The sequence below is a fragment of the Myodes glareolus genome, chromosome 2 (genome assembly GCF_982192425.1).
Source record: "Myodes glareolus chromosome 2, mMyoGla1.1, whole genome shotgun sequence".
In the NCBI taxonomy this organism is placed as follows: domain Eukaryota; kingdom Metazoa; phylum Chordata; class Mammalia; order Rodentia; family Cricetidae; genus Myodes; species Myodes glareolus.
This window is the reverse complement of record NC_142027.1, coordinates 23,584,391-23,728,569: the sequence shown is the minus strand read 5'-3', so window position 1 is coordinate 23,728,569 and position 144,179 is coordinate 23,584,391. Positions and strand designations below refer to the sequence as shown.

Here is a 144,179-nt window from a genome sequence, read left to right as displayed (position 1 = left end):
AAAATGCCGCCAACATCAAATAAACTACCACTTCTATTTTCTCTCAAGTGACAGAAAATAATTGCTTTTATAAATTAAAAAAAATCCTTTTTTTTAAAGTCAGGAATGTTTTTCTGTTGTTGAGAAATATTTTGCTCTTTACATGGCCCTACCAATAGTCCTCTGCCCACACTGGGAGGCTTTCAAAATAACAGCTCATCTTCCTAAGAAAAATAATTACTTACATAGAGTGAGTCAAATATTATATCTCCAGATTGAATGGATTATGTGGCCACGGCCACTGGACAGCCAGAGTTCTTTGCCTGGAGAAGGAGGGCATTGTGAGAGAATGACTCCCCTGGGGATCGATATGCGGAAATGCTCAGCTAATGGGTTTTTCCATGGTTGCTTTTGAAACTTGATTTTGTTGTCACATCCTTATGTGTGGGGAGAAATTAGTCAAGAGAGAGTTCTGAAGACATGGCTCAGTGGTTAAGAGCACTTGCTGTACAAACATGAGAATCTAGACTCAAGTCCCTAGGACTCAGGGGTGCTCATGTGTGCATCTGTATCCCCAACAATGTGGGGAGCAAAGACAGAAGGATCACTGAGGCCTGTTGGTTGCCATCCAAGATTGGGGTTCAGTTGAAACCATCTCAAAGGAATAAGGAGGAGCTAGAGCTAAATACAGATACACTTATGGTGCTTCTGTGTAACACACAGACTCATAAAATGAGAGAAAGGTAAGAGTCAAAAGTGTACATCATCATTTGCATTTTGACTTAAAATTTATAGAAATGAGGAACCATTCAAAAGATGAAGCACCATGCCTAATTAAGAAATTCTAACAAAATATGTCAGTAAGTTACATTTATTATAATAAAGTTGTTTTTTAGTGCAGTATGTTGTGACACATACCTTTAACCCCTGAACTCAAGAAGTAGAAGCAGGTGGATCTCTGTTAGTTCAAGACCAGAGTGGTCTAAAATGCCAGTTCAAAGGCTAGCAAGGGCTACATATGGACACTCTGTACCAAAAAATCATCATGTCTTAAGTTTTGCAGATAAACAATACTTTATTAGACTATTGATAACATTTCTGCCTTTAAATTGTTATATCAAAAGATATTTTCCAGTTGAAGTATTTTTATTTTCTGGCTCAAACTTGTATTTATTTATCTTTATTTACTTATACTAGAGTCAACTTTTAGTTGAAAACTTAATTATAAAGTCAACTCTAAAATGATAAATTGTACATAAAGACGGGTTTTAAACATCTCTTACATTCTCACTCAATGGATTGTGGTATTTTTAATATGTATTTGAATACATGGCCTCAAGACTCTAAAATTTGGGATCATAGTAAAAGAAAAATGCTTATATTTAAACATGAAAATTGTATGTTTATATTTAAATGAGAATTCAGTGCAGAAGTTGCTTGTTGCCTGAGAAGCCCATGGGAATTACTTATAAAGCCACAGAATATTTATTTTTGATTTCTTTTTGCCTATACTTTACAGTTTATTAACCAGACCTTACTTTGACCTCCACATATTTGTCATAGAATTTTGGAGCATGCCTGTACTCACCAAAATAAGATAAGTAAAAAACAAATTTAATTTTTCAAATGTAGATAGTTAAATCTTCTATAGAACTTAAAAGACACACTGTTGTATGAAGGCTGTTTTTTTGTTCCTGGCTGCTCAGCCCCAACATAATCACACAGAAACCATGATTTGCAATACTGTTTTGCTAATAGCTTAAATGTATTCATGACTTACTCTTATATTCTAAACCAACCTATCTCCATTAATCTCTGTCTTGCCATGTGAATGTGGCTTACCGGCAAAGTTGCAGCAAGTCTGTCTCTCTGACTCCACCTTTTTTCCTAGCATTCAGTTTGGTTTTCCCTGCCTAGTTATACTCTGTCCTATCAACAGGCTAAGGCAGTTTCTTTATTAATCAATGGTATTCACAGCATACAGAAGAAAATTCCACATCAATATATAAGTAAATATTTTCTATTAAGATTTTACTTTTCATATCCCTCTCAAACTACAGTTTTACTTTTTCCAAAGTATATTTCCAATAACATCGATCAACCTGTTTGCATCCCCATGAGTCTATGGCTGTATCACCCTGGATATACCTGACCACATCTATTCTCTCCTCAATTCAGAAAAAGAGATAGGATAGAATTCTCAATTGTCTGTCCTAAAACTTAGTTATAACAATGACTTCATTATACTTTTTATTAGGATAAAATTTTATAAAATAAGAATGCTGGCTCTGAGACACTTCTATTTGTTTTTATTCATTTGGCATAAAAGGATGAAATTTGATCTTACACCTTACTGTTGTCAAACCCATTATAGCTACGAAAAAGGTGGAACACAGGAAAAGTGACTATTTGTTTCCTCATTGTCCTCAAAAAGTGAATGCTGCCTAACAGGATTCTTCAAATGTAAAGAAAACAGTAGAGTTTCATTAAGAAATGCATCAAATTACTTCACCAATTATATCAAATCTACCACCCTAATACAAGATGTTAATAATATTGCAACCTTTGAGGGAGATGAGAGGAATATATGAAAATCTTTTTCTATTATGTATTCTGAAAACTTAAAATTGATTTAGAAAATAAAGTGTATTAGAGTAAACAAATAAAATCATAAAACAAGAAATGTGTGTATATATGTGTGTGTATGTAAAGATGTCTGAGTGTCTGTCTATATGCCACACTTTCATTTTTCTTTTTTGGAGAAAACAGTTTCCAGAACTGTAATTCTGTAATTCTTTATATTTTCACAGGGCATTAACATACTCTAATTAACACATTCTAATGAGGTGCTTCTGCCATAAGAATTCTTGATGCATTTTTCAAAAGTTTCCTGAGAAAATTCTCCTAATATGCCCTTAGTGGTATTGGACTAGTGGCCACTGGCATCTCTTCTGATTTTGCCGTGTGTTTTGGTAATTAACCTGCACAAATGAGTTAGCAGAAAAGTAACCATCAGTCTTTTCCGATAATGAACCCTGCTAGCTGTAACATGAACAGGCCGGCTTGTGCGGATTTTTGTCCTGCCCGGCCCCCCAGCTGTTTAGTCCCAGAGAAAAATCACACAAAGGACTCTGTAAGTTATAAAGCTGATTGGCCCATTTAGGTCAGGCTTCTTATTAGCTAACGCTCATATCTTGATTAACCCATTTTTCTGATCTATGTTAGCCATGTGGCTCAGTACCTTTTTCAGTGGGGCAGCTCACATCCTGCTGCTTCGGTGATCTGGGCAGGAGTGGGAGGAATCAACTTCCTCCTCCCCAGAATTCTCCTGCTATCCTTGCATCATTTCCACTTCCTGTCTGGTTTTCCCACCTACACCTCCTGCCTGGCCAATCAGTGTTTATTTAAAACATGATTGACAGAATACAGACAATTCTCCCGAACCAGCTAGCTACAATAATAAATATTTAGGCAAGATACACGCACTGGTGCAATGGTGACATGAACACCATGGGTTTAACCAACCATTTTCTGATTGTCTTTAAGATTCACTTTGTATGAATGGAACCCTTACCTGCCACCATTATCATGACCAATAATCTCTATATAGACAGGTCAATAGAATCTATTATTATTCTGATAAATGGATAAAGTAGTAAACTGAATCCTAATGACTTATTATTATAGCCACAGAGCAACGAACTTCTCAGCCCTCATCAGAGACACTTTCTTTTGCTGTTGAAATCCACCACTAGGTATGGTGCAGAGTATAGATGCCAGAAGGTCCAGTCCTAAATGCGACATCTTTATCACATCCTGCTTCTAAAATGCTCTAAGATCATTGCAAAAGAAGGGACCAAAATATTGTAAAAACAAGAGGCAAGGAATGACTGTGTACAAACAAAGAATCCTGGTTTCTTCTAGACACAATAGGACAGTTACAGCTATGAATTCATTGGGGTTTTTGACAGCATTGGAAGACTTGTGGAAGTTCAAGCCAGACAAAATTTCAGCAGTGGGTAGCTCCTGGATTAGGCATGGAGCGACATGCCCATCTCCCCTCTCTGCACTGGGAGAGCTAGTTTTCCTTAAGAACATATCCCTATTACACTGACCACACTCCACGGAAGGACACTTGTATACGACTGCATGGGCAACACAAGTTGGACCTGAAAGATTAAAATAAGACAAACAAAAAAGGAAAACATAAATTTAGAAGGGTAGGGAAAAATTGTGAATCTGAGAGGAACTGGGGGAACAAATGTGATCAAAAGAAAGTTCTCAAAGAAACTATGTTTTTAAGTCTCTCTCTCTATCTCTCTCTCAGGGGCATCTCTAATCACATGTCTCCATGCCTTTGCTCCACCATCATAGACTCTATCTCCTGAAACATGAGATCCAACTAAACTTTCCCTTTTATAAGTTGCCTTGGTCATGGTATTTTGTCACAGCAGTAGAAACACAACTAAGACACCATGTAAACATGTGGTTTATGAAAATATTAGAGGATGTTCCCTTCCCTACCATATCACACCAATCCTCATTTCAAGTACTACACTGGACTATACCTGGAGGAGTTGGGCGAAGCCAACTGCCTAAGAAAGTATGCTTAGGGGAGGTCTAGGGAAAACAGAAGCCAGCTATTCAAGAAATTTGAAGTTCCCGGCACCCACAGCCACAGTGAACAACACAACCAGATTAACATAAACCCCCAAGTCTATTTTAACTCAGTTCCTACCTTTCACATACATCATTTTCATCTTTCAACAGCAACAACAATAAAAATCTACAAGACCTTCCAAAGCTTTGGAAAAGATAGTCTGAAGAGACAAAGAAGCATTAGAACCAGGATCAGATATGATATCAACTTTGAGAATATCAGATCAAAATTTTAATTGGAAATAATGTGTTAAAGGTTATGGTGAAAAAATCAGATAATCAAGGATAAGTGAGTCGTATAAGCAGAGTGATGGGAAAGCTAAGAAAGCATCAAAAGGAAATGACAAGAATGGAAGCAACATTAAGAGAAATAATGGATGGCGAAATTGGACTTAATAGATCCAACAACTATGGAAAGACTTGCCTGAAGACTAATCAATAGACACAACTGAATTAAAGAATCAATGGCTAGAAGAGACACCAAAGGTTGCAATCTTATTTCCTTTTTGGAAAATAGTGTTGATTCTCTCTCAATCATTCTCTCCCTCCTCCCAGCACTGGAATGTTGAATACCAAAGTTACTTGATCCTAGTTTCAAGGCCATACAACATACAAATTATATATAATTATTATTTAATTAGGATAGTTATTAAGACAGGCTTGAAGGATTGCTCAGTGGGAGGAGCTCTATACAAGCATGAGGACTCGAATCTGGATCCCCGGGGAACATGTAAAGCCAGATGTGGCACTGCTCACCTATCAGCCAGTGTTGGGGGTCAGAGAGGCAAAACCTTGTAGTTTTCTTCTCAGCCAGTATAGCAAAAATGATGAGGTCCAAGTGAGAAGAATATTCGAAAATATTTCAAAAAATAAGTAGAGTAATGATTGAGAAATATATCTAATGTCAAGTTCTGGTCTCCATATACAAGTGTGTATATGCATACATACACCACAGATGTATACAAGTGTGTAAATGCATGCATACACCACAGATGGAGAGACATACATACATGTAGAGAGACAGACAGACACAAACCAAGAGACAGAGTCAGAGACACACACAGAAAGAAATTGTATATTTTCCCCAGGATTCACATACATTTTGCAAACAATGTTTAAATATTCTGTATTGTTTTATTTTAATGAATGTTTCATACTCTTTGTGCTGTGTGCTCTACCAAGATCTATGTCTGCCTTGGTCTTTTCTGGGGCTAGGATCAGTTGTCAAGCAATGGAATGAAGAGCTCTGGCTATGGCCTTTCCTCCTTGGACTCTAGGATTTTATGTCACTCCAGGCAGTGTCAGTTTCAGTTCAGCTGTTCGTGTTTGAACATTTAGGTAATTTGCTTCCAAATATTCATGGCACTGAGTTATTGAAGGTCAAGTTACTGCTAAGTGGCCCTTTTGTAGTAATATGCTATTGGAACAAGAGGTCATCAGTTTCTGCTTCTTGACATTTAAGCTAATTGGCACGCAGACATCTAATCATATCCTCCATACACATCACTGTTGTGTATGTGGAATTTCATACTGCTGTAGACACGAAGAAGAAGTGGCACCTGCCAATCTAGTGTCATCACACTGTACCTGTTATATTGGGATCACCTTGAAAACTGTATCAAGTTCTGTCAGTGAAGCCATTTGTGTCAACAACTTTAAAGATTTAGTTGAAAAAAAGTCCAAAGCTCTGAAATACATACCAAGAACAATATTCTTCAAATACATTTTGAAGAGATAGACAAGAATGTCATACACACACATACACACACACAAATGAGAGGTCAGAGGACAGAGATCTCATCGAATCCAATAAAAACAAACAACGATGCTCTGTAAGCTAAAAGCATTGGAAAATATTTGGAGAGGAAACCCTGATTGAATATAGATGCATTCCTGGCAGTAGGATACTATGATGAAGAAAAGGCAAACAAAAATACTCAGCAAATAATTTTGTGGACAATAGAAAAAGTGACCCAGAAGAGAACACTGTTAGGGCTGATGGGTAACAAGATGAAAAAGGTCCAAGTGAAAAGGCCTTAAAGACTTAGATTTCAGAAGATTGTTATTATGAACTATGTCTTATAACAATTTTGTTTTTTTAAATATCTAGAAATGCAACTCTGCTATTCCCCAACTTAAAAAGTGAGCATTTTAATATACTTGCAGTTCCTTCTGTAATTGTCATTGTGTTTGTCCTTTAGCAAAAGTGATTTTCATCATAAATATGGGTTCATTATTCTTAGACATTTTTCATCACAAAGATGCAGTTTAAATGTGTATGCATATTTATTTTTTCTAAACACAATGTATTTTCCATGTTGAAGCTAGATTGTCACCTATTGAAGCAAATACATACGGCATAATAGAAAAGATGCATTGGGAATTTGAGCTTAGAGAAAAATAAGAAAAAAGTATCAACAAGGACTATTTGAAACTGGCCAGCAAAATGTGACTTAGAAAGTAAAATCAATAAATATTAAAGAACAGAGGGGAAATCTTAAGTGTGTTGAGAATCGAAACGAGGAAGCCGGATGAGTTAAAACAAGGCACAAACTTTGGACCAGAGTGATTAGGAGAATGATGTGGTGTTGACAGATTCAGTGAGTCATGAAGGAAGGACTGGTTTCCAGGAGAGTGTAGCTGTGGAACGTGGTGTTCTGAAGGCCGCTTGCTCATGTGGAGCTCCCTGCTCCACAGCCTCGGTGTTGCCATTTTCCTTCCTAACTCCCCCTTTGCTCCTTCAATGGCTCCTTACCAGTCTAGTTGGTGTTAGTTTTCTACAGTGTATGCTTTCTGGATATTTTCATTCATTTCTGAGTGTAATTATCCAAAAACTCTAGCTTTCAAACACCCGTGGGAGCTGTCTCAGCTCTTCAGGTAGCTTTCTTATTGTCAATAGTATCTGCTCCTCTACCTGCTCTCAACATGTCCCAAGTTAGACTTGCCACTCTAGTTCATTCTCCTTAGTTTGTTATCTTTGTTATTTATTCCATCTGCTTTGTTTTCTATAAAAATGGGCTCTAAGATCTGTCTTTTTACCTACTGTAGAAATGGGGGAGCATTACATAGACTCCTCCCTAAACTTCCATCCTGAGTAATGAAAGCAACAGCTTACCAAGTAGGCCTCCACTATTGTACATGTGTTGTCTCCCTTCCCTTTAGTTTCTTTCTATCCTAGTAGAACAATTTCTGAAGGATTTACTTCTCCATCTATAGTCTTTTCAATTCTCTTTGATATTTTTATCTATATATCTTAAGGGATTCTAAAACAAACAAAAAACAAAGCTAAAACACCTAAACAAACAAACCCAAAACCTGATTGTTCTTTGCCTGTAGATAAAAAAAACAAAAACAAAAAGAAAAGAAAACAATAGGACTTCTTATGACTCTTCATTATTTTCTGTAGACACATTCTTTGCTGCTTTTTAGCTTTCATTAGGACTCTACAAAGTTGTCTCAAAGTCAATTAATGGTATCAAGTTAGAAGGTAAAATTGAAAGTGGATTCTTTGGGCAGACATCAGGATGAGCAGATAAGCACAGATTCTCTTCTTATTCTCCTATTTCTGAGTATTTAATTCAACAAATATTTATTGTGCAAAAACCATGAGCTAGACATTATTTTCCAAGCTATTAGCTATCATGTCTACTAATTCTTACAACCTATGCATGCTATTAATGCTATCATTTACATTCTACTCAAGAGAGACCACTTTAGAAATACTCTGTTATTCAAGACACACAGTGTGGTCAAATGCAGAACTGGAACTTGCACTCATGTCATTTGACTCCCAAATTTCCCCCAATCCCAGGGGATTGTGTGGGCTCACAGGAGCGCAACCCTGATCATCCCGTGAGAAAAACAGAGCGTCTCTCCTACTTTGCACCAGCTTGGGCAAAACTCGGTTATTTCTTTACAGAGTTGACAGGCGGTTTGAAGGTTAAGGTGTCCTTGAAAAGCTTTGCTTACCAGGCTGGGTTGTGAACCATTATATCGGCTCACGTCTTTACTAAACACACATACTGATGACTCTTTCGATGGACGTGTCAGAGATGAAAGTAACACACAGCAAGCTTTACTCATCGACTTTTCACTAAAGAGATGAGGTGAAAGGGAACCTCCAGCGTGTGTTCTGCGGGACCCACTAGATGAGCTGAACTCCGCTGCCAGTCTCTCTCCTTCTGTGAGTTCTTCATCACTTGTCTTGCATCTAATGTCTGGTATTCTCAGCATAGAACCAGTTAGGAAACGAGAACTTTCCTGATTAGGGGAAAGATGAACCTGTATTTTTCATTGCCTTTATTCTGAACAGGTGTTGGTGCAGATGAGTATTGTACTTGCTGAGGAACTAGGAAATTTATTTTTAAAATGACTCCTAGTCGCTTGATGGCTGTCCAAACAATTTACAAAGGGTACTGGCAGTTAACAGGGAATTGACTGACGTTGCCTTGGAGTCCAAGTAGCAGCGACCACCCAGTCAGGTGATGAAACCTCAAAAATAATTTAACACGTGTCGTCTAAGTTCATGTGGGAGGAAAAGTGGTTTGGGGATTAATGATAAATCATTCACCTTTAGGAAACTTACTCATGGAAGTTTCTGTGTTAACTTCAACCATGGCTCCCTACTTCCTTGGAAGCTGTCTCAAGTTTTTGTGGAGTCTCTTACACAGCATATAATAATAATAATAATAATAATAATAATAATAATAATAATAATAATAATAATAATAATAAACAACTCCACCCAGCAGTTAGAAGAATTCTGTTGTAAGGGGCCGCCAGGATGTCGCCATGGCGAAATGGTGCCAGTGGTCCTACAGCTTGGAGATAAACAGATCCTTTTGATGTTGCCAGGCGGGCCAGAGCGCCTTGGGCTTGTATTTTGCATAACTGAGCCTTGGTTCCCTAGCCTATCCCGAAACCCCAGGCTTCAGCAGAATGGTATTAACCAATCAGTATCCGAGCCTCTCCACCCTAGAAAAGCGGCTGCCTTTCGGCTTCTCTCTCTCTCTCTCTCTCTCTCTCTCTCTCTCTCTCTCTCTCTGTCTCTGTCTCTCTCTCTCTCACCCCCCCCCCATTCCCCCTTCAACCAAGTGCTCCAATAAAGTTGTGATTTGGGAAGGATTCTCGATTTCGTGGTCGTCCCTGCTTGCTGGTCAAGGGGTGCGTCTCACATTCTGTGATTTACTGCAGATTTCTAAGAAGCAGGAGGAACTATCATATAGCATACTACTCACATAGATTTAAGGAAAATTCTGTTTACACCAAGCAGTTCTCACTTTCTTTTCAAATAAATAAATAGCTCTCTCTCCTCTTCCTGTCTATTTATACTTGTCTTTATTTTTGCCATATTTAGCTAACTCACATCAACCCCAATTCTAAGCTTATAATGTACACAAGAAATAAATTTTGGAATTAAAAAATACACATCTCCGAGTAGGTTTTTTGGTCCACCACATCCGACCACATTCAGAAGTCCCTGTCAGACATACATTCTTCAGAAAACATGTTCCTTTATAGTGTCACATTTTCTCGCATGCTGGGACTTAATAGTTCCTATAGAAGCAAAAACAAAATCATTTATCTTATATGGCCAATGGCTTAGTGAAGGTGTCACTGTCAATCAAATGTCAGTCACTACAGCAAATGCTTGTGAAGACCTACAGGCAACGCATGACTGCTGGGAATGGGAATTAACTGCGGCGCGCTTCCTAACCAGCAGGAATGAACGCAACGAAAAACGAGAATTCCTTCCCTATCACGTCTTTATTCGGAGCACTCGGTTGAGGAAAATTGGGGGAAGGGAAGAGAGAGTGCAGGGACGAGAGAAAGCTTAGAGAGAGAAAGCAGAGCCCAGAGGCAGCTGCTTTTAAACGGTGGAGAGGCTTGAATGCTGATTGGTTGATGCCATTTGCTGGTCTGCGCATGTGCAGGCAAGGGTTCTCAGCCCCACATGGCTAAGCCAGGTATGGACTTGTATACCTCCAAACTGCAGGACCACCTGTACCTCCAGGTGGCTCCCTACAATTAACCTCTTCCAGGAATGATCCTCCTCATTGGTGTCCAGTGGTTAGTGGTCAGACCTGAAGCCACAGATGCACAAGGAACATGAGTCATTTTATCTTAAAATGTTGGGCACTGGATGGAGATACATTCTCTATTGACAAGAAACTGAAATATTTTTACCAGTGTAAGAATAGAGTTCACTTTCAAAAACAAGACATGGAAATGTGTGCAGCCATTAGCGTGCTATTTTGACCACCACATAAAAGAGAAGCACCAGCCTTTGGAAACACAATGAATAGAGTTTTTAAATGCACCCTTTTTAGTAAAGAGCAAAGCATTACATGGACAACAACAACAAATCACTTCCTCAGAGAGAAGGCGAGTTTTCACCTATGAACAGTTTGCTTTCATTTTACAGCCATTAGCTCAAACCTGAGGAATCACACTGCTGATCTTTTTATTTATTTGTGCACAGACATAAGGATAATTCACATTTCATGAACTTTTAGTTTTCAAATACAGTATCTATACTCTATTGCTGGTTTTATGGTCATCCCTAGGTGGAATTGTTGTCATTAAGGTATTTTTCCTTAGTTATTCCCAAAGGAGAGAATAGTGACATTGGAACACAGAAACTCAGAAACCTACACCAAGTTGTTTTAGTTTATGGGTAGTATCAAAGAGCCTTTCTATTTAATATTTAAATATACTTTTTAATATTTCAATGTTAAAGTACTAATGCTGAGCAAATTCTGTCTAAAGTAGAGGGTAAACTAGTTTTCTTTGGCCATATTTTTATTTTTATTTTTTATTTATTTATTTTTTTGAGACAGGGTTTCTCTGTAGTTTTTGGTGCCTGTCCTGGAACTAGCTCTTGTAGACCAGGCTGGCCTCGAACTCACAGAGATCCACCTGCCTCTGCCTCCCAAGTGCTGGGATTAAAGGCGTGTGCCACCACCGCCCGGCTTTGGCCATATTTTTAAACTACAAACTGGAGAGTCTCTGGTACAAAGCTTTGATGTGTGTGTGTGGGGGGGGTGAGGTGGGTGTGTGCTCAAATTGCAGAGGTATGGGGTGTTTAATAATTTTCAGTCTATTCAATGTAAAAATCATCCTCAGATTTATTATTTGTCTGAGTTGAACAGGTCATAAAACTAGCTGAACTCTTAACATAATGCTTAACCTCTTTCTTAGTTCCATGTTCTTCAACGAAATGAAATTCGCCAGGGGAAAATATCCTTGGCCAATTTGAATTGTTAGCCTTGTGTTATGGCTACTTCCTTCTTTCTTTTGCTTATCTTACATAATATATTAGCATTTTACCGTAAAGAGGCATGTGGGTGAGACTCTTCAGAGTACCAATGTTTGCGAATGGAGCGTTTTGTGATTCTGTTAAGTGTATGTCTAGCAGACTCTAAAAGTATAAGAAGTAAGAAGATTAAAATTTTCTGAGGAAGGGTTCCTTCCCAGGTCCTTAGATTTGTTTTATTTAGGATCAAAGTTCCTACATATTAGGTACATCTCTCAATAAATGTGTATTTTAGTTGAAAAAAGATACATTTTTATACTTATAGTCTCTTGAATTAAAGAAAGTCTTCTAATGTACATATATCATTCATTACACATGACACACAATATATAATACTAACAATAGAGACTGCTAAACAAAGGGAAGGATAAAATGTACAAGAGGCCATATTTTCCCTCTAGATGCTGTAGCCTTATGTATAAATGGAGTATAATATTACAAATAGGAAGAAAAGAGACTTGTAGTTATAATTGCCCCCAGAAAGAAACAGGGTTGGATAAAAGAAATATTTTTCACCCTTTAAAAATGTTTTAATTTATTTGTGTGCATAATTTATAATTTTAAAATAAATTTTAAATAAATGAAATTGTAAATTATTGCTCAGATGATGGAGACCAATCTCTACTAAATGCCTAGGTTCTAGCGAGGGCATACGATTGTACAGTTGGTCACATTGCATCTGCAGTCAGGAACCAGAGAGATGAATGCTGGCCCTCTACTTACTTTCTCCTTTTTATTCAATCTGGAACCACAGTCCATAGCATGTGTCACCTATGTGCAGGGTAGGTTTTCTTCTATCCTCAATTTGATGTCTCTAGAAAGAAATAATCTCACATATATGCTCAAAGGTGAGTTTCCCAGCTTGTTCCATATTCTGTCAAGATTAAAGTCATGACCAACCATCATGAGGTCCACGTGACCTTTTCAAATTAATATATCTTTTTTCATAGAGCGTTATAAAGACAGTCTTCCTCTAGGGGTCATTACTTGTTACTTGGTAATTTTTAGAGCATAAATTGAATGAATTTTCCTTATAAACTTTTAATATTAGATGCACTAAATAAATATACAGTATATATTCTAGTCCTTAGACAATTTTGGCTTCATTGTTATAAACAGTGGAAATCAGTTGTAATTGAGAAAGTATGTTGGCAACTGACAGAAAAAAAATGGAAAGTGGGTGGGATCTTAGAACTCCAGTGGAAAAGATAGTTTGTTGTCAGCCACCAGTTTCCCATTTACTCCATCTATGGATAGATGAAGGAGACCACACTAGAGATCCTTATTCCCTTATCACCACTGTGTCTCATCACCACTGCATTCTTATTCAATACTAGTTGCACTTCTAGAACAAAATGAAAACTATCTATCTTTGTCTTACAAGCTATAGATTCAGCAGGTCCAGAAGAGTGTCTGATTAGCGGAATTCATGAAGGATTCTCAGAAAGTTAGTACCTGACATTTTTGTCTTCTGAGCCAGTAAGTAGAGTCGTGTCTGTCATCATGACTCAGAAAATGATCGGTTACACAACCTGGTGTTTAAATAGTGGACTGCCACCATTAACCAAACAATATCCTTGACACAGGCACTACAAAATGTCCTCTTTTAGAGCTAAGCTAAATTTTGTGTGCTGTGGAAATAAATTGTATACTAGATATGAATTTTGGAAAGAGTGTTAAAGACAGAGAAAGCAAGAACATCAAAGTAAGTTTTTTTAAGGCTAAGTATAGAATCCATTTTAGCAATGATTATATAAAAGATAAATATAGAAAATGGTTCTGGAGACTTTGTGGTTTCATGGAAACCTCACCAGTATCCACAACTGTGCATAATACCATCCTAAAAGAGTGAGGGATACAATGTTTGTGAAGGGTGGCTGTCATTCTCAAGACTTTCTTTAACGTGAAAGCAAGGAAAAGCAAACCGGTTCCCTACCTGGAGTATTGTGAAGGCTGCTGCAAATGACCTCCTCAACACATGGATGCAATTCAATCAAAGAAGACAATGTTATTGCCTTTAAATTTCTACAAAGAGAAGACAAAGGAAAAATAAAACATTAACACGTTCACCGAGCTGGTTGTGACCTGGGGCCTATACTATCATCTGGCTTTCTCTCAAGCTCACACCCGACTGAGCCTATTTTTCCTGCTTCCGGGAACTTGCAAACAACTTACATTTTGCATTCTGCTGTCCTTAGGCCTGAGCTGCCAGACTGAGAACCGTGTGAGACAAAAATCGTATATACAGACAGTGTCACATTGTACTGCTCCCTCATATCCTCCTCACCGTGAGCTTCACTGCATTTATTCTGTAGCAGAGTTACCACTAGACCTTTTAGGAGTAGTATTTAGACTTTGTCCATGGTACTGAAAGCGCCATTATTGCCGTATGTACCAAATGAATAGGGTTTCCCTTTGTTTTTCCAAATTATTATTTGTTTGAAGTACTAGTGAAGCTCATTTATATTTGTTTAGTTTTGGAAGTTAATCATGCAAGGAAAAGTTAGCATTTCATTATTTACTGTTTGAAAACAGAAAACAGCGGGGCTAGAGAGATAACTCCGTGATTAAGAGCACTTGCTGCTCTTCCAGAGGCCCTGAGTTTAGCTCCCAATACCCACACTGAATAGCTGGTAACTGTCAAACATGTCCAAATCAATTTCCAGATGATCTGACCTCCTCTTCTGAGCACCGTGGGCTCCTACACGGATGTGACATACACAATCAGAGAAACAAAGATAGAAACAAAGATATTTTTCAATTAATTTATTTTAAATTTGAGTTATATTACATCATTTCCCCTTCCTGCCCTCTAACTCCTCCCACAGATAGATATCTTTTTGCAGTCTTTCAAATTCATTGCCTCTTTTTTCTTTAATTGTTGTTATATACATAGATGTGCAGACATTTTATTCTTGAATAAAAATCCGTGAAAGTAGAAAGTACATTAGACATTTAATAGGAGGGAGAAGAGGAGCCTTTAGAGTAGGAATGTGGATTATCTTTGTATATACTGTTCTCTTAAGAAAGAGCTGCATCAAGCAATTCTCAATCAATACTACAAAATGTCTAATCAATCCTCTTTCAAATAATCATTGCAAGTGAGATACTGTTGTAAAATCTATTCCCCAACCCCCACGTCAGCCTCTGCCAACTCTAGACATTAGACTAGGAATACCTATTTTCTTATTCAGAGGGCTTTTACTGAAGCACTGTGACAGGTGTGAGTTTTACTGTGACTGAACATTGGCTGTGCAATGTTGACAAGTCTAGTTAAGACTAGATATTTATGTTTGTATGACAAAGAGATAGATTACTCTCTGCCTTTTCTCCTAGCTTGATTAGAGACAGTAAAGTAAGATGCAGTCTCTGTTCAAGTGAATTATATATGGTACAGAATGACAATGTGAACTTATTTCAGTTGCTACATTAGAGTAATAGAGTTCTAACAAATACATATTATTATGTGTATTAAGTATGCGTGTCTTATTTTTCAGTTAATAAGGTGATTACTTATAAGAGCTAGCTACTAAATTCTACAATTTGAGTACTGGGAAGTGTGATAACTCATAAGAACATTGTACATTTAATTTGTCCTCTCATGTGCAGAATATTTTCTAATAGTTAATCTTTGATCCATTCAAAAGTAGAAAAAGCAGAGTAACATCTTTTATTAATTTTTCTGTGGACACATTTCAAATCTACTTTTCTAGAGCTACAAGATGGTTCTTAAGTCTAGAGCTCAAGTGCTTCATGGCTGGTATAAGTAAGAATAAGGAAAACATTTGATGTAACTTCTTGAAGACTATCTTCTATGTATTATTTCATAATTTCATACACATAGACAATGAATGTTGATCAATTCCAATCTCAGTCCCCCTCTCACTTTCTTATGACCCCTAAGTCTTGCTCTCCCTCCTTTCTTTATTTCTTTCTTCCTTCCTTCTTTTCTTTCTTTCTTTCTTTCTTTCTTTCTTTCTTTCTTTCTTCCTTCCTTCCTTCCTTCCTTCCTTCCTTCCTTCCTTCCTTCCTTCCTTCCTTTCTTTCTTTCTTTCTTTCTTTCTTTCTTTCTTTCTTTCTTTTTTGAGGCAGGGATTCTCTGTATCTTTGTAGCCTGTTATGGAACTCGCTCTGTAGACCAGGCTGGTGTTGAACTCACAGAGATTCTCCTGCCTCTGCCTCCTGAGTTCTGGGAAGACAGGACAGGAACTCAAACAAAGCAGGATCCTCAAGTCAGGAGCTGAGACAGAAGCCTGTAGAGTGCTGTTTACTGACTTGTTCCATACAGCTTGCTCAGTCTACTTTCTTGTAAAACCCAGGACCGCCAGCCCAATGATGGCACTACCTACAATGGTCTGGACTCTTCTTCATCAGTCATTAATTTTAAAAATGTCCAACAGATTTTCCAATATCCCCATATTATGGAGGCATTTTTTTAATTGAGGATCTCCCCTCTCTTATGATTTTAGTTTGTGTCAAGTTGACTTATATCTAGCCAGCATACCATCCATGCATGGTTTTCCATAGTCAAACTCATTATTAATATATTTTAAAAATTAGTGTACAAAACAATGAGTTTCCATAAGGCCTTTGAAGCTCATCCTTAGTTTTGGTTAATCTACCTTCCATCCACTCTTTCCTGAACTTCCCACCACTGTAGAAAAGGGGTGTCTAAACCTAACACCTGCTATCTTCAGATTAGCTATGCCTGAAGGTTTAAGTAGACCATCCCAAGAGGACTGTCGAATGTTTATATTTCCTCAGAAAAGGAGGTTGAGAATGGTCATTGGATCCTTATCTGAGAACCCATCTACTAGATTTTGTACCTTTCAGTCATTTATACATGATTGGAGTGTTAGGACATGATAGAGTATGAAGGACAGAGACAGTCAAATGAATGGGTTCCATCTATGAAGCTATGGGAAAGCCAACATAACATCCATGGTGATAACTTTGGGTTCACTAAGCAATCTCTCACAAGTGCTTTTAAATAATCACAATAAGTTAATTGGTTCCCCAGGGGAACTTCAGTGGACTCATAGTTTGTCAGTGGGACCTTATAAACAGGAGATAGATCTTTTTTACATCTTCCTATGTAATCAATTTTTGGAATCTCCCAATTCCTTCTGGGCTAATCTCATTAACCCTTCTTCAGCATGCCCCTCCTACTTCAGTAATGACATGTGATTTGCTCTAATTTCTTCAGAGGTTTCTCCTCAAGTAAAGATGATTTTCTTGTATTTGCCACAGAGACGAATTTCATGAGAGGATAGTTTGAAGTGGAGTTGAAGTTCAATAGGAAGATATTTTAACTTAGATGTACGTGGTGGTTAATAAGAAAAGGATGTATGGAAAGGTTAGCACACACCCAGAAGTAGGGATGGGTTTCTTAAGAAAAAAGTCAGGTTTAACTGCTCAACAGTATCCATTTGTGGGGAATAGTGTTCTCAGCTTTACAAAACCTAGAACCACCTCAGAGGAGGTTCTTTCCTAGATCTTCCTTCTTGTGTTAAGAAAAGTGGGAAGACCCATGCTCTGTGGGAGTTCCACTCCCTGGATGGAACCCTGAACTGTGTAAGCAGAAGAAAGGCATTAAGCAGGAGGATACATTCATAGCTCTTTGCCTCCAGGTTGTACATGAGATGTGTCCTACTGCAATAATCCCATGCCACATTTGACTTCTTCATCATGATTGACTTTACCTTTGAGTTGTGAACCAGAAAGAATAGTTCCCCCCTTAAGTTGCTTATGTCATAGTATTTGTACCACAGATACAGCCATACAAGCTACAACATCATCTAAACAGGTTTTTTGGTGATTCTCTTTTGGTTAAATCTCAAAACCTGATACAAAGCCCTCTGTTCACATCGTTTTCATGAGTAATGAAATAAGAGTGATTCTTGTGAGGTATTAGATAGATAGGATTAGAATCTGATAGGGTAGAAGTTCAGGTCACAAGGATTAAAACATGTCTTTTGCTGTTACAGCTTCCTGTGAGGGACTTATAAAATCACAGCTTTATAGCATAGAAGGGAGAAAGCCTACTCCCAGAGACCATGTATAGTTCAATCTTAAGCATGATCCATTGCTATCTTAATATTCTTATTTGAAACATTTATATAGCAAATTAACATTATATCCATGTAGGGAATTTTTGTAACAAATATTCTTATGTTATGGAATAACATATAATTATATTAGTTGTTATGGAATTCAGGATTCTCTACTGAGAGGACACTTCAATAAAACTCTAGGATGAGAATCCCCTTCCCTTGCTTTGTTCCCTTAGTTTTCCATGACTTTCTACTCTTCCCAACAAGGAACACAGACATGTGTCATAACATCTAGTTTTATCACCTCATTTTTGTTGCACAATATTTTTATTGATTCCCTGGGATTTTTACCTCATTCACTCCACTTGCAATCTCTTTCCGGTCCTATGTCTGCCCCCTTGTGACTCCCCCTGAAGTGAAAATCTGAATGAAATTTATGCCCTGGCAATGTTGAAACATGCATGGGCAGCCCATATATGGTGGTTCTGTTGAACTTGTCCATATTGGGTTTCATGGTTTAAGTTGATGAGGATGGCTGACCAGGTGTTTCCTTCAAGACGGCATCAGATCTCATTATAGATAGTTGTGAGCCACCAAGTGGTTGCTGGGAATTGAAGTCAGACCTTCAGAAGCGCAGACAGTGCTCTTAACTGCTGAACTATTTTTCTAGCCTCTGTGATTCCCCTTGATCCCCAAAAGAAGAAATTTAAAAAAGAAAAGAAAAGAAAGAAAATAAGACACGTCCTCTTTGCGTACTCTACATACTCACTGGGGCATAGTCAAGATCTCAGTAACCTTCCTTAAATAGAACTGAAACTTCCCCTCCCACTTACCTACCAAAAGCCATCAATTATGGAGTGCTACATTTCAGTATCTCTTTCACACTTTTAAGAGTTTTCTTCAGTGGCTTCCTGTCTATGCTATTACCTTTTTTGATGGTGTGTGTAGGGGGTGGGGTACCACATTTCCTTTTGTTTCCCTCCCTCTCAACTGTGTGTCTGTAGTCATCCATATCACAGTAAAAGCAGCCTCTTTTTTTTTTTTGTTAGAGAGAACACACATCATGGCCCCCTGCACACCATTTCTTGGGATAAAGCAGATCACAGACAAGGCTTCCCTAGGCACCAGAACTATGGACCCAGATAAGGCCCTGGGAGGCAGCCTGGACCTGGATATCAACACGGCCTCAGGTGATACCACAGGCCACTCAGATAAGTATGGTCCCCGGCAGCAGCAAGATCTACAAACATCCACAAGGCCTTCTGTGGTAACTCAGGACATGGATGTCAACATAGACTACAGCTTCAGTAGGTCCATGTACCCTTGACTGCAGCAAAGACTCAAATATCACCATAGTCTCAGGTGGTGGATACCCATATGGCCCTTGGTGGCAAGATGTGCCTCTGAGATTATCCCAGGCTGATGACTTCTCTGCCTGAGAGCCCATCCTGGTGCTTTACTACATGTTAATATAAGTGTACTTTATAAAAAACAGTTATATTTTACAAAAACAATAAACCGTGAAAAAAAATGATACTGTTTTGTGTTTTTGCAAATTTTGATGGACTTCTCCAATCTAAGGAAAATTTGTTATCACATAGATATCCTAGGAGTTGGGAATGATTGTATCTTGCTAACTTGGGACGAGTCAGACAACATCCAAGAATCCATTCATTTCATTTTTAAAATGTTTGTTGATAGGATAGAGTGCTGGAGAGAGTTGGATTCATAAAGACCTCCTGCCTGAGATCAAATCGACCTATCAGGTAGGTGTGTGTTTTAGGGCAATGTGTTGCAGTCCAACCCACCACAGTCTTTCTTCTGTGCAGTGTTGTTAAGTCCAGCTTCCTAGGATGGTTATAAGAGTGAAATAACAAGAACGAAGGACTCAGCATGTGTCCTAGAAAGGCATTAGTTCATCAAATACAGAAGTTTATTCCCAATGTATCATAGCCTATTTACTGTATTACCTTGAAATGAAAACCCACAATAGCTCTCCTAAGTCACAAAGCAGCAAGGCCAGTCATGGAGAGGAGATTCTGAAAAGTTTGTGTGTGTATGGGCAGTGGAGTCTAATTTTAAAATATGTTCTCCTGTACGTAGATGGGATTTAATTGCTAGCCAGCGCTCTCATAGACTTAGAAGTGCTTCTGCCACAATCAGTAGAAAGTTTGGGGCGTTCTGTAACAATTACCAAATGTCCCTTGTGAAATTGGGGTTTCCTTTTAAGGTTCTTACTCTCAATAAAAACAAACTTAAAAAGAAAAAAAAACATTTAAGAATGGACGCAAAAGGAAGCTCAAGGACAGTTTTATTAGAGTTTACAGGAAAAATTCCAAAGCAGACAATCTGTAAATGTTGGCAGCCTGGAGGGGAAAGATGGTGAGGAGGAAGAAAAGATGCCTTAGCGTTTGGTATATGGCATGGAGGTCAGCCAAAGGACAGACAAACAGCCACATGGTTGGCAGGGGAGCTTTAGAGAAAGACAAAGAGAGCCTGAATTACCAGAAAAAAAAAAGCCTCCTTGGATCCGGCCAGTGTCAGAATGAAAGAGACAGGAAACAAAATGGAAACCTGTACCAGGCAAGCAGACCCAACAGAGCCTTATAACAGTTTCTAAGGACTAAAAGGCTGGAATTCTGGGAAGGAGAAATACATTACCTCATTAAGGGAAACATATTTCTCCTGCCTTTTTAGTGTGGCTTAAGGTGAGCCCGCCTTCCTGAGGCATGGTACCTTTATCAAGACACTGACTTGCCCAACAGGAATGCTATGTTCCTGAGGCATGGTACCTTAGTCAAACCATTGGCTTGCCCAACTGGAATGCTGTGTGGCCGGAGATTTCATTCTCTCAACCACAAGGAAATACTTTTTCTTTGATGGGACTTCAATGCTGTCTGAACACCATGGCTGAGATTTCTGTGTTTTCAATTACCTATAGTTAATTACAGTCTGAAAATATTAAGCAACAATGCTCTGAGTATTGTGGTAATATATATTACTACATGGTTCTGTCTTGCACAATAGGTGAATCATTTCTTGGTCTAATGCATCCATGCTGTATATGATTAGTCTCAGTAGGTATCCTACTTATCAATTCCACCATCCTGGTATCACAGACTTGTGTTCAAGAATCACTGATTTTAGTGAGCAAGGGCCACAAAGAGCAAAAGTGATGATAGTTAGAATTCAATCATGTAAATGAGTTGTTAAATAGTATTTCCTCTATATAAAAAGGTAAAACTACAATGAGTTATTTTGAGAGAGTTATTTACATAATTTGGATATTTCATTAAGGTTATCATCAATCATTTACTGTGCTTTGCTTAAATATTAAACTATTTCATAAATATTAACAGAAACAATGCATGCTGGGATTGGTATGAGCCAAAGTTTTGGGGTCAGTGGATGTCTTGAATTATATCCTCTGTAGAGCAGGAGAGTAGTTTAACATGATAATGTAAGCTAAAAGTTATGACAGATTTGAGAAGAACTGTCAAACTAAACTTTACATTAAAACATTCTGTTTGATTTTAATACAAAACAATGGATCTAATTAATAAGCATAGACATTAGCATATTGTTATAGTCATATCTCCTTTTGTTATGTGACACAAGGCATACACACTAAACAGTTTGTGGAAGCTAGAAAACAAGAATTAAGATTTTCTTATAATTTGCTTTATCTTGCTTATAAAATCATTTAAATTATCATTCAATGCAACATAAATGTCATTATTCTAAATGAGAAGCTAAATATCATTTCTCACTAACATTCAAGGCTCTTTCGCTTACATAGTTTTTTGTCTACATGCTCCTCTATTTTCAGAATTCTATAGCCTGAATATGTATTTTTAAAATGTTTATGGGATTTATACACAAGTTTTATGCCTTTTCTTTTTATCCACGATACAAATATTCAAAGGGTCTGAAGGAGTAGCTGCCCAAGAATTTCTAGGCAAGGTCATTTGAACATGATCTGACTTATTAAACCATTACAGGAATTTCAATAGCACAATCCCTTCTTATACTGCCAAGGTTTTCAGCTGACCTCACTTAACCTCCACTTCACTTCTTTTCCTGGAATTGCAGTAGTCAATACCAGCCGACTAGTCCTTCTCACTGCCCGTCTACAGGTTTTATCTACTGAGAGGAGGTGCAAAGAATGCCTTACTCACACCCCTCTGGACTTCAAATTAAACTGACAAAAGACAGATCATCAAGAGGGAGACCATATTTAATTAAGGACGTGGGAAAGGTGGTCCCAGCAATCAAAACACAGTGTCTGGTATAAGCTGATCCAGATGACAGTTGCTCACACATGAAGCAGTTGGAGTCAGGAAAGAAATAAGGACATGAGTTTTTGGGGGTGAGGTGTGACAATAGAAGTTATGGCAGTGTCAGGGAAGGTAATGCAAGGCGAATGAAGATTGTCAAAAGCCGAGCATGGTGCTATATTCTTAGAATTCCAACACTTGAAAAGATGAAGCAGGAAAATTTCATGATTTCCAGGTCAGCCTATTCTGGGCAACAATGTCGGTTCAAGGCCAGCCTGCGCTATAGTAACACCTTGCTTCAAAATCAAAACCCACCATCGTCACCAACAACAATTTATAAAATGATTGTCTTGTTCATATGAAGTATTTGTCAAGGGTTGAATATGAATTGTCTGCCACAAGGACAAGTGTTTGGTCTATTGATCCCCAATTGATTGCACTGTTTTGGGAGGTTATGGAGCCTTTAGAAGACAGTGTCTTGGTGGAAGAAGTGTCTGAAGAAGCGTGTGGCTGAAGACAGGCTTGTGGATTATAGCCTCCCTGGTTCCAGCAACCTGATATCCGTCCTGCTGTGTGAGTTCTGACATGCCTTCCCTGCCATGAGAAACTATCACCTCTGGAACTATGAGGGGAAAAAAAAAACAAAAAACAAATAAACCTTTTGTCTCCTCAATTGTTTTGCCAAGTATTTTTTTCTGTGGAATGAGGATGGAAACTAATATACTCTTGGAGCAGTCTGTCTTCTGACACAGCTTCTTGACTAAACCTCCACTTACACACCTCACAGCAACAAGAAAGCCAAAGGAAGAGGGGAAAATGAAGACATTATTAGCCCCTTTGATTACATGACGTCAATGACCTAAGATCTTTTATTAGACCCTGCTATTAAATATTTGCATTACCACTCAAGAATGCAAAGACAAAGCCTTCAAATCAGGATCCTTGAAATCTATTCCTGATTCATTCTACAGAATGCCTTATAGTTTTCTGGGCTTCCTTCACGTGGTCAGTCATTTAGCTCACAAAATAACCAATATTATTTTCATTTTATCAATAATTTTTGTCAGTAAGAATTACACTTCAAAACATAGCTAAAACTGGATAACCTAATCAATAGAATTATAGGTATTTTTCTTTAGGGATGAATGAATGATGGCTGTAAGAATGCTATTCACCAACCCCTCACTGTGACAAAAATCCAGAAATAAGCAATTTACGAGTAGGGAAATCTATTTTGCTCCATGGCTTCCCACCATGGACAGTTGGCTTGTTGCTGTGAATACACATGGTAAGATAGTCAATCATCCTGGAGACATATGGTGAAGAAAGATGCACAACTCAAGTAGCGCGCAAAGTGAGAACTGTATTCCATTACCCCTTCCCGTGCATACATTTTTGATATAATGATAACAGTTTACCAATAGGAGGCCGTAAGAACCCTACCACCTCTTGATAATACCATAGGGCAGGGACCAAGCCTTCCACAGATGGAGAACATTCAAGATCCAAATTGATACAATAAGTTAATGCAAAGTTATAGCAAGAAGACATTGCAGTGGCTGGTGAGATGGCTCAGTGGACAAAGTCATGTTCAAGCATGACTACCTGAGTTGTGATCCTCAGCACACATTTGAAAAGCCAAGCATGGTGACACAGGTTTGTAAACCCAGGACTAGGGATCTAGAGATAGAAGGATCTATGGTACTTGTTGGCAATGATTCTAGACCGATTTGTGAGCTCTAGATCCAGGGAGAGACTCATTCTAAAGAGTCATGTTGGGGAACATGAAAGTCATCAATATCTATGTTTGACCTCAACATGTAGTGCATATACATGACCAAAACAATAACAACAACAACAACAACAACAACAACAACACACACACACACACACACACTGAGAGTCACTCAGTCATTGTCATCCTTTATATGAAAGGATGAAGTAGAGGTAAAGTTTGTATGTCTCAAGAGTTCAGCTTAGCAGGAAAGCCCAACATGGGGAGAATGAGTCTGAAATGAGGTTAGACCATTCAAAAACTATAAGCAGATAGTCTAAGCAGATGCCACACAGCAAAGCTGGAGGCACAAGAGGAACGGCTCAACCTTTCCACTTTTTCCACTCTTCAGTGCACCATCAACTGAAAGCATTCTGAAATCACATGACTTGAGGACATTGTGGATACTCTTCACAAATTTGAGTAAAACAAAGATTGATAATCTGAAAAAAGTCAGGATGGTGTATAAGGTTTACAGAACTTGGCCAAGGTCACAGAGCTAATGTTTTCATGTCTGTATTCAAGACTTTTCTCTGAAAATGGAGAAAGAAGTCTTGTAAAGTGTAATTGCTTACTTTCTTATGTAGTTTTCTCAGCTCATATATACCATAGGAGACTTTCAGAATGTGTCTTTCCTTTTTCAAATATATCTTTGAGAAATGTCATGAAGAAGGATCTAAGGGATATAAGCTGTCATCACTGTGAGAGAACAACTTGAGTTGTTTAAGGTGAGGAAAAACAATGCAGGGAAGAACCATCTACTGTCATGCTATCAGTCAATAAGATGCAGTCTTTTCTCTGTACAGACCTTGCTTTAAGGGAACACTTTGTAAAACAGCAGTCTCTCTCTCTCTCTCTCTCTCTCTCTCTCTCTCTCTCTCTCTCTCTTTCCTTTTTTCCCCTGAGACAGGGTTTCTCTGTGTAACAGCCCTGACTGTCCTGGAACTAGATCTTGTAGACCAGGCTGGTCTTGAACATATAGAGATCTGCCGGCCTCTGCCTCCCCAGTGCTGGGATTAAAGGCATGTGCCACCACTGCCCAGTTTATGTATTTATTTCTGTATGCAGGTATGTAGGTGTGTAGGGATGGAGTCAGAAAACAAATTGTTAGGTTCCTTCCTTCTACCATGTAGGTCCTGGGGATTGAACTCAGGTCAACAGTCTTATAGACAGGCATTTTTGCTCACTGAGCCATGTGGCCAGTCCAAAGTCTTTTCATTTTCAACTCACAGAGTATGTTCTCCAAGAAAACTATTCCAATGGAACTGTCAATATTAATTTTTTTAAAAAAGGCATAGAGTGGGTACCCTTTCATGTGGCAATACAATTTTTACCAATCTAAGAAGTAAAGAATTGGACAGGAAAAGAATATTTGAAGACACAAAGGTATGGTGTGTAGGAACAAAGGAAACATATTGAACATGGCTGTTTTGAATGGCGTGAATTCCCAGAAGATTATATATTGAAGTGCTAGACCTTCCTATTTTAGATTTAAATGTCTTTGAGATAAATTCTGTATATAAGTTCAAATGTGGGGCTGTTCACCAGGGACCATTTAATATAACTGGGTACTAGAGAAAGATGTAGGCATAGTAGGCTTATATGAACACAGAGACAAAGAAAGTGGTCATCTGAAAGCTAAGCAGAGAAGCAGCAAAAAAACTTATATCCAGTCTGATACAGTAAACACATCCATTCCTTTTGTCTAGGAATCCCAGTTTGTGGTCATTTGTTATGCAAATTCTAGTATAGTGACACAGTGCCAGCAGAGGTACTAGTATACTAAGATAGTACTAAAAGTACCAACAGAGGTACTAGTATGCTAAAATAGCACTAACGGAGGTACTAGTATAGTGAAACAGTACTGAAGTACTAATATACAGATCCAGTACCGAGAGAGATACTATTGATCGCTAGAGACACTAGCAGTGACGTGATTTGTTAGTTAAACTTATATGGCCAGGCTGTTAGGACCACAGAACTATCCATAGGTAAACTTCTTGGCTGCTCATTTGATTTAACATGCAACATGCATTTGAGCCCGTGTTAGGTGGACGGTTCTCTTCTAGCTCATCTATGAGCAGTCTGTCTTCTACCAGTGTCATTGTGACATCATAGAGCCTCTTTGTAACATGTCTGCTTATTGCTTGCTTTAGGTAGGGATGCACCTGCTCTAGATCAGTGTATCTAAAGAAGTAAAAGAATTCTAATAGTCTTAATATAGACTTGAGTCTTTCATCCTTCAAATGTACATTATGAACCGATTTCTTTTTTCTTAGGAATGTCTTACAAATATCTTTGGCAACATAGTAGACTCTTAGTGTCCAGAAGTGGATCTTAAACCTTGTCTAAACAAAGAAAAATGTATAGTTAAGATAGAAGAACAATTTCTTGGTTCACACATGGGCACACAAAATATAATAATGAATGTGGTTGGAAACATTGTTATTTTTCTCAATAAAAAGTATTTTGGGGTTTGTCCTTAGTCTATTTTGTGCTTATATTATAGAGCACCTGAGACTGGTAAATTATGTATCCAACAGAATTTGTTGGCTTATAGCCCCAGAGTCTAAGTAGTCTAGGATAGAGGGCTCAGCCTACATCTACCAGTGACCTTCTTGATGCATCATCTCATGGAAGAAAGTGTGTGTGTGTGTGTGTGTGTGTGTGTGTGTGTGTGTGTGTAGTCATGAGATAGGTCAAAAAAAGGGGAAGAATCTTGTTCTTTCATAATAACCACAATAATAATTTATTCTCTTAGTAACGTTATTAACTCACGATGGTAGAAACTTTATGTTTTAGGCCCTACTTCCCAATGCTGTTGTCCTGGACTTAAAGACTGTATGTTTTTGCTGAGAAATTTTCAAACTACAGCATGACAAAAGGCTATACTTTCATTTCACATGACATCTACCATATTATCTTTTCACCAGAATATCAATAACACAGAGTAATTCAGGAGTCTAGGAGTTCTTAAGTAATGTCCTGTAAATCCACAGGTCCAGCTAATCTAGTAAAGCGAATGTGTGAAGACCAAAACTGCCAGGTGCATGAACTTTGAAGATGAGTCAGTCCTCAAAGTGGGTTTTTATGCTAACTCATCTTAATTCTCAAATATCTAATCTCCATTTACTACAACTGCAGGTTTTCTAGAAGAAACACACATATATAACCTGAATTTTTTATGGCAAAATCCTATATTTGGACAGTTGACAGTGTGGTAAAAAAACATTGAGCAAGAAACCTTCAGAAATGAGCTGGAAACAAATGCCCTAAGTGGGACATCAAACTTTTATTTATCTGTCTAGTGACTTTTAAAAAACTAATACCAAAGAATGGAGCTTTGAGATCATTGTACTGTCAAATTCCTGAAATTAATGTTTAATATCTGGCAATATTTTTTAAAAAACACGTACTGAAAAGCATTGTCAGCATTAATTTTAACTTTGTTGGTACAGTGATGCTGAAGATCAAAGGAAGAGGCTTGTGCTTCCATACTCTGCTGTTGAGGTGTCTCTTCAGTCTCAATTACATTCATAATTTCAAGTGGAAGAAGCTGACTTTTAAAGCTGTCTATCCTAGGGAGAACCATGAAGCTGCTCTGCGAATGAGGAGAAACTGAATTGTGTTCTTCAACTGTGGAGAAATAGCTCTAATGCATTCTCAGACAGACCCATGCTCTCTGGGTCTCAGTGTTCTCAGAAATGGCCCATGTTCTGGAATTCTAGCGTTATCCCTGAGATTCTTTGCTTCCAACCATTTCACAACTTTTATATTCTAGCAAGGGTGTAGGACCACCAATGAAGTAAAAATTTGTAATTCATCGGACTTCCTTTACCAAGCTTACTTTCCTTGTCATGGATTAAATTATATCCCGGTTTGTATGTGTGTTGTATTTGCGACCATGTACTCACCGCTCTACTCTTCTCTGGGCTGCACCTTGGCTTTTGTTCCTAGGGTAACTGATGCAGTTGGAGATATTTTATTGTCTCTAGGTTGCTTTTTCATTGTTAGGCTTTTCTTACAATACCGTTTACAGTAGAATATTCCACACATGTAGTTAATCGTTTGTTTAATTTGGCAACAAGGATATTAGAATTATAACATCATCTAGGCAGTGATTCTCTTAGAATGTTGCTTGCCTTATGTCTGTTCATTTATATTCTCTTCAGTAAATAAACCTTAAATCCCCAGAGTCTAGCAGTGACTGGCACACATTCCAGTACATGAAATAGACACAGAATGTCAATGCCGATGTATGTAACGATTAGTTAAGGAGAAAAGTACACCCAAGAAGGACTTCTAACAGTACTCTACTTATTTGACTTTTTTTTTCCCCCCAAGCAGGTTCTTTGCTTGTGAAATTCCTAGAAAGGCGTGGGTGGCATAGGAAGTAGCTGGAATTCTGGGCCCTGCCAAGTTTGGGGACCTTACAGGTAGAGAGGGACATTGTTTATTTTGGAGACGTCGTGAAAAGAGGGAGAGCTGGTAAACCAGCTTAAGGCTCCAGTCCCAGGTTGGGGGTCAGAATGTCAGAGTTTAACCAAAGCCACAGGCCCACAGACAGTCACCTGCTCGATGGGCGGTTCTGGAGGCCAACCCACGAGATGGGCGGGGCCTAGACGGCAGGCGGGGCCCTCCAGGGGGCGGGGCTGCAGCAGAGCCCCTCCCCACCCCTCCGTAGGTCACAATGTAGGACTAGGGCGGGTGGGGCGGGACCGTGCGGGGGCGTGGCCTGAGGGCGGGGCGGGGGCGGTGACGGCGGCGGGGGCGGGGCGGGAGGCGGAGTCGCGGCGGCTGGAGGACAGCGCCATTCCGGCCGGCCGCTCCCTCCGTCCCCTCGCCACCGGCCCGCAGTGGTGCCCGGGAGCCGTCCAGCGAAGCCGCCGAGTGCGAACGCGTGAGGCGGCCCCACTCGCTCGCTCGTGCTCTCCCTCGTCTGTGCCCATGGGCTGGGCCGCCGCGGACGAGCGGCGCTGAGGAGGGGGGCGCGGAGGACCTGAGGCGGCCGCGGTGGCGCTCTCCGGCAGCTTCTCGCCACCGCCGCCTGCCCGCGGGGTCCGCGTCCGCCCGCCGCCGCCGCCGGCGCCGCCGTCACCGCCTTCGCGCCCGGCTGGCGGGGGCGCCGTCCTCCCGGGCCGTCCGCGCCGCTGTCCCGGGCCCGGCAGTGCACGGCAGGCGGGACCGCCGCGGGGGCCATGACCGTGGAGCAGAATGTGCTGCAGCAGAGCACGGCGCAGAAGGTGAGGCGCGGGCTGCTCGCCGCTCCTCGACGGGCCGCGTGGCCTCCCCCGCCCGGCTCGGCCACCCCGGGGCGTCGCGCTGGGTCCCGCGGGGCTGCGTGCGGAGCAGGATGTGTAGCGAGAGGCTCTCGGTCCACTCCCTTCTGCAGATCGCTCGCGCAGTAACCGACGGTGCTGCGTCCCCAGAGTGACCCTCACATTCCTCCAGTGCTCTGCCAGGCTTTGTAATTAAACTTTTCCCCCATCGCTTCCTTTCCTATTCCCCTTTCTTCCGCAAGAATGTCACTTGTCACCCCCCCCCCCCCCTTTGGACAGTTTCTCTTTCGGAGGTGGTTTTATTCCAGGCCTACTGGTTTCAAAAAAAGAAAAAAACAAAATCTCCCAAACCGAGTTACCTGCCTTCCAGGTCAGGTACATCCACCCAGGATGGACTCTAGACAAATAGAGGGTTCGGTTGGTTATTACTCTTTTTTCTTTTCTTTTTCTTCTGACTATTGAAACTCTCTCTCACGAAGAGAGACCTTTATGGCTGTTATTGAAATCTTTTGTCCCCTAAGTTTGACCTTGCTCTCTCGTTCGTTCACCCTTTACTCTGGAATCAGGTAGACACTGAGGGGCGATCGTCACATCTTACTTTTGGAAGAGCATCTTGCTATTCTAGATTTTGCTTGAAGAATTTTAAATGCTCCATCATAGCTTGCCCCATGCCCTCCCTGAAGAGGAGTTGGTCATGACTTGTTCTGCCTCCCTTGCTTATTGCGGCGAAGAGCCTTCTGAGAACAAGAGAAACGATGGCTTAGTCGTATTCGAATTGTAGAAGCAAGCAATTGGGTTTACAGTGAACAGCCAAAGCCATGTTTGGCTCATCTGTGTGAGTAATGGGTGCCACACCCTGCTGTAGTTTTGACATTCCGTACTTGCAGTGTACCTGTGCCTGTCTTTAAAGTAAGGCCTATTGTACTAAAATAGACCAATTATGTGCCAACAGCCTGCTTTTTTTTTTTTTTTTTTTTTTTGTCTTCAGAATAGTTTTAGCTTTCATACTTCTTGCGGTAACTGAAGATGTTGGTGAATTTTGGGAAGCAACGATAGTGCTTTGTTGTTTCAGGCACTTCTGCTAAAGTTGGGTTTGAAGCCCATTTTAGTTGATCTTTCTTGTAAACTGAGATTATTGCAGACTGTAATGTCTTTGTGGAAGAATAATTAAAGACTGAGTAATGGATAAAACAGTTAGCCTTCTACTCTTGTATGTTGTATCTTGAACACTATAATCTTTAGATTTTGATCTGGAGTATGTGCTGGAGTGATGACTAGGTCATGTGATCTTAGGATACTGACTCAGTATCATTTTGTTTCTAGTTTTTTTATATTTTAAGATTTCTTTATTTCAAAGTGGAAAATGTTGCTATTCTTTGCTTCTCTTAAACATGAAAATGGCAAGGAATTTATTTGTTTGTGGTTTTTGTCATTATTGTTCATTTTTATTAACTACTTCTTTGCATAGAGTCAGATAACTATCTTTATCTGAACTCTGTACATAAAACTGTAGAATCAAGAATTAAATTACTAGGAGTGATCTTGGTTGTCAAGATCTTCCTTGTTTAATGAGCTTCCTCTTCCCAAAGAGAATATTCTCTAGTTTAATATATTCATGTTATGATGATTTTTTTAGCACATGTTAAGTATGTTAGATTATTTCATTGACATTGGGAATTGTTTTTAGAGCAGCATCGTATAGTTTTACTCGTTCATCGTATTTACTTTTAATGGTATTGGGTTTTGAACCCAGGCATGCATGCTAGGCAAGAACTCTACCAGCTGAATTACGTCTGTAGTTTCTTAAATGTGTTTCTTTCCCTTGTTAATACACTGTTACTTTGTAACCAGTATTAGAGCCGTTCAACAAAACAATCTAATTCAAAGCTGAAGTCTTAAAACTATGCTAGGAACTAGGAAGTATACTTACTTGGTTCAAGGAAGTAGGACGTGAGCTTCATACTTAAGAAACAAAAGTGAAACTGATTTTCTTTAGAAACTTCATGGGCTGTCAGGAAAAGGGAGGGCATGTTTGGAGCACACTACTGGGCAGACAGAATTTTAACTGGATTTCTCTTTTCTAAAGAGTATGCAGGTTTGTTGACAAATGTTAAGGAAGTGGCTATTATAATTGTTGTAATGACTGTTTATGTTTTTAAGTTTTTTTCCCCTCTTTTACTGTAAAGAGCCATAGGATTGTTATTTTTTAAAGCTACAGTCCACAAAACTTTAAGTAACTAGTAACAATGTAATAGCAAGTGACAGGGACTGTGTCTTCCCCTTTTGTATTCTCTGCTTAATGGGTGGTTTGCCCAAGGAGTTTGGAAATATTGGAAACTGCTGGGAGAGTGGATTTTCTGAGGCTGAGATGTTTCAGGTGAGCATTTGGCAGTATAGAGAGCACAGCTAAACCCAGGCTTATTTTCTTCAACCCTTGTGCTGGATATTTACCTCCCTGGAGGATCTTTTGATCTCCGAAGAAATTTGATACCTAAATTCAAGTTCCCCTTGCAGGTTCCTTAGGGGAGGACTGGGAACTTCCTCCCAGGAAACAAGGTGCTTCTAGGTGAGCAGGGCTCCCCTTACTTGAAAGCATCCTGGTGAGTGGGCTGCCTACACAGTTACTCAATAGGGCTTGGACTTGTTCTTGCATGCAGTAGGACCCAGTAAATGTTTGACAAATAACTTTGTAAGGGAATGTTTCTTAGAAGGAAAGCAAGCACAGCGAACACTTCGCTTCCTGAGTAAAGACTGACATTCAGTTATTGAGAAACAACGAGAGCTTGAAAAACCACCCGCACTAGGAAAAGAAGCAGTAGACAAAAAGGACAGGATGTGCACTGGGCCTAAGTCACCCTTCTGTGACCTTGGGCAACTCATTAAATGTCTTTTAAGTCTTCTTATTAAGCTTTAAGCTGTGTGTAGACATGAAAAACTTCTTCAGATCTGAGTGTTTAGGGGAACTAAGCAAACATTTATGCATGAGGATAATATAATATAATAATATAAATATCCTCTTCAATTTAAAAGATCAAGAAAATAGATTATTCAAAAAGCTCTCTCAGTGTTCACTCAGTGCATTAAAACAAAAGCAGTTGTCAGAGAAAATCCAATTAATTTGCCGTAAGGAAATGTTAATTATGTAGGCATGCCCATCAGTGAGAAAGCTGGGACATAAAGACTCTCAATTCAAGACCAACTGGGTATATAGCAAATTAAACAATAGCTGCTGAAAGCGAAAGAGAGAGAGAGAGAGAGAGACAGACAGACACATAGAAAGAGAAACAGGGATGGGGAAAGAAAAAAAAACATGTTTATACACTTCTTTTGTGGTTACCAATCATATTTTCTAAATGCAATACCACAATTCAAAACCATTTAAAGAAGTTTACCAAAAATGCCATTCTGAGGACTAGAAAGCTAGATCAGTCAGTAAAATGCTTGCTTTCCAAATGTGAGAACCTGTGTCCCATCTCCAGCATCCACATCTAAGCCAAACAGAGCAGCACCCATTTGTAACCAACTGGGGAGAGAGGCAAGATGGACTCTTGTAGCTCACTAGCTGCCATCCTACAGAATCAGTGAACTTCAGGTTCAGAAAGAGTCTCCAGGTCTAAGGTAGAAAACGATTAAGCCAGACATCCACTATCGGTCACCAGATTATTAGACATGAGTCTGTATGTACATGATATGTGTGTTTAAATGCAGGCAGGCATGTATCCTGGCAAACATTTGAAGGTCAGAGGGCAACAATGTAGTCATCTCTCTGCTTTCACTTTTGCAAGGGGCTCTGGCAATCAAATTTAGGGCCCTTAGCTTGCGAGGTAAGCAATTTTACCTGTCTAGCCATCCAGCTGGCCCATTGCTTGTTTGATTATAGTTCAAACAGTCCTTCTTAGTTCTCTGTGCAAAAGTGATACGCATTCAGTAGAAACTGGATTTTGAGTTCTTCTCCCAGGCTAGGAAAGCGCTGTGGGGACACATGTCTGTCTTTCGATGTGGGGCGGCAGCAGTGAACCGTAGCTCACACTCTGGGACTCTAAAGGAAACGAGCTAGACTTTATGAGTGCCTTTGCTGTGGGTTCTTGGATACCAAGATTAATTTATGTGCGCTATTCAGTACTGCGTTGTAGAATAAGCTTTAGACTGGATGCTCTTTTCTAATTGAAGAGCAGCGCTAAGTGTTTTCAGCATGATAACTATGATTTGGGGCAGGTAGATTTAGGCTAGTTTTGGTTTTTGCATGGAACCGTAGGCATTTTCTTTGTTGTGGAAAATCTATCCTCTTTCCACTATTAAAATGTTTTTGAGCTTCAAATATCTTCCATATTTCAGTTTTCTTTCTTTTTCACTGTTGAATATCCCCACAAATGTGGCTACATAGAGATGATGGTGGTATATTGCTAGTTTTTTCTAGTTTTCCACCAGATTTTTGTTTGTTTTGTGACACTGTTATACATGGATGATAGTCAGTAAGACTGAGTAGGCAGACATATTTGTATTCGTCTTGGGCAAATACATTGGAGTAGATCCGCTAAAGTATGCTCTTAAATTGTTACCCAGACTCTTGTACATTCTCTCAGCTGTCTCTGAGAAGTCAGTTGGTGTACCATTTCCTGAGGACTTTGTCTTGTTACTTTTTTATGTCTTAGCCATTTTACTGAGTATAATGGAAACTCATATTAGTTTGTATTTCCTTAATGACTAACAAGTTCTGAGATCTTTTATGGTGATTATATTTAGGATGACTTTTAAATATTGTTTCTCATATTGTACCCAGTTTTCCATTATCACAGGGAACAGCAATTGAGTATTTTCCAAATTGGTAAAATGTTAAAGAAGTTGTTAAAGGAAACACAAAGCATGAAGTTTTAGAATCCATTTTCCTCCTTAAAGACTGATAAAAAAAAAAGGGTGATTGCTGAAAACTTGGAAGCATTTTCTTTATCATGCCTCATCAAACACTCAGTTCATCTCTTCAATAATTGAGTGTGCATGTACTTTAGAAATCCTCATGATGCATATTTTATAGTGCATATTTTATAGTGTATAAAATATTTTCCTAGTGGATGCGTTGCCACATGTGTGCAATCTCAGAACCAGTCTAGGCTACTTAGTGAGACTGTGTCTTAAACTTCCACTATCCAAAACAAACTAACAGCCAACAAACAAATAAAACTTTTTACATAGTTTACTTGGGGTAGAAGTTGGAAAGAACTTAGAGGAAGAATGGTTGGTATGGGATGAACTGTGAAGAGATATATTGGGCAAAGATGTCTGTTATACTTTGATCCATCTGAGGACAAGGTAGAAAGCTGATTTGAACCACCAAGCCCCTGCTACATCTGTTGGATTTTTTACTGTTACTGTTCAGTGAAAAAAGATTGGGGATATGAAGAGCAATAAGTATCAGGTAGGAGGTGGCTGCAGAATTGAGACCTGAGTTCTCACTGAAGCAGGATGGCTCTGTATAGACGGATGTGTGGAGAAGGACCAGGAAAGACTTGATGCTCTGTTAACATTAATGGGAGCAGCAACTGTACATGGTGTTTGTAAAACTTAGTGTTTAATTTCATGACACAGTCCATGGAGAATCAGATACCTTATTTCCTTAAGGTGCTGCAAAAAACCAGCTTGGCCTGGAGCTCAGAGCATCTTTGTCCCTTCCAAGGCCTCTGAGCTGGGTCTGGAGATCCCAGCAAAAAAAAAAAAAAGTCCCTCAAGCCTTTCCCTGCGGCCTTTAAGAAATCGCACAGTGCAGTGCTGGGAGAGAGGATGAAATGTAGACGAGAAGTAGCTCTAAGGACTGTGTCTGTGAGAGGTAGCTGCAGCTCAGCACAGCTTGTCTGCAGTGGGCAGACATTCTGCAGCTTGCAGACTTTCTGAGCTAACTTACCTGTTTCCTATCAGCTTCGGGCTAGTGATAGAACTGTAGAACTAGACGAATTGAACTGAGGCTCCCTTTGGTGGCTGCCACGAGAGGGAGGGCACCAGTGGACCTGAGTTCATTCAGAGATGTTGCTGGGCAGGTGACAACAGCCTACCAGTTGGCCAATTTCAGCTGTATTGTCTGTGTTGTGAGGCAGGGGCAGGGCTCTGGGGAGACCCCCAGAGACGCTCTTTCTGGTCCCATGGTCCCATGCTATGTGATGTGGTTCTAGGGCAGCAGGAACATTTACTGATATATCTTACCAGTATCTATGTTAAGCTTCATTGGGGCTAGCTTGGGCATACCTCCTGTTGTGCAGGATTGGAGGGGGGGATGATGTGTTCTAGGGATGTGTTGTAGGTGGTGTGCCCTGTACTCCTTACTTTTCTGGGGGAGCGAGTAGAGGTCTGTAACCTTAATATCCAAAGATATGGGTGACTGTCTTGTTAGGGCCTCTCCTACTTTTCTCCTCTCCTTTCCTCCCGTTTCCTACTTCTTTGGCACTTTCAATTTGCCTATTTCTTTTACATTCATTTAAATTTAATTTCAGTCTCCTTCCTCTCCCTCCCTCACTTTCCTCCTTCCCTCCCCCCCAGTGTGTGTGTGTGTGTGTGTGTGTGTGTGTGTGTTTGAATTCCCACATGGCATACATGCATAAGGAAGCCAGATGGGACAATTTGTGGAGTGATTCTGGGGTCTGAAGTTAGGTTATCAGGCTTAGGGAACAAATATCTTACCTGCTGAATCATCTTATTGGCTCCATTTGTCATACTATTACCTGGGTTATTTCCCTTTTTGATTTTGAGTTTTAGAAATTCTTTGTGCACTTTCCATGTTGTGTTATATGTGACTGATGTTTTAATTTTCTTACTAATTTGAGTAAAAATATTTTTTGCTTGTGTGCTCTGAGGTATAATAAGATTCATCATATGTGTATGAAAATATCATAAATTTTGTATTAACATATGCTCTAAACAGATTTTCAAGGTTCACTTCATGTGAATTGTCCGAGCACCTTTGTTTTGAAAAGATGATCCCTGATGTTTGAGTTGATGATTTCCTTCTGGAAAGTTGACCGTACCTGAGTGGCTTGGTTTCTCACCTCCTCTCTTCCACTCTTACTCTATATAATGCCACAATACCATGTCTTAAGAACATGCTTTGAAATAGGTTGGGGATATTTTTCTGCAGTCTTTTTGTTTAAAGAATGTTTTGTCTGTTCTCTATTTTTGCATCTCGTGTACAATTCTAGTGTTCTAAGTACAGTTAGACCAAAAGCTAGGTAGGAGTTTTGAATCGAACTGTGTTGATTATAGAGATCAATTCTGAGTGCATAGACTCTTAAGGACTCTTTTAATGTAATAACTCACTACATTTTCCCATTAATTTAGATTTTAATTTCTTAATGGCATATTGTTTATAGACTTGGTGTGTCATTTATTAGAGTTAATTTTTGATACTATTCTAGATGGCAATTTTTATGTTTTAATTGTTCTTTGGGAGATAGATTATAATTGATTTTTACATAGGCTTTGCCCAATGAGGTTTTTTTTTAAATTTTTAAACCTTCTTGTATATATATATATTGTTTTGCTATGTGTGTGTGTTCTGATTTTTTTTCCTTACTGTTTGATTGCCATCTCTGAGCCTCCAGGAAAAAAATATATTGACCTGGCATTCTTGCATTGTCCCTTGTTATATGTAGGGAATGTTTTGTCCTGTACTACGTGTGATCTTTGCCATAGTTCTTTTGAAAGGTATATTTTGTAAGGTTGAAAATGTTTTCTTCAATAGCTAGTCTGTGAATATTTTGGTATAACTCTGTTTGTGGTCAATCTTTTGTGTTTCTGGACATACCACAGCATAATCACACTACCATTAATAAACTATTTGGTTATCTATTTGAGCTCTTATAGAACTTTCTGATTTTTTTAGTGAAATTCCTATTTTTTGTTTGTCTTTTACAATTTTATTTTGATTTGAAGAAGTTCCTTGTAGTCCAGCTTCTATTTGTGCAAATTAAAAGCAGGAAAGGTTTGCATTAGCCCCTGTAGTCCAGAGTTGGTTGGCCCTGTTGTTTTGGGGCTTGCTTATATTATGGTGAAGTGCCTGTGAGGGACAGCTGTGCAGATCGTGGTGGCCACAATTAAAGCAAAAAGGAGTGAAAAAGTAAGATCATTTTCCAGGGTATCTCCTCCTACAGCCTATGCCTCTTTCCTTCTCCTCCTCCTCTTTTCTCTTCCTTCTTCTTCTCCTCCTCATCTTTTATTTTTTTTTTTTTGTATTTTGAGAAGGGTCTTTTACACATAGTGTTAGCTCTCCTTGAACTCTGTAGACCAGACTGGTCACAGAAACTCTCAAAGATCTGCTTGCTGCCTCCAAGTGCTGGAATAAAGGCCTGTGCCTCTGTGCCCTGGCATTGACCCTTCCTATTAGCTTCCTGATCCTTTTTATTCTTTTTTTAGTGAACATTCAAGAATTTAATCTTCTAGGTAGTTGTTCTTTTGCTCAATATGAATCACTGAAGAAAACAGAAAAAGGCATAGCTATTGGATATGAATTCTATGAGCCTGGAAAGTAAGTGTGTGTATGTGTGTGTGTGTGTAAAGTTAAACAGTATAGAAGATTTAGCTGTTAATAAAACATATCTGTTTCTGTTACACTGTTAAAATTTAATCACAGCTTCCTACTTTGTGATTTCTATCTTTGAGAGATTGTGTACTTTATAGTTCATGTCTCCCAAGTTTGTATATTCTCATCAGTTCTGGATTCTAGTTGATTGTCCATTTTCTGCATTAATATATAGTGACCAGTCAGTGTCATGTCTGTTGTTTCATTTATTCTCTCTTAATTTTATGCAAACTGAGAAATAAATAATGCACATGTAGGAGGAGGCTGCTTGTTTGCCCCAGTCACCCAGATCCGAAATAATCACACAAACTGTATTAATTAAATCACTTCTTGGCCCAATAGCTCTAGCTTGTTATTGGCTAACTCTTATTTCTTAATTTAACCCATCACCGATAATCTGTGTATCACCACTTGGTTGTGGTTTACCAGATAAAGTTCCCTCTGGCGTCTGTCTTTGGCAAGGACTACATGGCTTCTGACTCTGTCTCCTTCTCCCAGCATTCTGCTTAGTTTTCCCCAACTAGCTCTGTTCCCTTATAGCTCTGCTATAGGCCCAAAGCAGTTGCTTTATTAACCAATGATATTCACAGCATACAGAGGGGAATCCCACATCTTCTTCCCCTTTCTGTTTAAATGAAAAAGAAGGTTTTAGCTTTAATACAGTAAAATTACATATAACAAAATGGCTATCAAGTAAGAATTATAGACAATATTTATATCTAATTATCTTTTATCATATCTAAGAAAAACTATAAGTATAAATTTTTCAATTCCATCAAAGACTCCAGAATGATATTACCTAAGAAAACAGGAAGTACATACAACTGCTTAATGGCTCTACATAGACCCGTTTTGGGGTGGTTTGTGCAGCTCAGAGGCCGTGAACAGACCTCCTGTGCCATATTGGACTGTATGGAGCAAGTAGTAAGTACCGTAAATACCCTAGCAATGCTGCAGCTTAGATTCTTAAGTGCTTAACATTTTAAGAAGTGCTTCTGGTCAGAAAATAATTATAGATATGCAATAGAGGCAAATCCAGATTTAAAAAAAAAGACCTCTAAATGGGTCACAGTGTTGGTTAATTGTATGTAGACTTGGGAGAGAGAAGAAAAAGAGTATAGAGAGTTGGAAAAGAAGCAAATTGTTTAAAAAAGTCTTTAAAGAGACAGAGTACAGACAGTCATAGATTAAAAGGAATAAAGAAAAATCATGTAAAGATGGAAAATTCACAGAGAGTCTGGATTATGTATATTATTGTGTTTTATTTGACTTTTTTGACTATAAAGGAACTAAGTACAGAGAGACATTTTATTGTATGGGCTGCTAAGCTAAACCAGCATGTATATTATAAAGATATCTTGACTTCAGAATTTGGGTCTAAGGATATATTGCTTTGTAAAAGAGGTTCTTCTTTTGTTTCCACAGAGGATGAGAATCTGTGGATTTCTTCCAGACTAATATGGTTTAATGGACAAAACTGTAAAGTTGACGTGAACACCCCCCCCCAATTACTTATGCATAAGCTTATATTCTGTGGTGTGTGAATACAGATTGGACCTGTGTTATGAGTAGCCAAGGGCTAAGGGAGGATGAAGGAAGAATGAACAACAGGAAGGGGATAAAGTGGTGAATTCAAGATATACACATACTTCAGCTGTTAAAGAGAAGCTTCTAACTTGAAAATATCAAGGACAAAGAAACATGAAATGATCTGCAGCTCCTGTCACTTTAGGTGGCTCTACAAGAACTGTAGCAGGATAACAAACCTTTAGTCCTTTCCCTTCCCTTGGTTTCTGGCAGAGCTCAGAAAACTCTTGGAATTGCTTTTTTTTTTCCTTAGGGAGACGATTCGTGGTGCTTGATGGATGGTCTGGATAGCTTTAGGATGGGAGCTGTTTGCCAGAAAAACTAACCAGTGCCACAAGAAGGTTTGAACAACTGGGCATCACTGCTACCTCCAGTGAAGAGATAGGGTCTACAGGTTAAGCTTAGTCAATAGTTGTCAATGATTGAATTACCTATTCTTAATAAAACTCACTTTTTGTATGTTGTTAATTAAGTGCCCAGGAAATACTATAGGAGAGTACTTAACACACTCAGTTAAATTTCACCTTCTTAGATTCCTCCCACCCCCGGCGAAGCATTTGTTTTTTAAGGTTAAATTTTAGCTTCCTAATTCTCTTGAGATTTACTTTCTTAGAAAACATAACAATATCTTATTAGAATAAAGAAATTAAGGAACATTTTCTTTTTAAGGTCTAATCAGGACATAAGGAAAACACAAAAATTTGAGTAAGAAATGTTTACCATAATGAAGAATTGGCCAAGAACAGATTGTTGACTGCCAAGAGAAAAAAATGCGAAGAGAGGAGGGGACAGGTCTTGTGGCATGATCCCATAATGCTAGCTGGTGAGGAAGTGAGACTGTGGAGCAGGAGGTCTGCTGGGCTACAGAGTGAGTTGAAGATCAGCATGGACAACTGAGTGAGACTCTTACTACAAGACTGAACAGAGGTGCTCCAGTGATGACCCACTGGTTTAGAGCACTGCTGCTCTTCCAGGGAACCTAGCTTCAGTTCTCAGCACCCCACTCCACGGCATATCCTAACTTCAGTCCCAGTGGATCCAGCTTCATTGTCTGCTTGCTGAAGGCGCCAAGTTCACATGTGTTATACAGACATAATGCAGACAAAATATCCATGCACATAAAATAAGTAAAGCTTTAAAATATTAAAAAAGAACTGAAGATGTAATTTAGTGGTTAAAAAACTGATCTGTTATGTGTAAGGCCCTGGGATCAATTCCCCACACTCTGCCCCACAAACAACAAAATGAAGGAAGAGTTTGGAAGAGTGGAAGAGGCCTTTTCTAGGAACCTTTCTGATTTTCCTTCTTCAGGAGAGATTATAATACAACTCACTGGGTAGGGGAGAAATATGCTGAATTGTGCATGCTGGGATATTCTCCGAAGCAGAAGAGGGGGTTTGTATTCCCTAGGGCAGTGGTTCTCAACCTGTAGGTTATGGCCCCTTTGGGGGGTCACATATCATATATTCTGCATGTCAAATATTCACATTACAGTTTATGGACAGTACCAGAATTACAGTTATGAGGTAGCAATGAAAATAATTTATGGTTGGGGATCACTACAGCATGAGGCACTTCAGTAAAGGGTGGCAGCATTAGCAAGGTTGAAGACCATTGCTATGGGGTATTCATTTTGTAATCAATAGGACAAAAAAATTGGATTTGCTTTAAAGAATTGTTTTTACATTATAATATTTAGGAATGATGAGACACTCTAGTCTGAAAGTTCTACTTTGAACATTGAATTATTTAGATTTGATTTCAACTTTATGCAATCTGCAATCACCTGGAAGAGAGTCTCAATGAGGGACTGTCTAGATCAGGCTGCCCTCTCGGTGTGTCTGTGGGGAGTGTCTGGATTACTTTGAGACAGGAAAGACCCATCCATTATGGGTGGCAGCATTCGCTGTGTTTGGGTCCTGGACTGCATGTGAGTGGAAAAAGTGAGCCAAGTGTGAGCATGCATGCATCCATTCCATGTCTGCTTTGACCATAGATGTGAGCACCTACCTGCTTTAAAGGCCTGTTGCTTTGACTTGCCCGCTATGGTGGACTTCACCTGGAACTGTGAGCTGAAACAGTAAACCCTCTTTTACCTTACATTGCTTTTGACAGGTTGTTTTCTCAAAGCAATAGGAAATAAAGCTAGGACAAGGATGTTTAATTAACTAACAAATTCATTATTCTTTCTGTGTGTACATATGTGTGAGGACCAGAGAATTAATGCTGAGTTATCTTCTTCAACTTCTATTTAATATTCTGAGACAGGTCTCTTCTTTGAACTGGGAGTTCACTGACTAATTGCTTAGGTTGTCTAGCTGGCTATGGCATGAGTTCTCCTGGCTTCACCTCCCCAGTACTGGGTTACAGGCCCAGGTCACTACATCACTCCATTTGGGTGGGTACTGAAGAGCCACACCTAGATCTTCAGGCTTAGGTGGCAAGCTTTAGGTACTGAGCCATTTCAGTAGTGCTAAAGCATGTTTATTTCATTAGTATAAGGTTCTTTAATTTTGCTCTGCAAATGAATTATGAAAGTTTAAGTCAGAAATTAGAATACATAACATTTTAATTGGATAAAAGAACTATATCAGCGTCAAGAAGAAGCTAAATGCTTATTTTACTTTAAACCACAGATAAGGAAGTTAAAAAATATATATGACGTGATTCTCAGAATTTCGTTTACCTATATGTTTTCTAGAATGCAGGTACTCTAGTTTAGAATCAGAGTATGCTCCACAAGAGTGTGCCAGTTTGGTTTGTCGAACTGAATATGTATGATGTTCCCATGGAAACCATGTTTGTTCCTGTAGGGTTTTAATTTGGCCCTGAAATGTGCTTTATTTTGTAGACACTTAGGTTATAGTGCTGTTAATAACATTCATTGGGTGAATTGCAATGATAGTTTCTACTTCTGATTATTTTATCTGCCATTTAGTAGGGTGGAGAATTCATGAAATGGTGTGGGTGTATTACAGATAGGACTGAAGAACTGGGTGACAGGTGCGGATAAGAATTCTTGGGTGAGAAGGATGTAAACTTACATTTATCTAGGACTAGCTGTATTCATTACTCTTTGCTAGCACTTTCTTATAGATCAACTCATGTCTTTTCTGAGTTACACAACTACTTGCTTAACATGATTTATGACTTTTATTTTTTAAAAGTTTAATTTTTTTAAATAAGAGTTAAATGTAGAACTGCTGTCATTTATAAGGTTAAATAGATACGGTAAAGAGTTCTGCGTAGAGGCATGGCTTGTTTAACTTCTACTGAAGCGCTGCAAAGCCCAAACCAGCTTCACCTGGTGGCTGCAGACACTACAGTGTGCCTGAGCCATTCTGAGGATCCCTGTGTGCATTATTTATTAAAGTGAATAAAATGGTGGCCAGCCCAGAGGAATCGCCGACAAAACCAGTAAAGCTAATACATCACCCGCACTTTGCTGATTTGCAAACATTGGAAAGAAACCAACCTTGCAAATAGCCATATTAAACGCAGGCTATAAGCTCTCCCCAAAGCAACCGATAAACTTACATAACCAGGTGTTTTCCACTGGGTACACCAAGTAAGTTGAGGATGTAACTGCTAACCAACAATTTCCTTGTTTTACCTCTGTGGTCTCCCACACTTCTGCTTTGCAACCAGCTAATTTATGAGCCATTTTTGATTAAATAAATGCTTTGAAAACTTTCATTCGTTTGCCCCCATTTAAGCTTGTAGCACATTTATGTATGATGGATAGTACCTAAATAAGATAGTAAGATGTATGAGATTCTAAGAGAAGAGAGGATGATGGAGAAAGTTTTCTTAGCAGGTTAGCTTTGCTTTTTGTGTTCTAGAATTTAAGAGTTAGAAAATCTGCCCAGTGTTTCCTTAGTTTCTCTTTCCTGTGCAGGAGGGCAAGCCCTGTGAACCTGAAGTCATCTTTGCAAACTCTCCAATATTGAGTTTAATTAATATTTTTATGTAGTTGAAATAAATATTTTCTAATTAAATAAAATTAATTATTTTTAATATGTGTTAATATTAACTGTGCCATATTAATATTAACATTGATTGAGCTCCTGTGTGCCAAACACTGAACTAAATAGTAGGAGCACAGTAATGATTGAAATAATCCTTCTCTTGTTGGACTTATTATCTGGAGATTAACCATTCTATGTCATATAAGAATTTATGTAAATCTGAAGAAAAATTGTAACTTTTGTAGATGACGAATGCACAAATCCTTGCATTAGAAAAGAATATGAAATTCTGTAGATTTCCAGTAATGGATGGAAGAGAAACCAAAGTACAACATAAAGCTAGAGACCCCAGCATGCAGACTTTCCAAGTATTAGCGTTTTAAAGGGACACTGAAAGCTGTGGAGAAACTTATACACAAAAAGAAGTTATAGATGATTTTATTTGAATGAAGATGAAGGTTCAAATGATATGTTATAAAAAAAAGCCTCAGGAAATGAAGATTTTTCTTTTCTTTTTTACTTTCTTCTTTTTTTGGTCAATGAAGGGAAGGTTTGCTGTTTAGAAAGTGGTATGCCAAAGATCATGCTTCCATGGAGACCAGGTTCCTCAGGCTTAGACTTCCTTTGGCTTTCTCAAAGTTCCCTACAATCAATGCTGCTTTTAGTTCCTACCCCACCTTCTTCCCTTCCCCTTCTTCCTTCTTCCCTACTTCCCTCCTTCCCCTCACCCCAGAACTAAGCATGAGACCTTATTGGCTGTGACTAACTGAGGAGGATGAAGTGGGAGGAGTGGGTGGCACCAATACCAGGCTGGCACTGCTTCATGGATTTGTTGATGATGGAGAGCTCACCCAGGTAGTGGCCGATCATCTCAGTAGGTCTTGCTGTTGTATACACTCACCATACTGCCTACCTTCTCTGGCAGGGTGATCAAGTCCTGCAGGCGGTTCTTCAGGCTTCCCCATGGGTGGCACCACCTTCTTGACCTTTCTCAGGCCCTTGAGTAGGTAGTGTTGCTTCTGCCACAGGCCACAGTTCAGGTGCCACCTGTGGCTGTCACTGTACACCTGCATCAGCTGTTCATAGGATATGTCCAGAGCTGGTCTAGGTTCATGCTGTGCTAGGTAAAATAGGAAAAGGTTTGCCTCTTCATCCGCTCCACTTCAGCCATCTTGCCTTCTTCATTCCTCCCCTTTCTTTGAGACAGGTTCCTCCTAATCCTGTGTGGCCCTTGATGACCTTCAACTTAGAAATCCTCTGAGTGCTAGGATCACAGACCTGAGCCACCATGCCTAACCATCTTCTGTTCCTGACATGACTGATGGTCATGCTGTGTGAAGTCTGAAATCTGTAAACACACGTGGGAAGACTTTTCTCATATGGGACCTTTTCAGTCTCACAGAGATCCATCTACAATCCATTTTTCTTGAAACCACTGTTGACAGTTTTATGTGATCATTGGACGGTTCTGGGAAATCTCTTTCCAGAGGTCATGTGCGTTTGAAGTTCTTTCAGTGAATTGCTAGTGAGTTATTGTAAGAAACTGACACAGCAGTTTGCCGCTAACAGGCAGATGCACGACGGAGGATGTGCACATGTGGCTCCCCACCCTGAAGGGTGGTAGTGAGATAAGTGTTAGGCCACTTAGAGAGGCCTGCCACCGAGGGCCTAGCCCGCAAGTCTCTGAACTTTGCGTCGCTTCTCTAGTGTTAGAAAATCAAAAGACTTTTTTTTTTCTAGTAGTCATTTTAAAATTTGCTGCCCCCAACCACCTTTGAGGGGACAGAGACCTTTGAGTTTTTCTCCTCTATACTCAACAGAGTTTATTTAATTTTGGAAATTGAGTAAAAAGACCAGTACAGACCTAAGAGTTATTCAAATGTTAGTCCATTTTTCCCCCTGCTTTGTAGTCAGTAATGCTTTTGGTTTTTGTTTTTCTTTCTTTTTTTTCCTACCACCATTATCTGAATACTTCATGTCAGTGTAGCTGCAGTTTTGCCCAGAGTTGTCATTTTTTTTCACAGCATTGATAGTGAGTGAGTCAAGAATCTGGAAAAGACAGGAACTGTGGAACTTCAAAGACCTGTGTTTATTCCTGTCCACATGTGCTGAGCTCTTGAAGAGACTTCAGGAAGCTTTAATGAAAATAACTTCTGGGGGAGTGGAGCACACACTAAGATTATGAACTCCAGCATTTGGAAAAGAGTAGTTTGTATAGCAAGGGCATAATAAACAATTTACCCCCACCCCAGCTAGCGATCCCCATTTTTTTCATTGTTAAGAGTTTTACTGATGTTAAATATGGTGTTTTTAAGTTATCAGTGAGCTGACCCAGGCCCTCTTTCTCCGCTTGTATAGAAATGAGCAGTGTAGAGAGACTAGTGTTAGCAATTCCTGACCCTTGTGTGCCCAAGGCCTGGGGGCAGTGATGGTAGACGATATGCCCTGCGAACTAGGGCTTATTGAAGTAGGCTTTAGAACTAGAGACTTTTGATTTTAAATATAAAGGTCGGAGGCTTGCAGTTGTGGTTAAGCACCAGTGGCTCCAAAATTTGGCTGTAGTCCTTCGTTTTCTTTCTTTTTTTTCCTACCACCGTTATCTGAATACTTCATGTCAGTGTAGCTGCAGTTTTGCCCAGCAGTGAGTGGAAAGAACAGAGACCAGAAGGCAGTGCCTGCTAGTGTGATAACTCCTGGGTGGGCTGTGTGGTGCGACCTCAGTTCCCAAGGAAGCTAGTGTTACAGCACTGAGACCTATCCTGTCTGGACATTTGAATCTTGATTGCAGGTAGTGTTACAGCTCTCAGGCTTAGGGTGTTGGGATTCTTGGCTCTTAAGACTTCCATCTCCTTGGAATCCCTCCAGCGAGTCGAGCCTGCACTGCAGTTTGTCTTTGGCTCTCTTGCTCACTTAGTTTCTGCCCCTGCTTGCTTTCTGAAACTCTGCAGCTGACTTTCTGTTACTGCTGCCACCTTGTGTTAGCTGTTTAATGTACTTTACTAAGAAAAAGATAACAACTGCTAAGAAGATTCCTGCCTAGAAAAAAGTCTTGGAAGTGATCTCAAGTCATACCAGCTGATAGTACCAGAGAAAACCTCGCTCAATAAATGAACCAAGTACCTGAGTTGTTATCTGCAAGGTGTTTGGACTACTCACGATGCTCTCCTTCAAGGGAAAGTTGATGTTTGTGTTAATTCAGGCTTCTTCTGCTTGTGGTCCTATTCTGATTTGGATGGAAATGGTTGCAGGGTCCTCCAGAGTCTGCTGAGAGCACTGTTCCACGACTGGTAGAGACTGGGGTGCTCGTAACTGGAGTACGTCTTCAACTGTGGCTGTACTGGTCCTCTGCAGCTGTTGAAGTCTTCTTGGAGTAGTTGTAACATGTCCAGTAAAGCTGGGCTGCTATGAGCTCCTCTGTCTGGTTTCTGGGAACCAGGTTTCTTGACTGATGGTTCTTGAGGCTGATAACCCTAAGGGAGGCCTCCACCCTTCTGGTCTACTTAAGACTGTTTTACTCATTCCAAGAACATTAACAGGGTATTTATGATGTGGATGTAACTGAGTAAAGCTCAATACAGAACTAGCAATTCTAAAGCTTGTGCCAAGAATTGGTAAGATTTAAGTGTCTGTTGCTGTTTCACTCTACCCCCAGTATTCCATAGAGCCAGAGTCCAGTGGTCTCCATTTTTTTTAAGAAAACATTAAAAAAGGCCCAGCATTTCATAGTGAACTGGAGAGATAAAAGAGATGTATTGAAATTGCCCTTGCTTTCTTATCCTTGATGAGTTGTATTCTGCAGGAGAAGAGAAGAGATGCCATTGTACAATGACATCATGTAACATGTAACAAGCGAGAGGATACCATCCCGCGTGCATTTTGGCATCTGTGCTTATTGATTTTTGTGGCATTCATAACCCCTCAAACCTGTTGAATTCTATCTTCCCTTTGGTCCAACAGTGGGAACAAGTAGAACCTGCCAGCTTCTAATCTATAGCACCTCAGGAATCCATACAAAGAGGCCCTTGGAACTCAGTAATGGGCTCCAGACGTAGGAGATTGTGTTGAGTCTACCTTAAATCTGAACTTGGTAGAGGAGAGAGCCTTATGCAGTATGCTTAAAGTGAGGATGAGAGCGTGTCAAACCACAAGTTTGGCAGGTAGGGCCTGCCTTTCTGTTGTCTGAGGTTTCTGTCCTGCCCAGCTCCCGCAGTCATTAAATCCCAAAGAAATCACATAGACGTCTACATTAATCATAAACTGATTGGCCCATTAGCTCAGGCTTCTTATTAACTCTTATAATTTACATTAGCCCATTATTCACATCTGTGTTAGCCACATGGCTCAGTACCTTTTTCAGCGGTGTAGTCGCATCTTTCTTCTTCTGTGTCTGGAAAGGACTACAGAGGGAGCTTCCCTCTTCCCAGAATTCTCCTGTTCTCAATGATTTACTTCTACTTTCTGTCTGGCTGTCCCACCTATACTTCCTGCCTGGCTACTAACCAATCAGCATTTATTTAAAACATAATTGACAGAATATAGACAATTGTTCCACACCACCTTTTCTGTCTTGCTGCTTCAACAAGATACCCAGCACAATACAAGGATGGATGGGTTTGTTTTGGCTCATAGCTTTCAGAGATACAGTTCATCATGGCAGAGGAGGTATGATAACAGGAACAAGAGTTGATTCGTCACACCATGTCCACAGCAGGAAATAGAGAAAATATTATGCCCCAGCTTCCTCTCTCTTTTTAAATTTAGTTTAGGACACTAAAACATGGAATGGTGCTGCCCATTTAGGGTGCATCTTTCTAATTCAGTTAACTTAATGTGGAAAATCTTTCACAGGCATCCCAGATTTTGTTTCCATGGTGATTCTAAATCCAGTCAGGCTGGCAGAAGAGATTAACTGTCACAGGAAGGTGCAAACCTTACCAGACAAATCGGGGTCATAATTACACCAAAAACCTCAGCAATACAGACACAACTGCAGGAGATGAGCACACAGCTAATGACAAAGGGGACACCTTGGCCTGTCAGGTGGCTTCTCAGAATTCTCTCCATTGCTTCTCCCATCTCTTGTCAATTTAACTAAGAAAATTGTCTCTAGCTTTTCTCTCACTTCCCCTTTCCCAATTTCCCCCTTTTTTTCATTTTTCAGTCAAAATTGTGAAAGCATAGATCATTGTAGAATATGGTTTTTTTTTGGGTAATGTATCAGACAGACTTCTCAAAAAATAAAACACTGAGCATATGTGCCGAAAGCCAAACTCTGCTCTCCGTCCATCTCTCCACGCTTCTCATTGAAGTCTGTATCAGCCAGCTATTGCCATAAAAATCACCTTAGTATTCAGTTGCCTACCAAGGTATTGTTGTCATCTTCACTGACTTACTGGTGAGCTGAGTGGCTCTTTTCCACATCTGCCTCATTTTTTTTTGGGGGGGGGGGTTTGAGATGAAATGTGTTGCCCAAGTCCTCTATTAAGAATTCTTTGGAATGCAAGAGGCAATTCCAACCATACAACTCACCCTCATTTCCATTAGCATGCAGTTCTCTATTTTGCATTGATGAGTGTCCCTCTTCCAGGGAACAGGGAAACATGTCTTTCGAGAATGGGAATAGGGAGTAGCAGTAATGTGTTTATGTATTGTTTGGTATATTACCATTCTAGCATAGTTATATTTTATAGCCATACATTCATCATTAAAATAAATGGATGTTTCTTTATTCATACTGCTTCTAGGCTTATTTGCATAAAGTTATTTGAGGCACATTTTATGAATGAACCAGCCTGCCTCCATCTTAGGTTTAAAAGCATCCTAAAGACAAACTTGGTTCGTTCCTGTTTGTGATAAACCCCCGTTTCTTAAGGATGGGGTTATGCTCCACCCATAACCCTAACTATAAATGGTTCTGTACTGCCTGTTCCAGGAATGGCAGTAGTGTTTTTGTTTCAAAAAGTTATTTATAACCACCTTGCAACCCTAAAGGTTATATGACCGCCTATGATGCCCTTATTATGACAACCTATTACGATTATCTTGTTTTGGCCCCGTTTCCTTCTGCTCCTGTAATCTTGCCTACTTCCCCCATTTGAAAATCCTCTACCCTGAGCACTATACAAGCCTGGTCTTCCTCACATCCCATGCTGACCTTTCGAACCCTGCCTTAAGGGAAAGCAGCCTGAGTACATGAATAAAGAAGTTTACTTTAATCAATTTGGCCATTGTTGTTTTATCTTCGGCACAGTACCTGCACCTTAATCTTTTGCTATTTTAGCCTGCAAAATTGCTACTCCACAGTTATCAACCTGCTTCTCTGGGAGTGGCCTGGTCGTTCAGACTACAGCCTGGCAGGAACTCTGTTCCCACAGGCACTGACTGTGCCAATGCCACTAACGGTAGCTTTAACTAAATCTCTATTTATAAGTAAACCTCAAGGTTCAATGGCTGGGGTGAAACCTGCTAGCTCGGAAAGGTTGAATAGCACGTAGCTAACCCACTCTCTTTACTGGCATCTCCCAAAGAGAGCGAGCGTCCTTCAGCTCAGCCAACCTCTCCAAATCTCTCTCTACTCCTGGTGAATCTCATCTCTCTGTGTCTTCCAGATGTCCTCTCATGCTCTGTGATGACTTTCTGTTAACTCCTGACCCAGGGTTCATTTTATTTAATTAATGCAAATGCAAGCTCGGCATTTACAGTGTGATAGAATATCCCCCAACACAGGAATAAATATTTTTTTTCATATTTCAGCCTGTAAATTGGTAGTTTGATTCTTTCAGCTGTTGGGTACTTCCTGGTGCATTCTCTACTTTCCTGTTGTACTTTAATATTTATTGTATTATTAGATAATCCTGTCATCTTAGTTACTTAATACAGCTTTAATGGAAATAAAGTTCCTAGATGGCATGGGGGATCTCACCATGGTCTGCTTGAATGCTTTTTCTTGTTGCTTTCTCTCTTTTGAGTGGCTGCATCTTTGATTTAACTTCTAACATGACATTTGCCTACCTAAAAATTATTTTCCCAACTCCTCTCAAGGTATGAGGGGCTTGAAACTTTCTTCTGCATGGTGGAGCCTTAGTGAGTGGAAGTCTTAAAGAAGTTTTTAAAGAAGGCAGGTCCCTTTGCTCTAGGTTAGTTTTTCTAGAATTTTAATGGATATGGATACACTAATGAAAAAAACTTCCATGACTACTTTTTTTTTTCCTCCTTGAGCTATTTGAGAATCAGTTGTGGACATCTTATTCTGTCACTTAAACATTCCTAAGGAAAAAGATGTTCTCCTACTATAATGCCATACAGGAATGTCCTAAAACATCGTCATACACTGAACAGCTTTCCCCATGCTTCTCTGTCATGTTCACGCACACTCTCTGCAGGGCAGCCTCTCTTGCTGCCCTGTGTGGCAGCACCTCTGGATTTCCCTTATGTTGGAGACTGCCTCGTTGCCTTTGGTGTTATAGACATCTTAACAGATGATAGGATGAGAATTCGTTTGCTCTGCATTTCTTGTTTGAGGCTCTTTGGTAATTCCTCAAGATTAGATTTAGGTTATGTAGCTGTGACATACTGTCACAGGTTATAGTGTGTTAGGAGGTACAGACTGTCATTTTGTCCTGTACCAGTAATAACAATTTTGATTTCCTAGCTAATGTGAACTGTTAGAGTTCTCATTACGGTGTTATCCTTTCTTTTTGTACTTTGTCATTGGGAGCTTTGTTATTAATCCTTTTTCTCAGCAAACTTTCACCCAGTAGTTTAAGTTTCCCTGAAGATTCCCAACTGAACAGGTACTGAGTTAAGGGTAAGCCATTTTGAAGTAATAATCCAGGAGACCTACATCATTTTAGGGACTAAGCTTGTTTCTTGTTTTACATATTCTATACTTTATTTCATGGTGTTATTTCACAGTTTGAGAGAGAGAACTGTGTTTTAAGAAATAAAATACAAAGGCGTGTACTGGGATTGTTCATAGAAGATCATTGAATACTTTGGTAAGAGAGTCCTGTGCTGTTTGGGTCATGAGATTTGCTAGACTAGTATAGTGTGAAGAGAAGGGAAGGAAATGGGTCAAGCCAGTTCAACTTTGGATTTTTAATGACAGATTGGAGAATCAGATGGTTTTCTTTCATTGACTGGATCTTAGGACTCTTAGATGCATTTACTGGTTGTTGTTTTATTCTTTTGGCTTTTTGAGGGGCCCACCATCCAGTGCCCAAATAAATCACACATGTAGGTTTATTCTTAGTTATAAATGCCTGGCCTTAGCTTGGTTTGTTTCTTGTCAGTTTCTCTTAAATTAACCCGACGATCTTTTTTCCTCTGGGCTTTTATCTTTCTCTATTTCTGTATACCTTTGCTTCTTTCACTGTGGCTTCATGTGTAGCTTGGTTACTGGCCTCTGGTTTCATTCTCTTGTTTGCTCCTTGTAATCCTTTCTCCCAGAGCTCGCCTTCTATTTATACTCTCTGCCTGCTAGCCCCGCCTATCCTTGTTCCTGCCTCACTATTGACTGACTGTTCATCTCTTTATTAGGACCTTCAGGTGTTTTAGACAGGCACCGTAACACACCTTCACAGAGTTAAACAAATGCAGCATAAACAAAGGTCACACACCTGAGAATACTATTCCCCAACAACTAGTTTACTGCGCAGGCTGGGAGCATGCATCTCTCGAACATCTAAACATCCCAGGAGTTCTCAGACCCAAGCCACAAACAAACTGTTCTCTTTCTTGCTGAGGCATCGTGTGATAGGATGAAAACTATTAGCTCGGTAAGTCAACCTGGGAGAAAAAGCAGAAGTTGAGGTTCAGAAATACGAGAGCAGAGCAAGGACTCCCTGGATTCTGTTGCGAAAGAGTGGCGGTTTTATCCTGTATCTTCCAAATTTTACTTTCTCTCTCCTCTCTCTTTTTAAAAATACAATTTTTTAAAAATTCCATTGTTTCTATTGTAATAATTCTGATTTTTTTCCTGCCCTCTAGCACCAGCAGACATTTTTGAATCAGCTGAGAGAAATAACTGGGATTAATGATACCCAGATACTGCAACAAGCCCTGAAGGTATGACTTTTAGCTATAGCTTAAAATTGTGGTATATTTTTGCCTCCTTTGTGTACTGTATTTAAAAAACAAGTCTCTTAGTTGAACCATATGATACCAACAGAGATAGAGGAAAGCACTCTCTTGGAAAGCGAGAGCCTCATTTCATGCACTGCAATTCTAAGCATGTAAATTTCAGGAATTTGATGTTTGAGGGTACACTGGAGGGAGACATAACCTCTCTGTATTGGATAATTTTCTTGCTGACTAGTAGGACATAGTCTGAATGATCAGGAATATATTCTCAGACTGTTTCTAGCATCTAAATGGGGCTCAGAGGGTGGGTTGGAGTAAGAGGTGAAGGAGGATCACAAAGGAGAGAATAGTAGAGATAAAGCTCACATCATTCCTAGCATTCAATTAATCATGCCTTAAGGCTAGTCAGCTTCAAATTTCAGTAATATGCGCAACATGCAATGTGTCATTTTGGTTGCATTCTAGATACACCCTCATTTTCCCATGGAGGTGCTGAGATGAGTCAAGTCCCATGGATAGTTCACAGTGAGAGTGATCAAGAGAATGAAGTGTTTGCTTGAAATAGAACTGTATTTTGAGCTCATTTGTATGTAACATTTTTATCACTCTCATCGCACGTAGCCCTGGAGATTTTGTAACTTAACTATGGGGAAAATGTTAAAATGGTCCTTGATTCTGAGTCTGAGGGCTTTATTTCCAGATACTTTATTTATTTATTTTTGATGATTGTACCAAAAATCATCAATGATAGTGTTCACTAAACACCAGACAATTTGGACCAACAGCTTTCAGTTCTTTATGTGGGTTTGTTAATTTATTCTCATATTTCCAAGAGATAAATGCTTCCATCTCCCGTTTTGGAGATGAGGAAATGGAGATGCTAAGTAGCCCACCCCACATCACACACAGCAGCGTCTGGGAGACTTGGAATGGAGCTGCAGGAGCCGTTCACAGGTGCCCGAATAAGGCTAAGTTGTCTACCACTTTGCTGGGAGCTTGCTTTGTCTCATCTGCCAGGAGAAAACTGATGTTCCTGAGAGTGTTAATCCTGAGCTGTACGTGCTGTTGTTAGAGGATTCCAGAGTGCAGCCCCAGTTCTTAGGAGCCTGACCTTTAGATGGCTACCAGTCTTTCATTCTGATAAATACATGCATGACTAACCCATTCCAAGTCTATTTTCAGAAATTACCTTTCCCAGGAGATCATAGAGGATGAGACTTCAGCCTATCACTTTGCTATTGGAAATTTGAGGGAAACTCCCTCCACTTATTAAACTTGAGAAATATAGATCAAATTAGGTTTTGTCCACATTCCTTTGGTATGTTATTTTCTTCTTCATAAACTTTCATTTGAGAGAGTAAATAGGATACTTAAACCCTAACTGATGGCCTTTAGGATTTTTCAAGGTGTTTAGTAATGAGTCGATTCTTCAGCAACATACCAACAAGTCCTGTGCTTTGGTAACCACAGTCACTGACTTCATGATGTTTAACTTGAAAATGCTGTTAGTTACTTTTTTTAACCCTCTGGCCAAATACTCAACAAAAACAATGTGGGAGGGCTGGAGAGATGGCTCAGTGGTAAGAGCACTTGCTGTTCTTGCAGAGGACTGGATTTTGGTTCACGGCACCCACATCAGTTGGCCTGCAACCATTGTAACTCCAGTTCTAGCAGGTCTGACCCCCTCTTCTGGCCCCTGCAGGCACTACACTCATGTATGCATCCACACACATGCAAACATATACACATCACACACAAATATACACACCATTTTCCAAAAGATACATAGAGGAGGAAGGATTTATTTTGTCTCATGGTGGGGAGATAATGGTGGAAGGAGCTTGAGACTGCATGATTGGATCTTGTCGAAACAGGCAGCAGAGTTGGGAAAAGTGGGACAGAGTTATGCATACGTCCCTCTTTGTGCAGACTTTTGTCACTCAGCCTAGCTGCCTAGAAAGTTAAACAACTTTAAAGTTAAACAACTTCTCAAACCATTGCTATCACTAATTGTGATATGAATTGTATTCAATTACAGGAGCCCATGAAGAACATTTTATGTCTAAGTCATAGCAAGAATCTATACTTAGTCATACAAACTGAATAACTGCCAAGTTGCAAAATTCCCGATGTGTTTGGGTTTTCATTAAATGAAGCAGGGCATTCAAAACACTTAGCATATTTCTGGACACCTAGTAGATGCTTTGTCAGTGTCAACTGTTATTACTGCAGCTCATTTTATGAGCAGTGTACTACCTAACAGGGGCCTATTGTATCTCGGATGAGTCACTTAAGAGTCCCATCATGGGCACAAAGGCAGCACACTGTAAAGCCGTGTTGCCTTCCCAGCCACCCTCTCCTTAACTTACTGCCACAATGAGATTGAGAGCAGGTTTTGGTTCTTCTTTCTTTTGGCTGTTGATAATTTTACGGTTACTTTGATTACTGTATCGTGTCTTACCTTAACAATTTTAACAGTGATAGCACACTCTTGTTTCCTTTTAATCCACAGCCAGCACAAGATTTTTTAAAATGAACGTAAATACATTTCCACAATGCTCTACTGGCTTTCTACTTAAACCACCAGTCCTTCTGCATCCTGACTGCAGCCGCTATGGAGATGACTTGGTTAACATCTGAGTTTATTATGCTGTCTCAGTGTGCTGTTCTGAGGCTCATATTCCATTTTGCTTTTAATCAGTCTCTTAGGGAATCTAAAGATAAAACCGAGCAAGCCTCCTCATACTTCTTTTCAGCCTTCTGTTACTTCTAAATGAACATTAGCATATTTTGGTTAGCTTTGCTTTCGATGAGCACTGACGTGTGTATGCATGTATGGGAAGAGTTTTATCTTGATGGCATGAGTGTTTCTGCCCTCTGCTGTACTAAGAATTCTTGACATGTTCTTAAGTTTCTCCTAGTTGTGTATCCAATATCCACGTTAAGGAACTATACTTTAAGTATTCACTTTTTACTCTAAAAGCAAAACCTGGAAAAAATTCTCCATTACTCATTTTCTTAAAATTAGAAGTTCATGATTGGATTTTTTTCAAATGAATAGGTAGCTAAGAAAATAGAGAATTGATTTAGCAGTGTAATAGGTTAATAATGAATATCAAATAATGAATATAGTTTTTAAAAATAATTATTGAGATAGAGTATACGGGCAATAAATTTTTACTGTTTAGAGTTGTATTAAAATATATTCAAGTTAAAATGATTTTGTTACAAAATATTCAAGATAAAATTAGATACATTTTGGATGTCAATACTCCAAAATCATTGGATGTTCCCTTCTTGGTATTTGAAGGATAGTAATGGAAACTTGGAGTTAGCAGTGGCTTTCCTCACTGCAAAGAATGCCAAGACCCCTCCACAGGAGGAGACAGCCTATTACCAGACAGCACTTCCAGGCAACGATAGATACATCAGTGTGGGAAGCCAAGCAGATGCAAGTAAGTTTTTCTTCTTAATGTTTTATAGACATACATTGAAATTTTCTTTTGTTGTTGTATTAATTTTACTCATTAAGTAGAAGTGAAACATAAACAAAAAATTAATAGTGACAATTTTATTTAAGTTATATATCCTTTTATGAGTATCTCTTATAGAATACATGACATTGAAATATAAAACAACGGTGAATTATATTAATAAAAAGTCTAGAATCTTAAGTGGATAGTCATTTGCCAATTTCAGCTTTTAGTAGAAGCTGAATACTGCTTTGAGGATATAAATTTATAAGTTTACAGTATTATAAAACTTCCTTTCATCACTCCACATTGAAAATAAATATTTGAGGAGAAGGCTATCATATAATCAAAATCCTCCTTAATCCAAAATGAAAACACACCCCCCCCACACATACCCCCACACAGCCACTCCTTGAGAGAAATGTTTAGAGACACCATAGACTCTCACTTGCACCTTAAGTCAAGATATATGAGAGACTTTGCCCAAGACCCTAGCTTATCATCATCATGGGAATATTCTCATGTACCATTCAGAAGTTTTCACTGTTTACTGATATCCTCATGGCTTAGTTACCGTGAAACAGGTGGTATTACTTAATGTGTATACTTGGCCGTGGTTTTAGTCCTAAGCACCCCAAAATACCAATTAGTATATATAAAACATGAACACTTATATTTATGTGTTATAGATGTGAGACACAAGGTCACTAACATGTTTGAGGAGCATGTATGGTTTCATTCTGTGGCCATGGAAATTAGGAAGAAGTAGGGAGAGCCATTTCCCTTCCCCTTTTCATGCTTGCATGAGGTGCACCTCTTGCTTATGTCAAGTTTAGCAATAACTGAGGCTTTGGGCAGTCTTCCCCTCTAGCCTCGGTTTCTCCTGTTTTTCCTCCTTTCTTTACACTCCGACAATAAAACAGAATGAGCTGAAGTCTCAACACCTGATGCCACCTACCCCCTCAGTTTTTAACTTACTGTTCTTTGGGCCAGAGAGAGTCTCTAACCTTTCCCTCTCCAGTTTAAATTATTTTGGTCTTAAGAGTTAGCTTTGCAGCTGCCTGCTGGAAATCGTTTTCTCTGTCCTCTTGCTTGTCTTTCCAGTATCCAAAGTGTGCTGCTAAGGACTGTCATTTGGAAATCATTTGATTGAACATTGATGCTACTAAATTTGGCATAGAAAAAAAAAACTCCTTCAAGATCAATGAAAGAACATTTTGATGCTGGAAGAAGCTGGGAGAAAGGGAAGGGTTCTAAGTATAGGAAAGATGTGTGTTTGAGAATAGCATCCAGTTCTGTGGTGGAAAAAGGAACTAATTACATAGTTGTTTTTTTTTTGTTTTTTTTTTTGTTTTTTTGAGAAAAGCAAAGGATAGTTTTTACTGAAGCCAACTATAGATGGAAATTGGCAAATAGTCCAGCCTTGAGCACTAGTTGGAGATATAAGATTTTAGAAGGGCACGTGGGAGCTCTTGTTGTTAATGTTATGTTTATGACACAAAGATCAATGAACAGAGGGAGAAAAATGGAATTGTCAGACTGTCCTAATAGAAGGCTTATTTGCTGTTTAAAGGAGAAAATATTGCTTAAGGTAGATGATAGCACCTGTTCAAAGACTTTCAGTGAGGATCAGTGAAAATGCTAGTGGTCACTGATGGTGACATGAATAGGTTCACTTAGAGAGAACACAATTCACATTCAGAAGGCCATGACTTATGATAACCACCCCCATGTGTATAACCACACACACACACACACACACACACACACACACACACACATACACACATCACTTTACTTTTCATTTGGCATAATGGCTTGGTAATTGGAGTTTTAGTTTATATCTCAGCTGATGGTCATTTTGAGTGCCCTGTTCACTGCTGTGGCTTCATTGTTAATGTGCTCCTCTAAGTTGGAGGCTCACTGTGTAGTGTGTCCATTGCATAGACCCACATAGATCCCTGAGACACAGATCTGTTAAAATTTAATGAGTACTTATATGATGACCCTCTTGGTTACACTTCAGTGTCATTACTTTTGGTAGTAGCGTTTGTGTCTTGTCTTGCAAAGTTATTGGAGGGAGAGCAGTTGTTAGGAACCAGTTTGATTCAGCAAACCTAGCAAGTCTCAGAACTGAGGAAAGAGAGGCACATTCAGCAGATTATTGCAAAGTACTTTTGAGTGTGCAGGTATTGTTGAGAAATGAAACAATTTTTGTGTGTTTTCAGTTTTTAGGGATTGGAAGCTTGTACGTGGAAGGAAAGATTGAAAATTGTTACAAGTGAGTGTCAGGCAAGTGAAGACTTGCCTGAGTCCAGTGGAAAATGCAATGACGGAGGTCTCAGGGCAGAATGTCTCAGGGATAGATGTGAAGGAAATGCTTCACTTTTGAGTACTTTTATTTGAAGTACATTGGTATTTGAAACTCTATAATAGTTTGTTTCAGATACTGAAAAGTTTTATTTTCTGTAAATTATTACTCTTATTTCTTTTCTTCATCCAGAACTTGAGGGTAAATAAAATCATGGTCCCAGTCGATCACATGCTGGTTTCAATGCTGGCAAAAAAATCTATCCTCTGAACTGAAAAACTCATAATAAATATGCTACTGCATTTATGTAAGCTGACAAATAACTATTTGTACTTGAATGTCTCTTTTAGAGAAAAAGAGACCATAATGTTTTCCACTTGATTTGAAGAACATTTATATTTGTGCCCCTTTCTGTAATATTGAAGAACTAATTATCTTTTCAATACTTTTAATAGGAAAGCCATTTCATATTCTAGTTTGGCTTTTACTTTTGAGAGAAAAGTTACAGTAATTTGAAGAAAACTTGTATCCGGAACTTCAGTTTCTGTACTGGGTGACTCTTCATAATCTTTACTATAATTTAATACTCTGTTATATTCTGGAAAAAGGCTCAAATTTTTGCTGTATATTTAACCTTTTCATAACTTGTATGATCCAGACAATGTTAAATAACAAATTTTCAAAAAGTGCCTCATGCTCCTAACTTAGGTTAGGAATGAAACTCTATGAGATCTTTTCAGAAAAAAAAAGAAAAGAAAAAGAAATGAGTGTTAGTCAAAACTCTTTCTGCACAAGGATGGGGACGTGTGCTTAAACTCCTGAATCCACATAGAAAACCTCTGTGTAGGGCGGTGCTTGCTGCTACACAGTGAACAAGAGGTTCACTGATCCTTGCTGGTTTCCAGGCTAGTTTAATGATAGAACCTGTCTCCAGGGAATACTGTGGGATGTAATTGGACAGGATGCTGACATGAGTCCCTGACATTCTGCACATACATCAGCCCCTGCCACATACACAATTAAAGTGGGCTAGTTTACAATGCATGGTATTGGCTATCATAATTGTAATTGAAAGCGGAAACAATGATATTTTTGGGTCTTGGCACACACAGTGTCTTAGCCATGACTATACAAAAGAGTTTGCCCAATATTAAATTTAATAGTATTATTTTATACCACTAGTATTAAATTGTTTTAAACTTTTTTAAAACAGGACAAAAACAGTATATGTCCACCAGAGCAAGATGCACCCCAATTGAGCAATCAAAATATGGATCAAAAGATAAGAGGGATTTGGGTAGGTAATCATAACATAGAAAGTAATACAGCATTATTAAGCTTTAGAGAAACTGGTATAATACATTAGCATGAGTGCTAATTAAGTAGTAGGCTCTTCAAACATTTGAATTGCTGTTGGTACCTAGGCTCCATACAACCTGAATGGCATTCAAAACGAGAAAACCCTTGAGGTTCCCTTCTAGAATCTAGATCATGGGTGGGCTGCTTGACCAGGTAATTTAGCGTCCAGATGATGATGGGTGCAGCTTCTGTCCTCCTGTCTGAGGAGTTATCGACAGACTCCTTCCTCTTTCCATTCCTCACACTTTTTGAAACTTACTTTAGGTAGAAAAAGAAATTCAATGAAAGTTACAACTCTGTCTAGAAATTTCTATTACACGAAACTGTTTTGGTCATTCACAACACATAAAGTTAAGCTCAGAAATAGGTTAGACCAGGGTGGTGGTGTGCAGCTGATTGGATATGTTAAGACACTTCAAGCCGATAAGGAATATCCTAGTAGACGTGGACTATGGAATGGCCTGGATAACTTTTTAAATTTATTTCATTCTTTTTCAAGTGGAGCTTTTATTTCTGAGGCTGGTGTTGTACTCAAGGCCTATTTCTCTTTCCGTGATGAAAATTTTCTGAGTTTTAGGAGAGAAGGCTGGCCATGGGCTGTCACTGTTTTCATAGTTGTGGACTAACATGGAATATTAACTTCAGTTTCTTCACCTTCCAAGATGGAAGACACAGAAAACAAGTGACAATTTTTGATTGACTTCTCAAGTACTTTTCAATTTCTTCCTTTGGATGCTACCATTATAAGTTTAGTAGCTGTTCTTAAAATCAGAATTATATTTTTAACTAAGCAGTTCAGTATTGTTGCCAGTAATCAAAATTAAAGTTAAATAATGTTGAAATTTGTAGCTCCTATCACAGAAAGTCTTGTTCATACATTACAGTTTTAGAGACTGTGTGTTCAGCAGTCAGAAAAACAGAATAGTAGGATTATTATGTGAAAACCAATAAATCAGAATAGGGAAGAAGTGGATGGAGAGTGGAGAAGGCACTTTACCTATGTATATCTGTTTAAAATGTAGTGCCTTATCTGTTCTCTTTGTAGAAATTGGAAACACATACTCACATCTTATTATTGTCTTTATACATAGCCCACTTTTGAAATTTATGTTTCATATTTGGGTATTATTTTTCAGTTGTTTTGGTTTAGAAGTATTGATTTTTAATGATTTTAGGGAGCTTTTTAAGCCATTGAAAGATACAGTCTGTTTTGTTTAGGAATAACAATGAAGAATAATACTGCTGAGTTCTCAGAAGTACAGAGAAAACCATGTGTTGGGTCAAGGTGGTGCCGTGGGTGTGGCTGTGGCTGGGAATAGGAATGACTATTTTAGGTCCTGTCCTTAGAGAATGCTTTTTGGGTGAGGTCACGTTTGAACAAATACCTGAGGGGAAGTGAGGAAGGAATCACAGGACTATGTGAGAGAAATGAGCCACAGCCTGGCCTGAGGCTGAATTGCAGTGCCTGCTGAGACAACAGTGAGACCAGCAGTCTCTGAGGCTGAGTTGTAAGGCTCAGCAGAGTCCTCATTTCTGATCTGTGTTTCCTATGTGAGCTCCCATCCTTCACTTCCTAGGTTGCTTTTCTCTTCAAACAAGCCATGCTGTGTTTAGTTCTGGTTTGACATTCTAACTTGTTACTTCAACACTGTCTTGTCCTGGTATGTGTTCTTCCTCCAACTGTCCATCTATCATATCTGTTTAGTGTCTTTGACTTGTTCTCACAGTGATCTTCAGGGAGAATAGATAGCAAAGAAGTTTCCGGTGTTTCCCCAAAGTCTTGCCATGGTGCAGATACATGTATATAGTATACTGGTATATGGATTGAAATTTCTACCAAGGCTATTTTGATATTAAATTTACTTCTGCAATTACCAATTGTTTATAGCCAAGTTAATTCTCAGCTCTCTTTAATAAACAAACAGAAAATGTTAGTTTTCATCATACAACTGATAACTCTATGCATCTAATGTATTCATTGTTTTGCCAATCCCCGGAAAAGGAATTCAGCAAGGCCCAAAACTGGATTTTTCAGCTGATCTTCAGTACATGCCAGAATCCCAAAGCAGACTTTAATACCATTGAAGGAATGGACTTGCTAGCAAGAGCAAGCAGGCACAGAGAGCAAGCTTCCCTTTCCATGTCCCTTATAGGCTGCTAGCAAAAGGTGGATCCCAGATTAAAGGTGGATCTAGATTAAAAGTGTGTCTTTCCACTTCAAATCTTCAAATTCAGAAAAACGTCCTCACAGGTCTACCCAGCCATGGTGGTTTTACTTAATTCCAGATGTAGTCAAGCTGACAACCAACAATAGCTATCAGAAAGAGAAAATTAACTACTCATGAATTACAAAAAAGAAAATTCTCATCTAGCCATTATTAAAATTATATTTTACTTACTAATTTGTTAAGTTAAATGATACTTAAAATCTAAATAATTTGGTATGTGAGAGGGTCATAAAAGTCTCTTTTCATGATGGCCACATTGTTCTCAAACTATGTCAGAAGAAAAGCAGTTTTATAGAGAAATGGGAACACTATGAAGAAAATTGTAATTACAGTAGCTTTATAGATAAGGAGACCTTTTCCTTTGCTGGAAGAATGTGTCAGTCAAGAACTGATAGCATCTGGTCTCAGCTAACCTTTTCCATAATTAAAATGTACTGCTGCCCAATACCAGGAGAGGCAGGTTCCAGTTCCCATCTGCATTACAGTTGTACCTAGCTGCCCACCTCCTAGGAGATTAGAGATGTGGAGAGAGAGAGACGAGCAGGAACAACTGAGTGTGGTCATTTCTAGCCACAGACAGGTTAGCCTTTTATACCAGCAGAAGAACAAGTATCTTCTGTTTGTAATGCCATCAGGGAAAGGCAGATGATTTGAATTGTGGTCTAGATGGGATCAGAAAGCAGGACGCACAGGGTTGGGTCCCAGTGGGGAGGACAAGCCGTCCGACCAGAACTGCTGCTCTGCTGTCATGTCCTGGCCTCGTCATAGGAATGACTGGCACAGAGGGTTGTAGCAATGTTCCTTGACATTTGTCTTCTGTTGGTCAGGTGATTGTGACTTATCTTTTACCAACTTGATTATAAAAACCAGATTACAAGAGCTCCAGTCTTTTGCAGCCAGAAGTCTTGTGGAACATGTTCATATTTAATAACGTGGCACACTTTTGATCTTCGGGCTCCTTTAAACTCACAAATTTATGATGGACTTCAAAGAACTTTCATTGATATGAAATACTTTCTGAGTTAATTCTAATTCAGGAGCTGTTTAAAACATTTTTAAAATTCAGAGAAGCTTAGAAAACTAATTGTTAGTTAAAATAGCAACCTATTCTGTGGGCTAAATATTTTAGTATAGAATGTATTTCTGAAACAAAATAGCAAAAGGGTACACCCTTTACGCTGCTGCATGTCTCTCCTATCTATGGTATTAGAAAAGAGCTGGGATCTCAGATCTGTGTTGGAGGGTTTGCATTCTGTTAGAATAAGTTGCTTTGGTTCTGTTTTGTGAAGAAAATCTAGCTTCATACAGATGTTTATTTAGCAAAGGAAGGAATGTTTTAACTGATTATTCAAATAATAATGATTATTCTTTTTAATATACCAAAACTCAACACTTCTTAATTTCCTAAGGCTGAGTTACTGTGTGAATCCATAGTCGCACCGGTGTTGCACTGGGTGGTGGCTATTAATTGCCTTTTATACAGTGCTGTTATATAGTAAAATCTACCAATGTTTTGCTGTTTGAATTGATCTGTTACCCTTACATGATTCTGTAAAACTATGTTGATAGTTGTAGTTCCATCTATATTATGAAAGAGTAATATGCTAATGTATCACATTTGTTGGCAGCATATGAACTGGTTCTACCAGAAAAGCCTTTACATCCTAAGAAACTATCAGGATCATAGTAGTTGAAACATAATTTTTTCAAAATTCTGAGCTTGGATGGAATTCTCTATCAGTCATTAACAGAAGTTGCTCTGCAACTACTGATAAAATTGAAGTTTGGGTGTTCATTCTTTGTAGTATGTCATTTGTTCTTTCAAACAAAATATGAGAAATACTAAATTTGCAACCCCATCATTGGACTAGTATTTATAGCAGACTTTGCCACGTAGAAACTGTGCATTATTAGTCAGTAACAACTTTAAAACCTTGTAAATCAAGATTCAATTTCTTGTTAAATTTAGTTTTTTTGATCAAAGTTATAATTCTTAAGGTAAACTGAATTTTTTAAAAGTATTGTGTTTATTTCTAAGTAATAACAGAAATTCACCTTGGTACTAGTGTCTTGATCAGCATTAGCAGGGTAAATATTAACAGCAGCAGAGGGTATCACATATCCATATTATTGTGATTATATTCTCTACCTTCTGAAATTCTCATCCCTTCATTAAGGGATCAATAGATCACTTAAAAAAACTGATTGTGCGGCAAAATACATGGGGTTTAAGAAGTAAAAGTCTATGGAATGGCTTTGAGTTTCTCTGCTCTTAGGGATGGAGAGGGAGGAGGAGGGGGAGTGGGAAGGTGTTGGGAGGAGGGGCGGAAATGGAAACTTTCATAATTTAACTTTGAAAAAAAAAAGAAGTAAAAGTCTTAGACCTGGAGCCTGTTTACCATTCTTTATTTTTACACTGTTATTAGCATCTCAGCATTTGTGGGATAGGAGAAAATATACCATCCTTGCTTATTGTTTGCTTTTGTGTGAACTCCAATTCATGGATCCTGAAAGAGTGTACAAGTAAAGAGTATAATTAGTTGTTATTTCTAAGTGAGTTTCTAGGCAGTCAGACATGAAACATCAACTATCCTTGGTAATTTCAGAGAAGGCATTTAATCCAAGGGATTAAGCAATTGCAGACCTCTTTGCAGGGAATTGAGGGAGGGCCCTTCAGCTCAGTCTTCTAGTGACTGCAGATCTGACCACCACAGTGCTTCAGTCCTCTGCCGCACCAGGAAGACAGCCAGTAGGGCTGCTCTGAGCAACTGTGTACTTCTGAAGTAACTTTGGCTTAGGGGATAGGAACCTCGATAGGTAACCTCCACTTGACTCTGCCTGGATGTTGGAATGCTAATAGAGTGCTGTTTTTGCTCTGTGGGTGCCATCCTTGCAGCTGAACATTGGTAGAACAACTTCTACATGTCCACTAAGGACACTGGGAAAAGCAGAAGCAGTAGGATCATGGCTGCTCCCTTGCTTCTACCATCAAAGTCTCCATTTAGTGATGGTATTGATGAGTTCCAGATCTTACTTGTTACTTTTCTTGCAAGTAAATGTGAAAGATTTGTTTGTTTTGTGATGAAAACAGAATAAAAGATGTGGGAATGGAATCCAAGGACTAATTGATCCTGTTCCTAGAGCTTGGCTTTCTGCTTTTCTGGGATTTTTCTAAAGTTTATATCCTCTCCCATCATTGTTCAGGTTGTGTTTTAATTACTGAGAGGACTCTTGTTTCATGCTGCCTAGAACTAGTCTCTTTTCTGTTACTGAATTTGGACTAGGTAGCTCTGCCCTCCTTACAGCTCCACCCTCTTCTAGCTCTGTCTTCATATAGCTCCTCCCTCTTCTAGCTCTATCTTCATATAGCTCCACCCTTTCTAGTTCTATCTTCACATAGCTCCTCCCTCTTCTAGCTCTGTCTTCATATAGCTCCTCCCTCTTCTAGCTCTATCTTCATATAGCTCCTCCCTCTTCTAGCTCTATCTTCACATAGCTCCTCCCTCTTCTAGTTCTATCTTCATATAGCTCCACCCTCTTCTAGCTCTATCTTCATATAGCTCCACCCTCTTCTAGCTCTATCTTCATATAGCTCCACCCTCTTCTAGCTCTATCTTCATATAGCTCCACCCTCTTCTAGCTCTATCTTCATATAGCTCTACCCTCTTCTAGCTCTATCTTCATATAGCTCCTTCCTCTTCTAGCCCTATATTCATATAGCTCTACCTTTCTTTTGCTCCACCTACCTTATAGCTCTGCCCTCTTTTAGCTGTACCTTCCTTATGGCTCCACCCTCTTTTGCTGTGTCTGAGGATAGATATCTTGTAGCTAGCCTTGTGGAACCTTGTACTTGGTGGCAAGTGAGGTATTCCATCATATCAGCTATTCTACTCAGTGACTATGTACTATATGTTTGGCCTATTTTCCAAACATGATTGAAACAAAGCTTACTATATTTTTATAGGGTTTTATTGTATTTGACATTAAAAAACCCTTTCTACGACAACTATTTCTAATATTTTAATAGTTGTTAATTGCTACTATTGGGGGGAAAAGTGAAGATAACAATAAATATAGACTTTTGCAGTTATTAGTATGCATTACTGTTTCCTCAACACATATATTTTTAATTCAGTAACAAAATTAAGGCAGCTTTTCCCATATTTCGCCCTTTTTCTCGTGTAATATTTAGTTATTTCAAAGAAAATCAATACATTTTAAACATACTTAAAATTTAAGGTACACGAATATAAATTATGTGCAAAACATGAAGATAGTTCCAATTCTATATTTTATTAGACTGATTCCTTTCATTTCTTAAATTGTAATAATAGCATTCATAAGCAACAACTCCTCTATCAAGGAAATTGACCAACATACATTGCAGAACTGCATTAAGCATGTTTTACCGATGGTGGTAATAGTTGTGGGTTTTATTCATTGAATACAGAAGTAGAACTCATAGTGTTCAATGAAATGGATCAAGTGTGTTTGTTTGCGTACCTCTGTGTAAATGAAAATCTTATTTTCAATGAAAAGAAAGGCATATGTCCTAAATTAATCACATGGTACAGAAGAGAAAAACAAAAAGTGACAGCTCCTTGCATCTCCTTTCCTACTTTTCACTAGAAGTAAAAACTATCAACAATGTGACACACACACACATGCACACACGCACACACACACACACGCACACACACACAAAAGCCCCCTACTCTGTGGTCAGTTAGTGTGATATTTACACATCAGAGAGCACCAATGTAAGTGTTTGGCAGTGGTTGTTTTGCGTTTTATTGATAAACATATTCCTAGTAGGCTTTCTGCTATTAGCTTTTTAATAAGATGTTACACAGTAAATATTGTTACACAGTAAATAAATATCAAGAATTTTCTTCTTTTCACTACTTTAGGTTTTTGTAGAAGAAACTATTTAGTTACTAAGGATAGTTTATGATAACCATGTTTGGATTGTTAAAGATATAGTCATGCTTATAAAATAGAGGATTAACTTGGTCCTGGGTTTTGGTTTGTCAAGGGTTATTGGGTATGCAATACAGTCTCTGTGGTGGGAGTTCACTTTCATTTGTTTGCCTGAATTCTGAGGAAGCTAGTTTTGCTTTTCAGATGTGATTGATCTCACTGGAGATGACAAAGATGATCTTCAGAGGGCGATTGCTTTGAGCTTGGCTGAATCAAATAGGGCATTCAGGGAGACTGGAATAAGCGATGAAGAACAAGCCATCAGCAGGTAAGAGTGGAGACCAGCATGCGTGTGGGAATCCGTCTGTACTCCACAGGGAAAAGACAGACATAAATTTTAAGAGCATTGAGATATACTTCATTTTAAAAAAAAAAATCAGAACAGAATAGTGACAGCAGCTGTCATTCACACACGCTATGCTTGCCAATCACTGCTGACTCACAGAAACAATGCACACCACAATCTTAAATTATATATAATTATCCCCATTTTATAAATACTTGTTCACACAATATAATCTTTTTATATGGCCTAATAACTAAACAAGAAGTAAGTTTCAGAGTCAGATGTGTCTAAACACTGAAAATGTCAGATTCACTAGTACAACTGTCCCTGTGTGTGTGAATGCCAGAACAACAGTGTAGGCTTGGGTGGAGTTCTGCCGTTTACTTGCTCTGTGACCTTGTGAAAGTGCTTTCACTTCACTTTATAAGGGAACCATCCTAGGTAAACTGGTGTAAGGGGTGTAACAACCTGAAGAAATACTAAGATGGTTTTCATGCAAGCACAAAATTTAAAATAGAAATGTGTATTACACCAAAAAAGAATCAATAATATGTGCATTTTTTACATTTTATGTAATCAAACTTCATATTTAAAGTTTTACATCTTTTAAATTTTTTTAAATTATGGAACTCATAATTTTGTCACAAATTTGTTCTTTAATTTTTGTTTCTTTTTTGTTCTTTTTGAATCTACTGTTCAGTTCACCTTTAGCAGTTTATCACAGGATTCAAGTTTGTGGTTTTTTTTTTTTTCCTTTGTTTTTTTGTAATAAGCCAAAGGTAAATGTTTTTTACTTCAATTGGATATTCAATGTGCAGTGGGTGGGATCAGGGGTTCTCATGCTTTCATGTAAATGGAGACTGCACTTTCATTTCTTGACCATCCAGATCCGAATAATCACACAGAAACTATATTAATTACAACACTGTTTCTTTAAATCTGTGTATTACCATTAGGCTGTGGCTTACCTGTAAGATTCTGGAGTCTTTATCCTTTGATAGCTACATGGTGTCCCCTGACTCTGCCTTCTTTCTCCTTGTATTCAGTTTAGTTTTCCCGCCTACTTATATTCTGCTCTGCCATAGGCCAAAGGAGCTTCTTTATAAGCCAATGGTAATAAAACATATTCACAACATACAGAGGGAAATCTCACATCGCTTTCATGTTTTCTGCATCGGTTCTCCTACACGTATACCTTCAGTGCATCGGTTCTCCTACACGTATAGCTTCAGTGCATCGGCTCTCCTACACATGCACCTTCAGTGCCAGCTCTACTGTGTTCCCCACGCATAATGTAGTGGCCACTCTGCCAAGTGCTGCAGTTGGTGAGGGACACGGACAGCTCTTCAGCTCTTATGACCTCAGGACCAGCTCTCCCACCTTTGGGAGGGGTGTGGGGTGGAGGAGGCCACTGCCATGTTCCTAATGGCATCTGTTTGCCACTTGAGGAATGTCTGGATCGCATATTACTTCCCAGAACATGTTACCTCGATAACAAATCCTGTATGCTCACCTACAGTAAGAAGTTGCTTAGTGTGTTCTATAATAGTGTAAATCTTTTTTCAACACTGTATTTTCATTTCTTAAGAGTTCTTGAAGCCAGCATAGCAGAGAATAAAGCATGTTTGAAGAGAACACCTACAGAAGTTTGGAGGGATTCTCGAAATCCTTATGATAGAAAAAGACAAGATAAAGCTCCAGTTGGGCTGAAGAATGTCGGCAACACTTGCTGGTTTAGCGCTGTTATTCAGGTAAGGGTCGAGATTCAGCTCTTAATCAGCAGGCCTGAGGAGCAGTGCTGTGTGCCGTGCTGTTTCTTGCCTATTTGTAGTAGAAGTTCAGGAAGGATTCATGTATGTGGTATAAAGTGGCTTGACATCAGAATCTCCTAGCCCTTTTTGTCTTTAATTACCAGTGTGACCTTTTTGTCCTCTGTTTTTTATTGTAGATGGGTTCTTGCTGTATAGCCCAAACTAGCTTAAAACTTAGAATTTGCTGCTTCAGCTTCTGAGGGCCAGGATTATAGATGGAGATATCACATACAGTTAATTAAAAGTGGCATTGTTTTCAAACAGAGTCTCTTTTTAAAAGCAAGCTTAATTTTCGAACAAGTTCTTGCTAGGTAGCTCAATTGACCTGTCTCCTGAGTGTTACAGGCATGTAACACAATGCCTAGTTCCACTATGAAGCTTTCAATAAAACACAGGTTAATACCTTCCATTTACATAAGCTTAATTTCTCTTGCTTCTTTGCCGTTAGTAATCACTTCTATTTTATTGATTCCTGAAGTGGTAGAAAGAAGATAGTTTGTGGATATTTCTCTAAAAATTTAGAGAATAATTGTAACCAAGGTAAGAAATTAGAATTAACTTTTCTGTGTTTTAGATCAGGTTATTTATATATAAGGAAAACATTTATAAAATATGATATTATATTCACAGTTGCATGTTGATTATTTAAGAGGCATTTTGTTTGAGGCTGGTGTTGATGCATAGATAAATCACAGTACATATATTAGAGTGCTTGAAAGAATAAATATTGATAATTCAAAATCAACACATTTTATTTTTACCTTAGAAAATCTTTGTAAAATGTTTTGTTAGCTTCCCCAAAATAGGAAACTTTGTAAATATACATAACCACTATCTTCTCAACTAGAAATGATATTTTTGATAATATATTTATTATAATCTCTGAAGTTTAGCTTTTTATACAATAATGACAATTGTCAGTTCATTTTCATTCTGTTTATATGAATAATCACATTTCAAAACTTAAATTAAGCATTCTATAAATATTTTGTGTTTTTTCATAAGACAGTTAAAATGTGGCTTAATTGTGTATTGTTCTTAATAAGGACTTAAAAGTCACTGGGCGTATGTGCCATTTGTTTTTATGCTCAACAAGACTCCTTTGTAGCTTTCTGAGTCTTATATTTTTATGTTGGCTTTGGCAGAGTGACATATATATTTCATATGTTTTCTGTCAGATGTTGTCATTGTCTGTGATTTTAATGTTTTGCTGTGTAGTTAGGTCTTAAGCCCCACCTCTTGCTTTGTAGCACATGGGCCATATAAGTAGATTTCCTTTGGTTTTCTGGACTTGCCTCGTTCTTACTATGTTATGATAGACACTACTAAGTAAGATGGCTCATTACTTGGTTCATAAAACCTTAAGAGCCTGAGAAATATCTGGATTACCATGAATATGTACCCATTCTTTGACAGTAGTTTTCATTGTAAATTTGTTACTCACTTTTGTGCCCAAAGCAATATATAGCAATTATTTGATACTTGGGAGTGCTGTAGGCATTACAGTGGTGTCTTAGGTTGTTTCTCTTCTCTTGTTCATTAGTGAGGTTCCATTCATGGCATAATTTAAACAGCTTGACCTGTAAGAAGCAGATGTGAACTGTGAGCCGAGTGTTCCTGAATATGCCAGGCTGCCTTTCTCCAGCACTGTGTGGACAATAATGCTTCTCCTTTGCCAGGCTTTTCATGGGGAAGTTCACGCAGAGGAAGTCCTGCACACAGCCAGTGCATGATAGCTAGATAAGAGCTCTTCAGTCTCCTGACAGTGTTCACAGGAAATTCCCACTTGAAGTGATAAATTATTATTAACAGACACACGGAAACTGTTTGTTAATAAGTTCTTTTACCAACTCAACTTTAATGTGAGGGAGTAACTATCCACTTATCCAAAGACTACTAGGTAACCAAGCGTGTTTGTGTGTGTATGTGTATGTGAAAGGAACATACCAGAAAAACCTATGATGTATTCTTCCTTAATGGAAAGTAATAATTGTATTAGTTTAAAATTTATTATTCTATGACAACAAATTTAGCTACTGAAAAACATTTGACTTCTCTAGCAGAAATCTAAATATCCATAATAAATCATCTTCCCCCTTTAGAAGTTTGGGTTATCACAACCTAATAAAAGAAGTGACTTTTAGGGAAGATCTGAACCTCCATACTATGGAATTCTGTGGAAGGAGACGTGTTCACTCGTGGTCAGCTGTGTGTACTGTCTCTCCCATGTTCACTGTCATTTCAGGGAGCTATTATTTTACATTTAGTTACTAAGTTTATTTCTTTTTCCTTTTCGGGCATCACTTAATTCTCAGGTGTGAGCCGAGATGTTACTGCTTACTTAGAAAGGGAGCCTTTCACCTAAAGTTGCCTCCATTAGCACCAAAGTTTTTTTTTGGAATTTCAGAGTTAGTTGGAATTCCTTCAAACTGAGAGGAATGCTCTGCGCAGTTTCAGTCCCAGACTCTCCCAGGGGCGGAGCTCACTCAGCTCACAGTTAAGGTGAAGCAGTATGAAGGTCAATGGGTCATCTCCTCAGAGCTGCAGACAGCAGCAGAGCTTCTCAGCAAACAGGCGCTCTAAAGTGCTGGGAAAGTGAACTGGACTTCAAGAATCCCTTATTTCAAAAATCTTGATAAAGTGGAGGAAGAGGTCTCTTCCATACCCAAACCAGAGGAAATTCTTGCTGTTCAGAAACAAGGAAGATATTCCAGGGGGAGTTCAAAGCCTGGTAGTGGGATTCTCATTCTTCTTTGACAATTTTCTCTTAAAATTCATCACAAAAGTGGCTCAGATTCCCCCCTTAAACTCTATTCCATTTCTACAATTCATATCTCGAGCATTCTTCCTCGACCACTGCACTGAGGAGGTGACTTTGCAGTCACCATTTCTCAAGGTCAAGGTCACCTCTCCCCCCCCCCCCCCCCCCCCCCCCGCAAGACAGTACAGCAGCATTGCTAATCTTTTTCATCTGGCAATGCTCCAGCGAGTCCTGTGTCAGTCTTCAGTGGTGTTTGTCAAGAGATGTATGATGTTTGATGATTTCCCGTCTTGATGTTTCACAGATTCGAAAGCTCTGCTTTTCTGTATTCCTTTTCCTTGTTTGATTTCCCTACTCCCACTACTGTGCTCAAACCCTTTCACTTGATTTAGCTCTGCCTTTAAAATGCTGTCTTTCTGCTTAGATTCTCACTTGCAGCTTTAGCTGTATCTCTTCTGATTTATACTCCTCCTTTCATCCTTTTAATCTGCAATCAGATGATGATAATTCTCATGAAAAAGAGACTGCTTATTTTAGCTGTGCTTTCCTCTTTGTCCTCTAGTGTTGCTCATGCCATGGTCTTCTGTACGTATTTATTAAATGTGTGAATAAATGAGTTGGGCCATTGGCAAGATCCCTTCTCAGAGGAACAAGAATAATAAGTACGGGAAAATGAGTTATTTTATCTGCTCATAATGTTTAATTAAGAAAATCTTTACTGGATGTGGTGGCACACACAGGAGACAGAGGCATGTGGATTTCACTGAGTTCAAGTCCAGCCTGACTTAAGGCCAGCCAGGGCTGTGCAGTAGGATGCTGTTACAAATCACAAACAAACAAGAAACAAAGAAAAGAGAAGGGGTTATACATAAGTCATTACAGGTCGCTTTTTCATAGTTTCTATTAGAAGTTACTTTTCATTGTTTGTACTTAGCTTTCCCGTCCTCCTATTTGTTTGACTTTTTTTTAAAGAAAAATGGTGAGCCAGATTTACCAAAAGTTATCTGCTTTTAATTTTATTTACTATTATTGTTATATTGTTATTTTTATTTGGTTTTACAAGACAGCGTTTCTCTGTAACAGCCCTGACTGTCCTGGAACTCACTTTGGTAGACCAGGCTAACCTTTAGTTCACAGAAATTCTCCTGCCTCTGCTTTCCCAGTGCTGGGATTAAAGGTACACTACAAATGCCCATTTATATTAAAAAAAAATAAGTTGATCATTGATTTGTGATCCTGCTTTTATGTCCTATAAAGTAAGCAAATTTATATATCATAAAATCAATACATTATTGTTGCTTGTGTCACTTTATATACTGTACAAAATATGACTCAAGGAAGAAGTATAGTTACACTGTCAAACTTGTAAAAATAGTTACAAGTGTATAAAATATAAGGAGTATCTTGCAAAGATGCTCAGATGAATTTATATCTATTAAGTATGTGTTTTAGTATGTAATATTGTATATTTCATTTTGAACAAATGTTATGATGATAGTGGATTACAAAGTATCCCTTTTAGCAAACAGTCAAGGCCATCATGAGTGACTTGTAATTGAGCTCAGTGGTAGAGGAAGTTCAAGGCCTTGTTTCAATTTCCAGAAGCTAAGACACCACCAACAAGAAAGGGTTTCTTGAGTGTTTATCTTACTGTGGACTTTGCATTATTTCATTTTTACAATTATACATTTGTCTCCTATTGTGTTTTCTTGGGTATCAAGAGAATATGTAATATTTTGTGTCTTTGTCACCTATCATCTGATGAATACATTGATTTGTACTCAATTTTTGTTGGTAAATAATTTAAAATAGAAGACATCTAAAAACCTCTTCACTGTATTTTATCTATTTTAAGAAAATTTCTTGTTAATGACATAGTAACCTAAACAGATTTTAATAATCTAATACTCTGTATGCTTTAAAAAATGTCCTTGTATAATTTTGTACTTTGCATGTAGGATAAATGTTAGTTAGGAAGAAATAATATATTGGTATTGGATATAGCATACTAGCCAAGGCAATTGCCTTGCATGCACAAGGCCTTGGGTTCAATTACCTCCAACCCCCATTTAAAAATATTTTTAAAATGAGAATACTATTTTAAAACATAAGAAGTAGGCGGTTCTCAGGGAGAAAATAGGCATTCTTTTGATAATTGCCACAATTCCTTATGTAACTAGTAGAATTGTCAAGAATGAGTCTTGGTAACAGTGATAGTCACAATTCCATTGACAGAAATTTCACTTAGATTTCTTAAATTTTTATTTTTCAGTCATTATTCAACCTTTTGGAATTTAGAAGATTAGTTCTGAATTACAAGCCTCCATCAAACGCTCAAGATTTACCCCGAAACCAAAAGGTAAAAGTATAAAAGATTTTAAAAGTCGAGTACTTTGTCTTTATAGTCTTTTTTGTTTTAAAGAATTTTGAAAGCAGTTACTTCGTCAAACCTTAAACTGTTCAAAATTTAATGTTATGACATTAGTTTCTATTGCAGTAACTTCCTTCCTCTTTTCTATACATCATAAATGTGAATTTTCTTCGTCTATGTGTCACAATAGCATACCAGTTCCATGTGGCCAGTGAGTGACCCCTCACTCATAGAAACTACAATCCTTCTGCAGGCTGCATGTTACAATTTAAGGCCTTTTCTTAACTGATGCCTTAAAACTATTGTCAGTCTCAGCATTTCTTTCCTCTTGATCATCAGGAAGAATCCCTTTTAACTCAGTTATGTGCTGTGTTCCAGGGCAAACCTATTCCGTCTGTGTTGGAAGTTAGTGGTAGGCAGTTTGAGGTTGATGAGAGCAGATTTATGGTCCCTAAAGCACATTACATTTCTTTCTGAATTTCCCTTACTGTAGTGTAGACAGTGATTGTAACTATTTCCTAGAGATGCTGAGGAGATTAAATACGATGAACTTGTAAAGTCCTTATGAAAGTATCTGTTATACAGTATTATTGGCTATTTTTAAGGAAAATTTTGATTTTTATAAATTATAATTTTAATTTTAATAAGACTGATTTGCTTGCATACATTTACACTTAGTGGAAGAAAAGCATTGTGGGGAGGAAGATGATGTTCTTTGGTTCAAGTATCAGGTCATCTGTGAAGGGCCGGTGGCCTTAAAGCAACAGGCTGTAGAGCAAAGAAGGTGACGTTTTGTGTTTCAGTGATGTACTGAACTTTGTGTGACCCATTGTTACAGTGATAAATTATTAAGCTGCATTATCCTTTTAGTGTTTAATATTTTAAACCACTTTTTCTGCAAATACATGAAACATTTATAATGCACTCCAGAAGAAATAAAACCTGTAGTACAGCCAACTTTTAGACTGCAATCTTTGGGCTGAGTCAGGCTTAAGAACAACTACCTCTTAAAAGAGAATCAAGGCAATTTAACAACCTCATACTGCTAGAGAAATACACAAGCTTCTTCAAGTTATGAGAGTCTTTACAGGGCAGTTTGGACTGCCGCCTCTCTATATCACCTTAGTATCATCAGTTCGCCCTTCTCATGTCTCAGTAAAAGGCATATATAATTTACATGCCTTTAGTTAGAATTACCTCCAACTGTGTATGTGTGCTGTGCTTACCTTTTGTTTCTTTCATTTTACTATTTCATAGAACTTCAATCTCTTGTTTTTCATAGTTTGAATAAGATCAAATCAGTTTTGTAACTTTATTTTAAAAGAAGAAATTATCCATGTTTATATACCAGAGCTACTTGTGAAGTCCTTAGGATACTCAGTTGTGCTGAGTGCATAATGAATGCATGCTAGAGGGATGTGTAATGAGCTCATGCTAGAGAAGTGTGTAATGAGTGCATGCTAGAGGAGTGTGTAATGAACATATGCTAGAAAAATATGTAATGAGCTCATTCTAGAGAACTGTGAAGTGAGTGCATGCTAGACGATTGTGTAATGAGCACATACATGTTAGAGGAGTGTGTAATGAGTACTTGCTAGAGAATGAGCTCATGACAGAGGGATGTGTAATTTTTGTGTCCAAGAGGAGTGTGTAATGAGCACATGCTAGAGAAGCTTATTTCTTGCGCTGAAAGGAGAGTTACCATTTCTATTCTTTGAAAGACCCTTATGCAGAAAAATATTGTGAAAATTTGCATAAGGTTTGATAAATAAATTAATATGCCATGTAATAACAGAAACAATGTGCTCAATGCCTTTAAAACCAGTGTTGCAATTATGGGTAATTGTCAATCACTGCTTCATGCTAAATTCATTTGAGATAATGAAAGATATTTTCTGTCTTAAAGGTGTAAATATAACATTTGCCATTTCTTTAATAGTGAATTTACATTGAACTTATGACATGTTTACTGTTACTCTGAACTTGAAGCCCAAAGTATTAAGATACAGACTACACCTGAGATTGGTTTAATCATATTACAGAGATGCCGTTTGCATGCACTGCTGAGAATATCTTTTTAAACAAATAAAGTTTCCCACAAATACTTCATGCATTATAATAAGAGGCAGGTCTCTCTTAAAATTCTAGATTTTATTTTAGATAGAGTTGGTTTGTCTAGAATTATATGCTCACTTTTTTGAACTATTGTTTATAAGTTTAGTATACAGGCTAATTGTTATCTGAAAGATAATGATTGCTTTCATCTCCCACATACAGATATTATTTGAGTTTAGAATATTACAAGCCCCACCAGGTTTTTATGAAACAAATGAAAGTGTGTGTCTCCACAAAAATTTTTACACCGTTGTATCCAGCAACAGAAGCAGAGACTGTTAGATAAATATGTTGTATTTAATCTACGATATAATGCTACACAGCAGCAAATTGTATCAAATTACAAGTGTGCACAAACATGTAGATGAAGCACTTTAAAAGTATACTGATTGCTCAAAGCCAGTCTAAAGAAAATACCTAGAGGATGACTCCATTCACATAAATGTCCAGAAAATGCAACGTGACTGTTGTTAGCTGAGATGACTAGAGAGTTACCACATTTAGGGGTGTGGTGAATAAATCTGTTTGTTATCTTGATGATAATAATGCATACAAGAAGATTGGGAAATTGTTTATTTTTAAATTATGTATATATTGTACATTAATTATGCCACACCAAGCCTGTTTACAAAAGTAGTGTTTGAATAGTTTTTATGTGTTCCATTTTTTTCATAATTTAGTCAAGTGAAATAGTTGCTCTGTTTTATTATATAATACTATACTTTTTGATAGTCAGATTCTAGATTCAGGTGTTGACTGAGACAGATATTTCACAATATTTTGCTTTCCAAATAATCATGGAAGAATTTCTCTTGGTTAAAAAAAACAATATTGTGCCAGGTATTCATGGTGCACACCTTTAATCCCAGCACTTGGGAGGCAGAGGCAGGTGGATCTCTGTGAGTTTTAAAAAAATTTCATTCCTATGTTTGATAAGAACTGTCCTCGTTTGTCATGGACTGAGAGATAATGAAAAAGTGGATATCAAGAAGCAGGGTATTTGGGGAAATTGTTGTATAGATTAAAATTAATAATATTTATACTGTTAAAGCTTACCTATATAGGACAGTTGTAGAAAAAGTAAAAGATGGGATAGATTAATTTTTTATGTATATGTTTTGTCTTTAATCTTATTACTGTTTATGGAATATATATTTAAATAAGTGTTGCTTGGAGTTCTCTATGGCTTACAAATTTCATTTTAGAATTAGTTGATGTGAGAATGCTTCAATGGTGTGTGTCTTAAATGATAAGGCTTTGACTTCTTTCCTGTTTCTTAGAGCTCCCTTTTAGTGCATTGAGAGAACAAGGATTTTTATTTCGACTGTTATTCTGAACATCAATTATATAACATTATATGTATTGATACTTCTATAGTAGTGTCAATCATGAAAAATAAAAACCTTCCCATATTTAAATGATATCTTTAAGGTTTATGTTAAAATTAATGTTACAAAGACTATATGGGAACTGATTTTTTCTTTTGCTGCCCTAAAGCATTTCACTAAGTTACATACATTTCATGATTTTTAAATGTTTTTTTGATTTAAATAAGTGACTAAAATTCTTTTTTGCCCCCAGAAGGTTTAGTGTAATCAACCAGTAAGAACTGAATACTTGCTTTGGGTAGCAAAGAAGAGATGGACTATGGAAATGTTTGAGAAATGTGTAATCCTAGAGAGAATAAAATTAAGATTTCATGTTAGGGCTTGGTCTGATTAGTGATTATGCTAACATTATACATATTAAGCATTTAAATTGACGAATTACAGTAATTACAATAAATTCATACTAAATATTATAATTTAAAAAATGATTAACTGAAATAATTTTATTAATAAGGTATCAGGTAGTATGTACAAATTGGTGTTAGTATTTATTAGGTCACTAAGTAAGGATTAGACCAAGGCCTAACGTTAGTTAAATCATTAGAGTCCTTGTATGAGAAGTTGATGGTCTGTAGACAAAGGCACCCAATCCAGTAGATAGAATTTGGAGACGCCGTTGACTTGGAGGGGTCTCAAGTTCTTGGAGATGCGGAGGGTCCTTGGTTTAAATAGGCGTTTGGAGTACAGCACTCAGATGGTGCCTGGATTGCTCTGAGCTCCCACTGAACTGTGTTGGTTCTTCTGCTTGCTCTTGTCAGCAGCAGCTGCACCCTGATGAATGGGAAGATTATAATGAGGAGACTTAAACGAGGTGGCTATTCTTGGCTGGGTAGTGACATAATTTGCTATGAACATGTGTTATTTATGCAGAAATGGTGCGGCTAGCCTAAGGTCCTCGGTTGTGGCTCTTAACTCCTTTGACTTTTGTAGCTAGCACTCTTTCAATGTGTCGGAGTGCCAGATTTGTCCTAATAGATGTCAGTTACTTTCTAGTTCCTGTTGAAGTATCTGTTGACTAGTAAAAAGTTTCCTGATTTTACTGGGAATGCTGATTTTATTTTTATTTTTTTTCTTCTGTCTGTAGGAACATCGGAATTTGCCTTTTATGCGGGAACTGAGGTATCTCTTTGCACTTCTGGTTGGTACCAAGAGGAAATATGTTGACCCATCTAGAGCAGTTGAGATTCTGAAGGATGCCTTCAAATCCAATGACTCACAGCAGGTAGCCTCCTGTCCCTTTTAACTGATTATTTCCATATAATCTTCTAGATCTTTGTGACAGTTTTCCAAGTGTGTCTGCTAATTTAGGATGACATCATTATTTTATGTTTTGGAAAACATTTAAACAGAGCAAAAAGTGACCCATTTGGAAGTATAAAGGTAAATGAAACTGTAAGTTATAGAATAATGGGCATTGCCAAGGAAAAACAATGAACAAAATTAAGAATATTCATAAGTTTAAAAGATTTTATGTGTATGGGAGTTTGTCTTGCATATATATGTCTGTACTATGTGAGTACCTGGTGTGCCCGGAAGCTAAAGGAGGGCATTGGATCCCCTGGAACTGGAGGCTCAGATGGTTGTGAGCCGCCATGTGAGTGCTGGGAGTTGAATTTGGATCCTCTGGAAGAGTAGCTAGTTCTCTTAACTACTGCGTCATCTCTCCTAGTCCTGTAAGTAACAATTTTAATGAACTTGTGATAACCCGATGCAATATACTATATGTGATTGTCATGTCCCTACCTTTGCAAATAGGTGTCAGTTTTCCTGAATTACCTGTAAGGGGTTTTGAAAAACATTACTTCTGTCATTTTTCTTGCTTTTAGTTATTTTATCATAGTTCATTTTAGTTAACATTTGCCAAAACAGTATTCCAGATGATTTCTTACATAGAACAAGCAGTGTCTATAACCCAGCATTGCTACTGGAGAAGTCAGACAGATTCAGAGCACACACAGGGGGACATGTTGTTGTAAAATGTAATCAGTGTTGGAGATTCAGCAGCTTCAAAGGGGTGTCGATGATACAGGGAACATCACGGAGTCACTGCCTGTTGGACAGGGACCTCTGTGTTACATGGATTCATATAATAAAAATTTAGAGCAGGATTCAGAAGAAAAAAATATTTTTCTGTCTTCTGGATTTTTCTTAAAGTTTAAGGTGTTTACAAAATATACGCAAGCACAAAGTACTTACAGTAGCATTTGCTGTCGTGTTTTTCTTTTTAAATGTTTTCCCAAAGCAGCCCAGCACTTTCCATATGTTACATCTACTCTGCTTTCTCACTTATTCTTTTTTTGTTGCAGCCATGCTAACACAAGCTAAAAGAAATAAGATTCCCCACGTGACCAGCTCTAGAAGTCTGCTTCTGATTCCAAATATATCATATTCATTTATTAACTTACTGCTATAGCCACAGTGCATACGTGACTGTCTTCTTTAGTTGCTCTTTGTAGAAAATTATTTTTGCACAAGCTCTCTTTCATTCTTTGACATGTTTTCTTCTCTGCTTTCCACATTTATTTTTCCCCCTTCTTTCTACAGAAGCCTGTTGATCTTTTGGTATCTTTCCTCTGAAAGTTGGGGCAGGTGTGGGACTCTTCCCTAAGAGTAAATGTCCTAATGGACAGGGCTTGCTACCATGCTGTTCTGTGCTTCTGAATGCTAGAGTGTGAATAACTTTCCTTTGTATGGACTGGCTAGGTTGGCTTTTTATTTTTTTATTTATTTTTATTTTTATTTATTTATTTTTTTATCATTGTTGCTTCTTTTTCTCTAAATGTCTTTAAAGGTTACATTAGTTACGATTTTCTGACATTCATTTTAGTGAGTTAATGAAATGTGTATCCAAGTCACATGAGTATTGTGATTAAGGTTTTTTTGTTTGTTTGGTTTGTTTTTGTTTGTTTGTTTTGAGACTGGAGTTTTCTTTGTGGCTTTAGAGCCTGCCCTGAAACTTGTTCTGTAGACTAGGTTGGCCGCCAACTCAAACTCAGAGAGAGCTGCCTACCCCTGCCTCCCAAGTACTATATTTTATGGTATACGCCTCCACATCCCAGCTTGGTATTTTGTACTTGTGTTTCTTTCATATTCTCCCAGAATATGTCATGTTTGGAAATGTGAAACAATTTTCTGGGCGATTCTTTGTTGTATGGCAGTCCTGTCAGTTTTGGTCATTCTTATAGTTTAAGCGTGCATTGTTAAGGACCTCCCTTGTTCATTCTACTGAACTTGGCCAAAACTTAGTTGTGTAATTGTAAATTTTAGATTGATTACATAGAAAGACATGGAATAGTTCTCTCAAAGACTTGTGATAAGTAGGAAATATTGATGGTTCTTTTTAGCTACAGTCTTCAAGATGAATAAAATTGTTTAAAATGTTTGCAAATTAATTATCTGGCTGAGGAACAATAGAAAATTAATATTTGTGGAGGCCAAGGGTTTAGAATGAAGATGTGGGTGGAGCCACATGCTCTCTAATAGGAGTATCCTTCCTGCCTCCATCATTTTCTGGTATTGTTTGGCCCTGGGCCTGGAAGACTAGTTTTGATTTCTGCCTGTCTTCATTGGTGCTAATTGCCTTCTGTTGTTCTGTGTTCCACTGGCCATTAGTGGAGTTAGGGCACTCTTTAATCTAATTTGAATTCACCATAAGATTATTAGCAATTTTCACAAAGACCCATCTTCAGTTAAAATTGCTTTTTGAGGTTTTGTGTAAATTTTTTTTGCTGCTATCTTGCTCAATGTGATGCAAGTATATACAGTAGAGACTTTTGTGCTGAGAACAGTCCTGTTTAACTTTGTGGTACTAGAGCTGCTTGCTCTTCCTAGACCTTAGCATCAACATTTTATAGGTGAATTCATTGAGCTAAGCACTACTTGGGGAAAAAATGCAACTACTTTATTCTTGCTTTAGTTATGGTAAATTACCTATTTGCTTCATCTATCTAGTCTTGATGCCATGGACTGGTCTCTCTCTTTTAAACCTATTCTTCTATCTTGCAAGCAACATTATGTAAGTGGTAGTAGTAATTATGTGGGCCACTACTTACCTTATTATTTTTTGTTAGGTGATCAACAAACCAAACAAAGGGATGACAAAAGGTTTTATTTAGCTATTTCTGAATGTAAAATTCATTTGTGATTTAAGGATTGTAGACTAAATAATTGGACTTAATATCTGTAAAAGTTAGTAAATATCTTGATAAAAGTGGGTATGAATTAAAAATTGTATATGAGTTAAACATTTGTCAAAAACACTCGTCTTTTTTTTAGGAGAAAAGGTGATGACAATTTTGTATAAAACAGAGAGTCTGTTGGTATAAGGAAGTCTTTCATTTCATGGATTCATTGCAAAGTATACAGGAAGGATATAACTAATATTTGTTATATTTTATGTGTGTATGTTTCCTAAAATAAAACCTTGTCATTTTAATAGTTTTAAAAATATCGGGGTTTTTTTTGTCCTGGTTAAATTATGAAAATTTATTGCATTTATGGGACACATTCTCATGATACTTTTGTGAATAGTGTCTGGCTATGTTTTATTTTGCAGCATATAGCATGTTTATTAGTAGGATCAAATATCAACCAACTGACCCTTTTTCTCTCCACAGCAAGATGTGAGTGAGTTTACACACAAGTTGTTAGATTGGTTAGAAGACGCCTTTCAAATGAAAGCTGAAGAGGAAACGTAAGTCACTGTGATATTTAATGATGGGGCTTTAAAGTCAATAAATGAGAATCATTTTTGTTCTCTGGGTGCAGTGCAACATGCAAATAAGAGAAACTTTTGAGAGTCCTAGTGTTATCTGTGTTATTAAAAGGCTGTTTGGAATTTAAGGTAGCACATTTCCGGTAGCTGTCAGTTTCTCCTCTCAGATCTGGTGTGAGATTCCTAAGGTTACTTACTAATCTTACAGCCCTGTGTTCTTCCTGGGTTCAACTTTTCATGAGGAAGAAGAGGGTTAGCTGGGCATGAATTTCAAAAAACCTTATTTCATCTTAAGTCCTTTCCTGAGGACAGGATGAGCTCTTCCCCCTCCATATTCACGCTGCTCATTCTGTCAATTCGGTGTGAGCACAAATCCTTGACAGTTTCGCAGTTATTTGTGGGGACAGTGGCAGATCAACCCTGGCTGTTGTTTCTCAGGTGCCATTCACCTACGGTTTAAAAGGAGGCTCTCTCATTGGGGTGGAGTTTGCTCAGTCTCCTGAGGCCACTCTTTATATCAACCATTTGTCCCTTTATGGGTGCTTTGCCTGCATGTTTATCTGTGTGCCCCATTATGTGCCTGGTGCCTGAGGAGGCAAAGGAAGGGATCAGATCACCTGGAACCTGAGCTAGTGGTGGTCCTCAGTAACCACGTGAGTGTTAGAAACCAAAGCCAGGTTCTCTGTGAGAGCAGCAAGCACTGTTGACTGCCAAGCCACTTTTCCAACTGCACCTTCATGCATTTTGTTGAAGCCCAGCCGTTTAGATTGCTGCTAAAGGCTCTGTTGTGAAATCTGCAGCGTGCGCTGAACAATATGTAGAACACAGGCAAGAAATCCTAGGCTCAAAATTATTACCTCCTTCCTTCTTCCAGTTTTCCTAAGTATCTTCTGTCTCCTTTTTCTTTTTTTTTTTTTAAAATACATTCAGCCTTATCATTATTAAAGGCCACTATAACATGGTTTGCCATTAATTTAAAAAGGCTGCAATATCATTATTCACCAGAAATGTACCTAAACAGTAAACCCTCCAATTTGCTGTCAAAATCCAAGGGAATTTTTTTCCAAATGACATTTAATTGATCTTTTAAGGTAAAATTCAGAGGAGTTATACCCAGAAATCAGACTATTTTGCCTTGTGTACACAAGTCAATTAATTAAAAAAAATCTGTCCCAGCTTTTTAGTTTTTGTGGGCTCCATAGTAAGATGTACCTGTTCAGAGCTCGCTGGGGTCCTCATCTGCAGGCTGTGTTCTTTCACTTAAATATCTCCAGTTCTCTCAGCACCTCAGATATTGAGCTGAGCATGCCTGAATTTTAGATTTCAGAGGAATAGTAAGACATACCACACACACGCACACACACAGAGCTAGCACCAGCACGGAACCTTGTCATTTTTACCCTGCAATATTAATCTCGTAATTTTGTGCAATTCTGACTTGTGTTGTTGCCAGAATAATGGCAGAAGTTTAGAAACATAAGCTGAGAAAGCCCTATTGGCTTTAGTTCTGCAGAATGACAGCCATTACTAGTGAGTTGCTTATAGACCACTGTCTGTGAACGTAAACCAAGCTGAGAGAATCTTACTAAGGCCTTACTTTACAGTACAGTGCCAAAGTTTAATGAGAGAAGTGTCCTTTGGCCATAAGTTGTGATTAGCTGAGTAGTGTGCTAAGAAATAGAGAGATTGGAGTTTGGAACCCTAAATGGGACAGCTATACTGCCTCCTTCAAGGTTCAGGGGGTTCATGAGAGAAGGGGGAAACCAAATGGAAATTCCAGAGATAGGGAGCTCTCCAGTAAAAAGGCGTTTTCTGTATCTGGCAGCGCCTTTGCTCTCAGGAGCTCAGTGTTCTGGTTGTCTGTGCACAAGTGGACTCAACCGCACTGCATCGTGGATCTGGTGTGGAAATTGACTCCCTACCCCATACTGAGGAGTGTTTGCCTCCTAACACTTGTTAGGGAGAGGGCAAGTTGCTCATTCTCTAATAAACAACTCTTATTCTCTGACAAGGCACTGTAATTATCCCCAGTGGGTCACACACAAAAAGATGCCATGAAGGTAGGGCAGGGCTTACTAGCAAGAAGCACTTCAGTGGGAGAGGAAAATGGATGAGAAGAATGAGAAAGAAAGGCAAAATTCATTACATAAACATTAAATTCCCAAATTTGAATATTCAAATAAAGAATATTCAATATTATTATGTATAATAATAATAAAACATGTAACTGATTAAATCAAAAAAAGCCAAAATAAAAAAAATGAATTTAGCACCAAGTGTGTACTATTTGAAGGAACAAAATTCAAGATTTGCAAATTATCTCCATCATAGAAAGACATTTGAGAGCTGATTTCTTTTTGGCTTGTTTGGAAGTTTATGCCATTGGCTACTTGTTAACTCAGAGGGTGCATTTTCCTTCTGAGATCATTTATTGCCCGTCAGCCCTCCTTTCTGATGGAGAATGTTCTAGCAATGTATTTTCTGCTATAGTTGCTACAAAGGCCTCTAAACCCTGCCTCCAAGGCTGCTTTCTGTCTTCATCTTAGCTTCATTTAGTTACTTGCCCAAAACTTCCTAATCAAACTTTAGCACTGAATCTGCTCTTGATGCTTCTGAGACCCAAAGCCTAGCATTCAGTGAAGATACCTTTGCAGTACCATTCTGAGATTACTTTTGGTGTGCGTCCCCAGTCCTGATTATATTTCTTAATGCTATATCTTTTCCCTTAATGACTTATTTATGTGGATGAATGTTTTGGCTGAATGTATGTGTACCATGTACGCACCTAGTGCCTGTGGATGCCAAAAGATATTGTTGAAACTCTGGGACTGGAACTACATATCATTGTTAGCTGCCATAGGGATGCTGGGAAACAAACCTGGGTCTTCTGTAGGAGAAAAAGCTATCCTAACCACTGAGCCATCTCTGCAACCTCTTGATGCTTTTCTTTTGGGGTGTCATATATCTTTGAGTTCAGTTACATGCATGCATACTTTGTGTGTGTGTGTGTCAAATCCCTTCTTTTAGAAAGTGATGATGGTTAGTTTTAAATGTCTACCTGAAACAACTTAGACTTAGGAGAGCACTTCAACTGAGGAGTTATCTAGATCACATTGGTCTCTGAGCATATCTGTGGGCGGTTGTCCTGTTAACTGAGATGTGAAGACCTACCCTGAATGTGGGCAGCATCATACCATGGACCAAGCCCTAAATTGTGTACAGTGATGAAAGCTAGCTGATGTAAGCAGGCAGCATGAGTGCGTTAGTTTTCCTGTGGTCCTGACTGTGGTTGTAGTGTAACCAGCTATGTCAAGCTCCTGCTTGGTGAATGTCCTGAGATTACGGGACGTTACATGGAATTATAAGCCAAATAAGCCTTTCCTCCCAAAGCTTCTTTTTGGCTGGGGTGTTTTATAGCAGCAGCAGAAATGGAAATCAAACAGAAGGCTTGAGTTAGATTGTAGCGTTTTGTTTGCATCTCCTTTATACAGAGCTAGGACTGCTTGAAGTACCAAATACACGCTTCCTGGTCAGTTACTCTGTGCATTTTACACTTGCTGTTGTTCTGACTCCTCCAGTGACATCTTGATTGTTTCCTCACAATGAAGATTAGTGATACCTGAATGAGGATATCCAAATTGTCCGTCCCCTCTACTTTCTTCCCACTCACGGGTTTGAACAGGTGTGCTCCGCCAACACTCTGATCCAGTAAGACCCAAATGTGGGTGCCTCCATGGCTCTGTTCCCTGAGAGTTTCTTTTTGAGAAAACTCCATGTTTCTTGCCCTTTCTTTGTTAGCCTTCTAATGCCCAGAAGAGAGTTGAGCAGTCATTTTACCTCCCTGCCTTAACCATTGTTCTTGGAGGTTCTCTCAGTGCTTTGAAGTGTTACCCTTGAATTCCTACTTTCTCCTCTCAGGTAAACATCATAAAGGATATCCTACAGTACACTGCTCAATCCCCTTTTACCCATCATCTTCCACCTTCCACTCTCCATTTATAGCTCTTTAGTTTTTTTCCTAAAATTTTCAGAAAAAAAGTCTCTTTTATTCCTTTTTTTTTAAGTCTAAATCTTAAATTTTCTTGGAACTAACCTCATTTACTTCTCAGTAGTTCTTAGTTCTCTCTAGTTGTGAGTTCAGCTGATTTGAGTCACTTTGCTGTCCCCATCTTAAGGCAAATCCTCTGCTGTGCCTTCATAGTCGAAGTAGACGTATATGGAGGAAGGGATCCTGTTTCCCTAATGATAGGGAATCAGCCATGCCCTCAAAGTTCTCCATCCATCATTTTTGTGCCAGAGGCCCTGTGCACTTAGAGCAGCACCGTTATTCTTTACCTCCTGAGACCGCTGCCTTCTTTCTTTTCTGGCCTCACTCTCACTCCTATGGTTACTCTTAATGTTTTCTTCAGGGAAGTTTCATTTGTTTTTGACATTGGTAATAGACTCAACTTCTTCTATTTCCATGCAAGTGAGTGTTGTGTCTCTTATAGTAGGACTTTTCATTGCTTCTTAACTTCTTTTCCGTTCTTCTTTCCCTGTATCTATTGATGTAAGCACAGTGCATTTCTAGGGTTCATGATCTGTGATTCAGAGTGAAAAGTGTCTGGGAAAATGCAAAGCAGACCAGAGTAGACAGTTCTGAGATGTCCATGCCTGATACCTTCAGGAAAGATTGGTGTCCTTCAGTGCAGAGGTGCCAGAATTCTCACAGGTGTGACATGATGGGGCCTGTTTGTTGGGGTTTTTTCTATCCTCCCACCAGGTCCCCACAATTGTTTAGTCCCAGAGAAAAATCACACAGAAATCTCTATAAGTTATAATGCTGATTGGCCCATTAGGTCAGGCTTCTTACTGGCTAACTCTCATATCTTGATTAACCTATTTTTTTTTCTGATCTATGTTAGCCATGTGGCTCAGTACCTTTTTCAGTGGGGCAGCTCACATCCTGCTGCTTCGGTGATCTGGGCAGGAGTGGGAGGAATCAGCTTCCTCCTCCCCGGAATTCTCCTACCCTCCTTGCATCATTTCTACTTCCTGTCTGGTTTTCCCACCTACACCTCCTGCCTGGCCAATCAGCGTTTATTTAAAACATGACTGACAGAATACAGACAATTCTCCCACACCACACAGGTGCTTTGAAAATTAGTAATTACAGTTCAGAATTAGCATAGCCAGTTGCAACTAGTTGCTTCTGTGAAGTTATCCAATCAAAGGGCATCAGATAGGTCATTATTCTTTCTAAGAGTTAATTTGTGTGATTGGAAAGGATCAAGGCCTAGAGAGCATTTGTTTTCTTGATGGAAATGCTGATTCCTATTAGTAATTACAGCCAAAGTTTCAGAATGGTCACTTTTTGGATGTTTTCTCCATGTCAAGTGAGTTTCTAGAACCTTTTGTTGTCACAGTTTAGAAAATTCTTTGTTAGGAATATTCCCAAAGATTAAGTCTTTGTGTTGTGTAAACACCTCGATTTTTATAGTCATATATAATTTAACTGCTGGGGCTATATAATTGTATTGGTGACAGCAACCTCCAAACTAGCGACTTAATTATATCCTCACATGTCCCCACTGTGTGTAAGTAAGGGACCCTGTTCTCTTCTTACCCAGAGCTGCAGGTGAGCAGGAACCTCCACTAGCTATAAACTTGCAGTAACCACACAGGGTCAACCTGGCAGTGAAACTGAACAGTAACTCTCAAGGTGTCTCCCCAGGAAGGCTACATTGTATTGTACAGGTGCTTGCATTGTACAGGTGAAAGCAAGTTCTATAACCTGGGAACAACTCACAGCCTTAAGGTGGCTACTATCAAACCAAGTAATGTGAAGTCAGGACCTCTGTGCAGTGCTGATACATGAAATATATATAATAGTATAGCAGCCACAGAGCATAGTTTGGTAGTTCTTCAAAAGATTGAAAATGCATCTTGATTTGTGGGCATGTGTACCAGTGCTTTGAAAACAGTCTGAAGCAGTATTTGTATACCCTATTCATCAAAACTGTATACCCAGTGGCAAAGTGTCCATTGATAATGAGTGAATGAAACAATTGCATATTATTCAGTTTCTAACAAATGAGAATTCTGATACTTTATAAAACATGGATGAAACTTGAAGACACATTAATTGAAATTAAATTAATTATGGAAAAGACTTAGGTCATTTATGTATGAGACATCAAGTTGTCAAATGCAAAGAAACTGAAGGACTTGCAAGATGGGATTGCTGTAAGGCCTGGTGAGCTTTTTACATGGCTCTAAGGATCTGTGATCACCTGTGAATAACACTAAGCAAGGACTGATGTTTGTCTCTCACTTTAAAAATAAATCTGCATAAGACGAATTTATAAATTTAAACACAAAAATAATAAAACTTCCTTTATACAGTTGTGAGCACAGCAAAGTTTCATACAGACCAGGTTAAATAGTGTCTTTTGGAGGTGTATAATATAAATTCTAAAGAAGACAAAGTAGGGGCTGGAGAGATGACTCAGCAGTTAAGAGCACTGATACTCTTCCATAGGACCAGGGTTTGAGTTCCAACACCTACATGGCGGCTCACAACTGTCTGTGACTCCAGTTCCACATGATCCAACACCCTCACAGAGACATATATGAAGGCAAAAACAGCAATGCGTATAAAATAAATACATTTAAAAAAGTAAAAACTGCTGATTTTCCTTGTTTCCTTCAAACAAAATGGCAAAATCTCATAGGCCACACTTCAGAACCAGGGTGTATGGTCTCCTCACTGGTGGCACTTGTAGCTACGTTTCCTATGTACTTTTTTGTGTAAATGTGGGAAATGACTTTTTTTTTTCAGAAATGTTTTTGGATTAAGCATTCCTTTCTCTTCCCAATAAGGCCAGTATTATATGGACTTAAAAGTATGAGATGGGCATGTGCAGTGATAACAGGAAGAACAATCACCTCACGAGCGTAGCTGCCTTCCCTTCTGAGATGGTCCCAAGCAGTATACTCATTCAGCCCTCATATCCATCCTGCCAGCTCAATTACTGTAATTATCCTTAGCTGACAGGTAAAGAAATTGAAGAATAAATTTAAGTACTTTGCCCAAGGTGACACAATAAATAACAGAGCTGTGTGCGTGATAGCCTTGTGAATATTACCATCTCGTCATATAGTGTTCTTTTTAATGGTCCTTTTTATGTTTTTCAATTATTTATAGATCTGAAAGTTATAAGCATATTTCTATCTTTTAAACATGCTTTAGGGATGAAGAGAAGCCAAAGAACCCTATGGTAGAGTTGTTCTACGGAAGATTCCTAGCCGTGGGAGTGCTTGAAGGTATAGTTGCTTACTTTTATTACCTCAAGATGCTGCTCTCCGTTGGCTCTTTTGACTGTTTGTTGGTAGTCTTTATTTGTAACTTCTTCTACTCTCCTACCCCCTTCTTACTAATCTTTTGCTCAGACCTAACTACAGTGTATGTTCACCCTGCACTTCCTTCATCATAATACCTCTTTCAATGAAAGGCCTTTGAGATGCTGAGAACTTCAGAATGTGAATTAGAGAGAACTGATATATATGATCCTAAAAAGCTATCACTTTTTACCATGTGTCTTTCTGGATTTGACTCTAAGAGATGCTCAAACCACAATAGGGACTAACTCAGAGAACAGTGCAAGTGTACAGACTTCCGTTCTGAGCCCCTCGAGGAAAAGAGAGGGAGATGGCAAAGAGCCGCAGGAACTGAACCAGGTGTGCACAGATATCCCATAATTAGAAAAGCTCACAAATCTGAAAATGCTTATGGCCTCATGCAGTTCAGGTGTGGAACTTGCAAGCTGTGCTGAAGTTGAATGACCACCTTGGTTTGATGGTCACTTAGTGAAGTTTGAATTTAGCAGGTTGGCACAGTGTTTTTCAGAGTGATTGTAACATCCTTACTCATTTTCAAGAAATGAAAGTATTTTGCTTTTGAATATTGGCTAAGAGTAATTCTACTCATTGTAGGCTGCATATTTTTTAAAACTTAGGCCTCTTAAATTTCTGTTTGATTTTTAAAAAAGGAAAGATTTCAGGCTCATTAAATATATGTTTTTCAAATATTTGATTCTCAAGCTATAAAATTCTGAGAAAAATCCCGAAATGTCACGGGATTTTTCATATTGTTCAAAGCAGAATGTCTATGAAATTGTCTTTCTGCAATGGCCTGAATAAGGCAGGCATAAACTGCATATTAGTCATTTAAAGGTTACAATGAGGTAACTGCATTTTTCCTCAAATGCTAAACAATTATTTAGCACACAAAATCAGATTGTTTAATTTGCCCTTTTGATTTATCTGAAGTAGCACTGTGTAAATCAGGAAGTAGGTCTAAGCAGGCTGGGACTGGGTACTGCCGTACCCTTCAGAGCATATCTCTGGGTATGATCCTTCATCATGGCTGTTAGTTCATCTTGACACTTAGTATTAGGAAGTTGCTTCATAGATATTGTGCTAATTGATGTGGCTTAAATACGTTTCTATCTGTACTGTGTGTGTTACAATGAAAATCATTTAGGTCACTGACCTACCATGTTTCATTTCTCATGCTCACCCTGTTTCATACCTGTGGTTCTTTGCAGACAATTTTCTGTTACTTTATTAATGTATTTTTCCTGTAAAGCATCCTCAGCATTTGGAGAACTTCTATTCCAATGACCTGCCTTTGCTCCTGTCAGGGCTGTCTTCTTCACACTCCCTTTTCCTCCTAGTGTTCAAGATCACTCTTAATCTTCCATCCCCTCTGACACCAACTCCCGGACTCTCCATGGACTGCGTGGAGAGTCTCCATGACTCTAACTCTTCACCTAGCTCTCCATGGACTAAATGCTGGCATAAAGGGAGGACTTGAGAAGTGAGCATCATGTCCCTGCCTTGTCCCTCACCTGGACAATGACACTGGCCTTCCTCCATTTTCCTGTGGACTATTGTCATTTCCGTACTCATTTCAAGCCTAAAATTTTATTTATTTACTTATTTGTCTCTTCATTATCTAAGAATCATCTTTTTCCTGGAATTATTTTAAAGTCATAAAATCTACCAAACATTCTGAATTTAATTCCAACATCTTAATTTTTTTAGAACAGCATATTTCCCTCTGTGTATGAGCTTCATACTTCATTAGTTCTATCCACTTATACTCTTCCATATTCTTTTCATCATAAAAATATGGAAGGTTGTAAGTAGAGGCTGCCTGTTTGTTTCTTGGCTTTCCAGACCTGAATAATTACACAGAAACTATATTAATTACAAACAGTGTTTGGCTATTAGCTCAGGCTTCTTATTAACTAATTCTTATATCTTAAATTAATCTATTTCTATTAAGCTATGTATCACCAAAAGACTGTGGCCTACCAGAAAGGTACCAGCATCCTTCTCCTTCAGCAGCCGTATGGCATCTTCCTGACACTGCTTACTCTTTCTCTATATCTCTGTTTGGATTTTCCACCTGGTTTTATTCTGTCCTGCCATAGGCTAATGCTGCTTCTTTATTAACCAACGGTAATAAAGCATATTCACAGCATACCAAGGAGAATCTCATATCAGAAGGGCCATTCTTCTACACTTAGACTCTGTGTCTCTTGCTCCATTCACTCCCTTTCGGAGTCTTCAGTTCCTTTCTCTCCCTGTAGAGAAAGGAATAATTTCACGTCACAATAATTACAGAGAAAACATGGCTTATGTTCTTTTTGTGACTACCTAAGCATTCATTCCTATCCACATTTAAGTACCTTGTCGTGAGCAAGTGGGTTCACTGGCCTACTCTTCCTTCTTTTCAACATCCCCTACTTTAATTGCTGGTGCCAAAACTGTGAAAAGGGTAGATGTTGTGAGGTTATTGATTTCCTACCTATGAGCAAACCCACCAAATCTGGTTCAGTTCTTATACTGACCTCTTGTAGTCTAGTAAGGCACCAGGCATTAACTCTTCCTCCTCTTCTCAGATTGTCTTTCTTTTCTTTCCTTTAAAAACAAACCTCTAGCCTCTGGGACATTGCTTTTACTTGCCATTTTTTTTTTTTTGTCTGTGTGGGCACTTAGAAAATGTGGTGTGTATCTATGTATGTGTGTGTGCATGATGCATGTTGTATGTGTGTGTGTGCATGATATGTGTGTATGTGTATGTTGTATATAAAGGTGGAGTCCTCAGGACTTAGTATAGGCTCCCTTCCTTTTCTACAGTTCCCTAAGCATTCTTATTCACCACCATGAATAAGGGGTTCAAAAATTTGCATATCTAGCTCTTGAAATGGAAATCTCCTGGCCACTGTGAACCAGTGAGTTCTAGCGCTCGAGAACAGAGAAAGTAGTTCTACACGTATGTGTTCAGTCCCCAGAAACCATCCATTGTCCATCCACGTGAGGAATATGGGAATCTCCAATCCTCATCTTCCTGTGATGCTGTCTGCATTCTGTGTAAAGGCCAGCCAGTTGAGTCCTTGCATCTAGCGTTTGTGCCTCATGGAGTGGGGAAGACAGGGCCCTATATGTGGGTATCCCCATCATGGTCTTGAGCCCTTTGCTAATCGCTATTCCGTCTCTTTAGCTGGACTCTGGGAGGTTGGACTAGCAATTAGTTGTGGATATCTGCATCTACTTCAATCAGTTACTAGATAAAAGTTTGACAATTGTGGTAGTCCTCATTCATTATAGGGGAAGGCCAGTTCAGTCCCCCTCACCACTATTGTTTAGAGTTTTATCTGAGCTCATCCTTGTGTATTTTGGGGAATTTCCCTAGTGCCAGGTTTCTTGCTAATCTCATAACGGTTCTCCCTATCAAGATAGTTCTTTCCTTGCTCTCTCTCTCTGTCCTTCACTTAAATTGACCTTCCCAATCCCTTATGTTTAGTTAACTTCTAATCACATTTTAAGTTCAAGTACATTGCTTTCCTGTGGGAGTCTTCATTGCCCTACTATCCATCCCTAACACTAAGTTAGCTCTTCTTTTATGCTCTCTTATTGTAGTCTTATTCAGTGTTCACTTATAACAATCATTGGTTGTTATAACAACCAAGTCATTGATAGGTTTATGACTAGAAGTGGGTGTCTATGATGTCTTCCAGTAAAGCTGAATTACTGTCATACACACATGTATACACATTTGTATATACACACATATCCAGTGTTAGCAGTGTCTTAAGAGCTCATATACAAGTGAGTTAAAATTACTATCTGTGACTAAGTGTGAATGAATACGCTTGTGTATATGTATTAGCCAGTGGGAAATCTCTACTAACCCATTGTCACATGATGCATACATATACATATATATCATATAAAATATATATTCGTGTGTGTGTGTGTGTGTGTAGGAAAGCTCTACTCACCCATTGTTCTCTGGAGCACAGTAATTGATGCTCTTTTAGATTCAGGAAAGGATCCATATATACAGTTACTTTTAGTAGCTGAAAAGCCAAATTGAGGAACATTAATTAACTTCTCCAACCATCCTATAGGAAAAAAATTTGAAAACACTGAAATGTTTGGTCAGTATCCACTTCAGGTCAACGGGTTCAAAGACCTGCATGAGTGCCTAGAAGCTGCGATGATTGAAGGAGAGATTGAATCCTTACATTCAGATAATTCAGGAAAATCAGGTCAAGAGGTGAGTTCAGCATTTTCATTGTCCTCTTACCTCCCATTTTCTTTTAAATGGCCCAATGCAAATTTAAGGTTTTATTTCCATAGGTGCTAATGATGGAGAAAATATTCAAAAATGTTTGCATTTAATTACAATAATTAGGTGTATTTGTGAAACTTGTACAGAATATAATCTTCGCTAGATTATATTTAGATCATATTCCTGTTAAGGTTCAGATTTAAGTTCATGCACACTTACTGAGGAGTGTGTGGTACCATTTTTGTGATTCTGGCATTCCCTTTAACAGCACCTTATTACAGGGCTTACAAAAATAAATACCTTAAATCTTTGATCCATTATTTTACATCTCTGTATCAAACATCACCATTGAAACAAATAGTAGACTTTTGTAAATTTTGAGGTTTACATGAAAACAACTTTTTTCAAGGTTCGTTGAATCTCATATGTGTATGTGTGGGTGAGTGGGGACACTGACTCAGAGCACCAAGAAATTTAATACATTAAACATTAGTTTGTGTTTAAATTTTATAAATATAGTTTTACAAACATAAACTTTATTTGATAATGGTAAATCTTTTTCACAAGTTAGTATAATGTATAGTTGTAAGGTTCAAGATAAAAATAGGAAGCAAAAAGAGAAAAATCTGAACAAAATAGAAAAATAATGTTTTCCCAGTTTCAGGGTGAGAACAGTGAGCATTAGTGCCAGACAAGTATTTTTCCCTCTGAGTCAAGTCATGGGATATGACTAGCTGGTTGATTTTAGGAAGTGTCAGTCAGTAAAAGACTGAAGAAGACTGAGCTCTTGAGTCTTAATGGAAACTGTCCTTTTCTTCTGGGTAGGATTTCTAATGTAAACAATTGAGGAAGAAGAGCAGTGTGGAGATAAGGTTTCCCTCTGTCCTCTCTTACACTTCAGACCCACTGTTGGGGTTTTACAAGGCTATGGAAACCTTTCAAAAAGACATTAGCTGTAAGGAAGCCACTGTACTCCTTCCTCCGTAGTGTCAGAGGCTGATGTCAGCAGCAGCAGTGCTGTATCCTCATCTGAAAATGCACAATGGAGAAAACAGAGGGTGATCTCAGTGTTTGTTGTGTTTCCTTTCAGCATTGGTTTACTGAGCTGCCTCCTGTATTGACATTTGAACTGTCAAGATTTGAATTTAATCAAGCATTGGGAAGACCAGAGAAAATTCATAATAAATTAGAATTTCCCCAAGTTTTATATCTGGACAGGTATGGTTTACACAGTTTTGCAACTTCTCAGTGAGTGAGGGAAGGGTAACTATGTGGTAATTATGTGATGTTATTTCCTTCAGTTGAAGCCTCATTGATACATGATAGCTTGCTATTTGTCATGGAAATATGTTCATTTCTTTTATAAATATGCAGTTATAAATGCATATTGGAATGTTAAAATATTTTTGTGCTTTATATATGATATCTTATAAAATTTCAATTGACCTTTTGTAGTAATAGTTAGACTTAACACCATACCTGTTTCCAAGTTATTTGGAAATACTAATGATTGCTAATTTTTTCCTTGATAGGTATATGCACAGAAACAGAGAAATAACAAGAATTAAACGTGAAGAAATCAAAAGACTTAAAGATTACCTCACAGTATTACAGCAAAGATTAGAGAGGTATTTAACTTTTATATAGTCATGATAGGAAAGCGTGTGTTTGGTGATGATCGAGATTTTTAATTTTTACTATGCTTTGGGTAACTTATAGTGATAGTTATGATTTGAAGTTTGATTATTTTAGAAACTAGATCGCATCTTTAATAGACTTTAGATGATTATTTTAGAAATTGAAATTAAATATATGATTATCATCAGCTTGTTTTCCTGATGCTGTAAATGGAGCTAAAGGACTCTTAGCACAGAATGTGAGGTTTACTTTGTGTTGAAAGGAATGGCAGGTAAAAGGGAAGATTCAAACTCTAGCCTCCATTGTCTCCCAAATGTCACACAGCAGCGTCACTCAGGACTAAGGTAGGCAGTGAGGGAGGTTAGGCAGCTCACAGGCGCGTGGCTAGAGCCAGTGCTATTGAGTATCCTGAGTGAGAGGCTGTGTGTGCCGATGTTGCTACATCCACAGTGCTGCACTATTTGTTAGGACCCCATGAAATGTAGAATGTGGGTGTGGGTGTCGTGCAGCCAGATAAGCCCACAGGCTGAAGTGCAGTTTATATAATTCCAGTTGGTTACCTACAACTTTATTTGAGTTCCTCTCATTTGCTTCTAATCTTCACACTAATAACAAATTGTTGAGTGACGATGTATCATATTTCCAGTAGGTTCTATTTTCATAAGATTCATATGTGTGAAAAGTGTTCACAGGGTTGATAATGGTAAAAGCTGCTACTTTGAAGCTGAGATCAGTGTAGGATTCAAAGAGAACATTTGCAGATGATCCAACAGGTTGTCTTCCCGCTGATCCAGTTTAGGACGGCACATCCACAGTTTAGAACGGCGTCTTCCCACCGATCCACAGTTTAGAACAGCATCTTCTCACTGATCCACAGTTTAGAACGGCATCTTCCTGCTGACCCACAGTTTAGAACAGTGTCTGAGGTGCAGTCGTTCTCACAGCTTTCCATCTTGATCAGTTTTGCTGTCCCTTTTCCGAGAACATTTAGTGCATTTCTCTAATGTATATTCAGTTTCATCTTCTTCCTTAGAAAGCAAGCAAGTTTCATTTCTGACTTATTTGTGTTGTTTCATTTTATAAGACTTGCTTAAAAAACATATTGCTGATGATATAGTTAAAACATTGGCATATTTTATTAACAGATATTTAAGTTATGGTTCCGGTCCCAAAAGATTCCCCTTGGTAGATGTTCTACAGTATGCGCTGGAATTTGCCTCCAGTAAACCCGTTTGCACCTCTCCGATTGATGATCTTGATGCTAGTTCCTCAGCTAGTGGCTCCATACCATCCCAGTCTTCACCAAGGTAACGTTTCCGCACACAGTATGTTGCTGGGCTGCCTGTGTCCTGTAACACATCTGGGCAGGGTTTGATCAAGTGTGCATGTTGTGACTTCAACAACCCTTCTAAAAATAGACTCACTTAGAAGATTCGTCTTTTATTATTTTAGTAGATCTATAGTTATCAATTGGAATTTTCATAAACTTTTTTCCATTCAGATTTACTCTTTGCAGTGTTATGGTCTGTAGATTTTAAATCTTTTATGATATGTAAAGCAATTCAGAGTAGAATTTGTTTCTGTGACTCTAGGTTGGTATTAGCAAGAGATCTTTAATTAGAGCGTGCATTAGATTTCTCATTTAAAAACGGAAAGATAATCTTACTTTAGACTCACAGATATTAGATCTGTTCTAAAGATCACTTACTCTTGAAATTACGAGAGACTCTGATGCTATCTTATGTATCTGGCCTAGTCTTTCCTAGTGCTGGAAGTTTAATCAGTAATGTATTCTTCAAAAACAGCACAACAGAACAGCAGGGAACCCCTGCTTCAGAACTGCCCAGCTCATCACCTGCATCAGGTGCTGCCCTGTCACTGAGGACAGTGATACACAAACCGTTCACTCAGTCTCGGATCCCTCCAGATTTGCCCATGCATCCGGCACCAAGGCACATAACAGAAGAGGAACTGTCTGTGCTGGAGAGCTGTTTACATCGCTGGAGGACAGAAATAGAAAATGACACACGAGGTAAGAAGCTTCTCCTAGTGGGTTAGTGTCACTTCAGATGACGTCAGACACCTCTGGGTTTCATATTTAAACACTAGTATTTTTTTTCAGTCTTTTATGAAAAGATTTTCTGTGTGAGAAACTGATGTGACTCTCCAATTTTCTGCAGTGAGTGTCGGATTCACAGGGACTGAAAGGGTTTTCCCAGATTCCTTAGCTGATTAATGATATAACAGATGGTCTGATTTGCAGTGGAGTGTCTAAATTTGTTTCAAACTAGCTTTGCTTTTGCAGCTACTCCATTGGTGAAATGTCACAGAGCCTCAAAATTTGTACTTACTGATGTCCTCATAGTGAAAAGGGGATGACTGTTTATGTTTAGGTATAAAAATTTAAGAAGTGATTTTTCATTTTTATTTGCTTTTTCCTAAATTGTACTTAAGATTGAGCCTGGAGGCATATTTGTGCTAGAGATGCTGAGTCCCATCTCCAGCATTAGAGTTTTAATTTTTAAATATGGTCTAACAGATTTGCAGAAATGATCCGTGAACCCAGTGCCAATATGTACAATTTTCAGGGATTATGTAGCAAAATAAGAAAAATAAGGATTTTATGTGTGGAAGCCATTATACATGAATGCATGTATAATACTGTAGTGCTGAGTTGTCTTTCTTGAAAGAAATTTTATTTTGAACTCATATCTTTTTCTGTTAAAATATACTTTTTAACTTTAAAATGATATTTTAAATATATTTTAAAATATTTAAATATTTTAAATGATAGGTTATAGTATAGTTTTTTAACTTGTCAAAATATACCCTACTAACTCTAAACTGTTATTTATAGTAAAAGGATGAACTCACACTAAACAGCCTTCATTGTCCTAAGTGTCTTACTGTAATGTCAAATTGACTCCTGTGGTAAGTGTGACTGAAGAACAGTCACAGCTTAGTAGAGTCAATAGTTGTACTGTTAGCCTCAGTAACTAGAGAGCTTGTCCTGATACCATACATATACACAGAAAATAATTTTAATATTAGAATTTGCTAACATTAATTAAGCATAGTGTTTATTGAATGCTGTAATAAGTGTTGGATAATTTTCTTCTGGACTTGGCAGATGGTGGGTGCTAATAAACATTTGACAGTAAGGTACTGAATCAAGGGAAAAAAGAAATGAAAAATTTGAAATATTATTCAATGAAAACAGGCACATGGAGGTTAATGACCACAGACCTGAGAGAGAAATCACATTGGTTCCTTTAGTTCACAGTAACATAAATAACTAAATAACATAAACTTTTGGAAATACAAACTGGTGGCTCCCTACCTAGAAGAGGAAGAAAAGGTGACGAGTTCACTCTCTGTCATGTTAAATAGACAAGCATGAGGAGCATTCACGGCGTAAGACCTTGTGTAGACCATGCTGTGGACAAGGACAGACTGATTTCATGCCGAATCCTCGTTTTTGTCTTTAATTCCTATTGATACAATATACCAGCTTTGGTTTTTAAACTGTTGTGTTATATTCCAACATGCAGGAATAATGTATTTGATATCTATTGTTGGTCTACTACATATATATGCATGTATATAAATTCTATATATATGTATATATAAACATAATATTTTTCAATAAATATAGTATGTTTTTAAGATAGCATTTTTCAGCTAATGTGTATAGGCTTTAAAATTATGCCTGTTTTAAAATAGTTCTGTGTGAGAGGGTACTCTCAGAAAATTCCCAAACCCTGGGTGTACTTTTTTCTAGAGTAGTCTGGTAGGTCGTAAATGTCATTTCTGTGTCTTGATTTTCTTTACCTTAATTATAAGTGCATTGAATTTTCATATTTTTAAAAATGTATTATTTATCTCATTATTCTATTTTGTAAACATTTTTGACAGTTTTATATATACCAAAACTGAAATGCTGAAAGTATTATTTATTTACATTATTTATTTTCTGTAACAAGTTGTTAAGTAGTTTATTTGCCTATATTTTATATTAAGCAATTTTTCTAATTCTTATTTCTGAAAAGGCATTGTATACTATTTAAAACATTAATATTTTTGCCCATAGTGCATACCATAGACTCTAGTTTCCTAGTTTGACATTTGACCTTTATGCTGTTTTTTTTGTCGGTTATTTTCCTTTCATTTGTGTGTGTGTGTGTGTGTGTGTGTGTGAGTGTGTGTGTGTGTGTGTGTGTTATTTCCATGTATTTTGGTAATCCCTTGTGTGCAGTGCCTCCGGGGGCCATAAGTGGCCTTCAGATCCCCCTAAAATTACAGTTACAGATGGTTGTGAGCTGCTGTGTATGTGGGTGCTGGGAATTGAACGCAGGTTTCCTGAAAGAGCAACCAGTGGTCTTAACCACTGAGTCATCTCTGTAGCACCCCCCTTTTTTGTTTTGTAGTGTTGATTAAAGTTTTAGGTGTTCATAAGGGATTGATGTTATGTTTTTCTGTTTGTTTGTTGTGGTTTTTTTTTTTATTTTCTACCAGGTTAAAGTAGGTCTTTCCAGAGTTTGAAGTTATTGATATTTTCTGGTATTCTTTTCTGGCTTCTTCTTGGTTCTCTTCAACCAATTAATAGTATGTTGTGATTATATGATATTTAAATGTATTGATGCAATCATTTATTAAGATTTTAAACTTCTGAAATAATGTAACTAGGGACACCCAGTCTTTAGTTTTATAGGATTCTTTTCTAGAGAAGTAGAAATAGAGGATAGTGGAAGTTCTGTAGTTAGAGTCCTTTCCCTGGCTTGCTTTAGCGTTTCAGTCACTTAAATGTACACAAGCTCATAGTAGATTTTCTTCTAGAAAAATCTCCAGTACCATGTGTGTATGGATGGGGTGGTGGGTTAGCATTTCTTGAACGCTTATTGGATGCTTGAGTGCAGTTTAATTTTCTTGGCTCTGCATATTTCCTTGATGAGTCCTATTTTTGGTATTTTTGACTTTATTTCACAAGGACTCCAATGATAGTTAATATCTTCTTTTGATATTCTTAAGTTTATTGAATAATTCTTAGCTGGAAGAGGAAAGATAACTAACATCTTAAAGATTAGTTTAGGAAACTTTTCTTCTTCTCTAGTGTAATTATTATAAGAGAAGCTCAGTCCCTCTGTTATTGCTCTCAGCAAAAAATCCATGTGAGATTTGTCATCCATTAAGTCCCATCTTCTCTCTGCAGATCTGCAGGAAAGCATATCCAGAATCCACCGAACGATTGAACTTATGTACTCTGACAAATCCATGATCCAAGTAAGTGAACATACACTCTAATTCATCTTTATATTGCTTTTAAGGATGTATTTTAATTATTTGGATGTTTCTGTGTTTATCAGGGCCTCTGGAGGCCAAAAGTGTTGGCTAACTTTAGAGCTGGAGTTGCAGACAGCTATGATCAGCTGCACATGTGTGCTGAGGGTAAAACTCAGGTCCTCTGGAAGAGCAAAACATGCTTTGCCTGTTGAGCTACTATCCTTCCATCCTCTCACGTTCATCTTATTTATCTTATCCTAACTCCCAATACATTTTTTTGTCATTCAACTTGGATATATTTTATTACAATAAGTAATATATTTAGTATTACAGAATAAACTAATGGGAGAAATTTTCTGCTAAAAATTTTAAAACATATCCTTTATTATGTACCTAACTACCTTAAAAATATTTCAATAAAATTTACAATCTATTTTTCAAACATCAGAAAATATATGCCCATTTAAAGATACTTAATTTTGAGAGAGTTATGAAACTCAAAGTTTAATTTCTAACTGGGAGTGATAGCACATGCCTTAAAGCCAGCACCCAGGATTTTGGGGCACCTAGATCTATGTGGGTTCCAGGCCAAGCAGGGCTACATAGTAGAAAACTGTTTCCAAATAGGAAGAAAAGATAAAATGTTAATTCTGGATATGCAAAAATTATACAGTCTGGTTTTTGTGAAGACCAAGAGAAATTGTGTGTGTATTAAATGTTCACCATGACTCCTTTGTTCAGTAGAAATAAGTAGCAGGCCACCCACTAACACACACAGTATATTTTCAATTGCTACATGTTTTGTATATATTTTAGTTTATTTAACTCCTCCTGATTTCCAGCCACCCCCAGATTTTGCATTTTTTGTTGTTGTTGTTCTGTTGTTTTTCTCTAAAAGTTTGATTCCACCTACTTTAATTCCATTTAGAAAATGTGTCCTCCTCCCTGTATCCTTCCTCATATAGGGAGTTTTCAGATTCAGTTGGACTATGGTATAAAGACTGTATACTCAAAGTTCTACTTTGTTTTTCTTTCCATGTTAGGTCCCTTATCGCCTTCATGCTGTTTTGGTTCACGAAGGTCAGGCCAACGCTGGGCACTATTGGGCGTATATTTTTGACCATCATGAAAGCAGATGGATGAAGTACAATGATATTGCTGTGACCAAGTCTTCATGGGAAGAGCTAGTAAGGGACTCTTTTGGTGGTTATAGAAATGCCAGTGCTTACTGTTTGATGTACATAAACGACAAGGCACAATTCTTAATACAAGGTAAGATGATGCATCTACACCATTGCTATTATTTAGAGATTATATACTTTTTTGTTTCTATGTATGAGTGTTTTACCTGCATGAATAAAAGTGCACTGTGTAAGAGCCTGGTGCCTGTGTGCCCACCAGAATGTCAGAGTGGATCCCGTAGAACTGGAGTTACAGACCGTTAGCGAGAGCCACTATATGGATGTTAGGGACTGTGTCCATGTCCTCAAGAACAGCAAATGCTCTTAACTGATAAGCCAGGTCTGCAGCCCTAGGGTGATGAACTTTTGAGTAAGGACTTTTCTGTGTCTATGTGACTGTGTGAGGAATTCACTCAGGGTGGAGAATGATGTCAGAAGCTGGATTGAAGAAGTGGCATAAGCTAAGGTAGACTTCGGCAGTGTGACCCATGCAGTCATATTGTCCTCACAGCTAATAGTAAATGTAAAGCTGAATGTTTCCTCTGTGGTGAGCAGTCTTTAGTTCCTGCATCGACACATTGACAGACATTTGACACCTCAGGTAGCACGGAAGGCTTTCTGGCCTGGGACATTTCCACCAGTTTCACTTAGCAGTCTTGTCTACTTTGAACTTTATATACTTTACTGTATTTGAACTTCATGTCTTCTCCTCTTGCAAAGATTTTGTAACATTTAAAAACATTTGCTTATGTGTTCTCAAACAGATTTCTTCATTGGATAGGGTGTTTGGCTAGCCTTGTTCACTCTAATCTGGTTGGCTCAGAGCCAAGTCACTATGAGTCTTTTTGTTTCTGTTATTCTAATACGGGCGTTGCATAAAGAAAACACCCAGTAAAGGCTCTGAAGAGATCCAGCCAGCTTTTCTTCTGCATCACCTGACCAGGCTGTCCATTTCTAACTGAAGAAAAATAGTTTACATTTCACGTGTAGTATAAGGCGACTAGTTAAGTACTGGTTACATACTGTTTCAGAACATCTTGCTGCATTGATAAGCTTCTTAAGTTTATGTGTTTTTGTGTTGTAGTTAACTCCTTAACATGAAAAACAGTTTCAGTTCCGTGTAGAGCCAAAAAAAGTCATGGATTGCTGCTTACTTCTGTGAAAAGGCAACTTTCTGCATAATCATAGATTGGGTGCTGTCTTAGAGCAGCGAAAATGATATTATATCAGTGTTAGAGACACAAAACATTCTAATCCTGGATTGTGTCTCAACACTTCCCTTCAGACTATAAAAACTGCTCAGAATCCCTTAGATCATTTATAAATACTCATGCCATTGTTTGTCTGAGCACTTTAAGACTTTTAAAGAAAAGCTATGTAAAATTGTTTGATATACTATCTATATATAATAACTGATGGTCTCAAGTTTATATTCCATTTGAAATGTATTCTGGTTTGAGCTTTGCATTTTTCCTTTAATTCTTAATTTTATAGTAGTTTTTGAAATATGATTTGCAGAGGAGTTTAATAAAGAGACTGGGCAGGCCCTTGTTGGACTAGAAACATTGCCACCAGATTTGAGAGATTTTGTTGAGGAAGACAACCAACGATTCGAGAAGGAGCTAGAAGAATGGGATACGCAACTTGCACAAAGAGCATTGCAGGAAAAGCTTTTAGCTGCTCAAAAACTGAGGGAGGCGGAGTTTTCTGCAGCTACAGGTTTGTCCATTTTTATTGTTGTATTTTATTATCAAGTAATCGCATCAATTTTTATTGTGTTTTAATATAAGAATGCTCACTGATATGCTCAGTAGTAGGACCATGTGCTCAACACCTATTTTTTTTAAAAAGAAAAAGATTAAATAATGTTAGTAAAAACTAAATATTTAAAACTATCTTCCAAGCTAAAAATGGTATATATGCCATTAAAACTAGCACATGTGTAAGAAATTAAAGCATGAAGTTTAACTACTGTCAAGTATAAAGGAGCAATAGTAGTAAAGATCTAGCACCCACCATGCCCAGAGCTCAGAGTTTTCTTGTTCCTTGACCGACACCACTGCACATACATTTGCCTTTTCAAGATAATTGCTAAGATTTCCCTGCCTACTTTGAGCCAGCTGCTGTCCTTCTGGCAGGAAGAAGAAAAGGCTGTGATTAGAAAAGAACTAAATCGACTTGCTGGGTCTATTAAGAAAGAGTTCTCAATAGACAATACTAAAATACTATGTTTATTATATCATACTGGGATAGCACATTGATTCAGTTTCTTTTTTTTAATTACAAAATAGGGTTGAAAATATAGCTCAGTCGTAGGGCCATATAATCAAAACCTTCTTTTGATTATATAATAATTTCAGTAAACGCTAAATATTTAAAACTGTCTTCTAAGCTAAAAATTGTATATAGATCAATAAAAATAGCAAATGTATAAAAAGCATACATGTAAAAATATGTAATTCTTAAATATTACCTGAAAAAACATTAAAATATTCAAAGTAAATACTGAAATAATTTAGCACAAAGAGCTTTTAGGACAATTGAAGATAAAATTTCTTTTAATCTTTTTTTAAACAGATTAATTGCAAACATGTTTTAAGACCATGAGTTTCTTGCTACAAATTTTCCATTTCTTTGCACTGGAAAGTGAGAAAGTAAACCTAGATAATTTCCACAAACCAGAAAACCCTGGGAGACCCCTGACTTCCTGTCTCTGCTTCTCTCCACTCTGAGTGAATCTTTTTACCTACTCACTTCCCTTGCCAGGATTTCCATCTTCTTTTCTCAATAAAGATTAAGCAAAGGAACCAACTAAAGATCTATATCTACTGGGTGATATTTCAAGAAGGAATATTAGTGACTTAGGGTTTCTCTTGCTGTGAAGAGACACCATGACCACAGCAACTTTTATAAAGGAAAGCATTTAATTGGGTGGCTTGCAGTTCCAGGGTTTTAGTCCATTATCATCATTGGTGGGGCCTGGTGGCATGCAGGCTTACATGGTGCTGGAGAAGGAGCTGAGAGTTAATACACCTGTTGACCTGCAGGCATCAGGAAGTGGTTTGAGACACTGGGTATGGCTTGATCATATATGAGACCTCAAAACCTACCCCTACTTCCTGCAACAAGGCCGTACCTACCTCAACTAAGCCATACCTCCTAATAGTGCCACTCCCTATGAGCTTATGGGGGCCAACTACATTTAAACTACCACAGCTAGGATGTACAATACTAATCAAATTGATTGTTTTCTAAGCCTAGTAGTATTATTTTTTTCCATTACTATTCATTGCCCACAGAAGCTAAAGATATGTGAATCTTATCCAGCCTATCTTCCAATTCCGCCCTCTCCTTTTCTTAACCCATTATGTCCAATTAGTGCTATCCATAGTGTGTGGGCATTGAGCTCCATCTGCCAGAGAATGGCCAGCTTACCATGGGCTGCCAGGTCTTAAATATAACAAAGTAATGTCCCTTTTTGTTATGAGTTAGCTTGATGTTTAACTCGTGTTTTGAAGCCTTTAATATTAACATTACACAGTTGAGTTTAGAGACCCAGAAATGGAAACTCAAGAGTTCCACAATTATTTGCTCACAGCCAGCCCAGCATTGCTCTCTCAAGGCCATGTTTAGGGAATGATTGGATATACTCTTGATAGAATGGAGAAGATGCATAGCTCTCTAGTAATCTCTTTATCTCTGTCAGTATGCATGTGGTGATTATGGTTCCCAGAAAGTCAAGATAATAAACACCTCTTTTTTTCCTTGAGCACCAGTGCTTCTCTGATTACTGTTCTAGGCTGTTAGCTTGTCCGTTCTCTCACCTTAACCTTGTTCCTCAGAGCTCTCACATGTAGGGGACTTTCCCACAATAGCGACATCGCTAATCGTGTTCATAACTTTGGCTGTTTTTATCCTCTGAATATCTCAAAATATTTATGAATCTTTTCAAGATCACTCCAATCTATTTTCACTACCAAGATTTTTATAACCCTTCTTATTCTTAGTTTGTCCTTAATTTTAATTTACTTATTAATATGATTTATATCAAGGTTTTTATGAGTCTTTTATTGATCCTTAAAAACGTTTTCAAAAAACTCTTCTGCCTAGACTCTTTTCATTTCCAAAATAATCCTGCCCACAAGTTTCAAGACACAAATCAGCTGACATATCTTCTAAAATGTTTTTATTAATAGTACTGTCCCAAGTGTGTATATTGGGCCCATAGTTCATTTCTAGAAGGTTATGAATATCATTACATTTAATATATTGTATTATAATAGATTTATCTTGATTTCCTGTGAAATTGAAATAGATGACATATATAAATATTTATGTAATGTCAGTTTTTTAGTCTATCCATAGAAAGTGGTTCTGGGTGACACTTAGTCAAAATCATTTAATATTATCTGTAAAGTATTTTGAAATCACGTTTCTATAGCCCATAATTCTTTTTTTTTAAATCACTTGTTATTCTGCTGTTGTATTAAAACGTTTCCTATCTCTTGTTCAGCTCAAAACATTTCTAGGATTCAAGACTGTTAGCCCTTTGCCAATCAACATCCTACCTTCATCCCTTGTTATTGTGCCGTGTAACACCGAGCCTACTATCATTACTTGGCTGTTTGTGTTTCCTTTGACGGAATAAACTCACTAACCATTGGGTTTTGGAGTTCACCTTACCCTCTGTCCCACAAACTAAATTGCTTACAAAACCCTCATTTTATTTCTAGACTTTATTGTTCTGATATGGCTATGTTTTATTGCTTTTCTATTGCTGTAACAAAACACCATGGCCAGGGCAGCCTCTGAGAGAAAACATTTAATTGGAGCCTGTGGTTGCAGAGCATTGGAGTCCATGACTGTCCTGTCAGGGAGCATGGTGGCAGACAGGCACGGCGCTGCAGCAGTAGCTGATAACTTATATCTGATTCAAAAGCAGGAAGCAGAGAAAGATACCCTCTGAGTACTGTCTGCTTTGAAACTTCAAAGACTGTCTCCAGTGACACATCTCCTCTAAGGGGAACCTGCCTCCAAGTTTTGGAAGTAGTTCCACCAACTGGGGATTGGGTGTTCAAATACTCAAACCTTTGGAGCATTCTCATTCAAACCCTTTTACAATTATTATCCTTCATTTTTAATTAGTGATCTTTTCCATAATTAATTTTAAGAGAAGATGTTACTGTCTGTTTTGTCACTCCTGGAGATCTAGTGCTTAACTTTGTACTTGGCACACAATTAGGTGTTTACTTAAAATTTGTTGGTGAAGTGAATGCCCGTACGTGTATATTGAAATTGTAGTACATGTATATTGAAATTGTAGTACTATGCTTTGTCTCATGGGACATCTCACTAACTCTAGCAGCAGTGTGAAGAGTTTACCTTGTCATTCTTCATGTTCATTCTTTAGCTTAGCAATTTCCATTATTCTATTAAGTTATGTTCCTATTTTTGTGGGGCCTTAGAGAATTAGCAATGCAAAAAGAAAATAGCATACTCGCTCATGAGATTTTTAGAGAGTGACAGGGGATATGAGCTTTAAGTCAACTGATAATTAAGCCATAATTGTGGTAAAATGGTCTTTAAATGACAAGTTTTGTGTTACTGTAGAACAGGGATTCTCATATGTTAGTAATTTTCTGTTTGAGAAGGAGCCATTTGCCCTTATGGAGACTCTCCATTGTCACATTTTGGGAAGGGACAGAGGTGTTACATCAGGAGGGATATGCTGGGTTCACAAGATGTCCCTCCACACCCCAGACTTACTCAAACCACTGATACTTAAGCAAGTAAGCAAGTTCCCAGAAGGTGGGAGAACACACAGGCGGAGGCAGGGAAGAGCATGCAGAGCTGATGGGTGGAAGGCGAGCTTCTCCTTTAGTGTACACAGAAGTGGTAGTGTGTGCCCCCTTTCCAGCAGAGGACATAAGGTGGCATTGAAAGAAAAGGTCAAAGCCCAGTAACATAAGCTTTGTAGATCATTGTATATTCAGTGTGCGGTTGGACCTATGATCTGGAGCTCAAGTTAGGTAGAGCTGGAAGTAACTTCAAATCCTTTTTTCTGTATGGTATTTGAAGACACAAACACATGTTGGCACCAGTGTGGAAGATTGTCATTGTTTTCTCTTGTGAGAGTACTCAGCTTTCGAGGGATAGGATTGCAAAGGAGACAGTAGGGTTCACTCAGGATTACAATTTGTCAGATAGAGATGGGGAAAATTACAAACATGTACTTATTGCAGAAATACATGCCGAAATTCCTATGGCAAACCAATTTTCCTTTTGGCAAAACCTGGATGGTTTTGAGACTTTGGTGCTTTTCATGTAGAAAAATCTCCTTACATAAAATATAATTAAGTACTCTTGGTTTTGTTATTTCGTTTTTAGTTACTTTTTGTTAGAAAGATCTTAGTGTATCGGAGGTCACATTTTATAGCACAATTTTGACTGTTAGTGCTAGCAAAACTTCTGAGCTAGCAATAAGCTCCTCCTCATCATCTAGTGTCTCGTGGTCTATGTAAGATGCACAATTGATTCTTTTCTCCTGAAGCACAAGCAGGAGGAGCAGACTATCTGGAGCAGCCATCAAGGAGTGACTTCTCAAAACACTGGAAAGAAGACACCGTCCGAGTGATCGCCAAAGCAGCGCATGAGCACGGAGATAAAGGGCCCGAGACAGTTTTACAGTCGGTAAGACCTCTTCTGTGCCTCTCGGAACACAGCATTCCCACAGCGTAATGGAAAATTACCATGGCTGGGAGGCGGGGATGCTATGGCTCTGCCACAGCGTGATCTGGGAGCGTGGGCTCTCATTTCCTTAGCTTATGGTTTTATTCAAATTCCCTCTTAAGTTTCTATTTTCTTGTAGAGGAATAAGAAGAATCAGCAATCATAGACTAAATTGTCCATTTGACTTGGAATTTAAAGAGAAGTATATATAAAGTTCAATACCAGTTTTCATGTTCTCCTCCATCCCTGTCTGTGATGTGCCAATCCTGGAATAATTAGGAATTTAAGATGCAGTTGCCATTGTCTTGTGGAAGGTGTTTAACAAGAAGTGAGAGTATTACTAGGAAATAGATGTACTGTACAGTTTGTGAGTATTCTGGGTAGAATCTTACAGTGTGTGTTTCCAGTTTGTCTTATAGTCACCCCACCCCAATTTTAGTAGCGAATATGACCAGCCCCCAAGCTTTATGAGAGCTCCTATAGGATGTGAAAATTGTGTTTGCAGAGAACTAAAGCAAATCAGTTACTTCAGAAATTTACATGACAGTGAGTCAGTCTCAGCAATAGCCTGCTGACTTAAGACCTCCATTAACTAAACGTTCCAGTAAGACTTTCTATTAGCTATGTTGTAATGAACTAAATAACCAGAAGTTCTTTTGCTTTCACTTCCAGCTTGAAAATATATTACAGCCTTCTTAGTATAAAAATTAATTTAAATATATTTTATTTTATGATTATAAATTCTGCAAATGTCTTAGAATCTGTAAATGAGTTTAAGAATATTAGGTAACTCTAAAGCTTTTTTTGGAAAATATTTTGCTTCGTGCGTCTGAAAACTCTCCTCTTGTGGGCCATGGAAACAGGATAGCTGGGAAACAAGAACACACAGTAGGTATGGAGAGAATAGTTTTATCATTATAAAATCTTAATTTGAGGTCTTTATAAATTGGCACCTTGAGTTATTAAAACGTAAGAAGTATCATGCTTTTAGCTTGGCTCAGAAAACCAATAACATAATTTAGAGTAATATAGGATTACATTTCATTTTAGTTCAGCTAATCATAAATATTTTAACTCACACATATGCCCACATAAATTTTCATGACTTTGATGTCTTGGTGTGGGTATCTTAGTGTGTAATTTAGGTAATTTAGTGTGTAATTTAGGTAATTTAGTGTGTGCTGCCTCTTATCTACTGGGAAAAAAAGAAAGAAAAGAGAATATGACTGGCAAGCTAGTTGTTTTCCACACTGACCATCTTGTGAAATGGTGTCTCCTTTGACTCTGCTGTCCGTGAAATCTGAACTTGTTGAAGAAGTTGTAAACTTTTTCTATCTGAGCAGTGTGGCTCTGGGTCTAAGGATCATTGCTTAGGAGCCTGGCAGTCATTTCTTGTTATGTTTTGACATTTCTATTTAGCATGTATTAGCAACTAAAGTGAGAGAGTTCAGGCTTTAGATAGGCGTTTCTGTGACTTGTGTGTGGATTTCACTTCTTACTAGACATACAATCTTATAAACTTTTTACTTAAGTTTCAAGTTTTTTTCCTATACATTTGAAGTGACTGTGGAGTTATCATGAGGCTTTATTTGTTTTTGTTTCATTTTGATAGCAGGCGTCATGCTGCTGGTCACTTCACGTCAGCTCTAGGTATCTTGATAGTGCACAGCATGTAAGTTCCAGCTGGAGAATAGGCTTGACTCCCATAAGACTTAGAGACACAGACGCTATCGACAGTCTCCAAATGTTCAGGCCAGTTGCTTTTCAGGAGAATTGTTCTGATTTCTACTTGAACACTTTAGGATATGTAAGAGTGTAGAAAGCTGATGGCAAGAAAGAATCTTTGTGCCTGGTTTTAGTGGATTGGCCGGTGGTCCGTCACCGTCAGCTGGGCCCTTTCTGCTTTTCTTTCATTTTTAACTAGTTTGAAATTTTCAGAATGGTTGCAGCATGAAGTTTTATGTCTTGTCTCTTTTATTTACCTAAACTTATAAGATAAATATTTTCTCACCTTATAAACTCAATAAAAAATTACTGAATATTTTACCACTGAATAGTGGAATTTTGTATGCTTACCCAGTTCCATTGTACATTGTTTCCACTTTTACATTATTATAAATAGGCTATTATAATAAAAAGTTTCTGCCCATTTTACATGTTTTCTTAGAATAGACTCTCTGTATTTAATTATTATATTAAAGAGGGTGTCTTATAAATGCCCAAAAGTAACACCTGCTCTCAAAACAAAACAAAGCACACTCATTTACTTCACATTCGCTTCAGTTTTACTGGAAGAAAGGAAACTGAAACCTGAAGAAACAGCTTACTCTAGATTGTATTTCTAGTCAGAAGTAAAATCTGTACCTCTGAGATTTTATCACTCCCTTCTGTGACAATATTTTTTTTTATTTTGCAAAATCATACAGACAGCGAGTTTGGGGCTATTTTAATTAATTCTATCATGGTAACTGAGAACCTTCTAATTTTGTTGCCTTTGTTTAGTTTTTCTTAATTTATTCACTATGAGATTTGACATAATAGAAAATTAAAAATAAACATCTAATTTACTTTAGTGTACGCACAGCTACTTTATATAAAAAAATCTTCTGAATCAGTTTGAGCTGTTTTATACAGTTAAAATCTCTTTTCTTCCAAAATTTATCCTTACCAACATTATGCCTTTGAAACTTAACAGTAGCAAAAAGGGCTTGTTTTTGTTAACTCAAATTTCCCTCCTCGCACAGTTGTTTTACAGGGACCATGTAGATTTTTCTTGAAGTTTATATTTCCTATTTTTTAAAGTTTTTCTGTATGTGAGTCTCTGTGTGTGGGCTTGTGCACATGAGAGTGCAAGTGTCCACGGAACCCAGCAAAGGACACTGGGTCCCTCTGAGTTGGAGTTAGCGGTGAACGTGAGATGCCAGTCATAGGTGCTAGGAACTGAGCTTAGTTTCTCTGTAAGAACAGTATATGCTCTTTTCTGCTAAGCCATCTCTTCTGCCCCATGCTGTCTTTAAAATGATATCATTTTAGATGGTTTGCTCATAAGCAATTCTCACTAAGGTTCCAACATGGATTGTAGCTTTCTGGCTTACATTTCACTTTTGTGAATGAAGATACCACACAATCTCTCAAATATTAGAAGTATTAACAATTTCTAATTAGAGCAAATACATCTCTACAAAATATGTGTGATAGTACTATTGTTTTAAATTTATTACAATGTAAATTATTCAAAGTAATTTAATAATGTAATGATTTTGGCAATATCTGCCATTTATAGCAGCTGTTAAATACTAGATACTTAAATATTAGCTCATGATTACAACAAAAGAACAGGGTGGGTATTTCCTTTCAAGATGGTGAAAATTCAGATAAGTAGAGCACCCTAAATGCATTATAAGAGTAAATTTTTTTTAAAGAAACATTTCTTTTTTTAAAAAAAATTGTCCTTAGCTATTACTTGTGATTTTGTTGTTAAAGTCTATTTGAATAATGGTTGAAAATATTTAAAACATTAAAATTTTCTTATATTTCAAACAGAAATAAAAATTTGTTATTCATATTTAGTATTGGAACTAATGTTTATTTTTGCTAAAAAAAAGTTCTGGTGCAGATGGCAATGACTGAAGCAGCCTAAGTACTTTTAGCGCCTGATATCTGCTGACTGAGCAATAAGATGTGCAAGTAATAACCTGTCAGTTACACAGGACCATGTGAAACCTTTGCCCTTGCAAACTGCTGGGCTTAGAGTAGATCATAATTTCATTTTCTTAGAAATAGCAAGAATGTCTTTTGGGAGTAACGAGAGCTGTTTGTCTGCTTTAAATAGTACTGCTAAATGCAACTCGGGTCTTTTTTATTTTAAATACTGTAAGTCTAAAATACTTTGTGAAAAGCTACTTTAAGCATTTGGAGTACAAAGAGAAAGGCTACAGTTTTATATTATAATTTGATTAATAAATTTGTCCTTAATGTTTATCTTGAAGTGGCTTCATTTTATACCTCATAAATCCAGATATCTGAAAAGAGATTATAAATCTGTGCATGTAAAGAGAACGCTTCCATTGTTGTCTTTTCTAATCTGCATACCAATGATTTTCTTCTGCAGAATCCTGAAAATGCCACAAGCCAGCCACCTTCTAGCCAGCAAGTTGTAGAGGTGGCGATCCCTCACATAGGGAAGTTTATGGTTGAGTCAAAGGAGGGAGGGTATGATGACGAGGTACCTTGACTGGAGTGTTCTGCACCGTTTGCACTCACTCTGTGCTGATGTGTACAAATGCCTTAGGCATCACTCAGGCATGCCTGCACCCACCTACTTAACGTCTGTCTGTTGCTGCATAACATACAGCTTTGCCTCCTATGCTGTGAAACCTTGCCAGTTACTAACAGAACTTGGAAATTAAATATAAGAGCAGAGGTAAGCTTAGAGAATAGATGAAAAAAATGATTTTATGTTTCTGAAACTGTGTTATGCAGAAATAACTTCAGTTTACTCTCAGGCTGACAGATTGCAGTAAGATTCACTTAATTGTATAATAAATATTTTGTATTTAAAAATAATTGATATTTTCCTAACCTGTTTTACTTGTATAATTTCTTTTATACTTTGCCCATCATTGCCCACCACCACAACAGAAAGCCCTACACAGCACATTGCAAGATAGATAATTGATATTTTTGCTGCTCTAGACTCATCTGTATTAGCAAATATGATGGCTGGTGAACATCACTGAGTGCCTAGAACGTTTCTTTTCCATGGCACCTCCATCTTCCAACTTGTCTTCTGACTATCTCTCTACTTAGCTGGCCCAACAACCTTCAGTCATTTTTGTTTCTTATGATAAAGTTCTCTTTAATCCAATGGAAATTGAGATGTTTAGTTCATCGGACTATTGTCATTCCTTTTCTGAATTTTTTTTCCTTGAAACTCTTAAAATGGTTTTGTTCTGTATTTTGAGAGAGGACAGATAAGCAGTTTTTAAATAGTGGTAGTGGAGTTAGGGAGGTGAGTGTGATTTAAGGGAAGAGAGATTTGTTGGCTACCACAGCTCTTTATTGTTCATATCATGGATAAGAATTGGATTGTGCTAAATATTTTTTCTAAATATCATTTTTTCCTCCGAAATGTATTCCTGATTTTAATTACAATTATGTAAGAATAAATCATCAAACTTTTAAGTGGGTTGAAGCATTGGTATCACTGTGCCTGTATGAGAAAGTATGTCTACTAAAGGACTAGATTTAAAAGCCAGTAAGTAACTGGCAGAAGGATTTGAGGATTTGCATAAGCAGGCAATGAGCCCTGGGCAAATTGCAACCCTTCTTTTATAATCCAGAATCAAACTTTGAGGAAGTTTGGGCAAGTTTGAGGTAATGACCTTAGTCTCTAAATTTCAGTAAGACAACTTTATAACACGTTAACTTCAGAGGTATTTTAAATGCAAACAGCCAAGAAGGAGTCATTTTGATAACAACAGTACTTAACTATTATATATAATACTAACAGTACTATGTTACATTGTTCCATGTTTGCTTTTGAAAATTATCCAAAGTGACACAATTTAATAAAAGTACTAGTTTATTATGATGTGCCTACTTGCTTGTTTTCAGTGTGAGCTAATTGTGGCATTTATGAAAGAATTGTCATCACTCACTAATAACCACCTGGTGGGAAAGGCTGTTACTGCCAGAGTTATATGTTTTGATGTACGTTTTTGGCATCCTTGCTTAGCAGTGCATGTGCCTTGAGACCTTTTAAGATAAGCCATATGGAGGGCAGATATGCAGGTTGTACAGTTATACAGAGGTGCCTTGCCCAGGAGCAGGAGAGAGATCCAATGGAGTTCTTCAGGCTCACCCATCCTTGAGCAAATTTAGTTATTCCTTTACTAAGAGCTTTTGTTTTTCCCTAAACAGTTCCTTTGGAGAAGCATTCATTTTTCTATTCATTTTTCTAATTTGTCCAGAAGGGGGTGCCTGTTTACAATTCTCAACGTTAAAAAGATGCCTTTTTGCAGCTCGTACAAAGGCATCTTGCTAGCCAGCTGTGCCACTGTATAGATGAATGATGCTTTACTGTACACCAGAAAACATTTGCTCTCTTATAAATGCATCATTTGATTCACCACAGTAGAGAACAAAGGGCTTTTAAGTTGCATGTAAATAATTCATTTCACTTTGTTTTAGATTTTTGTTTGTTACTGTTAACCATTCAGAAATTCTTACTTTCAATTTCTATGCCAGATCATGATGACACCCAGTATGCAAGGTATTATCATGGCGATAGGTAAATCCAGGAGTGTGTATGACAGGTGTGGTCCTGAAGCAGGGTTCTTTAAGGTACTATTAACATTTTCATATTTTCAAAAAATGTAGTGTTTTACAGCATCCTGTTTCTTTAAACAAATTTCTGTTTTCCTTCTGAATGAATCATGACAACCTGGTGGTATCTGGGAGCTGCTTGTGTGTAAGATTCCAAGATTCTTTTTCTTTTTGAGTGCAGATAATTCAAGAAAATCAGAACATTTTACCTGAGTTACTTTAATAGCATGTTTTATTTGTTGTTAGTAATTTAATCAAGAGATTAAGGATATAAAGGATTGTATAATTGCTTCTGGTAATAACTTATTTCTTCCTTTGAGTTTACACCATGGGTCAGTCAGTTTTAAAATATGTTTCCTTTAAGTTTTCTATTTGATACTAAATCAATTCTCTGATGGTTTCTAAAAATAATTCATTTATTCATTAGTATGTTTAGTTTCTTGTTATTAACTCGTCTTTTACTGAATTTTTAATATCAAGAAGCAGGAAGGCATAGAGTTGACTCCCTTTCACATCTCACACCTTCCCCCTTAAGTATGTCAGCTTGACAAAGTTTTCAGGGTTTTTTTGTTTGTTTGTTTGTTTAGCGGGTTTTTTTTATTGAAAGATGAGAACACCATGTGTGGTGTGTTATGGTGTGTTAATTTTTTACAATTTACCAAAGATTCTTTCTGTGTGTGTATATCCCCTTCCTCTGTCTTAGGGCTATTTAAAAAGGGTCAGTATTAAGAATGTTAGTTTTATTGGGATGGTAGTGAGGTAGTTCTTTAATCTCAGCACTTGGGAGGCAGAGGCAAGTGGATCTCTGTAAATTTATGGCCCTCCTTGTCTACAAAGCAAGTTTTGGGACATCCAGAGCTGTTACAGAAAGAAACCCTGTCTCCCCCCGCCCAAAAAAAACGAGTCAGCATCTAATCCTTTTTGATATTATCATTTTCAAACTGTCCCTTTATTTTCTGAATTTTGTCATCACTTCCTCTGTTCTTCAGAGGCCACACCCTCCTGCTAGTTTTCTTCAGCCCTATGTAAGGGACAAGAGCAAGACACTTATTTGCCTTCTCAGTAAGTACTTTTGAATTTGTTGAAATTAGTCAATTTTATGGATATTTGTTGGACTTTTTGAATATCCAACTGAAGTGTTAAATTGTAAACCTTTTGTCAAACTGGTCCCAGGACAAATTTATTGGTCTCTTAAGAAGACCTCATGCAAAAAGGTTAAAAAACTTGTCTCTTAAAAAGATACAACGGCCACGAGAATAGGAAGGAAGATGGCATTCAAATGCCTTCTGCATTTGCAGTAGTGTTGCTGCCTGTGTCCTTTACAGTTGCCCTAAGTTGTAGATGGTGTTTCCATCCCATCTTGTCTTAGGGTTTCTATTGCTGGGAAGAGACACCATGAGCAACTCTCATAAAGGAAACATTTCACTAGGGTGGCTGGCTTACAATTTCAGAGGTTCAGTCCATTATCATCATGTCAGGGAGCATGGCAGCATGCAGGCGGACATGGTGCAGAGAGCTCTACATCTTTTTGACTGTCCTACTGAGAGAAGCCTGAGCAAAAGAGACCTCAAAGCCTGCCTGAACAGAGACACACTTCCTCCAACAAGGCCACACCTCCTAATAGTGCCACTCTCTTTGGGGGCCATTTTCTTTCAACCACTACACTTTTTTCTTGCCCTTCATTTCCCCTTAATTGCCTCTACACATATATTTAATTTTTTCATTGTAGTTTTCTGTATTTGTCATTGGCTCCTCTCTCTACCTGTTACTAGAATCTTCTCTCTCTCTCTCTCTCTCTCTCTCTCTCTCTCTCTCTCTTTCTCTCTCTCTCTCTCTTTCTCATCAGTATTACGTATGTCTTTTTAGTATTACTTTATGTATCTATGTTTTTAGCTTACATTTCTTCCTTGCACCACTTTCATTTAGTGCCCACAGAGGTCACAAGAGGGCATCAGATTCTCCTGGAGCTGGAGTTACAGACGGCTGTGAGCCATCATGTAGATGCTGGGACTTGAACTCAGATACTCTAGAAGAACAGCCAGTGATTTTAACCACTCAGCCAACTACAGCCATGATATTACCAATTGTTTCTCAGAAAAATCTTTTTATACTTTAAATTTTCAACCTGGATTGCATTTTTATTATTTGTGCATAGCTCATTGCTTTGAATTCTATTATTACCTTGAACATTTATATCATGTATTTTTTGTATTTTCTTATTTATTTCCTCCACCTCTTATATAATCAGAATTTGATGTACAATGAAAAAAACAGGCTATAAAGCAAATGAGAAGCTAGTTTGTGGGACAGGGACTAATTAAATAGACCATTAGATATTTTGTACCTTTTAGGAAGCTGGAGAGAAGGCTTAGAAGATAAGAACACTACCTGCTCTTCCAAAAGTCCTGAATTAATTCCCTGCATCCACATGGTGGCTCACAACCATCTGTAATGAGATCTGATCAGTCATCCTCATCAACTTAGACCATGAAACCCAATATGGACAAGTTGGCTGCCCATGTATGCTTCAGCACTGCCAGGGCATAAATTTCATTTTTCATTCAGTGTCTAATAAATATAAATACCCATATAAATGTTATACGTGGTAGTCTTTGCTGAATCTAATATTAGGAAGAATTCTCAAGATACGCTACAGAAAACTGACAGTTTGAAGATTCACTAGTGGCTGTTAACACGAGGATCATGGCCTTTATTTGCAGTTAGAGTCTTTTGCAGGTGTCTCCTGCCCTGAGTCCTCCTCTCCACTGCACCCTGATAGTGCTCCCCAGCTCTGTGTCCAAACCTCACTTGTAAGGATAGCTAGAGCCTACTGGGATGAAAGCAGAGTATTGGCATAGGATGGCTGCACCCATCTTCCTCTATTCTGTGAATGATATAGAGGATATTTTATTCTTTTCAATGACTAATTTATGAAGGTGTTAAAAATGGGAATGGCGTTTTTCTCTGTGTCTTGAACATTACCAAGAAAACCTTTAAAGTTGAATTTATAGAAATTTTTGATCATAAGAGAAAACTGTTTAACTCTGGGCCTGATGAAGTATTCCAAACTATGGCTCATTTATGTGTTATGATGCAAACAAGTGCATGTATGTGTGGGTGCACACACATTGTGGCACACATGGGGACATGGGGAGTTCAGAAGACAACTTGATGGAGTCTGTTCTCTCCTCTGCTTCATGTGGGTTCCGTGAGTGGAACTCAGATCACCAAGCTTGCAGCATGAGTGCCTTTGCCTGGTGAGACATGTCACCATATAGTCAAACTGCTTTTTAAAAGATATTTCTGGTTGATGCAGATTACATATGAATTATCATAGAAAATTATCCTATGGAAATGGCATCTTACAGAAGATAGAAATGAAGAATGCAAGTTAGGTTTGAATAAGTGAACTGCTAAGATTTGACCTTGATTTAGAAAGAGTCACACAGGGGCCCTCCCACAAAGAAGTCTACCTTCTGTATGTAGTGTGAAAGAGTTAGTAGGCAGGCAGATCGGACTAAGGTATTTTGCCTGGTTCCTTCTCAAGTTGACCTTTTGTGGTAGAGTTGGTTTCCGTTTTAAATAGAAAAATCCTTAAGTGAAATGGTTTAAAGATAAGATTCCCAAGAAAGGCAGTTTAAAATTGTTTCAATGAGAAAAACTAAGTCAAAAAGATAAAAAATAAAGGACGGTTGTAAAAGTCTGGTTATTATAAGTTATGTATAGGCTGGGGGCAAAGGTGTCATATTATAATTATTAATCTAGGAATAGCTGGTATTTTCTTTGAAAGACATAGAAATTCTTTTACACCTTAGCACCCTTTTGCACCTTAGTACCCATTACCAGTGCTGCACCTTTGTTTACTCTGTACATGTAAAATGTACTTATAAGAATGCTTAAAAGTACAATAGCATAAGTTACCTCATGTCACCCCCAATCAGACTTAGAAGTAGAACTCCTGAGGTGCTCCTGCATCACCTCTGTGTTCCTTCCTGTAGGCCCCACTACCAAATGCATCTATTGCCTCCTGATGTTAGTCTTGGTGTTAGTGTTGTGTTCTGCCTTGTGTACTTCAAACCCTTTGCTCCTGGCTTATTTCAGTGTGTCTGCATTTAAAACATGTTTAGAATTCTATGTCGTTGAGTGTGCTTGTAGTATGTAGGGTGTCATATATGTAGACACATTGGTATTCCATAGTATGGCTGTACTGTTACCTTTGTTTTCATTCTACTCTTGATTGATATAACAATTTATAAGGCATGCCTTTTAGCCCAGTGGATATAGTTTTAGTAGTTATGGATTGATTTCTTTCTTCCTGAATGAATCTTTTTTTTTTCTAGTGGGGAAGCAAACATTAATTAAATTGAAATTTGTATAATGAAGAAAGTAAGTGAATAAAGATTATTTACATATAATAAAGATCAGAGGTGGTATCTAGACTGCTTCTTAGACAAAGTGACATTTACACAACTAATACCCACATCCAGAAGTGAACTATGAATGGTTTCTCTCACTTGCTATTTCACTTGGCACATGAACTTCAGCTGGCAAATGGCCAGCTGTTTGCTGTCTCTTTCTGTGTAGATAGGTACGTTCACTTAAACTTTCTCATATGTTTATAAGTTTTTCTACACATAAACGTACTCAACACATTTATAACTTAATACAGGGTTTTACATTGTTTATTCCTTATTTTCCCATAGTATAATGGGCAGTTATTCATGCCACATATCATACATCCATCACATGATTTTTTCTTTGTTTTCTATTGGAATTAAAGGAATGCATTTAAACATTTTCTTAGTCCACACCACACCTGAAAATGCAAGTGTGTGTCCAGCTATGATACACTAGGAGCATGGAAGCAGGATCTCAGCATTCTTAGAATTCACCCTTGTTATAGTTTAAGAAGCTGATACTTGCAAGGTCTCTGTCATCAGGAGCCTGGTTTTAAATCCAAGTTTTCTCACTTAATTCTGCAACTTTGGACCTTATATTAAATTATCAGAGCCAGTGTTTTCATTGAGACATCTTAAAAATTAAGTGACATAACCCATTTAAGAGAACTCATTGGAAAATATCTGTCACAAAAAGTTTAGTTGAAATTGTTAGTTATTGAAGGCTATGACTGAGAGCTTTGTTGCTGGATATATTAGGGACACTTCTAGTTGTGAACATCATTCTATCACTGAATACTAACACAAATATAGTTGAGTAGAATTACGAAGTCAAAATGCCTGCAAATTTTAAATGCTGTTAACTACCTATCATGCTCCTTCACATATGTTGGTTATTAGCTTGTTTACAATTATCTGATGATAGAGCATTACAAAGTTCAATACCTGATTAAATGTATTTGATTTTGCTGAGCATCAGTACATTTGAAGAAATATCTTCCCTGCTGGTATTTGTGATAACTGTCTTTATTTTTTGATTTATTGAGACAGGGTTTCTCTCTATAAAAGCTCTAGGAGCTGTCCCATAACTCACCTTGTAGATCAGGCTGGCCTTGAACGCACAGAGATTTGCCTTCCTTCGCCTCTTTAGTGCTGGGATTAAAGGCACGTGATATTATGCGTAGTGACTTTGTCCAATTTTTTTATATTGTGAAAATTTTTATTTGTTCATGTTAAGAGAGATAAGATAATTTATTCAATAGTTTGCCAATTGTACTTTGCTGTTTAAAAATTTGTATTTTATACTCTTTGGGGGTATGAATTTTAGTAAGTCACTTTTTACATAGTTCTACGAAATCTGTAGTTACATAAACCATTAGTTCTTCTCCTTCCATGTTTTTAACCATAATTCAGATTATAGGATTTTAATTTTCTTCAAATAGGAAAAGTTCTAAAACTTCCAAAACAATTTTGTAATACATCTTTTGTTTTATATTGACTTAAAATGCCATTTTTATCATATAATAGTTCTCCATGGAACTATCTGTGTCTCTGTATTCTATTGCTGTACTTCAAAGCAATGAACATGTCACCTCATGCACCATTGGTGTAGCTGACATTTTATAGGGAAAATATTTGCTAATTTTTGAGTTTTTTAATGAAATATTTGATGAAATTTTTTTTAGTTTTAATGATTTTTAGAATTAATTACTACACCTTCCTTGGACCCTTAAAGAATCTGAATGGTATTTATGTTCATATGTTAATTTAGGATGAAATTGGAAGTTATGTTTGATACTTAGATTATTTTAGAAAGGAACCAGATATGACTTTTCAATATGTCATCTTTTGGTATCACATTTAATAAGGTTTCATAATTTTGCTTGATATTTATCTTACTCTTTACATTGTTCTTATATGCATAAAGGTTTTATTACAAAATGGTACTTGCAAGTTATGATGAATATAATATATTTATATATATTTATCTTATCAAAACCTATGCTTTCAAATAAATTTTCAATAGGGTCTCTTGATTATATCATTAAACTGATCCCAAATAAGTAGCTCATCACTTCCATTATGGCTATTTATTTCATATCCAGTTTTATCATGCTTACTATAAACTTTAATGTATATTCTTGTTTTATTTTTAATGTTTTGTTTCATAGAATTTACTGATTAACCTTTTAAGTGTCGTATGACATAAGTGAAATATTTCAATAAATATTTATAGTTATTTTCCCCTGAAATATAGCAATATAGGTTATAGAATTACTTGAGGAAGTTAATCATGAAAATAAAGTGAAGGGAATAAACTAATAAACCATTTTTAATTGAATGATTTTTTGTAATTATATCTTGCATGCAACCCAAATTATTTTATGATTAGCCGAGTTAGAATTTAGATATAAACAGGAAATAAATGAATATTTTGAAAATTAATTTTAGTTATGTGAACTTCATGTGATCAATGTAGCAGTATTTGATATGTTAGTCTACACATATTTATAGTTATATATCATTTAGGTTGTGCTTGTATGCTGAAAAATATATTAATATTTTGTGTTATTTGTTCTCCATTTTAAAGTATTTTACGGTTAAAGGAACATGTGATACCACAGCATCTATAATAATCATTACTTTTATAATAATCATTAATTTTATAGTAATAAAATTTGAATACTGTTGTTGTAAGAAAGCCTTCATTTTGAGGTGACTGGAACTCCAGGGCCTTGGTGTGACTGCTAGCAAAGCAGTTGTAGTAGTGCTGTTGTCTGAAAGAGCCTGGAGTTTCCGGACTGGCTCATTCTCCTTGGGAACGTAGCCTAGTGTGGCAGGTGCACCACGGTGGAGAACAGCACAGCATCTCCCTGGTGATGTCTTAAGACAGAAAATCTCGGACCCCAAAACCTGAATCTTACCGTGTGAATCACATCAGAGTGAGGCACACTGTTTGACCACTTCTGTGTGCAGAAACAAAGAGATTTGTAAGATAGCAGAAGGTCCTACGTAGCTGATTATTTAGAATTTTAAAGTATGGGCTATGGGGACTCTTATATATACCAGCTTACTTACCCATTAAAAGGTAAAACCAAACATTTAAATACAGCTATAATAGTGGAGAACTTTAAATTATAATTGATCAAAAAACCTTTGTTCTTGTTTTGTTTTCTAGGCAATTAAATTGGAATATTCAAGGCTGGTTAAGTTGGCTCAAGAAGATACCCCACCAGAAACAGATTACCGTTTACATCATGTGCTGGTCTATTTTATCCAGAACCAAGCTCCAAAGAAAATCATTGAGAAAACATTACTCGAACAATTTGGAGATAGAAATTTGAGTTTTGATGAGAGGTAATATAACAGCATAAAGCATCTAATTCACATGCTCATACTTTTATTATTGTTCTGGTTTAGGTCTTGCTTTGCTAATCATAAGTGTAAGTTATATGTATGTACAAAAACACAATAAATATAACTCAAAACTCTTCTTTCATTAATTTCAGTATTTGCTTTGCCATTTCTTTAAATTTTCTAGCTATATCCTTTTATAGTTTGAGTTAAAAGTAATTTGGATAATTACAAATTATGAATAAAGAAATAACTCTTCTATGAAAGAAAAATGTGACTTTTCAACATCTGTACTGTGCAGATTTGGGGTCAGGTAATTTTGTCGTCATGCTTTCCTGATTCATCAGATGGAGCAAAAGCTCTAACCACACTGTGCAAAGCCAACAGTGCCCTCATCTTAGGAAAACCTCTTCGCCTAGCTGCTGGAAGGTGACAATCATTGGAGAGAAATGTCTAGTCATTGAAAATTCTTTGCTCTATAAAAGAAGATTGAAAATAGTTAATTTTGTTCACCCATAACTAATTGTCAGAATGTCTCGTGTTAATATTAATCTGTTTTCTAGTTCAACTGAATTTCATTTAAAAGAAATAGGCCCAAGGTATAAAGGTTCAAGTTAATCAATATTTTTTTTAATTTTATTTTTGAGATACTATATAACCCAGGTTGCCTTTTGGAACTCGCTTGCAGTCCAGGCTAGCCTCAAATGTACAGAGATCTTCCTGACTCTGACTCCTTAGTTTGGGAATTAAAGGCGTGTGCCACCATATCTGGCTCTTTTTTAATTCTTAAAAAAATATTATTTGTGTTTGTATGTGCATTGGCAGGAAGTGGGAGGAGAGAGACATGCCTGCCATTGTGCATGTGTGGAGGTCAGAGGACACTCTGGGCAGTTGTGAGTTCGGGGGATGAACCCTGCTTAGGTCAAACTGTTGAGCTACCACACTGACACTCGTGGAGATTTTGTTGTTACATGTGTTTGGTAGTTTGGCTTTATGCAACATACTTTTACAGTTTTTATGGATTTTGTTTTTGATTTAGAAATGTATTTCTTATATTTGAAGGTGTCACAACATAATGAAAGTTGCCCAAGCCAAACTGGAAATGATCAAACCTGAAGAAGTAAACTTGGAGGAATATGAGGTAGCGTGCTTTGAAAATACTGCCCTCTAGTTGCCCTCATTGATCTCAGCATAACACAGATTGGGTGTTTGTAGCACGAGTTCTAGTTCTTAAAAATAAAAACCCGGAGTCGGATATTAGGGGGTGAAAACTGAGAGATCAGAGAAGCAGAGCAGTCTTATCTCTGCTGGTTCTTACCTCTGCAAAATCCTCTGATCGAATGGGGGTACCCTTCTCTCCAAGTCTTCAGACTGAATGCCCTGAGCTCCTATCTCCTTTTGCCTTATATTCCCCTCTCCACTCAGCCATATCCCTTCTGGTCTCTACCTCCCTAGTGTTGGGATTAAAGGCCTGTGACTCCCAAAAACTAGAATTAAAGTGTGAGCCACCACCACTTGGTTCTGTTTCTATTTTAGACTGTATCAATCTTGTATACTCCAGAGTGGCCTTGAACTTACAGAGATTCCTTAGCCTCTTCCTCCTGAGTGCTGGGTTTAAAGATGTGTACCATCACTTCCAGGCCTCTATGGCTGACTATTATCTGACTCCACACCTGATCCTCAGGCAAGCTTTATTTGTTATAGTGCAAACAAAATATCACCACAGGCTTGTATAGATGATAAATAAAAGTTAAATTTTTAAATTAATAGAATTAATTAATACCAATTCTTCAGTAAATAATTTTAGATAACTTTGGTACAGTTGCTTATAGACCCAAATGTTTTAAAGAAAATCCTTGTTTTTTATGTTCACATGTCGTGTTCTTACATTATATCAACTAGTTTTCAATTACTTTTATAGAGAATTTTTCTAGTTTAAAACATTTGATATGTCACATTAATGTTGAAAGGGCAAAGATTTATGAAAAGCGTACTAGGTACTCTTCTACATAAGGCAGGTATATTGACTGACTTAATCCAGATAGTAGCTTATGGTATCATGGGACAACTTTTCAGAGTGCTCCTCTGAACTCTACACGGACACCATGGCAGACACATCTCTCTCGTCTCCCCGCCAGCACACACACAGACACAAATATATTTTAAAGAATTCAAAAGTGCTAAAAGTGGTGGTGCATGCTCTTAGTCCCAGGCCGTCTTATTACTGGTGTGTACATGAGCACTTGAGGCACAGATGGGCGATGAACTTCCTGAAGGTGTCAGTTGTAGGAGTTGATGGCACTTAGCCAACAGAACCAACCTGCATTCTTAGCTGCCATTTTATCTACACAGATTGCTGCAGTTTCTACTTTCCCATTGCTTCATCATACATCTTAGACAGTCATTTTTTGGTTTGTTTTTTGTTTGTTTTTTTGTTTTGTTTTTTGAGAGAGGGTTTTACTGTGTAGCTTTGGAGCCTGTCCTGTTACTAGCTCTATAGACTAGGCTGGCCTTGAACTCACAGAGATCCACCAGCCTCTGTCTCCCAAGGGCTGGGATTAAAGCGGTGCGCCACCACAGCCTGCCTAGATACTCATTTTAGTTATTTTATGTCATCTCAATTGGGTATGCTGAGACATTGTTGTCTGAGAGTACACACACACACACACACACACACACACACACACGTCAACACGTCATGGCTTATGAGAATTTTGTGGGAGCACAAAATCCTTGGTTAACATTATTTTAAATATATATTTTATTGACCCAGTTCAAGCTTCTAGTATTTATTTATGTTTTTTAAATTAACACTATTTTAAAATTTATATTAAAATTACTTTTATGTATATCTTTCATTAATCTCTTCTTATTTACAAACTTATTTCTATTACATTTTTTAATTAGAAGATAGGACAGTGGTTTCATTATACCATTTCACTGTGTGTTTAGCTCTTTGTGGACTCCCATTTGGTCTCCACATACCTTTTCTGGTCCATCCATCTCCTGGCCTTATATGTTTGGGTTTTTCCTGTTTTGCCCTGACTGGGAACCCACTATGTCCACCATGCTCACATCAAGCCTTCATATTTCTCTCCCTGTCTCTGACTTTTTTATTTAAAAGAATTATTTTTGTATATGGGTATTTGTCTGCATGTATGTCTGCACCCCAGAAGATGACATCAGATTGCAAGGGATTACAGTTACAGTTTTGAGCTGCCATGTGGGTGCTGGGAATTGAATGCAGGACCTCTTGAAGAGCAGCTACTGCTCTTAACCACTAAGCCATCTCTCCATCCCCATTTCATTTCCCTTCCCAAATAGCCCTACCTAATACGTTCACTCTGTTGTATGTACATGTACATGACTATGTTTCCACATATATTTAATATATGTATTATTTGCATATTTAAATGTAAATTTTCGTTATGAGAAAAAGATGCTGTTTTTGTCTTTCCTGGGTTCTGCTTAATTTGTTTAAAATGATGACTCCCAGTTCCATCTAGTTCCTCATAGATGTCAGAATTTCATTCTTTATGACTGAATAAAAGCAGATGTATGTATGCTACCCATTCTTAGCTATCTATTAATAGGCACCTAGGCTTAGTCGATATTTTCAGTCTTGTGAGTAGCACAGCGGTAAACGTGAAGGGCAGATGTCTCTGTGGTGTGCTAACTTATATCCCTGGGGTATGCGTCTCAGAGTGACAAGGCTGGATATCACAGTAGCTTTATACATTTTCTGAGGAAGCTCAATACTGATGTCCTTAACAGCTGCCTATTTTATATGTCCAGCAACAGTGTGAGTGTTCCTTTATTTTTGCGTCCTTCCCATTACTCCCTGCTATATGAACTTAATTATCTTATATTTAATAGGTAATCACTCATTACAGCAACAGAGAAAGTACTCATCTCTTAAGAACATCTTTTCATCTACTAAACAGTGTCAAAAATAAGAAGCTTAAAAATATTGCAAATGTGTAAGGTTGTGAATGATGAAAAATTTACTTTTGTGGCCAGAAAAATATATTTATGTAATAAAGTAAACAAGACTGAAAAAGAAGAAACATAGTTATCATTATTTGCACATTTTATGTAGATATTGAAATAACAATACAGATTCAAAAACCATAGCCTTGAAACAGAGATCTTGCTGCCTACTGACTTTTATCTCATGGTCTAGTAACAATTAAAAATAAGGTGTATTTTTAAAATAGCATTGTTTCTAGTCACACAAAACTGTGATGCACCTAAAATTAAATTTAGAAAGATAAGTACATAAAATCTGATAAGAAAATTATAAAACTTATTTGGAGACAATAGAAACTGAAAAATGCACATAAGGTATTTCAAATATTAGATATTGGAAATGTATTGATTTTTTTAGCATAGTACAGACCAAATATAATTCCTATGAAAAACTTGTGTACTTTATTTTTATGGAGCCTAATAATATGATTGGGAAATACAAAGCAATGTAACCAGACACCCTAAAAATGACTAGAACGTTTACTTTGCTAGAAATCAGGACACAGCCTCCATAAACCTTTTGGATAATATCCTGTATGAGCATGTATCCCAGAAATAACAAGCAAGTCTTTGATTAGTTGGAATGCTTTTATTAGTAACTCTGAGGAATGAAATTGATATCATCTCCATCTCTAAAGTCCTTTTCAGCTGAGAAAGTTGTATAAAGCTGTCTAAAAGTCAAAGTGAACAGAAAGTCAAAGAAAATTATTTACCTGTAAGCGAAATGTATTGAGCAGAGAGTTGTGACCAGAACATACAATCTGGAGCCAGTGGTATTTTAGAGTATGTTCCCCATGCCCATGACTTTGTTATATGTTAACTGTTGATTTCTGCCTTTTTAATTGGTTGATCTCTTCTCCCATACCCATGGGGCTTGCTTTTTAAGTGTTTTGATTCTCCAGACCTTTTCTCAGGTTACTTTGAAAGATAGGATCACTATATTTTTGTTCTGAAGCATCATGTTCTTTACTACTGTATTCTTAATTGTATAGGCATTTAAATAGCACGTCGTTTAGCCTCTACATAACTCTCGTGCTTTTGTTTGGTCTCAGTACAGAATAAATCAGCAAACATTGACCCACATGCCTCTCTAGCTCAGTGTTCATACTGGCAAGTGCTCTTTTACTGGAAGAGCATGACTTCTCACACACTACAGTCCTGGCCGTCACTGTCACATGGTCTGCCTCATCAGCAAAGGCTCCTTTTCCCTTTGCAGGAGACCTTGCTGTTGAGAGCTAAGGCAGCTCCAAACTGGGTAACATATCTGTGGAATTGTATCAGTTTGTGAACACCAGCTAATCAAATCAAAATTCTGTTTCTAGTAAAGGGCAACGTAGAGGACATTTCTCCTCTCCATTTGCTCATCATGATATGCCCAGAAAAGTTGTACAGTTTTGTCAGAACTTCCTTTAGATGAACCTTATACCGAATGCTTTGTTTTTTTGAACTATTATCTATTAAACATTTTAAAAACAAAACTGCTTTTTTGTTGGCCCTGAGTATCTATGCCCTACTATTGTGTTTGAGGAAGATATCTGGTCAGTTGCTCTCATCAACTTAGACCATGAAACCCAATATGTACAAGTTCAACAGAACCGCCATAGACTGTCTGCCCATATATACTTCAGCATTGCCAGTGCCTAAATTTCAAATTCATTATTGTGTTTTGGGAGTGGGACTTTCTTTTCATCATATATCAGGTAAATAGAGTACTCAACAACACATTTAAAATTGTCCCACATTTAATAATATTAAGTGAACTATGATGTTTATTTTCCTAAAATTCTGTATCAAGCAACAGGATTGCGCTCTGGACAGAACTGTATGAATAAACCATTCCACTCTGTACTATTATAATAACTTATTAGTAAAAAATTATACTGAAGAATGTTTTATGGGAAAATGGCAATTTGATTATCCTGCAATTTTATTATTTTTTATTTTATATCCTATATTCTTAATCTTCTGGTAATATATATTTTTTGTTGTTTAATTTCTCATCCATGAGTAAATGCCTAAAATTTTTTATATTTATTATTTTACTAAACAGTAGTGTATACTACCTAAGTTATTATAATATTAATTTTTTGTTTCCCCTCATTTTCATAGCTATCAGAACAGTGCATTGTTTTATGAAGATTCTTACCTTACTTTTACTTTTCATCTTTAATATGTTATATACAGGAGTGGCATAAAGATTATAAGAAATTCAGAGAAACAACTATGTATCTCATTATTGGGCTAGAAAATTTCCAGAGAGAAAGGTAAGACAGATGGACAAATACGGAAAAGGTTTGTTCTTGTTATTAATTCTTTTCTGTGATTATCATCCAATGCAAATTGTGCAGCATACGTTTTAATGAATGTCCTAGTTTGGAACAATTTTAGATTGCAGATTATTACAAATTTAATATAATGAGATCACATATCCTCCATATAAAATATATTTTCTTTTTTTATACTATACTTTTATCCAATAAAACTTATCCAAAAAAGTTGACATTAATTTCTTTGTTTTTCACAGGTTTTTTGTAAATAATTTAATTCAAATTTGGCCTTCAGTTTCACATGTGAATACATTACATATTGACCACTCTCCCATTTCTTCCCTGTCCTTTTCAGCTTCTTCCTACCAATTTCTCTCAAGCATTCATGTCTATCCATTTTGTTTTGTGGCTCATTGAATTGACCATGGTTGAATTTAACCATAATTTATTGTGACCATGGGTTTGGATTTGTCCATTGATGCCTAGTGGACTATAATTGAAAATTTTTATGAAACCCATTTTTAAAATTTGGGGAGGAAAAGAGCTGATAGTCAAGCATGTATTGCTGGCTAAATTTCCTAAAAACTATTGTGATGATAGTGATTGTTCTACTCCTTCCTCTTCTTGTTGATGTAAATCACAGGTAATACTTGTGTTCTTATCTGAACCCCCAAGTGCCATAAAAAGAGTATCTGTTAGAGAAAGATAATCAGTGATATCCTGCTGTCTAGAATATACATGGCCCAAGGTTTAATTCTTTTGCACACTCACAAAGAAACAAGTTTGTCTGTAGAAACTTCTAAATAATACACAAATTTTAAATTGAAGATAATTTGTAATGATTTCAATTTATATAGCTATGAAATTGTTATTTTAACTATTTTCATTTTAAATTGAAAATTTTTTTAATATGATATATTGTGATTATGAATTCCCCTCCCCCACACTCTCCATACTTTCTCTCCCACACAAATCCATGCCCTTACTTTATTAGAATATAAATGGCATCTAAAATAATAATAATATTAATAAGATAGAAACATATCAGTATTTTAACTATTAATAAAAAGTACTTCTATGTACTTGTCATTTCTCTTCTTTGATAGTTTGTATTCATTTCTCTGTATATTTATTTGTACCTTGGTAACAACTTATTAACTAGTTATTTTTAATAAGCTGTTTTCTTTCCTTTTTTATTTTTTTTTTAATTTTTATTGAGCTTTACGTTTTTCCCTGCCTCTCTCCTCCCTTTCAACCGTTCCCCAAGGTCCTCATGCTCCCAATTTATTCAGGAGATCTTGTCTTTGTTTTACTGATCATGTAGATTAGATCTATGCATGCTTTATTTTCAATGCATTGTCTTATGTCAGACAAGCAAAATGATGACTGACCTGTTTCTTTCTGTTAATAAACTTTAGTAAGTTTATGGTGTGCTTTTAATGGCAAGTGGGCCTTTATTTTGAGAATGTAGCTGTTCAACCTGGTGTTACCAACTGTGATTGACAAGTTGTCTATAACTATATATATATGTAGTGTGTGTGTGTGTGTGTGTGTGTGTGTGTGTATTCAATTTCTTATGAGTCTTGGCCACATTCTTCAAGCCACTTGTGACTAGTACTTACTCTTCATAGTATAATGCTTGCCAAGTGCCTACAACTTATCTAGCCACAGATTCTTAGCCAAATAATGGTGCCAGTTGAGTTTTCTTCATATAGACAGATACTTCAATCCTATCAAAAAGTGGTTAGTTATTCCCATAATGTGCCACTATTGCACTGATAGGCCTGGCTTGCCAGGTCAGTTGTAGTTGTGCTGTCTTCAGCAATAGGGTCTTGCCAGCAAGTTTGGGAATTAACCCAAGGCAGTAGAGCCTGTAATGTGTGGGGTTTGTGGAAACTTCACTGGTCAACCATTCCAAAAGAAATCATACCACGAACTCAGTTTATTTCTCTTCTTCTAGTGTCTGGTAGAGGCATTGTTGCCCTGCTCTAGGGTAATACTTTTAAGAATCATGTGTGCGTATGCATGCATTTTTATTTGTATGTACATGTGTGTGTATAAACGCTTGTGTATATGGAAGCTAAGTCGTATGCCTTTTTATGTCTATTTCTAAAGGTCTTGGTGTAATTTATCCTGCCCCATTCTTGCTCCTCTGTTCTACCCTTACTCTTTTACCTGTTTAACCCTTCCTAATTTGTCCCAGGAAATTCCCAAATTGTGTGTTTCCTACTTTCTGCACACCCACCATCTGCTGTGAGCATTTTCCCTGTGATACTTTTTATGTATACATAAAGAAAACATTACTTACATAGACATTGCACGAGAGAAATGATATTTGTAAGTATAAAGAAAAAATAATCTTTCCACAGGAGAATATTGTGTTAAACACATTGATTATTGGCTTTCACATCAGTCTTAAATTTTGGTCATGAGAGGACAACATCAAGACCCCAATATACTAACGACAACAGAAGGAACTATTGAATTTCAGCTGAGGCCTTTCTCCCATTTCCTTTAGTTCTTGTTTTGTTCTACTTTAAAAATATGCCTCTTGCCTTTGGGTTTTGCTTTTGTTAAGAAAGTGTGTTGGTGAACTTGATGTGTTGTAGCTTTTTAATGTCATGGAGAATAGACATTTAAATATATACTTTGTTTTTTTGTGAGATTCTATTTTTCCTTGTGGTCTATTGGCCATTAGTCCTTGAGAACAAGGAACAAAAGCAACGACAGAGAGCTTTGTGGGCCTGTGAGCATAGCAGAGGTAACTCTCCAGGAGACAGCTTCAGAGGGTCTGCTCAGCTTTATTCCAGCACACTCCTGTGATAAAGATCTTAGTGCAAGTCTTAGTTATCATCCTTGAAATTATGGTTCTGTTGTAATATTCCTAGTATAATACTTAATTACCAAATGGGTAGCAGTGGGAAAGCTGCTTCAGAGAACTGTGTCCAGGGTCCCATCAGAGATCAAGGCGTAGACACAGTCTCTAAGTGAGCTCAGGTAGAGAACAGGGTGCCTACAGTGGATGTGGGGGTGGGGAAGGTGGGGAGCTCAGAGAGCTTGCCTCTGACTGCAGCCTCAGGCCTCCCAGCACTTCATAATTATAGATCGTTTTATAATAATGAAATACTAATGCCATGTGTTTATTTTAAGTTATATAGACTCCTTGCTGTTCCTTATCTGTGCTTATCAGAATAACAGAGAGCTCTTGTCAAAGGGTCCTTACAGAGGGCATGATGGAGAGTTGATATCACATTACAGAAGGGAGTGTTTACTGGTGAGTGAACATAATGTGTTTGTATTGGCCCTCTGCTGGACAGTTTCCAGTTCTCACATAAGTAATTTACTATAAATACTGTCAGGATAAAAACTGTAGTATATCTGTATGAAAATGATTTTTAAATGAAAGATGGTTGCTTTCATTGTATTTCCAGATTCTATCTTTAGATTACCACTTCCCTTTATTGGTGGATAATGAAGAATGATATTCTGTACAACAAACACCTTGTTTATTGAGACATAAATCATGTTGTACTTAGTTTGCATAGTATCAAATTTTCATTGAACATGCTGACTATTATTTCTTGCTGGAGACTGGCAGTTTTTAAACAAATATTTCAAATTCTCTAAAATATCATTTTCAATGCAGGTTTTTAAAAGTCACTTTCAAAACATTTTGCTCTACTTTACTGAATTTTACAGACACAGAGCACATTATTGATACACACTGTATTAACTGGCCTTCCTGTCTAAAATTACAAATTCCCCTAAACTTGGACTACATTGATCTCACTATTGACTCTGGCACCTCTTCCTTCCATTTTACCAATACCTAGTAAATAACTATGTTATTTAATGGTTTTTATTCTTAAAAAATAATGAATAAAACCTCTCTAGGTTTGTAATAGGAATTAAGTATAAGAAAAGAATTTTTAAGTGGACTTTTGAGGAAAAGTTTTCTCTTAGAACTATTTAGTTTAGATTAATTTTAATGTAAAGTATTGTCTTTGCAGTTTTTAGTGAAATTATGGGAAGATATGAATTTATTTTCTTTTTTTCTGTTACCTTTGTTATGTGCAGAGGTTTTTCTGAGAACTTTCTTTTTGTGTATGATATTATTATCCCTGACGACTGCTGTTTCTGACTACTGTCAGAACATATTTAGCATGTTGTCTTTAGTGCAGTGTCTTAACTGTAAAGTATGTTCTCTTCTCTCACTCCATTAAGAAATTAAATGAACAAGCAGCAGAGATGTTCGAGTCTGGAGAGGACCGAGAAGTGAACAATGGCTTGATTATTATGAACGAGTTTATCGTTCCTTTCTTGCCCTTGTTGCTGGTGGATGAAATGGAAGAGAAAGACATCCTTGCTGTGGAAGATATGAGGAATCGATGGTGTTCATACTTAGGGCAGGAGATGGAATGTAAGTGTGAACAGTGCTGAGACGCACCTGGGTGGGATGGAGGAGCAGACGCTGTTTTGTGTTGGCATTGTTTCATGTTCTGTAGCACTTCCGTGCTCACCCTGTTGCCATTTTCCTCCTTTACAAGCTAATATGTGCACGTTTCTGTGCCATGGACTTTAAAAAAAAAATATATCCCCAAAATGGCAGTAATTTCATGCATTTTTAAATGAATCCTCTCCTATAACAAACCTACTGTAGGAAGTCCTTTAATTTTTCTTTGTGTTTAGGTAGATCTAATTATTTGTATTTGCAGCAAACCTTCAAGAAAAGCTGACGGATTTCCTGCCAAAACTGCTTGATTGTTCTACCGAGATTAAAGGTTTCCATGAGCCTCCAAAGTTACCTTCCTATTCTGCGCATGAACTCTGTGAGAGATTCGCCCGAATCATGTTGTCCCTCAGTCGTACTCCTGCTGATGGAAGATAAACTGCCCAGAGTTCTCACACACTATAGAAACTCTTTTCTTACCCCATCTTCCTGTCACAGGATTTGCTTGCTGCTGCTAGAGTTTTTAACTTTTTATTTTAATAACTGCAAAACACAAAACGACTATGCCGACCTTAACCAGACTGCAAACAATAAAGCCGAGAATCACATGGCATTCAGACTTTGTTTTATCTGGAACCGATATATAGTTACAAATCAATTGATTTCTTGTGGTAAAACTATGTTTTTTGCCATCTTCTGTTGCAGTATTGCCTCTCCATTTTCTTTATCAACAGCTTTCCATTTAGTCTGGAACTTCCAAGACTAAGCCATTAAGTGTTCAGCACTGTGTACGATATATAATATTTGGTAGCTTGTAAATGAAATAAAGAATAAAGTTTTATTTATGGCTACCAATGTGTTTGTAAGCAGGTATATGTAAATTGGTGTGTATTTTAGACATATAAATGAATTTAGTTATAGGATTGACATTGGGTGATGCATAAAACAATAGCCCTTTTGTTTACTATAATGGTACCATATTGGAATTGTACTTAGTACTTAGTACTTCAATGTGTCTGTGTCAACTGACTTCTTGGACCTAAATATGCTGTATTCAGTCAAATTTTCACTGAAGTGAGTGACCTGGTTTTAAGTCGAGCTGCACTGAAACTTTTAACCTTTTCTTAGATTAAGCGTTTGCTCCTTTATGTATGTGTAAATAATATAAAAAGATGACTATTTCAAGAGAAACCTGAAAAAAGTACTTGAATAAGGGCTATTGTGAAATTTAAAAAGAAAATGTGCACATATACACGCATACATGCACATACATGTATTCTTCATAATGGAGGGCAATGTTTTTCATTATATAATTATTCTATTTTTGTAAATTATATACTACTTTAAATGAAAATGTCCTCTACTAATCAATGCTGTGAATGAAATTGATACTGTTCAACTAGGAATTCTAAGAATCCTACCTTTTTATTTGCCTTTGGTTTTTTTTTTCACAAAAGTAAAGGCTGTAGAATATTTTATAGATGGAGCTACTGTTTCAAGATTAATGAAGTGATAGTGTGAATGGAAGTCTAGATTAATGCTTTAAAGGTAATGCTGTTACCACCCATATATTTTTGAATTTATAAAAAATCCTTTATAATTGATACTTTGTTAGCATAGTAAAATGTATTATTATGCTGTATGTATATATATTGTTTTAGCGTCGTCACCAAACCAATACTTTCTACAAGTGCCTCTCACAAGAGATCCAATAGAGCAGTGGTTCTCAACCTTCCTAATGCTGCACCCCTTTAATATGGTTCCTCGTGTTGTGGTGACCCCCGACCATAAAGTTATTTCATTGCGACTTCATAACTGTAATTTTGCTACTGTTATGATTCATAATGTAAATATCTGATATGTGACCCCAGAGGGGCTGAGACCTACAGGTTGATAAATGCTGTGCCAGAGGAAGCTAAACAACACTGGTGATTTTGTGAAGGGGATGCTGGGTGGTGAGACAGCCCTGAGGGGGCATTGGGACCCGACCTGTGTAAAATTAGCTGTTGCATATGTGGGCATCAAAGTGTGTTTGGGTTTAGCATTCTTTACTGGGTAGACTTCTACACTGGTCTTTGTCTTTTTAAAAGTCTAGAAACTTTACGTGTTATTGCAGTTTTGCTAGTTATCTGACATTTTATGATATCCTAACAAAATAGTGAACTTCTTTATATTGATGTACATAGTCACCTGCAAAGCACAGAGTAGTCAAATACCATGTGGAAATTATTTTCTCAGAAGCACATCCAGGGGATTGTGTGGTTCTTCTGCCTATGGTAAGTAGTGTTATATTAAGTTTGTATTTAGGAAAGAGTTCATGGGCCAGTGAGATAGTTCACTGGGTAAAGGAATTTGCTGCCAAGCCTGACAATCTCAGTTCAATCCCTAGGACTCACGTGGTGGAGGGAGAGCTCTGACTCCCACAAGTTGTACTCTGAAAACACACAGACCTGCTTGCACTAAAAAGTATATTAAATAAAATATCATTTTAAAAAAACAATGTTTTTTTCATTTCTAGGATTGAATCTGAAATAACTTAGTAATATAAATGAACTTTATCCATACTTGGACAATCAACTTGCTTTCCTAAGGGCATTTAATCTATTTTCATGGTTTAGGTCACTGGAATTTCTTCATGTTGTTTGCTGAATTAAGTATAACTTGGAGCTTGTGATGTAAGAGCTAGAGCCTTGTAGAACTGTTGTCCATAGTAAGGTCAACATTCAATCCTTGTCAGTGTAGTTACCGTAATATTCTCCTCATACATTTTGAAATACTTGGGATAGAAGTCAGTTAAGAAAGAACCAAGACTTCTTATATACACATGGTTATGGAGACCAGTAGTTATGAGTGATTCTAATATTCTGGGAATATCTCATTCTTTAAATTCCAAGTTAGAATACACTGCATTTAAAGGTACTAGTTTTCAAGATGTCGGCTCCAACGCGCTGTTTAGCCTGTTTGGGATTATGTTAAGACTGAAAATTCCTGACCTCCAACTCCTAACTACGATTTAAAACTTTCCAGTCATACCTTCAGAGAGTGTTGAAGTTGGATAGCCACCCCATGCCATAGAGTTCTTGGCAACATTTTGTATATCCTAATACTCAGTAGATTTCCACCCTTTTCTGATTCTTGATTGCATTCCTCCTATATTCCATTCCAGCAGTTTCAAAGAAGTGGTGGATTTTTTTTTTGCTGTTTTGTTTTACATATCACTGAGAATAATATGAATTTTTCCTACATTTGGTTCTCCAGTACTTGTTTTTATTCAAATTTGTTGTCTTGCTTCCATGCTTTACTCTTAGTTCCCCAAGCTAAAAAGAAAAGAGGTTGCTTCAGGGATGATTCATTATTCTTGAGTTTTATTTTCCATTTTTCTTTAGCGTGTTAGGTAAATTAAATGTCCTTGGCTGTGGCCCCGATCCAGCTTCCTCCACAGTATGCATATAGGTTTCCCGATGCTGTGAAATGCAGCACTGCAGAACTGTGTTATGTAATGTGTAAGGAGGTGGCAAGTTGCTTTTTATGAGACACTGTCTCCTTATTAGCAATGTTCACATTCTCTGCCCCAGTATGGCCTTTTCCTTGTACACACATGCCTCCAGGTTCTCTGGAGTGAGGACAACACTCACGCTGGGTGCAGACACAACCCTTATGACCTCAAGCAAATTTATTCACCTCCTCAAGGCTGTTTCCAAATGCACACACAAACTGAAGGCTGGAGCTTTGGCATGGGGTTTGGTGGGCCACGTTTCATTTCAGATAGTGTGAAGTAGCTGGGTTTTCTTCCTTTCTTGAAGTAAAGGTAAGGTTGTTAGTGTTTTCCATTAGCCTATGCTTTATTTTCTTGCTACTTACCCTTTATTTTAATAATAGTAATTGTACCAGTCTAAGTCAGAAAATGCTAATCTGGCACTCAGCGGTTCAGAGTTTTCATTAAAAATGGTTTGTTTTGTTTTGGATGAATGGAAACCGCATGTGCTGATGGGTGTCAGTGCCTTTTATTAGTTTCGTCTCATGTCTTTGATAGGCTTCCAGTAAGGGGAATATTTTTGTGTTCTTATGTTTTTCATGTTCCGTCCCAATTTCTCACTCTACCCCCAGCAGATATGGGTTTTTTTTCCATGTTTGGATAATACCAGTACAGCTATGTGTGGTAACTTTTGCTTTTGTGTATTGATGAGGTGAGGGGTCATTGGAAATTGATTGGGATGCAATATATGAGAAAAGAGTAAATTAAAGACATAACACAAAAGGAAGACCCAAGTTGGACATTAAAAAAATTTGCAGTAGCCACCTATTTTACAAATACTTTCCACAAGCCAGTTGGGATCCCTTTCCTGTTAGCTTTCGAGTGATGGACAATTAAAAAAAAAAACTAAGTTAAAAAATACTGATGATAAAGTAATAGAAATGAGCCTCAGCCTCACACACTCAGGAGCCAGAAATAGGAGAGTCTGATGTTTGATGTCACCTTGTGTTATATAGGGAAGTGTCTCAAGATAATAAAGTCCTGATTGAGGCATTATCAGCAGTGGAACACACAGAGAGATATCTTCTGGTGCCAGTGTTTTTTTTTTTCCTTTTTTAATGATTTATTTTTTAATTTTATGTACATTGTACATTGCTGTTCTACCTGAATGTATGTCTTGTGAGGGTGTCAAATCCCCTGGAACTGGAATTAAAAAGTTGTGAGCTGCCATGTGGGTGCTGGGAATTAAATATCCTAGTTGGGCTATTCCCAGTGAAGACTTCAGACCATCATTGTTGTGTTCTGTCTCTTATTCAGTCAGCTCCTGTGGTATGGACTAAAACTGTTCTTTTTCCTTGCCAACAAAATTGGAGGAGTTTTGCTCTCCCTTAAACTGTATACCTCCCTATGGGTAAATGTACAGTTAGCTTACCAGGATGTGGGGAGAACATTGGGAGAAACTCAGCATTCTGAAAATGATAGAAATCAAACCAGAACCAAGTATATAGATGAACTTACACATTTGTTTAATATATGCCTATAATGCTTGCCCTTCTGCAGAGCAATCCAAAAGGCACACTTTTTTTTAACCCCTTATTAGTCTCCAGTCTTTAGGTTTATCTTTAGTATATTGGTACTATTTTTTTTTTATCTAGAGTTACTCTAGTAATGTTAATATGTACGTCAAAAACATATGAGGCACTTTTTTGTTACTATTTAAGTTCTTTTCTATAATTTGTAAGCAAGCTTTTCTATTTAACAGGCCTAATACTCTATATAACCCGGGATGTCTTTGAACTCCTGAATCCTTTGGCCTCAGCTTCTCTCTTTGTGTTCTTAATACACAAGATTAGATAGTTGCTCTTCTAATTGTTTGTTACTTATTTTAGTCTTACCCTGAGAGACTAGTTAATGAAAGAATGGGAACGAGTTAGGCTTTTGTATTACTGTCATTCAGTGGGACAACAGGACTTGAGGATGTTTGGTTTTCCCTAGAGGAAAGCAAGCCCATTTTGTCATGTGTTCCATCTGAAGTTGAAGCTGCAGGTAAAAGTTTCTCCGTCCTTAATTTATTGCCTCCATCAGATTTATTTTTTCAGTCTGGTAGTGTTGATTACTGTTGTCCTGATTTTTAAGGTCTGTGTCTTCCTAAAACTTACCTCTTCAGTTTACTCTCTTCCTACCTATATCCTTTATGATGAACAAGTTGGTGTTTTTCTCACTGACAATTTCTGTTAGTTTTTGAGTGGTATGTATTTCTATTGTCTGAATATCTTGTTGGATCTGCATATTTCAGACAAGGTCAGGCATGTTCATGGTGGTAAAGCTGTAGACTTCTCTGGATATATCAAAGGTACATTAACCACTGCACATACAAACTAAATTCTCGCTTATTCCATTCAGCTGATTTCTTTATATGCCTTGGTGAATGACAAACATCTAGAAATGCAGAACTTTTAAAACAATTCTTCCAGCCTCCACTGAGGCCAGATATTGACGAGGCAGCTTTTTAATACTTCCCCACTGCTGTAGCTCACTGGGCCTCTCAGCTCTGCATTTGGACTATTGGATTTGCTGAAAAGTAGCCTCCTGGCATTGTCCTTGCCTCTGAAAGCCATCTGGCACCTGCTGGTACAGTGATCTTCCTGTGGGGTTTGTTTTGTGTGTCTGCTTTTTACAAGAGGACTGAACTAGAGAAAGATAATGCTGTTTTCTAACACAAGCACCTGCTATAATACCTGGCCACCTAATAGAGACCGGTTCACTTTTGTATCTTTAGCCTTCACGTCACTGCATCTATAATATGTTTGAGTCACACTTGCCATATTTCAGATGCTCAGTAGTCTCTGGCTACTCCATCACTTTTACAAGGGTCTCATCTGAATGATGCTGCCCCAGCTCTTACTGATATGGATATCTCTTATTGATTACTATCCCTTTGTCAGCCATATTCGGTGATGCCATGAGAACACATTACATTTCAGTAGTGATTTCTATCCATATTCTGTTATAAACAAGTTTACTGTCTACTCAAGATAGCACATCTAGTCGCAAGTGTGGTTAAGGAATGTCACAGTAGATATGGAGGAGTTGTAAGTACAGTAACTTGGGACCGTAATGTAGAGAAATAAATTCAGGATATGTCTCATAGACCTAAGAGTAGGGAAGTGAAAGCAGAAGCATCAATGTTTTCAATACCACAGAGGTCCAACAAATCAACTTGACATTGATGTTCAACCCTGCTGGAAAACTCACAACTGGACTGATTATGATAATTCTGTAGGATACATCTTCTGGGGAGTTCTTGAAACCCTGAAAGTTGTTCAAAACTACAGTTAACTATGTTGTTAGTTCAACACTGATAGAACCAGCAAAAAAGAGAAGGAAATAACTATTTTTCCCACCTTTAAATTTCCCTATAGCACTTATTGGCAAAGCCTAGCATGACAGCAGCATTGAAGGTTGTTGAGGACATATAGTTTAGAGGCCCAGCCCCAGCATCCAGAGCTGACAGCAGTAAGGTAGAGCTACAGCTAAGATACAATAGGTAAAGAGCTATACTCTTGTTCCCTTTTTATACACATAGTGACTCGTAAGCTGCATGAATTCAGGGTCTTGTGTATTATCTGTGGGTCATAAAGTATACTGGTTGTGGTTGAAAACTTTTTTCTGTAAAATGAAACTTTATATAGCTCTACATGGTGTGTGTATGTGCATGTATTACACTGCATTTATAGGTATATAGTTTTTGTCTGGATCCGCAGTAGAACATTATGCACACTCAGGAATCGAAGCCCATTCACACTTCCATCCTTTCTATCCATATATCCAGTGCCAACATGTTCCATGCAGTCTTATGGTGAGTATAGAACAAAACCAAGATCTGAAGCAAAAGTAATTACCTAGTGTCTATCTCCTGTCTGTTCAAACTTGACATCTTCCCTTGTAAGTGTAACACATGTGTTCTACACAGCTGTTTCAAAGAATTCTTACTAGAGAATACCCCGATTTCTTTCTAAACAATTCTTAGCACTGGACTTAGCTCCCAAGGTCCAAATGAGGAGCAGAAGGAGGGAGTACATGAGCAAGGAAGTCAGGACCACGAGGGGTGCATCCACCCACTGAGACGGTGGGACTGATCTAATGGGAGCTCAGCAAGGCCAACTGGACTGGGAGTGATGGAGCATGTGATCAAACCGGACTCTCTGAATGTGGCTGGCAATGAAGGCTGACTGAGAAGTCAAGGACAATGGCACTGAGTTTCTATTCTACTGCATGGACTGACTTTGTGGGAGCCTGATTTGTTTGGATGCTCACCTTTATAGACCTGGATGGAGGGGGGAGGACGTTGGACTTCCCATGGGGCTGGGAAACCTGACTGCTCTTAGGACTAGAAACGGAGAAGGAGGTGGGGCGGAGGTGAAAATTTTTAATAAATAAATAAATAAATAGATTTTAAAAAAAGAAAAAATGTTTTCAAAGAATTCTTACCAAGCTTCATGCTAGGGTGAGCTGACTTAGGGTTAGGGATGTCTAGAGCACTTTCCCAGACTAAGAGCGAAATGGGAACCAGTATAGAGGTTAATAAGCTATCAGTAAAAATAAGTCAATAAAATAGAGCTTGAAAGGACAGAGGGACTGACAGAGCAGAACAAGAGCCTTGAACCAGCTTCTTCGTTGTCAGGCTCGTTGTGGTTCGACAGAGTACAGCTGGAGAACTGCCTTCTGCCCAGAAGGACCTATGCCTGGGACAGCAAAGCTGACTTGGTCTTCTCAGTCAATGCAGGGGATGAGGGAGATTTAACCACAATTTATTAGTAGTAGTACTAATAGTAGTCTACACCAAGGCTGTTCTAAAACCCCGAACTCAGGAAGGTCGCTTTACACAGGAAAAAGTACTCAGGTACATTCGTTATTGTCAATTTACTCTTCAGCTTTGGGTCAGCTATAAGCTGGCTGGTTTTAGCATCTTGAGCAGGATTTTAAAAAGAAAAGTCCAGAACCACAGATGCCTCTGAGAATCTGTCTCCATCAGTTTCCAAACTGCTTGCTTACTTCAGAATGACACCATGAAATTTTCTGATAGATTTATTTCCAAAGAAATACCTGTAAGATCTGTTTTGTACCTGCTGTACTGTGTTTACTTACACAGATTATGTACATGTTGTCATAAATTATGACTGTATAATGCTGGCTGCTATGCGTATCTGAATTTTATGTGTTGTCTTATTCGTTTCTAAATGTGTGACTCATGACTAGATTACAAAGTATATAGTGCACCAGTCTTCCTGTTCCGTTTTACACACCACCAGCACCACCAGAACTATTTCTTTCAGACATTAAGTTATGAAGAACACTGTTGGTATTTAATACTTTCCAATGTTGTGCAAAAATTTTCATGTTTATTGGCAATATTTGAATAAGTTAATAGTTTTTCTTTTAGTGGTTGGTTCATGTTTATTTGCAGAAGTACATTTTAGGAATAACTAATCCCTTATCATACATTGCAAGTAGTCTTTACAACAGTCACATCAAGCTTCACTATTGTTCCTTTATATATGCATCCCTTTTTGTGTAATCGAATCTGTTGAGCTCTTTCATAGTTTTTGCTTTTAGATTAATATTGAGAATGACTTTTCCCTGGACAGAATTATAAAAGTACATCCCTTGATATTTTATAATTTCATTTTGTATCTATCTTTAATGCATTTGACCAGTTCCATTAAGCATCTCCTCCCAACGTTGTCATAGTACAATTGATAAAGTAATTTTATATTTAGTATTTATAAACACATCAGTTCTATTTGTCTTCTTCTCTGTGCAGGTGCTATCACTAATTACTATTCTTTGTCTTCCTGTCTGTACGGGTACTATCACTAATTACTATTCTTCTATCTTTTAACATTGGTTTAAAATATTATGACTACACATTTTCATGTCTAATAGTTCAGACATCGCTCACAGCGTATTCTCCCTTAATAGTCATTTTCCTTTGGAGTTTTTTGTTTTATTTTGTAGGTAACTTTTACAAGATTTAATCTTTCTTTAAATAAAAAGCTCTGCCAGTCCTCTGGTGACAGGACATGGTGCACACACACTGATAAGTGCAGGAACTTCTCTAATGGCAGTGCCTAGCCAAAACTTTGATTTTGTTTTGTTTTCTGTTAGTGTCTTGGGGTCCATGGCAGAATTCTCAAGGCATTTTCATTGTCCTTTAGGTGAGTCTTCCTGTACAAATTGTAATGTGTTTCTTGCTTCTCAAAAGTAAAATAAAAAGTAAAAAGAAAGACATGTTTCTGGAATAGATAAGTACCTATGTTTTTGGCCTCAGAGTCTTTTTCCTACTCAGAAGTTATTAACTTCACATACAATTTGGCTTTGGAGGGGCACAGTTTAGGTCTGCTGATATATCATCTTAGAAGTGAAATGAAGATAAGACTTACCGAAACATTCATTTAGAAACACGGGGCACTGATGGTAGCATAGAGAACTGATTTTAAGTGGGCAGTAGCTATTCTTTTAGAGGCTGGTGTACTCAAATCAAAGGATGAGGCACTATGAAAACACAGTCCCTGTCCTTATAATAGTTCTAAAAATTATCGTTTCTGCCTTTCCAGAGCAACATGGAACACCAGCTAAAAAATGGGACAAGCAATAATTGGTTGCTTATTTTAAAAATTTTTGGAAAAATTTTTAAAAATTGTTTTTCATGGTAGTCATATAATTTTATGAAATTTTAGATAATTTTTTACAAAATATTCTAAGCATAACATTTTGGAACCTTTAAACTCTTGGTTAATCAGGTGAATTTTACCCAGTAAGCGTTTGCTGGGCCTATGGTTCTCCCACACCTGCTCTGACCATCCTTCTGGCAGCCTGTACATTCTGTGCTTTCCTGCTCTCTTGCAACATTGAACCATTCACTGTGTAAATGAGAGGAGCCTCGTAGGGAGAACCACAAATTATATATATATATATATATATATATATATATATATATATATATATATATATATATATATATATGGAGCTAGACAACAGACAACAGACACATGCCACTTCATGCCGCCTGACTCTGTCTTCACAACCCAAGAGAG

The 144,179-nt window shown here is 37.7% G+C and overlaps 1 protein-coding gene and 1 pseudogene across 5 annotated transcripts; one reads left to right on the top strand and one right to left on the bottom strand.

The window, feature by feature from the left end:
- Positions 1–29,144: 29,144 nt before the first annotated feature.
- On the top strand, positions 29,145–134,458 carry Usp25 (ubiquitin specific peptidase 25). Of its 5 annotated transcripts, none has more exons than XM_085685705.2 (27): positions 29,145–29,300; positions 52,440–52,517; positions 55,843–55,987; positions 59,530–59,613; positions 67,028–67,151; positions 68,758–68,920; positions 74,014–74,100; positions 78,700–78,837; positions 82,232–82,308; positions 89,561–89,634; positions 93,792–93,940; positions 95,046–95,173; positions 95,488–95,583; positions 96,739–96,900; positions 97,399–97,625; positions 100,803–100,873; positions 101,917–102,145; positions 103,573–103,773; positions 108,605–108,744; positions 112,895–113,008; positions 115,033–115,128; positions 122,686–122,864; positions 123,924–124,002; positions 129,075–129,154; positions 132,308–132,431; positions 133,382–133,577; positions 133,873–134,458. In XM_085685705.2, the coding sequence occupies exons 1-27, from the start codon at positions 29,256–29,258 to the stop codon at positions 134,043–134,045; spliced, it is 3,459 nt and encodes a 1,152-aa protein (XP_085541831.2). In that variant the 5' UTR covers positions 29,145–29,255; the 3' UTR covers positions 134,046–134,458. The 5 variants fall into 5 exon arrangements, with proteins under 5 accessions (XP_085541831.2, XP_085541833.2, XP_085541836.2 ...); XM_085685706.2 differs by lacking the exon at positions 29,145–29,300 and adding an exon at positions 31,411–31,431; XM_085685707.2 differs by lacking the exon at positions 59,530–59,613 and having other exon boundaries at positions 29,146–29,300.
- LOC125392765 (small ribosomal subunit protein uS19 pseudogene) lies at positions 43,967–44,933 on the bottom strand (annotated as a pseudogene).
- Positions 134,459–144,179: the final 9,721 nt, after the last annotated feature.

Bases quoted from the DNA above. Each gene is read 5' to 3' on its own strand.
- Usp25 (XM_085685705.2), top strand. From the start codon at position 29,256: ATGACCGTGGAGCAGAATGTGCTGCAGCAGAGCACGGCGCAGAAG. The intron at 68,921-74,013 runs GTAAGGGTCGAG...TTTATTTTTCAG, and splicing joins GGTTTAGCGCTGTTATTCAG to TCATTATTCAACCTTTTGGA. The intron at 124,003-129,074 runs GTAGCGTGCTTT...TGTTATATACAG, and splicing joins TAAACTTGGAGGAATATGAG to GAGTGGCATAAAGATTATAA.